The following is a 119,655-nucleotide window of genomic DNA, read 5'->3' on the forward strand; positions in this document are numbered from 1 at the left end:
TGCCTTAGTTTCAGTGTTGCCCCCTGCAGAATTCAGTAGGAAGGCAGTTGGGGACAGAACTGGAATTAGTTAGTTTTGCCTGTCATTGGCTCTGGTGCCATCTTCCGCTCTTCCAGTCCCAAGGGGCTTTGGAGGGAACCTCCCTTTCCCTTCTTCCCATAAAAGTGGAGAGCAGTGGCTGCCGGAATGGAACATATTTTCAATGGAACGTGGCAGTTGACGCCATCTGTGACGCCGCCACTGTGCTAATGGGGCAATCTGCATTGTCTCACCTCTATCAAAGCCTTTGGTGAAGGAAACTTTGCTGGAAACAAACCCAGGCATCCCTTATGCATCCTTTCCAGTACTGGGAAAGGCAAAATGACTGGGTCGTTTTGAGGTCTCTCCTCCCACACTGCCTGCTTTTCTTTCTTTCTTTCTTTCTTTCTTTCTTTCTTTCTTTCTTTCTTTCTCTTCCCTTCTCTTTTTTCTTTTTTTCCATGCTATAACCCAAAGTCTGTCCTAACAGGAAATTTTCAGTCCATTAAAAGCCAAAAGTTACTGGAATTGTGCCTTTTTTCTCTTTTTTTCTGGGCTTTCAGTGAGTTTCTCGAGCATTCTCATTAATCTTGGAAGGAACAGGTGTGAAAAATTCATCACTTCCCCTCCAGGGCTTGTTCAGACACACTGGTTGTGTAAGACACGACTAGGCTTCTGTCTGGCAGGGCTAGTAATCTGCTTCTAATTAACTGCATGCAATCCTTGTCCCCCCCTGCCCCTGCCACTGATTCATTCCTGAGCCATGAATGAACAGCTAATACAGAAAGTAATCAATAACGGCAAGAGTGTCCTGCAAAACATGAACCTCAGGTCGAGGGCTCACATGTGGCCCTCCAGGAGTCTCTGACTGGCCCTTGGAATTCTCCCCAAACCCCACCCCTTACTGGCTTGGCTTTGTGTTTCTGCCTGGTTGGAATGTGTCCTTCAACTCTCATAGTGTCTTTTCCATGTCTTGATGGAGGGTAGAGAGGGGTGTGCATGTCACTATGAGAGCATGTGGGGAAAGTTGCATACCCTCCAACCAGCTCCCTTTTTGTTATTTATTATCAGTCTGCTATATAATGTACATATTTCCGATGTTGTTTTATTAAGTTTTATTGCTTTCCTTTGATGTGTATCACTTTGATACATATTGCGAAAAGCGGTATAAAAGTATTCAAATAAATAAAATAATGAACAAATGAACAGATAAATAAAACATTTTGTCCTACTACTTCTGAATGTTGATCCAGATAGTCCTCCTTTTCTTTTGATCCTATATTGTGACAAATATGGGTTGTCTCCAATGCTAGTCCTCCTTAGATTTCACCCATTAAAACTAATGGGCCAAAGTCATGTTCATTGGTAATTTCAATGGGTCCACTCTGAATAGGCCTTGCATTAGATGCACGCACACAGAAAGAGCTTTATTGTGGTCCATTGACCCAAAATACACAGTAAGGTAAAGTTAAAGGAAAAGGGACCCCTGACCATTAGGTCCAGTCGTGACTGACTCAAGGTTGTCACCTTCACGAGCCTGCACATACCACCCAAACAAACAGAAACCCAGCCCCCTGGATATTTCTTGTAAAATATAAAAATCTGCCCAGATGTATGGCAACCCTATGTAATAGTATCAATCTTATCCTCAAGTAGAATCTTGACATGAAAAGAGTCAGCAATTCCAGGTTGTTCTGTTAATATTGGATTGATTAGATGCTGCCTAACCTGCTTATACAGACTACTGATGCAACGCTATGAAATTATTAGTGTTGTCAGACATGGAAAAGACAATGTTAGTAATATGGAGAGAAATGATTAGGCAAGTTAGAAGAAGCGCAAAAATCTAAGTATTAGAATGTTTTAAGGAGAGTTAAAACATTATACGATCTGAAGAGAAACCAGAGTAGTACCTGGAGGTAGGCTGTATGAATTGTGTATTGCTTTGTAACGATTTGTCTCTGGGCCGTAATAAAGATTGTTGCTGTTGTTGAAACATTTGTCATGAATAAAGCTTGAATGCATTAGATTTCTCATTTTTTTTATCAAACTGCATGTCAGAAAAAAGATTTTGTAGGGAAAAGAGTTAAAGCAAAAGTTGTAACGTCATGTATAGATAGTTATATTGTTTACTATATAAATAGAATAATGTTTAAAAAGAAATTGTCACATGGTCTTCAACAGCATGCAATCAAGACTCTCATATGAGATTTCTATTTCCTCTTTAATATACAATTCCAGTGGGTTCCACTGGTATCTTTCTTGATTTCTTAATTTAGTTGTTATTCTAATGATTAATCAAGTTAATCCAAATATTACAACTTTTCTAAACAATGGTTAGCAAAACAAACACAGGAAAATCCCCTATGCATTGCAATAGATTAATGAAATAATGCTGTCTCTGGCAACTAATCCAAAATATCCCATGCCTTCAGTGCTTCCATTAATGAGTCATGCTGACATGAACCATTTCCCCCTCCTTGTGACTGTGATGTAAAAGCCAGGGGAGCCAAATAACAGGGTGTTTAGGGGAATTGATGGGCACTGGGACCTAGAGGAAGCCAGAATAGCAATGTGTCATGGCAACCATGTGCACACCTGGTGCTTGGCAGTAGCAGATTAGACCTGATCAAATGCAAGAGGGAAGCACCAGGGGCTGTGTGATGGAGGAATGGAAAACAATCAAGGAAAGAGTCACGGGTGATGACAGCAACCTCCATTGTAAATAGTTGTAGAGGTCAAAAGAGATCAAAAGGACTTGCCTCTTCTGAAACCCTTGCCTCTTGTTGGGGCTGTTTGTCTTCAACTGTTACCATGCACATCCCCTGTTGTGTGTAGGGAGGTGTCCTTTCATCATCTGTCTTTGTGTGCATCCCTTTCCATCTGAGACTTCACTAGGTGGAATGTTGCTGCATGGTAAGTGGGCTTCTGGGGGCGGGAAATGATTCAGTGCATAGCAGTAATAACCTATTTGTATAATAATAATAATAATAATAATAATAATAATAATAATAATAATAATAATGGCTTTATTATTTATACCCCACCCATCTGGCTGGGTTCCCCCAGCCACTCTGGGTGGCTTACAGCACATAATTTTTTTAAAAAAATTGGACATTAAAAATTTCCCGATATAGGGCTGCCTTCAGATGTCTTTTAAAAGTCAGACAGTTGTTTATTTTCTTGATATCTGATGGGAGGGCATCCCACAGGGTGGGCGCCACTACTGAGAAGGCCCTCTGCCTGGTTCCCTGTAACTTCACTTCTCGCGGTGAGGGAACCACCTGAGTCTCCTGCTGCTGTTTTCTGCAGATGCAATAGAGGCAGTGAAGAAGATCCTCTTTGCTGTTGATATCACCACTTGGTAGGCTTGTTGTTGAGCTCTAACCCATATCTGGTCTGATTCAGAATAAGTTTTCTGCCACTGGCGCTCTAGCTGTCTCAGCAATTGATTCATCACCCTCAGCTCTGGTGGAAACCATAGGGCTGTCTGGGCTCCATGCAATTGGAGAGGGCACTTCGGAGCCAGACAGTCGATAGCCCTTTTTAACTCCATATTCTAGCAGGTCACCAGGGAATCAGCTGAAAGGCCATCAATATGGGATAAAACATCACCTACCACTCTTTGGAAACCATTTGTATCCATTAAGTGGAGGGGGTGGAACATCTGAATCAGTCCCACCTCCCTGCAGAGGGGAAGGGTTGCGGAGAAGTCCAGTTTCACCAGGAAGTGACCATGGCCCTTCTTTTATTTCACTTTTACTTAGTGTCAGATCACCCAGATCCATAGAGGTGAACACCATGTCTAAGGCGTGTCTGCAGCTACAAGTTGGGCCAAACTTACTCAGGGACAGCCTCATGGACGCCGTGCTTTCCACGAAGTCCCGAGCAGCCCCTTGTAAGGTTGTGTCGGCATGGATGTTAAAATCCCCCAGGACAACCAAGCTAGGTGTCTCCAGCAGACCATCCACCATGACTGGAAGCAGATCGGGCAACGAATCCTTGCTAACCTTCACAGGACCCATGATGCAGTATGACTGCAAAAAAATAATAATGTAGAAAATAAAACAAAACAAACAATGGGATAGTATTAATATAGCAACGTACTACAGGAAGCTCTTCAAATTCAATTTGGTAGCCAGTGTGTTGAAATCTGCTCCTTGAGATAGGGTAATTGAAACACAAAAATGAATCATTACAGTCTCTTTTGCACAATTTAAAACTGCACATGTCCTGATGCCACACATTGCAGAAGAAAATAAATTCAAAATCATTCCCTTTTCCCTAACCTACCACCACCAACATGATGGGAGCACAACAGGGTCTGAATTCTTCATCCCAACTCCCCTTGATAGTCCCTTTGGGGAATTGCCATAGTTCAATGGTGAAGCATCTCCTTTGCACACAGAGGGTCCCAGCTTCAATCTTCAGCATCTTCAGGTAGACCTAGGAGAAAACCCTGTTTAAAATTCTGGAGAGCCACCATCAGTATAGATAGATATTTTTAGGGTTGCCAAATTCTAAAAAGCAAAAAAGAGTTCACAGCCTTCTAGGTCAGTATTGTTTACACTGACTGGCAGCAGCTCTCCAGGGTTTCAGGCAGGGACTCTTTACCCAGGCCCACCTGGAGATGCCAAGGATTGAATCTGGGGCCTTCTGCATTCAGAGCAGATGCTCTGCCACTGAGCTACGGCCCTAAAACAAGCAGAAGATTGCACGATCAGGGAGAGGTTTCAAGAGATGGACAGAGCCTGGATGAGGCTCTCACTCAGCATTAGGCAGAGGCTGGGCAGTGTAGTGTAGTGTAGGGGTAGAACTCTGGACTTGGAGGGGGGAGGGGAAAGCCCTTGGCAGGACGAGGGAGTCAGGGGAGCGAATGGAAGAGGGATCCCAGCAGAAGGAGAAGAGAGAGGGAAGGAAAGGAAGAGGGTCTGGAGGAGGAGAGGGGAGTGCTGGGGGGCGGTAGGGGCAAGGGAAGCACTGAAAAAGGTATACAATGGCGAGAGGCTGGGATGGGGGCAAGGGAATGAAGCAACAGAAAAAGGGAGAGCAAGCAAATGGGAGCGATCAGAAATCGAAGCAGGAGGAAAACTCGTTTGGGGGAAAAATCAGGGAGCGCAGCAGAGATTGGGGTAAAGGAGGGAGGAGGGAGATTAAATCGGTAAGTCCCACTTGGGGAGAAGAAGAGTCTCCCAGAGCCAAAGATAGCCTCATTTTCTGGAGGATGCCCACAAAAGAGAAAAGAAAGGGGGTTGTGTGGTGTGGGGAGGGATCGTTGGATGGCAAAAGAGAGTGGGAGAGGGGGATGCGGAGGAGGGCACACTGGGGGAGGAAGGGGAGGGAGCCCGAGAGAGAGTGAGAGAGAGGCACTATCGATTTTGTCCTGGGGGGCTTCAATCAGGAAGTGCTGCTGCAGTCGGGTGCTGAGAGGTGACTGCCTGTCTCTCTGTCTCCCTTCCTCCGCTCTTTCCCTCTCTCTCACACAGGGGAATTCAAAATCGCCCCAGCACGTGCATGACACACACACATACAACCCCAATTCAATGGGTTTTCCAAATGACAAATAAACACGCACTGTTGGCAGGGGACCTTCTCAGTAGTGGCACCTTTCCTGTGGAACACCCTTCCTACAGATGTCAAGGAGATAAAGAATTACACAGCTTTTAGAAGACATCTGAAGGCAGCCCTGTATTGGGAGGTTTTCAAAGCTTGATGTTTTTATGATGTTTTTAGATATGCTGTAAACCGCCCAGAGTGGCTAGGGAAACCCAGCTAGATGAACAGTGTATAAATGATAGCATTGTTGTTGTTATTATTATTATTGCAGCTGTCTTCTCCTTTCTGTGCCGCAGCCCCTCCAAACCCACTCTGCATCTTCACACTCTTGCGCCAAAGCACTTGAAAGTGGTGCAAGAAAAGAGACTCAAGTGCCATAGCCAGGCAAGCAGCCAATCAGAAGCTTTGGTGATGATATCCAAAGCGTACCTGTGTTTCAGTTCACTTATTGCTTTGGAAAGTGAAATTAGGAAGGTTCACATTTAAATGTAGAATCGATTTCATTGTTGGCCGTTCTCCATTTTTCCCTCTACAGAACCCTGTGAGGTAGATTGGGTTGAGAGACAGTAATGTGGTTTCCCATTGAGCTTTGAACTCTGGTCTCCCAGATCCTAGTCCAATGCTCTAACTACAACACCAGTTGTGTATAGGCTATAGGAATAATGTACCATAGAGGGAAGGTTGCCTCCCTCATTCTCAGATTTGAGAATTATCTAGTCACAGCCTCTCCATCTTACCAGGATTCAATCTGATGTTAGCTTTGCACTGGATTTCACCACCATCTTCCTACCTGGAAAAACAAGGTGATAGGGAGTTGTTCTTGGGGTGGGGGGGGGGTAGGGAGAGAGATTATATCTTAATTCTCCATAATCGTGCACAGCGAACATAATGACAGCTTACTCATTCCTTCTGGACTGCCAAACATTCTCTCTTTCCCTGCTCTGCAAGTCTGAGCTGAGCAACGGGAAAAGATTGCAGAGAATCTGTCATCAGAGCATTGCAACGGAGCTACTGAAATCTGCTGGAAGGGATTTTGGGATGGCAGCTGTCTTTAATAATAATTTAAACACACACACACACAAGTTAACCACAGAAAATGTGAACAAGTCAAATCCCATATGCTTGGAGGTTTCCTTCTCGTCCCCAAAGACGTCGAGGCAGGATATGAGCAGAGGTGTACGCTGCTGTGCCGGAAATGCAGAGAGAAACATGAGGCATTATGCCTCCCTATGCTCTCTTTGTCTGCCTTTCGGGAATGACCTCATCAGCCACGGCCTCCCACCATGACAGGAACTGGAGAACCATACATGGCCCAGAAGAAAACACAAGGGCTGAAGGAACTGTACACACTATACGGCTTAATCAGAGGATCTTGTCCCATGTGGCTTACTTTCCAGATATGCGGGGCTGGAGTAGGTGTTGAAAAGGGCCAGGAAAATCAACAGAAGCTTGGAACGACTTCATTGTTTGAGGAAAGCTTACGGCTGGGGTATAGAAACTCTTTCAGCCCAGGGGCCACATTCCCTTCGGAGAACCTTTTCATTCAAATAGTGGGTTGGACCAGAGACAAAAGTGGGCAGAGAAATGAATGTACATTTTAGATTTGTACAGTAGGCTAGTTTCTACACTTACTCGCACACCTCTCTCTGTCCTCCATCCACATCAGAGTTCAAAGACACTTCTGGCCTGGCAAAAATACTCAGCACTTCAGTACCTGTCATTGAACTACTGGTAGAGATGGGGGAGAAATTCTATTTACAGTTTCCAAAACAATATGAGAACTGAAACACAGACATTCTTTGAAATCAGCACTTCTCTGAATTTTGTTATGCAGTTCTCCAGTTAAACAATGTGTGCAAAAATGTATAAATTAGGGGGGAGTGTGCATAAAAAATGAATAAATTAATGAAAATAGCTTGGAACATGCATTATATCAAGTTAAATGCCTTGAAAAAAGCTGCATGACTAGCAAATTGCCTACAAAAAATGTGTTTATTAAGAGAAAATTGCACTAAAACATGAATAATTTTTTATATGTATAGAAGGGGTAAATTCCTGCAGCAACATTAAGAACTGAATTTAAGATGGGGAAAAGGAGAGACAAAGAGAACCAGAACTGACAGATCCATCCCTATGGGCAATCTTCCATAGGCTGCATGCTAATTGTGGGAGAAGGTGGAGCCAAAGATGGGCAGGACAACAGATAAGGCTCTCACTTTTGTACAGTTAGCTACGTTCCAACCACACAAAAGCCAAAAGTTTCTAAACATGCAGCTCTCCACTGTATATCCAGGAAAGCAAGAGGTGTTAATGAGCACGGTTCAAGGACACGTCCCAACCAGGCAAAGGCACTTGAGAAGCTGCCCATTAGGTAGCATAATATATCCTTCAGACTCAGAACAGTTCTCCACCCTTATTCTAACCATTATGCTGCACCAGATGTGAAGAGTGTTGTATTCAATGAGTACACTAAAATCCACCTACCCCCACTCCCACACATAAACAAATCTCACTACAGCCAACCAAAGACAACCAACCACCTCCTAGGCCACCCCCCCAACCTCTCTCACCACCAAGGAAATACAACAAGTGAATAGTAAGAGAACCCATACAAGTGACCCTGACACAACCCCCTCCCCACATACACTAAGTAGTAGAATAGAAGCATTACCACCCCACCCCACTCACCACTCCCCCTCCCCTCTCCCCCTTTTCTTCCCAACCTAATACTGCATGCAACACTAATGTCTCACAACAAATGAAACTTATCTGTAGAAAACACAACTTGAAAAGACACAATGCACGTATTTTCGTAAACTAAGAAATCTTTAATAATTTTTTTTAATGAAATGAAATAAAAAGTGTATTTTTATTTTTATTTAAAGAGGGTTATACAAATCAACAGAGGAGAAGTCTGTTGATGGCCATGATGAATACTCCACTCTCCACAGTCAGTGAAGGTATGCCTGAATACCAGTTGCTGCAAATCACAGATGTTGGGATCGCTGTTGTGCTCAGGGTCTGCTCTTGGGCTTTTCAGGCATTAGGCCAGCCACTGTGAGATCAGGACGCTGGACTGACTGGATGGGGTTTTGCAGCTTCATTTTTTTTCTGGCTCCACAGAGATAATGTCTGTTCTGCAAACCATATTAATATCAACGCATGATGGGGCCTCTCAGTTGTGCCCCTGAATGCTTTGTTTTCTCCAGTGGTTTCCTTGTGTTCCTCAGCAAATTCAGCCTTTTCTTTCCCTGCATCCTACTGTATCACCCTACTTTAGGGACATCCCAAGAAAACAGTGAATCTCTCTCTCTCTCTCTCCACTCCAACCCCCCCCCCCCCCGAAACTAGTTGGCTAATGGCTCCAGCATGTGTGCTTCTGTCGGAAGTGAGAACTGCATGTAAAGTTATCAGACATCCATCCATCAGAGTAAGTGGCTCCCTCCTCTCACCTTGCCCCACACATTGTTAAATGCTTTGTAGAGCAGTTAAAAGCTGCTGCTGCTAGATGATTCATTGCAAACCCACACAGGGGCTGTGGAGTGGCTGAATCAGCAAAGCGAGATATATATATATATATATATATATATATATATATATATATATATACACACACACACACACACACACACACACACACACACAATGGGTTGGGAACCCTGTGGTGGAGTCAACCTCTTTCCAAATTTGAGCGAGTTTATTTGGGGGGGAGGGGACTTTGCAAAATAATTTTTGGAGTCCTTACAGGACCCTGATGGAGAAGGTGGTACTGTTAAACTACATGAAAGAGTCTCCTGGAACTGTTTTCAGCAGATGCAAAAGAAATGATGAAGAAGGCCTTCTTTACTATCATTATTGCCACTTGGTAGGCTCAACATTGAACTCTAACCTGTGTTTTCACCAATGGTGCTCTAGCAGTCTCAGTGATTATTTTATCACCCCATGGTCCCCATCCCCCCAGTTTTTCCTGATCCCATGTTGATGGCATCCCATCTGATTCCCTGGAATGCGGAGTTAACCAGGACTACCAACTGTCTGTCTCCAAAGTGCTCTCTCTGCAGCATCAGAGAGGCAGAGACCGAGGAAGGGGTGGGTGGTGGGTGTGGGCTGCCCCAGGTATCACCACTGAGGGGCTGATGAAATGCCGGGCGGCACTCACCGCGGGGCCTGCAGCGCACCCGAGCCACGTGTCTCTCCTGAGAGAGACGCGGTGGCTTGGGTGTGCGCAGGCTCCACGCTGCCCAAACGGTCCGCCCGCTGCCTTCCCCCCCTCCCAGCTGTAGGGTGGCTGAGTGGGAGGAGGCAGGCATACTCTTGAGGCCCCGCGGCACCCAAGCAGCTTCCTCTGCTGCTGCAGAGAGGGCACTTTGGAGACAGACAGTTGGTAGCCCTGGTTAACTCCGCATTCCAGGGAATCAGATGGGAGGCCATCAACATGGGATAATGTATCCCCTACTATTTGGACCATTCAAATTGGTGCCACCTCCTTTCAGAGGGGAAGGGTTGCACAGAAGTCTAGTTGCGCCAGGAAGTGATCTGACCATGGCACTTCTTTTGTTTCACTTTTACTTAGTGTCAGACCACCCATGTGCACAGAGGTAAAGGCATGTCCAAGGCTTTGAGTAGGGCCATTTTATCCACCCAAGTTCTACTTCCCCAGCCATTATATTGGCTAGGCCGTACTTTTGAGGCAGCCCTGGCCCTCTCCCCTTAAAAACAAATGAACTTATAGAAAACTAACTTAAAAAGTACACATAACAATTTAAAAATGATTTGAAACATCCCTCACCCCATTAAAATATTAAAATGGGGATGATTTTATAAAGGAATGGAGAGAAGGTAGGACCACGAGAATCTCTGCTCATTGTCTGTCTCTGTTGACAGGACTGCCTCCTTCTGGTCACATTGGGAACTGACACTCGCCCAGCAATTCAAGCTGAAACATCTGGCAGAAACACCTTGAAGGCAGCCCTCAAGGACCCCCTGGGATGGGGCTTTGCCCATGATCTTGTTTGAGCACTCCACAAGGGTGTTGTGAATGACCTTGGCACAATAGAAGGTAGCTCAGTCAATAGAGCATGAAACTCTTATCGGCAGGGTCATGGGTTTGAGCCCCACATAGGGTAAAAAGATTCCTTCATTGCAGGGGGTTGGACGGGATGGCCCTCGTGGTTCTTTCCAACTCTACAATTCTATGATTCTAAGAGGTCTGGGACTTGATCAAGCTGAGACACTGAGTGTAGGGCAGGCTCTCTACCTAGACCGTGCCCAGCTTGGTAGCTGTCAGCACGGGGGTCAGTGAGTGCCTGCCACTGTCAAAACTCTGGGAGAGGCACCTGTAGACCAAGTGTAGCCCCAACTCCAGCAGGTTGCGCAAGGCATAAAATTCCTCGAATAAAAACCGCAGCTGACTCTATTCACCTAAGCATCTGCTTTTGAGATGCCCCAGCTATCAACAAAGCATATACTTTTCATGAGCACTGGAAAACTAGTTCACATTTGTGTGTGTACACATGCACACACTGGATATATGGTGCTGCCTTAAGAGGACTGTGCTGGAGAGTCCTGGCAGCCTTAGTGATCTGATGGGGTGTGTGGGGTGGGTGTGGGTGGGTGGGTGTTTACAAAAATATAATGAAATGTGCAATATTCCTTGGGGAAATGCTCTCCCCTCTGAATCATTTGATGCCTTGAGCTGAGTTTCCTACACACACACACACACACACACACACACACACACACACACAGTCCCTTAGTGGGGAGGAAAGGGGGTGCGGTTATGCCTTCCTCTCATCATAAATTACATGCAAATGCCTTTTGTGCCTCCGTGCCTATATATGTGAGTGCCTGTGTCTTCCACACAAGCAAGCGCAGGGTCCAGAGAGGACCTGTGCCTTTAATTTGCCAACTTGAAAACTACAGAGTCTGTGCCTTGAAGGCATCCCATTACAGTGGAATGAGCTAAGGATCTACTCAGCTATATAAACCAGCAGAAACTGCTTACTCCAACCAGAGTTTGCCTTACTGTCAAACATTCTCCCTCCCTCTCTTTTCCCCTCTCTCTGTCTTTCTCTCTCTGACTTGTCCCGTCTATACCATAGATGGGACAAGTTTTCTGATTTTCCCCCCTCAAGACAGAAGCGGACAAGAGTAAAGCATCCTATTTATCCCCTGGAGACTTGACACAGCACAAGGAACTAACACATATCAAAGGCAAGCAGGTAAGTCTTCTCTCCAACATTGAGCATGACATTTTTCAGGAGATGGAAAAGTGAATGTGTTAGAATAGGTTCAATTTTTTTATGGTTCTTTTTTTCTGAGTTGCGGGAGTTTGGAACTGGAGATGCTTTTGAGATTACTAGGTGATAAAGATATAGATGATACAGATACAGATATAGATATGCAGAAATTTAAAAGTTTGTTTATTTTGTGTAATGCCAGATGGGATCAGATCTGTGTTTCTATGGTGTTTTCAGTGGATGCATAAATTAGCCAATGAATGAATGAGAGATGAAGGCATGCTAATGGAGGGTGTGCATGCACACACACACACACACACACACACACACACACACACAGGCACACACACCCCAATTAAAGTAGCAAAGCAAACACACAATGAAAATGGCAAGTGAGGATGGGGAGATGGGGGAGTCATTCATGTTTCTGAGACTTCAAGGGGTGATGGAGATTAACTGATAGCATTGGGAATGTAACCTTTTAAAGATGCAAATGAACCTTGTTCATTGTAAAGAAAGAAAGAAAGAAAGAAAGAAAGAAAGAAAGAAAGAAAGAAAGAAGCCCGTTTGGCGGTGGATTCCAATTTCCTCCTGAAATGTGTGCGCCTGGCTTCCAGACTAAAAAATTTAAAAGCAAAGTTCAGCATGTATCTTTCTTTCATTTGGCTATTGAAAACAGAGGGTGATCTGTGCCAGAGGATGGAAAATGCTTCTCTTCTCCCACCTCTCCACAGCTCTTGAAGCAAGCTGCTTTTTTTCCACACTGAGCAGCCTATCACTCTGATAGTTTTATTCATCTCTACACTTTTCTGTGCACCAGCTGGCTGAATAGTGCATTTGTGCAAGCATGGGATCTCATGAGTTGAATGAGAAGAAAAATGGGTCTGTAACCCTTGGCTTGGCTAAGTAGCTGGATCTAGCTTCTCAACTTGCCAGCTACATGCAGTTGTATAATAACTTTCAGGACAGGCTGTAGGTTTTTATTAATGGAACATTTTCTTGCCCGCTTTCCCAAGTACTTCAGAAGTCGTGTGATGTAGTATGGATCTGAGGCTGGCTGGTCCTATTTCATTCAGAAGCCATACCCACTGGGTTGGATCCAACAATTCTACTTGGAGTAGACCCATTGAAACTATTGGACCTAAGTTAAGCATGTCGATGATTTTCAATGGGGATCTGTTCTCCATATGGTTAATATTGTGTTCAGAAGGGTTTACTCTCACCTAAGTGTGCTTAGGCTTACAGTCTTAATTCAGAACTATCACACAGTTAAAATGCATCAATGCTGTGAAATCCACTTTGAAGATTGCACTTGAATTCTGCCTAAAGTGAAAGTTGGAATCTTAAAGGAAACTATCACAGGGTTTTTGATAAGCAGCTTTTTCACAGAGGAGAGGTTGTTTTCGACTATTAAAATCTAAGTCATTTAAAGTTGTATTCCTAACTAAACACCCCATCAGACATAACAGAAAATGTGTCTGAGGAAATGCCTGAAGGATCATGTTGCATCTACCACTCAGTCCCATGGGAGAGAGAGCAGTAGCCTGACCTTATGAGTGTTTGCTCCAAACTAACTCCCGGTTTGCTTAATAGAATTACTCACAATGAAGTAAGATTAGATTCACAACACTACAGTCTTAAACACCATGGATGGGGAACTGGTTTCAGACTAAAATAATAATAAAATAAAATAAAGCTCCCCCACTCAGACAAGTGGGGCTACACTACACCACCTGCCTGCCTGTGCAGGAGAATCCCCGCAACACTGGGAGATCATTCAGCAAGGGAGCCAGGGACACAGCAGTGAGGCCAGGCTGGGCTCTAGGACCCAGAGACCCCCCAACAGCAGGCAGGCTGGGATGGGGATCCCTGAATGAGGGTGCCTGGTTCGCGCCCCTTCAAAATCATGTGCTCAAGGCTATGGAACCCCTGATCCCGCCACGCTACACCCCTGCTTTGTACAGTAGACTAGTTTCACTCACACTTCCCTCTCTGTTTTCCACCCAGGCAACAAAAAGGCACCATCCAAGTTTAAGGACATATCTCAGCTGGGGAGTCAGAGTCTGGGGAGGGGGGTGATGCTCAAAGAGGGTATGATGTAAGGCTGGGAAGGGGATATGGCTGGGTAAAAGAAGTGTCACTGAGGACAGTGGCAATGGTGGCCTCCAACTAGCAAGGTCTAGAGGACTGTATTTGGGATAAGTCCCATTGAACTCACTTCTGAGTAAATGAAAAGAGGATGCGCCAAGAACATGCATCAGAATAGGCTGTGGATTGTGCACGAGAAAGCGCATGGGACACACCAGCCAGATTGCACCACATTCAGCCCTCCTTGTATCACCTCCCATTTTCAGCATCCCCTTATGAGGAAGTCTGAATACAACCCAGCCAGTAGCACATTTAGGCTTCAACTTGACACACAGTTACCCGGGAACAAGTGCTATTGAACTTAGTGTGGCTTACTCCTGACTGACTAGACTTGCCTGGGACTGCCAAGAAACTGCCTGGACAGAGGGGTGTGTGCACTTGCAACTCCCCCCCCCCCCCCGCTGCCTGCCAGCTCCTATTTCACTACTGTGTCTTATTTCATCCCCTTGCAAGAGCACACAAAGCAGTATGTAGTGCTCCCACTGCTCCCAATGGCTATTGTTTTAAAGCAACTGGTAATTTATTTATGGCACAGTCTTGGATCAGTTTAATGCGCTGAAAGTATAACTGGTTCCACTTTTGCTGGGGAGAAAATGCAACCCACTAAAATAAGCAGTTCTAAATAATCTGAAGAGATAAGCACTGGCAGGATGGGAACGTAACCTTAGCAGAGAAACAATTTCCACACCTGGCTACCAGAGGTGGAAGACAGGTTTACAATGAGACCTCTCCTTCTTATTGGGATTCCACTCTCACACAAACAATCAATGTTTAGCAGGGGGAATTACAAAACTCTTCAGGTTTAGAGTTCAGGTTGTGTTGGGAAGTAATGCCCTGAAGACTGTAGATTAGTTTATATATTCAGTAGTACAGTTGGGACACGGGTGGTGCTGTGGGTTAAACCAGAGCCTAGGACTTGCCGATCAGAAGGTTGGTGGTTCGGATCCCCATGACGGAGTGAGCTCCCGTTGCTCCATCCCTGCTCCTGCCAACCTAGCAGCTTGAAAGCACGTCAAAGTGCTAGTAGGTAAATAGATACCGCTCCAGTGGGAAGGTAAATGGCATTTCCATGCACTGCTCTGTTTCGCCAGAAGCAGTTTAGTCATGCTAGCCACATGACCCGGAAGCTGTGCGCCGGCTCCCTTGGCCAATAAAGCGAGATGAGCGCCGCAACCCCAGAGTTGGCCACGACTGGACCTAATGGTCAGGGGTCCCTTTACCTTTACCTTTAGTACAGTTGGTCAAGGGGCCAGGACCATTATTTGTGCAGCAACATCCAAATGTGTAATCAGCCTACCTATTGTCTAGGTAGGTTGCCCTGGGAAATGAGGTGGGTCAGGTAAGGAGGTGATGAGCCTATCTTTAGATCAGGGTTTCCCAAACTTGGGTCTCCAGCTGGTTTTGGACTACGTATAGCTACCATCCCCCCTATTTACCAGGACCAGTGGTCAGGGTTGATGGGAATCAAAGTCCAACAACAGCTAGAGACCTAAGTTTGGGAAACCTTGCATTAGATGTATGATTGGGTCAGAGATTGCCTTTATGGCCCTTCCAGCCATGCAATTTGGTATGTCAATCGATATGTTAGTTAGAAGATGCAAATCAAACAACTCTCCTAGGTGGGACTGTTCTACTTTAAAATGCCAGTGTATTAATAATTAATAAATGTATTAATCCGTATGTTGAGAGTGGTCCCCATGTAGAAAGTTAGCACAACAAGAGAGGAGTTCTCATGTTGGTTCTTCTTTACGTGCTAATTTGCTGTGCGTCAGGAGATTCTGAAGGGAGGGGAGGGAATAAGAACTTGAGAGGGAATAAAGTAGCTGTGATCAATTCCACCGTTTTTCAGACTTTAAGCTTTTGGCATGAATGGAATCTTCTGGTGCATACAGAACCCACAAACTGGTTTAGTATATATCAGATTCAAAAACAGGATGTGAGCCCTAAAGATTTTGCTGAATGAAAAGGCTAGTGAGAACCTCATAAGCCTGCAAGGCTAGAAACACACAATTTGCTTGTTGGAATATAAGTCCTCTCTGCTTTCTAAAGCTTAAAAGGGATTTGCTTTAGGTTTCTGAAAAACTGTAAAACTATATTTCTTATACTAATTTATTTATTAATTTTCTATCCTATATCTTCCTTCAAAAGAGACCATATATTGGGGTGGGGGAACCTTTTCTGCCCAAGGGCCACATGCTTTCTGGGTAATTTTCTGGGGGTCACATACCAGTGGTGGATGGGGCCAGAAGGAAAAGTAGGCAAAGCAACAAATGCGAATTTTACCATTACACAGTAGACTGGTTTCTTTACCCTCACACATCCCTCTCTGCCCTCTACCCAGACATGTAAGAGTCATGTTCAGAGTTCAACTCCAGCAAAGAAAACAAAAGGGGGATGTGAAGTGAAGTCAGTGAGGGGAGTGACCTGGGAGAAGCAGGTGTGGCTGTGAAGGGTTGTGTGGTCTAGGAAGAATCTCCAGGTGGCCTGAGGTTCCTCAATGCAAGTGGAAATTATGTCTTGCAATCTCATAATTGAGGGTCAAGGAGGATGTGAGATGAGGTAAAAGAAATAAGCAGAGTGGGGTACTGTAAGGCTCTAGTGGGGATTTGGCCACAAGCTTCCAGAGTCCAAGAGAAGTATTCTTAATGTCTGCTCCCAGACATTGGAACTCCCACCCTGGAGAAGCCAGACTGGCTCCTTCCTTGCTGTCCTTCCCCTGGCAGGTGAAGACTTTTATGCTCCAACAGGCTTTTGGGGACTGGCTGCTTTTAATTCAAGGGCTGGTGTTGTGCTGTTTTTATTGTAAATCCTGGTATGTTTAAACATATTTAATATAGTTTAAATTGTTGTTGTTGTTGTTGTTTAGTTGTGTCTGACTCTTCGTAACCCCATGGACCAGAGCATAACAAGAACTCCTGTTTTCCACTGCCTCCCTCAGTTTGGTCAAACTCATGCTGGTAGCTTCGAGAATACTGTCCAACCATCTCGTCCTCTGTCGTCCCCTTCTCCTTGTGCCCTCCATCTTTCCCAACATCAGGGTCTTTCCCAGGGAGTCTTCTCTTCTCATGAGGTGGCCAGAGTATTGGAGCCTCAACTTCAGGATCTGTCCTTCCAGGGAGCACTCAGGACTGATTTCCTTCAGAATGGATAGGTTTGATCTTCTTGCAGTCCATGGGACTCTCAAGAGTCTCCTCCAGCACCATAATTCAAAAGCATCCATTCTTTGGTGATCAGCCTTCTTTATGGTCCAGCTCTCACTTCCATACATCACCACTGGGAAAACCATAGCTTTAACTATATGGACCTTTGTCGGCAAGGTGATGTCTCTGCTTTTTAAGATGCTGTCTAGGTTTGTCATCACGTTTCTCCCAAGAAGCAGGCGTCTTTAATTTCGTGACTGCTGTCACCACCTGCAGTTTAAATAATATATAGTTTTAATTCTATCAATGTTTAATTGTATTTTAATGATTGGTTTTTCTTTTTTTAGCAGTTCTCGTTTTCATCTGTAAGCCTTGAATCCCTTCAGGGGAAAAGGTGGGGTATATATATTGTAAGCTGATTAGTCCTTCTAGCCCAGGATGTCCCAATTAGTAGACAGCAAACAGCACCTGAATGAAACAGCATCTCTTCCCTACTGCAGTTTCCAGCAACTGAGCCATGTTTCAAAAGCATCTGCTGAAGTTCAGAAAGCAACAGGAGGAAGTTGGGTGCAGGTAGCAACACAGCAGATGTGAACAGGTGCTTGACTAGGCAGAACCTGAGATAAGATAAGGGGTGATGGAAGCAGGTTGATTAGGGTGGTAGTTGTATCAGCTGTCCAAGTGCTAAGTCTCCTCATGCTGCTGCCTTGAATAGGGATGGGGAGCATGCTGCCCTTCAGATGCTGCTAGACTAATTTCCCGTGCAATGTTCTACTTGATTTTCTTTTTTAATTAGGTTTATATAGGAAAGTTGGAGGGACGGGAGCTGGAGCTATCCACTCCCTCCACCACTTGTCCCATTCACATATTACTAGTATTGCATAAAAGAGTAAATAAAACTGAGGTTTCGTTGATAAAGAAGAAAATGTATTTTTATTTACACTTACTTCATATTTATAAGGATAGCTTTGAATTCTAAGTCAACATGGTGGAGCTACTCTCTCGTGGCTGTCTCCTGCAAGAGAGGAGGAAGGGGTGGAGCTTGCGAGTTTGGCAGGAAACCACATAGGGGAAAATACACTATCTCTTGCTCTTAATGCTGCCCTCTGCTGACTGTGGGCTTGCAAGGTTGCTAACACCTAACATTCTCAGGACATTTCTGACCTTAGGGATGCATGGTATCACTTTGGCTAAAGGTGTCCAAATGGACTTTGAACTGAGGATGGGAGGGAAATCCAGTGTGGTTCACATTCTAATGAAAACCTGCTTCATCTGCACTTCATGAAATAATGCACAAACTTAAATGTGTCTCCCCTGAATTTTGCAAAAATGTTCCTCAAGACTTCCTTCCCCAAAAGTGGATTGCTCTGGTAACATGGCATTTGGAGGCAAGATGTAGGCAACACCAGCAAATTCCCCTCAGGGAACACACTGGTGAAGCGGCACCAAGCAAGATTGAACCCTCCTGTCTATTGCGTGGCTGGTGGATGGAGAAGGAGGAAGCTCCTGTCCCTATGTTTAATTAGGGTTTAAAAATCCTATTAAACATTAGCCCCACACCCAAATTGATTTGAGGGTGGATCTTGGATTCCCCAGGTTGGCCTGGATTGGGTCAAGTGGGTGGGGGACGGTGCACAGTGTTAGTTTTTGGAGCTAGAGTTTGACATGGACACGACTGCTAGACAAAATCAACTTTGACTGCTAATTTAAAAACCAAAAAATATCAGAGGGAAACCTGAGAATGAAACAAAAATGAACAAGTTAGTGACCCATTTGCTGGTGAAACACAAAGCTGTTAAGAGTGAGCAATAATCTGCTTTGTATTCAAAGGATGCTCTCAGGTTTGGCCACAGCATTTTCTTCTCCTCAGACTCTCTTTGTCAGTGGCAAATGTTCTCCACATGTGGGAAAAATTAAGAACCAGGCACTTGTCCAGGAAATCCTGAAATATCCCCCTCCCCAAATGTGATGTAAATAAGCCGGAGAGTTGGGAGTTCCTTGGCCTGACAAGAGGCTGTCTGTCTGGCAAGCAGGATGTGTGGGGAGGGTGCGGGAATGGGAGGTGGGTTTCAGTGCTGCTTTCTGAGGAGCTGAAAGGAGACTTGACATGTCTTCAGCCATAATGAGTAGGCAGAGCCTGCCGTGTCCATCTAATTAAGGTTAAAATACACATTTCGTTATGCAGAAACCTGATTGCCCTTTCTCTCATGAGAATGTTTCTTGTTTGATTAGAAAATGCTAGGGAGAGCTTTAAGGACTTGCAGCTGGGATTGGTGGCAGAGGGAGACCTCTGTATGAATAGACTGGCCTGATTCACATCAGAAGCAGGGTTGTTGTTTTTTCAGTCCAAGGGCCACATTCCCTTCTACGCAACCTTCCAGGGGCCACATGCTAGTATTGGGCAGTGCTAGAAGCAAAAGGGGTGGAAGGACAAATGTGAACTAACTTACACATCCTTCTCTGTTGTGCAGGTGGCAAGAGCCACCACCAGAGTTCAAGGACACATTCTAGCTAGTCCAGGGGTCTGCAACCCGCGGCTCCGGAGCCGCATGTGGCTCTTTTACATCTTTGTCGCGGCTCCAGGGCAGATACTAGCGAGGGGAGGAGGCGCATTGTGCGCCCCGACACTCCCCACTGTGGCGGGCGCTGTACTGGCTGTGATGTCGCATGGGGGCGGTGCGTGCGTTAGTCACGCACCGTCCCGACATCACCTTCCCGCCCGCTGTCAGATCGCGGCTCCGGAGATATATTTGTTTTAAATGTCACAATGGTTTTGCGGCTCCCATTTGTTGTTTTTTCTTCGGAAATGGGTCCAAGTGGCTCTTTTTGTCTTAAAGGTTGCAGACCCCTGAGCTAGTCAAAAGGAGGAGGGCGCAAATGAACGCCTGTGAGGAGTGTGGCCTGAGGTGAAGGGGTGTGGCATGAGTGATAGGGGTTTCAAATTATAGTCTATAAGTGTGAACACAGGAAGCTTCCTTATACGGAGTCCGACCATTGGTCCATTTCGTTCAAAATTGTCTACAATGACTGGTAGAGAATCTCTGATGTTTCAGGCAAGAGTGTCTCCCAGCCCTACCAGGGGATGCCAAAAATTGAACCTAGAACATTTAGAATGCAAGGCAGATGTTCTACCATTGAGCCACATCTCCTCCTCCCATGAGAAATTTGCATCCTATGTGGAGATGGCAAGGAGAGAGGCTACTTGGTGTAGCCCTGATCTGTGTTCATGTGGTGGTGTTAACTGTGAGCAGAATCGCCAAACAGGGCTGCTTAAGCACACATGTTGAGTCCAGACTAGCTGTTTAGTGTATATTTGGTAGGAATGGGTGCTCAGTGTATACAGAGTAGCAGATTCAGCTTTGCTGCTGTGAAATATGTGGAACAGCGCTGTGCCAATCTGTTTCCTTGGGAGGAATTGAAAGCAACGTTAACTTACCAGTTTGAAACTGGATAGCGTTAGTGACTTGGTGCAAACATGTGAGCTACGGAGAGGTGATTGAGGCCACTTTGCTCCTCCCCAGTCATTCTGCCACTGTGCTGTGCTAAGCCACAGTTCTGTTTAGTATGTCATCCAAACCCAGGCTCTTGGGTTAGTTGTTTCCAGACTAACCACAAGCTTCAACCAAGGTTTGTTCTAGGGCAGAGGTAGGCAACCTAAGGCCCATGGGCCACAAGTGGCCCATGGGTTTCATTTAACTGGCCCACAAGCTGCCCCCAAACCGATCCGCCCACTCGGTGAGTCCCCACGCACTGCGCTAAACCGGACTTGCTTCTGTTGTGTTTTTTTTAAAATAATTTTTTATTGATTTTCCATAGATAAAAAGAAACAAAACAAAAACGTAAACAAACACAAAATCGACTTCCCCGTACCACCCCTTTTCTGCATCCTTGTTTCAAAATTTTTCAGCAACCCTTTCGTCATGAACTTATTTTATGTTTCATAAATTTAACTTCCTTAAGTTATTAAAACAGCTGTAGTTCTTTATCTCTTATTTCCCTGATCTTCTAGTTTTCATCCAAATTATAACAATTTTTAAGGTAAACTTTAAATTTACTCCAGTCATCATCCACCGCCTCCTTTCCCCGGTCTCGAATTCTGCCAGTCATCTCCGCCAGTCCCATGTAGTCGATCACCTTCGTCTGCCATTCTTCCAACGTGGGTAGTTCTTGTGTCTTCCAATACTTTGCTAGAAGGATTCTTGCTGCTGTTGTGGCATACATAAAAAATGTCTTATCCTTCTTTGGCACCATTTGGCCCACCATACCCAAGAGAAAGGCTTCTGGTTTCTTAATAAGGGTTCTCTTCAGAACTTTCTTAATTTCATTGTAGATCATTTCCCAGAAGGCCTTAATCTTTGGGCAGGTCCACCAAAGGTGATAGAAGGTTCCCTCCATTTCATTACATTTCCAGCATTTATTATTGGGCGAATGATAAATCCTCGCTAACTTAGCAGGAGTCATGTACCACCTGTAGATCATTTTCATAATGTTTTCTCTTAAGGCATTACATGCCGTGAATTTAACACCAGTGGTCCATAACTGCTCCCAATCTGCGAGTTCAATGTCATGTCCAATATCTTGTGCCCATTTAATCATACTTGATTTCACCATTTCGTCTTGAGTATTCCACTTCAACAGCAAGTTATACATTCTTGACAAATTTTTAGTATTGGGTTCTAACAATTCTGTTTCTAGTTTTGACCTCTCCACTTGGAAGCCCTTTCTGTCCTGTTTAAATAATTCATTTATCTGTCGATAATGTAACCAATCTCTCACCTTAAACTTCAGTTTCTCAAAGCTTTGCAGTTTTACTTTTTCACCATCCTGTTCTATAATTTCAAAATATTTAGGCCAGTTTGAACCCATGTTCAGTTTTTTCACCTCTTTAGCTTCCATTGGTGACAGCCATCTGGGGGTTTTACTTTCAAGCAAGTCTTTATACCGTATCCAAACATTATACAATGCTTTCCTGACCATATGGTTCTTAAAGCTTTTATGCGATTTTACCTTGTCATACCATATATATGCATGCCAACCAAATCTATTATCAAATCCTTCAAGATCCAAAATGTCTGTATTCTCGAGGAGCAGCCAATCTTTCAACCAGCAGAACGCTGCTGATTCATAGTAAAGTCTTAAGTCTGGCAGGGCAAAACCTCCTCTATCTTTTGCATCTGTTAATGTCTTAAATTTTATTCTTGGCTTTTTGCCCTGCCAAACAAATTTAGATATGTCTTTCTGCCACCTCTTGAAACAGTCCATCTTGTCTATTATTTGTAGTGTCTGAAACAAAAATAGCATTCTAGGCAATACATTCATTTTGATAACAGCAATTCTGCCTAACAAGGAAAGTTTCAGCCTTGACCATATGTCTAGATCTTTCTTAACTTCTGTCCAACATTTATCATAGTTGTCTTTAAATAAATTCACATTTTTCGATGTCAAATTCACCCCCAGGTACTTCACTTTTTTTGCTATCCCCAAACCTGTTTCATTCTGAAATCTCTCTTTTTCCTCATTTGTTAGATTTTTCTCCAACACTTTAGTTTTTTGTTTGTTCAATTTAAATCCTGCAACTTGACCAAATATCTCGATCAGTTCTAAAACTCTTTTTGTACTAGTGTTTGGCTGCTGTAAAGTCAAAACTAGGTCATCTGCAAATGCCCTTAATTTATACTCTTTCACTCCGACCTGAATTCCTTTAACCAACTGGTCCTTTCTAATCATGTTTAACAAGACCTCCAGAACCGATATAAAAAGTAGAGGGGGACTTGCTTCTGTTGTGCCAGAAATCGTGTCTGCACAGGCACAGATGCCGGAAATTGCGCGCACACTCATACACAATCCAGCCCGTGGAGGGATCTCCGCTGGAGTGAACTGGCTCAGGTGAGGTAAACATTGCCGACCCCTGTCCTAGGGTTTATGGTTAATGGTTTATCCAGGAGAGCTAAACCATGACTCAAGTTCAGGTGATATGTTAAGCCAAACAAGCATAGTAGCAGGATGACTAAGGAGGAGCAAAGTGCCCCCAATCGCTCCCCCTCCCATGTTTTGTGCTAAGGAAATCAGGCTAGTATGAAATCCCTCAAGCTTGGACTCAACTACATTAGTCAAGAAACAGTGTTTTGAATACATTATAAACACCCGACCAGATGATGCCAGAAAGCAAAAATAAAAAATAAAATAAAAACAATTCTAAGCAATCTTCCATAGCATTCCCCCCTCTTGTTAAAACAATTTAATTTCTGACTTATTTATAGTGGGTTTTTCCCTGTGTGTAGATCCACCCAAGGTCGGTTCTTCCAAAACAGAACACTGCTATCTTTTCCATATGGAGATTTGCTCACAGAAGGCTGCTTCTATTGATTTGTTCATCTGTTGCTCATAGCTAAATGCATATTGTAGTTTTCTCCTTGCAAAATCAGTGGTGCACTTAGGGAAGGAGTTCAGGGCAGAGGTCCAGTGCAGCACTCAGCTGATTGAGCAAGGACTGGCTTACCAAATTTTGAATTAAGTGCACCATCATAGAGAGGGTCCAAAGGAGATAATGTAAAGTTATTCTATCAATTGTTCTGGGACCTTTTTGCATACAGATGCCCTATTGTTGAGCTACATCCATCACTTAGGCAAAGAATAACTTTTTACACCATCATCCAAACACTCAAACAGGATGGGACCAACAGTTCAGAGCTGGAACAATTCTGTTCATTCCCTGTACATCTAGCGAGACTAGTGACTGGGAGTGGCCACCAAGACCATATAACACCGGTCCCAAAGACCTACATTGGCTGCCAGTACATTTCCAAGCACAATTCAAAGTGTTGATGCTGACCTTTAAAGCCATAAATGGCCTCAGCCCAGTATACCTGAAGGAGCATGTCCACCCCCATTGTGCAGCCTGGACACTGAGGTCCAGCACTGAGGGCCTTCTGGCGAATTTCTCACTGTGAGAAGTGAGGTTACAGGGAACCAGGTAGAGGGCCTTCTTGGTAGTGGTGCCCACCTTGTGGAATGCCCTCCCATCAGATGTCAAGGAAATAAAAAACTACCTGACTTTTAGAAAACATCTGAAGGCAGCCCTGTTTAGGGAAGTTTTTAATGTTTGATTCTATTTTTAATATTCTGCTGGGAGGCACCCACAGTGAATGGGTATAAAATTATTATTATTATTATTATTATTATTATTATTATTATTATTATTATTATCAGGTAGCCAATGCATTTCCCTCCAGACATTTTGAACTCCCAGCATACCGAACCAGCATGGGAGAGTCAGGGAGAGTGGGAGTTATAGTCCAGATCTAGAAGGTACCACACTGGCTAACAGTGGTCTGCACTCTGCACGCATTCATTCTCATGTGAACAAGGCTCAGGACATTTTCAGAACTTCAAAAATCAGGGGAGAAATCTGAATGAGAAGCCTTTTATAAATATCCCCAAATTCAACAAAATTGGGGAAGGTTGCCAAATTCAAACCATTGTTCCTTGTCTTGGCTATGGAAGACAGGATGGTCAGTTTTCCTCCTCTTCTCTCCCTCCCTACTTCTGACATCCTTTTAAATACAAACTGTCAGCTTCTCCTTTCTGTAAATCCTTTTTCTCTTAGCTAAACAACATACACAGTGTGCCTTCAATCTCTCCACAGAAGTTTGCCATTTAGTTCCCTGGAGTGCTTCTCTGAATCCATTCCAACTTGTCAATTCTCAAACTGAAGTCACTACTCAAAAAACAAAACAAAACAAAAAATCTCAATGGTGCTGAGTAAGAACAGAAACATTACTTCTACAGTCTCTGAAATGTTCCTTCCCCTTTTGCTAACTCATTTCACTGTTTGACCATTTATAGTTCCAAACTAATGTTAAGACCCATTGTCATGATCAGACAAATCTAGCTGTGTGTGTGTGGATAGAGATAGATAGATGATAGAGATAGATAGATGATAGAGAGATATAGATAGATGATAGATTAGATAGATAGATAGATAGATAGATAGATAGATGATAGAAAGATAGATAGATAGATAGATAGATAGATAGATAGATAGATAGATGATAGATAGATAGATAGATGATAGATAGATAGATGATGATAGATAGATAGATAGATAGATAGATAGATAGATAGATAGATAGATAGATAGATGATAGATAGATAGATAGATGATAGATAGATAGATAGATAGATGATAGATAGATAGATAGATGATAGATAGATATAGATAGATAATGATAGAGATAGATAGATAGATAAATGATAGATAGATAGATAGATAGATAGATAGATAGATGATAGATAGATATAGATAGATAATGATAGAGATAGATAGATAGATAAATGATAGATAGATAGATATAGATAGATAGATAGATAGATAGATGATAGATAGATAGATAGATATAGATAGATATAGATAGATGATAGATAGATAGAGATAGATGATAGATAGATGAGAGAGAGAGAGAGAGAGAGAGAGAGAATGATAGATATAGAATCACATTCTGTTCCCTTCTCAGCATAAAACGGTCTTCAAGAAATGTCTGAAATTCAAAAGTGAGGATGTCTTTCAACTCTCTACTGGAAGAATATTCCATAGCATGGGACACTAAATGTCTGACTTCCAGTTGAGACCACTCAGGCATCTGTAACACAGGGGACAAGTAGCAGTGCTCCTCCATATGATCTCAGTGATTAAGCTGCACTATAAGGGCTCAGACAGTCCTTAAGGTATTCTTTTATCAACATAAAAGGCTTGAACTTGGCCTGGTAGCACGTGGGCCACCAGTGCAGATGCTTCAGCAAATGTGTCACATGCTGCTAGTCATCTGCTCCCTTCAGCAGTATAGCTACTGCATTCTGCAATAGCTGGAACTTCTGGATCAGGCCCAAAGGAAGTCCCAAAGAAAGTGCTTTGCAGTAATCCAGCCTCAAGCTTACCTGGGCTACAGCAACTAAGTTATCTTTATATGACCAGACAAAGCTGGCAAAAGGCTATCCACAGAGGTCACCAGGGCCTTTAATGACAGACCACACATTTAAAGCAGCATTAAACATAGCTTCTTCTAAAGAAAATTAGGAACTATAATTTGTTAAGGGTGTTAGGAGACCCTTAGTCCCTTTAAGGAGCTACAATTTTCAGAGTGGTTTAACAATCAATCCCTTTTTCCTAGGGATGCACAGGGAGAAGGGATGAATGAATATTGAAATGAAAGTTGGAAAAGCTAATGTACTTGGAGCAGCAATGCAGGGAGGGGAAAAGAAGGAACATAATTTGAATTAATTTGGTAGTAATTTAAAATTATTGAAAATCAGTAAAAAAAATTGGCAATCCCTCTTTCCTAGGGAATTCTGGGAGGTGTGGCTCTTTGAGGTGAATAGAGGTCTCCTAACAACTCTTAGCACCCTTTACAAAGGATGGTTCCCAGAATTCTTTGGGGAAGCCAGGACTTTTCAAAATGGCATTAATACTGCTTTAAATGTACAACATGGCCTAAATGTACCTCCACTCTCTTTTATGAGGATGGTGAGTCGATAAGTTTTCCTTCTGATGAACTTCCTGCCCCCTCCTCCTAAATAATTCCTGGGTTGCTCAGCGAGTGTTCCATCCATTTCTTGCTAAGAACATTTCTGTACTAGTGTATTTACATGTGTGGGAAGACGAAAAATCCCTTTCCACCATGCACGAGACCACATAAATGGTTCCTAGAAGGCTTGTGTTAATCTCCTCCACACATCCCCACAGCTGCTTGGCCTAGTTCTGTCAGATGTGGTGAAATCAAAAAATTATCTTCTCTGGGAAGGAGAACGAGAAAGTGGAGATTCAGCACACCATCTTTCAGCAGAGGGCGCTGGCCCTTTTAGGCCTGCAGGCACATCTGAACTGCTTGTTTCCATTCTCAGCCATTGCCAGTAAAGACTGATATCACTGATGCAGACATGGAAATCGGTTCCATCATACTGGGCGGTAAGAGGAAGTTAATGGTGCCCACTGGCAGGGGTGGAGTTTGGTTTTTCAAATTTCAGTAGTGCCTTGTGTGAGGCCAAAATTTGGTGGCCTACCCACCCCCCCTTTCTGATCAATTCACTACATCATAGTTGTAAATCCCTGAGGCGCCCCTAGGCTCAACTCCCAGTGTGACGGAATCACTGCTGCCCTAAATCCAGCTCAGCCACTGGGACACTTGGGGTGGAAGGTGTGCAGCCCAGAAGTAGGTGAAACTAAAGCTGATGACATGCAGAGTTTAATTCATTCTATTTTTCTCCAATAATCCTCCTCCCTGCTGAGTTCTACAAGGGGCAGCATGAGACTAAGGGGGAGGTGGAAGCTCTCAGCCAGGGCTATGTCCCGGGCTGGTTGTAAGTAAGAAAGAAGGTAAGAAGAGTCTGGCTCTGGGCAGAATGTGGTTGGTGGGGCAACAGCCTCTTTGCCTTAATGGACCAGGCTCGGTGGGATCAAACTTTTCTATATTAAAAAAGACCAGATTGGCTTCATCCAGTGGAACAGCTATTTAGTAAGTGGATTAATAGCTAGTACACCATATTAGAAAGGCCTGTAGCATACTGAACAACTGCCCCATTTTAACCCGGACTTCCCAGAGTTACAAAAGCCACCCTGGCTTCCGATTCCAAGCCAGGATGTCCTGGGATTTCTTATGGTTCACTGCTTTCTTTGGTTCTGCGCCTTCACTGACTGGCTGCCACTGACCGCCGCCATACACACACAAGGAGGGCCATAGCAATGTACTTCTGGAAGCCGGTGCCACTTCTGGAAGTACATCACTGTGGCCCTGTGTGCGTGTGCGTGTGTGTGTGTGTGTGTGTGTGTGTGTGGTGGCAGGCAGAGGCACATGGCAGCAGCCAGCCAGCTGACAGGCATGCCCATGCATGAGTGAGCAAAGGTAAGGTGACATCAAGTGTATGTGCGGTGGAAGTGAATGTGGGTGAAAGGTGGGGGCAAGTGGGTGGGCATCAGGCATCAGTGAGTGGGTGTGTAAGTGGTAGGATGGTGTGTGTGTGTGTGTGTGTGTGTGTGTGTGTGTGTCCCAATTTGCCCACCTTGAAATATTGGAGGGTGTGTTATAGAATCTGTGATCTGTGTGTGTTTCAAAAAAGAAGTCCCAAGGATCCTGAAACTGAAACATCAGCTTTATGTTTAAACTACACATTAGCTGCTGCAATTTATTTTGGGGCGTAGGGGAGTACAAAGGGTGACAAAAAAAGAGAGAAAAGAATTACAAGGCCTATATGTATGAAAGCTGTAAAGGGCTTGGCATAATTCAAAGTGAAGTCATTGACAAAAAATGAGCTCCCGACCATGTGTAACTTGGCAAATGAACTTTCCAAAGGCATGTTTTAAAAAAGATCTTTTTCAGATCTTTGCCAGCTCCACATATGTCTTTTCAAAAAGGAGGGGTGGTTGGAAACAGGGTGGTGGGGAAACTGGCTGCACATGTAGTTGGGGTGTGGGGAAAACTGATCTGAAAACTCCAGTGTATGTTTCGGTGAAGGCAAAGTACTGTTCTGCATTGTGCTATTTTATTTAATTTTTTTTATTAGACTTATATCCCACCTTTCCTCTAAGGATCTCAAGGTGGCATGTCTACTTTTCCTCCTCCCCATTTGATCCTCATAAAAACCCTGTGCAGTCGTTTAGGCTGAGAGTTCATGAATGGCCCTGGGTCATCCAGTGAGTGTTATGGCTGAGCAGGGATTTTGAACCCTGATCCCCCCAGGTTGTAGTCTGACACTCTAAATACTGTACCACACTGGCTCTCATTAGTTCTGCCAAGGTGGGGGTTGCCAGCCAGGCATCATGGCACACACATACAAAAAGCTTTTATTGTTGCTCTGGGCAGGTGCCCCAGAATCTCGAATTTTCATTGTTTTTTTAAAAATGTAAGCCTTTAGCTGGAAAGAAAGTTATGAAGCGAAATCTGCAGTTACCTTTTAAAGTGATTTCTGTAAAATGGGAATGACTGTGATGTGACCACTGAGCAGATTTCTAAGATTTATACCCACCCCCACCCCCACCCCAGAATTGTGGAATGCTCCCAGCAACAGCATCAGTGTGGGTGGGTGAAATCAAGATTGTCTCCACAATCAGGACCTTTCTACAGAAGGCAGCATTTCAACTATGCAGAAGCCAGAAAGTTCTATACAAACAAAAAACCACATGTGTTTACAGCTCTGGCCCCTCCATTCAGGCAATCAAGAGGCATTGTCACACTTCAAGGGCATATTCCAGACAAGCAGAAACACTGGAGGAAGGTGGGGAGCAGCATCTGTGAGGTTTGTGGCCTGGACGTGTCACATTCTGCTCCAGACCTTGAGGTTACACACCTCTGCCTTGGATGAGCAAGCAGGTACTGGACTGCTTAGGGAAGCCTGGCAGCCTAATGAAATGTAAGCAATGGATTTTATTGGGGGGAAATTTCAAATGGGGATTTGGTCACTTACACAGCACCAAAGAAGAGGACAAAAAGGAGGTACAGAGCAGTCAAGAGTTGCAGGAGGAAAGTCAGGCTGGCTAAAGCTCAGAAGGAGTTCAGGCTTGCAAGAGAGGTTAATAATAATAATAATAATAATAATAATAATAATAATAATAATAAAAGGTTTCTTCAGCAATGTCTGAAGTAATAGGAAGAACAAGCAAATGGTAGGTTCTCTGTGTGGGGAAGACGAAAAAATGCTATTGGTGATAGAGAAAAGGTGGAACTACTCAACACCTACTTTGCCTCTGTCTTCACCCAAAAGGAAAGTGATGCCCAGCCTGGTGATAACAGAATAACTAATGTAAGGAGGGAGCTGCAGCCCAAGATAGGAAAAGAGGTAGTAAGGGAACACCCAGTTACTTTAAATGAATTCATATCTCCAGGGTCTGATGATCTGCATTCAAGGGTACAAAAGGAGCTTGTGGATGTAATCTCAGAGCCTTTGTCTATGATCTTTGAGAATTATTGGAGAACAGGTGAGATCCCTACATACTGGAGACAGGCAAATGTTGTCCCCATCTTCAAAAGGGGGTGGGGAAGGAAGACCCAGGTAACTACCGACCGGGAGCTTGACATTGATACTAGGGAAGGTCCTAGAACAGATAATTCAACAGTCGGTCTGTGAGCATTTAGAAAAGGGTGCTGTGATTAAGGTAAAGGTAAAGGTACCCCTGCCCGTACGGGCCAGTCTTGACAGACTCTGGGGTTGTGCGCCCATCTCACTCAAGAGGCCGGGGGCCAGCGCTGTCCGAAGACACTTCCGGGTCACGTGGCCAGGGTGACATCGCTGCTCTGGCAAGCCAGAGCCGCACACGGAACGCCGTTTACCTTCCCGCTAGTAAGCGGTCCCTATTTATCTACTTGCACCCGGGGGTGCTTTCGAACTGCTAGGTTGGCAGGCGCTGGGACCGAACAACGGGAGCGCACCCCGCCGCGGGGATTCGAACCGCCGACCTTTCGATCAGCAAGCCCTAGGCACTGAGGCTTTTACCCACAGCGCCACCCGTGCTGTGATTACTAAGACCCAATATGCGTTTCTCAAAAATAAGTCATGCCAGACCAATCTGATTTCTTTTTTTAATGGAATTACAAACTTAGTGGATCAGGGGAATGCTGTGGACATAGTGTATCTTGATTTCAGTAAGGCTTTTAACAAAGTTCCCCTTGATATTCTTGTGAGGAGGCTGGTAAAATGTGACAAGTGGGGTGCCGTAGGGTTCTTTCCTGGGCCCATTGTTGTTCAACATCTTTATAAATGATTTGGATGAAGGAATTGAGGGGATGCTCATCAAATTTGCAGGTGACACATGACTGGGAGCAGTAGCTAATGTTGCAGAAAACAGACTCAGAATTCAAAACGACCATAACAGATTGGAGAACTGGGCACAAGCTAACAAAATAAATTTCAATAGGGACAAATGTGTCCATCTCTAGGTGCCACAATTTAAGAAAGCTGTTGACAAGCTGGAACGTGTGCAGAGGAGGGCAACCAAGATGATCTAGGGTCTGGAATCTAACCCTTATGAGGAACACTTGAAGGAGTTGGATATGCTTAGCCTGGAAAAGAGGAGACTGAGTGGAGATATGATAGCCATCTTCAAATATCTAAAGGGCTGTCACATGAAATAGGGAGCTTGCTTGTTTACTCCTCCTCTGGGGGCTAGAAATTGAGGCTATGTCTTCAAGTTACAAGAAAGGAGATTCTGACTAAACAGTTGAAAAAACTTTCTGACAGTAAGAGCTGTTAGGCAGTGGAACAGACTCCCCCGAGAGGAGATGGACTCTCCTTCCTTGGAGGTTTTTAAGCAGAGGCTGGATGGTCATCTGTCATGGATGCTTTAGCTGAGATTCCTGCATTGCAGGGGGTTGGACTAGATGACTCTTTGGTCCCTTCCAACTCTAAGATTATATAATTCTATGCAATTAGTATATGCTGATTTATGCAAATCTGGAAGTAATTGCTATACTTTAAGCAGAAATCAAATGCATCTTACTCTAGTGGGGAAGACATTAATTAGGTGGTCTGTGTGCTTCCTTGGTCTGCTAACCAGGTGCTTACTGTTGGTGAGCAGCTTCCCTGCACCATAGGAAGCTACCTTTTACTGAGTCAGATCTTTGGTCCCTCTAGCTTCGGTTAGTGTCACTGGTCATTAGTCATTGGTCCATCTAGTCAGTGCCAGTGGCTTTTCAGGTTTTCAGGCAGAATTCTCTCCAATCCCTACCTGGAGACACCAGGAATTGAACCTGGGACCTTCTGCGTGCAAAGCATCCATCACTGAGGTATGCCTCATGCTGCTCTCCCTTCTTAGGGTTGTTTATCTGCAATCCAGACTTGGACTAGACAGTCATGGAGGATTCCTTCAAACAGGCTTCCTTCTCAAATAGAGGACCTTCCTGTGCAAATTAGGGTACGTGGGCACCCTAGGTGGGGTAGCTGAATTTCCATCAGGTTCTAATCTAAGGGCACGACACTGCCTGTAATGAGTTTGCAGAGGCAGAGTGAGTGAGTGAGAGTTTCCAAAGAGAAGCTGGCAGGGAGGCGGGGAAGCAGGTTTTTTGCTTTCCAGGGAGTCATTTTGTGTGGCCTACTTCTGAAGCTCCATTTCCATTTTTAGAACAGAGTTAATGTTCCCCCTCTTCAGTCTGATCGTTGCTGCTCATTGTGCCATGGTGACCTGCTGTTTCCAATCTATGTCCTTTGTATAAACTGGATCTACCCGAGGCCCTTTATGGACAGGCCCTGGAAAAGGGTGGAAGATAATAGCAACGGCTTTGCTGATAAGAAGCAAGCTTACCAGTGGGTAAGGGTGGGAAATGCTGTCCATGTTAGTTGACCTCCATTTCTCATTTAGTGATCCACATCAGTTTGCACTTCTTTTTAAAGTCCTCATGAACATTCATGAGCATTTTAGGGTAAATTTTTCCTAATATGTATTTTTTTGAATGTAGTTTTTGCCTACTAGACAAATTTTTGCAAGATCATTTTCTCCAACATAATGCATTTATTTGCATGCTATTTCCACTAATATATGCATTTCTGTGCACAGTTTACCCTTGCATAGGCAGTGTTGTGTGCATCACATGACCAGGAGAAATGCATTGCAAAATTCATAGGTGTGTGAATTTTGAAGGATTGCTGTGTTTCAGATTGCATTTTGTTTTGGAAACTGTGAATGAAGCAGGTTTGCCTTGAAATGTGAATTGAATTGAATTTCATCCCCTGCCCCTATTAATGGGTGATTTACCTTATCACTTTTCCTTATCACACAAACAAGCGCACACATACACACACACAACCAAAACAATAGCCTCTTGCAAATCAGATCAATAACTTGAGTTGGCTGATTTGCCAAAAGCCTCTCACAAACATGCTAGTGTTCTTTTCTCATTTTGTCATATGTCAGTTTCCATGCTGTTAATGAGTTGTCTTTCGATGCATCCTCATTTTTTCCCAGTCCTGATTGCATTTTCTAGTGCTTCATGATCCAATAAGTGGAGCCAATTTGACTCTCCTAAAATGAAATCTATCTGTGCCCAGCAATGTTCACAAAGTTCAGGCCAGAAGAAAGCACCCTCAGACTGAGGTGAATGAATGTTGTGCTATGTAGTGGGATTGTTCACAGGCCACATCCCTCACCAGACCTACTTCATACCCTCCTTGAATGTTTATCCCAGATGGGAATGTGCCATTGAGCTCTGATAATACCTCTTGGTTATCGGGATGGAGGATAGAGGGGGAGTGTGTGTAGAAACTAGCCTACTCTACAAAGGTGAGATTTATGTTAATTGCTCCACCCACTTTGCCTTTGGTCACACCCACCATGCCTTTGACATGTCACCCCACAAGGTTGCCCAGAAGAAATAAAGCCATTGTTCGGGGGGGGGGGGGAGATGATTTTCACCTGTGGTTAAGACAGAGTTGTCTCAAAACTACTTTTCATTTGAAAAGGTGCTCTTCATTTCTGAGTCTATTCCAGATTCCTTTAGGGCAGGGATGTCCAACCAGTAGATCGCAATCTACCAGTAGATCCCTGGCTGATCCTGGTAGATCTTGGGGTCCTTACCGTGTACAAAAAGTTATGGGGGAGCTTAAAAACTCTGTGCAATCCTCCCCCCCTGAAAAGCCCAACAACTCTGGGCACTTCCCTCCTAAAAAAAGCTCAGCAACTCTGGGCAACCCACCCACCTCACGCACACTCCTCCTCCCTCCAGTGACAATGGGTAGATCACTGCCAGTTTTTTTATACTGGGAATAGAAAACAATTTATTGAGAGTTGGACATGCCTGCTTTAGGGGTATTGACAAAATTCATGCAGAGCTGCTTTCCTGTGTGAACAAACTATGTCTGCCTTCATTGTGTATGAAGCCTTCTTCCACCTTCTCTTCCCCCTGTCCCAAGGCCCCAGAAAATTACCTCAAGCCTGGGAAAGGCACTGAAGGCAGGGTAGGTGCTCCAAGTCGTTTCCTACTGAGAATTGGGATCACAAGTGTCAATATTTCCAATGGGAAATTCTATGTATAATTTCTACCAATAATTTCTACCACTCAGACTTAGGGAGTGGATAGGAAAGCCACTGATTTGTGTCAGTTTCACCTGTCAATCCCAATTCCACATTAATTTGCAGCGAAAGAAAGATATTGAACCTGCAGTTTAAGCCTGGTAGTATGGATCAGTTCAGCTGACATCAAAATTAACAGAAATTTATTATTTATATATATATTCCAGCTATTTATGTAAATATATATATGGTTTCTAAGTGGTGAAGATTCTAAGTGGTATACAAAGAGATTTTTTTAAATGCAGTTGACAAATGCAATAAAACTTAAAAGATAGAAAACTTAATTAAAAGAAAAAGTCTTCCTCAAGCAACTCTACCCTACAAGAGCATTCCTGAAACACAGTTGCAGGAAGATTTTACAGAAGCGTTTACATAGCTCAAAACCTAGCAACACAAGAAACTCACATAGAGCAGTTGCTATTTGCCTGTGATTGGCAAGGCTTTACCCACCCTGGAAGGGCTAATATGCCTGCAAATTTCACCCACTTCTATCAAAAGGAAGGAAAGGTATAGCCATTTTTCTGACCTCAAACAGCAGTGGGATGGGGCAAAGTCCACTCCGATAAAATGAGAGTCTAATAAATTAGGCAGCCTATGGAGCACTTTGGAAATTGTTGGACAGTTTTCTGAAGCTTCAGGTTCAGGGTGAACCAAAATTTATAGTCTGTGCCTATCCCTACTACATAGTAGAACTGGAGGGATGATGGACTGCGCTTTGGGTCTTTGCTAACAAGTTTGACGCCAACCCGTCTTAGCCAAAAACACCAAGCAGTGAAACCTTTCACAGCTGAAGCCCATCCACTGTAGCCATGAATCTATTGACTGCTGTGGGTTATGTCAGATAAACTTTGGATACTTTTTATAAACACAGTTGCTTTGAGTCAGATGTTTGAATAAGTAGCACCAAGGAGTGCATTATGTAATGGTTATATTTAGCTGGCCAGATTTACGGAAAAGCCTTGCCTAAATAAAAGGATCTCCACGCTCCTCATAACTCACTCCTGGAAATGAAACAATCAATTTTGCTCTGTCTGAATAAGCAACTGGCATTCATAATTCAGAATTAGTCATTCTGTGTTCATGTCTCGGTATTTAATCTCCTGTAACTCCTGTTAATTGCATATAATTAGCGCCAAATCATTGATATATCCCATTAACAAGAGATCGCAGATGTGCTGAGGTCTGCTTTCCTTCTGACATATTCTAGCCATGCAAGCAAGATAGAAAACATAAATAAGCCTCCAACTTCTACTAGTAAAATGGCATGACTTCCTCTCCCTTTTGAACAGTCACTTAGCATTCGATAGCCACTGAGAATACTCTGAACTTATTGAGATTTGGGGATGCTCCCCCATGTAGAGTCACACTCCATTTTGGGGGGCATTTATCCAAACCTTGGCATTCCCCAAGTTTGCTCTTTCTTCCACCTTTTGCATTTTGGCTGTGTTCCGAGAACTGAGATTACAATTTGGTTCTCCATCCCTAATATATACCATCACCCTTCAGAAGTTTATAGACTCCACCTCCCATGATCCTTATCCACTGGCCTTGCTGATTGGGGTTGATGAGAGATGGAGTCCAACATTTGGAAAGCCATAGGTTCCCCCATCCCTGGTATATATGAATGAAATATTACTATATACCCCTCTAAACACCTAACTGATCACAGCATTCTGCAGGACAGGATGTCTTCCACGGACCATCTTATCAGGAGGTCCATTTCTCACAATATTGAAACCAGGACTTTAGTGTGGCAGCACCTACCCTTTAGAATTCCCTCCACTTATATATTGGATAGGCACCTTCTCTTTTGTCCTTTGTGCACCTTCTAAAGATGGCCTTCTTTCAAGAAGCCTTCTAATTTATTTTCTATTTTACTTACTACATTTATATACCACCTTTTCCTCCAAAGAGCTCAATATGGTGTACATGGTTCTCTGCTCTTGTTCTATCCACAGAACAACACTGTGAGGTGGGTTAGGCTGAGGGACAAGTGCCTGGACAAGTCACCAAGTGAGCTTCATGAATGAGTGGGGATTTCATGGGACATTATTGAAGCAATTCATGCTTTACCAGATGAGCCCATGAAGGAGCTGAAGCTCACAGAGCTTTCCTGTAAAATTTGCTAGAAAGAACTCTCTGAGATCACTTCCTTTGTCTGCCTTGGTAGGAAGCTGTAACACTACATAGTTCCTTCCTGCCTAGGTAGCCTCCTCTTTCTTCATCATGCTTCCAAGTTGACCACATATGCATGTCTGAGCTCTGCAGCTCAGAATCCATTTTTGTATTCTTGTAACTTAGATAGTAGTTATAAACCTGCCTTTATTTTGCTTCTGTAAACTGATGCTTCAATACCTAGATTATGTAAGTAAATACTACTTTTATTTCTTCACAAAACAATGTTTGTGTGATTGATCTTGTTTAAGAGGGGTGGGGAGGGTGAGGCAATACCAGGGAAATCCAGCCTACCTTAAAATCATCCTGGATTGTTGTTCCTAGAATGTCAAATCAAACTTGTCTTAGTTTCCAAATTTAAGCTACAAAGGATGATACTTTGAAGATCTTATTAACGTGAGCAAGGAATACCGGTAAATAATAAGTAAACAATATATCCTCTCTTAATGTCTTAAACCCATTCCTACATATGTGAATCTTGGTCTCCCAGGTCCTAATCTGACACTCTAATCATTACACCACACTGGTTCCAAATAGTTATATTTTATTCCAGTTGTTGTATGTGCTGTGTGTGTATGTTTCTATTTGCAATTGTTTCAAAGGTTTATATATAAGTAGCCATTTTACATATGTATTTCTTATGTTGTATATCATTTTGGGATGGCTCAGGGGAAGCAATTAATAAATGAAATGAAATAATTATATATTAAGATCAACAACAGCAAGCCATGCCTGTTTCTTGAGTGTGTCTAGAATTCGCCCTTAGAGAGATTGGGTTTCTCTTATTTTACCATTGCAAATCAAGTTCCTTTGCATTTGTTTAGCCAGAGAGAAAGGGAATCATCTTTCCCCTTGGTGATGGCTTCATGCTGTGAGTTCCTTTTGAAATTCTATCCATGCCTGCCCATCATTACATCTGCTATAAACAAAGGGATCCATTTACAGCCATCCCCAAACAACACTGGCAAAAGTTCCTGTCACATACAGTTTTTTTCTCTTTTGTGATGGAAGAGTCACAGGCCATTTCGAGTATAAATAAAATAAAATAAAATAAAATAATAAAATAAAATAAAATAAAGTATAGCAGAAACATATGAAGCTGTCTTATGTTCAGGTCATTAGACCACCTAACTCAATATTGTCCACACTGACTGGCAGTGGCTTTCTACGATTTCATTGTTGTTGTTTAGTTGTTTAGTCGTGTCCGACTCTTCATGACCCCATGGACCAGAGCACGCCAGGCACTCCTGTCTTCCACTGCCTCCCACAGTTTGGTCAAACTCATGCTGGTAGCTTTGAGAACACTGTCCAACCATCTCATCCTCTGTCGTCCCCTTCTCCTAGTGCCCTCAATCTTTCCCAACATCAGGGTCTTTTCCAGGGAGTCTTCTCTTATCATGAGGTGGCCAAAGTATTGGAGCCTCAGCTTCAGGATCTGTCCTTCCAGTGAGCACTCAGGGCTGATTTCCTTCAGAATGGATCAGTTTGATCTTCTTGCAGTCCATGGGACTCTCAAGAGTCTCCTCCAGCACCATAATTCAAAAGCATCAATTCTTCGACGATCAGCCTTCTTTATGGTCCAGCTCTCACTTCCATACATCACTACTGGGAAAACCATAGCTTTAACTATGTTAAGCTATAGTGATCCATGAAGGGGAGGATTTCATTAGGGGAGCCTATTCTCAGCCCTACCTGGAGATGCCATGTGACCTTCTGAATGCAGCACAGGTGCTCTGCCACTGAGCTATTGCCCTTCCCCTCATAGATAAATTTGTCAGGTAATGACAGAGCACCTTTGTCTATAACAATGCAAGAGCACCAAGAGAGGTTACTGTTGGCATGCCTTCAGCCACTGTTTCTTCCCAGTTAGGAACATCTGAATAGCTCTGTTTTGTCAGGTCACAGTCCCACCTAGTATTATTAGCAGATAGGGCTTTTTGACTATTTACTTATGACTGATATTCTCTTCTAGTTTGCTATTATTGATCTTCGTGTTTTATTTGCTTGAAATGTGTTGTATGGATCTTCTGTTGTGTGAGTCACTCTAAGACCTTTTAAAAAGAAAAAAGAAAAAAAGGAGCAGCAATGAATGAATTAAATGATAACAACTATGATGATTGGAACATCCTAGAAACATCAGAAAAGCCCTGCTGAATCAGATTAAACACCCATCCAGCCCCACATTGTGTTCTCACAATGGCCAACCAGATGCTTCTCAGAAGCCCACAAAGAGGACAGGAGTTCAACAGCACATGGGTACACATATACTTGAGTATGAAAGTTCACATTCCAGATCCCTGTCATTGTGAATATATATTCCTGATGCTTGTCCCAAATACCCACTGCTGCTGATAATCTCTGCCTTCAAAGAATAGCTCCCATCAGCCACAGCCAACATCATCAATGATCTGGGGAGATTGAAGTTGAATTCCAGCAATATCCAGAGAGATAAATGTTCCCCATCCCGGCAATAAAGTAAAATAACAAGGGAAAATCCTTAAATCCCTATTTTATTTTCCCACTTTCTCCATACAGTTGAACCATTGAAGGCAGAGAGTCTTTTACCCATTAAGAAAGAGCAGCAATGGCAATGACATATATCAAAAGTCTTCTCACTCCTGCTGCGTCAAAAGCTGCAATCCACTCAATCTGCCTCCTCTCTCCTTTTTCTTTTTCTTTTAAAAAACCCAAACACTTTCAAGACATACTGGTTCCCCCCCACCAAGTGCCAAAAGATGGCCTGTGGCCCAGAGTCTTTTGGCAGCAACTGGATCTACTAGCAGATTTTCCTTAAGCAAGGCAAGCCATTTCAAGCTGTTCCCCATGAAAGCCTCCTCTGACTGCCACTGTTCATTTTTGTTAATCTGCCCTAATGAGGTCCCTTGCATCTCATTGGAGCATGCACAAGTGAGTTGACCTCACCGGTTCCTCCAAGTTCCCACACCAAAGCGCCTGGCAGCTTGAAATATATAAGCAGAGAGAAATTGACCTGAGTTAGAGAAGGCTGCCGAACAAGAACATTGGCACTTCTGTGGCAGCTTTTTCAAACCTGATGATGTTCAGAACTTCAATTCCAACTGGCTCTAATCTGCATGGTCAATAATAATGGGAGTTGTAGTTCAAAACATCTGGAGGGCATCAGGTTGGGGAAGGCTGTTCTATGGCCTCTGGTTATTGGGGGTTTTCAGGGACTGCAGAACTTGGAACTTGAACACCACAAAACTAACCAAACTATTACAGATTATATCCAAACTCTGGTAACCTTTGGACTTAGCTGAAGGCTTCAGGTTGGGGTCTCAAGCGACAGAACCACCTTCAGGCAGAAAAGGTAATAGGTAAAAGGTAAAGGATCCCTGGATGGTTAAGTCCAGTTAAAGACAACTATGTCTATGTCAGGCCGAGGAAGCCAGCTTTTGTCCACGGACAGATATCAATGACCTGCCTTGGTATAAATGAGTTTTCTATTTTCTACATCAGTGAATACAGAAACCTGCGGCTCTCCCAGTGTTGTTGAACTCCATCAGCCCCAGACAGCATGGCCAATGGTCAGGGATGATGGGAGCTGTAGTCCAATGGCATCTGGAAGACCTCCAGTTCCCCACCCCTGTTCCATATGATTTAATACTATGGGGAGTATATGAAAAGTTTTACCCATGCACAGTGCATTCTATTGCTGCATCTTTTGACAGCTAATTCCATGAGTTGCAATCTTGGTGAATCAGGGGAATTCTGTGGACATAGTGCATTTTGATTTCAGTAATGCTATGGACACCGCCCCCATGATATTCTTGTAAGGAAGCTGCTAAAATGTGGGCTCCGCAAGGTAACTGCATTTGACCGAACTTGATAATACCCAGAGTTTTCTAGATTATCTAGCCCATGCATCTAGATTCTTTTAGAGTATTTCATAAGAAGTCCTAATAATAATAATATTATCTTCTGACCAATGGAGGCTGTTCCTCATTAGAACTGGTGGTGCAGAAGGCTGGGATCCCAACAGCAGGTGCCACCAGAGTCAATGACAGGCACAGCCAGAGCCAAAGATATAGGTAGAGCAAACTAATTATTTTCTTGTTCGCCTTCTTCTCTCTGTTGGGTTCTACAAAAAAGGAGGAGGAAGCTGGCAGGCAGGGCCACTCCCTGCAATGGTTGGAAGTAGAAAGGCAAGGAGGTCTGGGATGTGCTAAGGACAGGCTGAGGTTGGTGGGGCAATGCCCCACTAGCCCCAATAAACCAGTCTCCACTGCTTATGGTTTTCCTGCAGAATGCACACATACACTGATGCTAACAGCATCCTGGCCGAAACGTACTCCTGTTGAGATATGACAGGCATACACTATCCATACTTTACAGAAAGAACTAAAGGCATTTTTGTTTTGACAAGCTGGATGAAAAGGTATCTGCCTTGGGTGCTCATTTTGTTGTTTTCTGTAGGTGCTTAGAAATACTTTTAGTTGTTTTATGGTATATTTGTTAATCGCCTAGAGAAATGTAAAAAAGGGAGAGCTATGCACAGCCTCCCCACCAATCCAATGGGCCCCCCAATTCCCCCCAACCTAGGCTGGGCTGACCCAGGGAGTATCCAACCTGGATCTGGCCCCAACTCAACTCAGTGGTAGGGATGGTTTTAAAATCCTAATTATAAACATGGCTGTGAGGGGCAGAGGAAGGAGGTGCTGTGTGTCCATCCCCTCCTCTTGACCACATTGCAGAACAGGAGGGTCCATCCTGCTGGGTGATGTTCCACTAGTACATTTCCTGAAATGATCATGCTGGCGTATCACACACCTGCAGCCTGCTGGTTTGAATCACCTTAGGGTTCAATCCTGCTCAGTATTAATGTGCTCTTGTGTGTATCATCTGTGAATAGATGCATAGATGAATAGCCAAATCTTCTTCCTACCTGATGCTTCATACCCTAACAGCCCCGGCCACTTTGGAATCCTTGACCCAGGGCAGTCTAGAACTTGCTCCCCCTCAGCCAAAGCCTGGATCCCCCTCCATTGGTCCTGTTTTGTTCAGGATGTGGACTTTGACAGAAACCAGTGCACAGGCCTAAAATTAACAACAACAACAACATTCTCTCTTCCTGATTGATGGAGCTAGAGGTATCATGAGCCCACCTCCTTGGTTTAACATCTCTCTAAGCATACTTAAGTAATTATGGGCACACAGTGGCCTCTTTCTTGCCTCTCTTGTTTCAACAGAATTAATCTGCTGTGCCCCAGGGGCTCTGTGTTTTATTATGAAAAGGTAAACTGAGCTACCAAGAAGTAATTGGCAGAAGCCAGTGCCTTAGGATTTCTCGATTTTCACTGGAGAAATGTTGGAGGGTATGGAATTATCTGACCCCCGAGCCATCTGAAGACAACCTGGACTAGGGAATATTTTTAAAAAATGTTTCTTGTTTTATTATGTTTTTATATGTGTTGGAAGCTGCCCAGGGTGCCTAGGGCAATGCAATAAGATGTATAGGGTATGAATAGGAAAATTATCAATATGGAATGGGATGTCCCTCGTTTCATCGGTGGAATGTTGGAGGGCATACAAGGGGTGCAAGCAATAACAAAGCCATCCGACTTAACAGTGCAAAGTGTGGGGAGGTTCAAGCTACCCTCATCTTCAGGAATACAATTATGGATTTGAGAAGTTGTTTTGCTGCTGCCAGTGAATGGTGTTTTTTATTTACTGCATTTGAGGTTTCAATATTATGTACTGTATTTCTATTTCTTTTTTATTTCTTTGAGTGTTTGTTTGAACTGAATAGCATGGTAGAATAACAACAAGAGCAACAACAATAGATGCAAAAATGGGTGTGGCAACAGATGTAACTCTTACCTTCTGTACAATTGGCTACATCCCAACTGTGCTAAATATACACACAAACATCATCCAGTCAAGCAAGAGGCATTGTAATAGTCCATGAACTCATTCCAGCCAAGCAAAAGCACTCAAGGGAGGACATGGAAAAGGACTGGTGATGGGCGTGGCATAGGGAGAGTGGGTGTAGCTCAGGGAGAGTCCAAAGTGCCAGGTAGAGAGACCTTGAAGGCTGCATTTAGCCCCCAGACCTAAGGTTCCCCACCGCAGGCTAATATTTCAAGAGCCACACAAAGGCCTCATCCAGATGATGAGGACCTTCCCCACCAATCAAGGAAGCTCGGAAGGACACATTTTCTTCTAGATCAAGCCAAGGGGTGTTCACCCATCTCTATTCCATATCACTTTCTAGATTTGGTTCAAGGTGCTGGTGTTGACTCCACAACAACTTAAATGGTTTGGGCTCAGCATATCCTAGAGTCTGCATCTGCCACTCTGTTTCACCACAGTTTTGAAGGTCTTATTCAGTTGCAAACTGATCGCTTCTGAACTCACTGCTGACCTCTTCCTGGAGGTCAACCACCCTGTCATGATATTGGTTTCACAGAGAAGTAACTTGCTCCATGTAACTTTAACTGTTGCAGGACCATTGATAGGAGGGAGAGCTGATCGGCACAATCACATCGAAACAAGCTTTTCTCATTGTTCCTTTCTATTGTGAACATAAAGGAGATTTGAAGCCATAAGAGAATTCCCAAGGAACTGAACCTCAACATGGGCCTCCATGTTTGGGTACTGGCCTTGGTGACCATCGCTTTATTCCATCAACACGTTCATGGTGGACTCATCAAAAGAATTATTCGGCAGAAGAGGGAGGCTGGACTCAATGTCACATTGCCGGAGGACAACCAGCCTGTGGTCTTTAACCATGTCTACAATATTAAAGTCCCCGCAGGCAACCTCTGCTCTGTGGACTTGGACTCAGCAAGTGGCGACTCAGAACTCAAGACTCAGACTGAGCAGGACAAGCAATACCAGGAGCATACATTGAATGAGGAGAACCAGATTGTCTTCACACACAGGATAAACATCCCACGACGGGCTTGTGGCTGTGCAGCAGCCCCTGATATCAAGGATCTCCTAAGTAGGTTGGAGGAACTGGAGGGACTGGTGTCCTCTCTGCGAGACCAGTGCACCAGTGGATCCGGGTGCTGCCCCAGTGGACAACCAGCAATAGGTATGGCAAAGCAGATGCTCCAACTACTGAGCTATGGCCCTTCAACAATGTAATGACTGGGGTGCTGAGTTAGGAACAAAGGAAGCTGCCTTATGCTGAATCAGACCACTGGTCCATCTAGTCCAGCATTGTCTACACTGACTGGCAACAGCTCTCCAAAGTTTCAGGCAGGGGGATCTTCCTGTCCTAGCAGGAGATGCTGGGAATAATAATAATAATAATTTATTATTTATACCCCGCCCATCTGGCTGGGTTTCGCCAGCCACTCTGGGTGGCTCCCAACAGAATTAAAAGCACAATAAAACATCAGACATTAAAAACTTCCTGAACAGGGCTGCCTTCAGATGTCTTCTAAAAGCCAGATAGTTGTTTATTTCCTTGACATCTGATGGGAGGGCATTCCACAGCATGGGTGCCACCACTGAGAAGGCCCACTGCCTGGTTCCCTGTAAGCTCACTTCTTGCATTGAGGGAACCATCAGAAGACCCTCGGAGGAGGACCTCAGTGTCCGGGCTGAACAATGGGGGTGGAGATGCTTCTTCAGGTATACTGGGCCGAGGCCATTTAGGGCTTTAAAGGTCAGCACCAACACTTTGAATTGTGTTCAGAAACATACTGGGAGCCAATGTAGGTCTTTCAGGACCAGTGTTATATGGTCTCGACTGCCACTCCCAGTAACCAGACCAGCTGCCGAATTCTGGAGCAGATGCTCCAATGCATGCAGAGCAGATGTTCTACCACCAAGCCATAACAACAGGTGTTATTGTTGTGGGATTCAGAAATGCTGCACAGTAAACTGCTGATTCCTCATATGTTTGCTGTCCTAAAAGGCTTTCAGTCTATTAGGTGGACCCAAATAAATAAATCAGGAAAGGAAGTTGTAGTTGAGAAAGGCCCATGATGGATAACAGGTACACGGTGCAGTTGTTTCATTTGTTCATTCTGTTTAATAATGTATACCTCACATTCCCAAATATTTCTTCAAAGAGCCTACTTACACATTCAGAACACAAAATGAATAAAGCATTCAACATTTAAAGGGGAATCAATATTAAATCCTATTAGCAGTCACAAAATAAACCCCAGTGTGGCTGGTACTTTTCCCTGTTTTAAATGGTGAGTGTGTTGTGAATAGACTGTGGGTAGCTAGGGATTCTATCTCACTTTTGTGCAATAAGTCGCATTCCGGCCATGCAAAAGTGAGAGGTCTGTACACACACGTCACATTTCTCCATCTCCCATCCAGGCAATCAAGAAGCATTGTCAAAGAAGCATTCCAGCCACCCAAATGTACTCAGGCTGGATGCAGCCTATGGGAGGGTCTATGATCTGGAGAGAGTCCTTTTGAGGGCCAAAAAAAAGAGGCATGGAGGGTTGTGTATGGCTCTGTAGCCTGAGTTTCCCACCCCTGGGTAGGTGGATAGACTATATGCAAGGAGGTGGTGCATCACAGTTAGGAAGCAACTGGTATTGGCTGTAGGCACCCTACTAGAGGAAGGGCCTTAGCAGAAGCATGGTAATACAGGCCCCTGTTGTCAGCCCTGGAAAAGCATTCCCCATGCACCCTTCATCCAGTGAGCTCTGGACAGGCTCGAAAAGGCCACACGAAAACAATCCTGCATTCACACATACATTTGCAGCTATTGAGATTCCTCCCCACCATCAGCGCAGGTTTATGAATCAAGAATGCCAAGGAAGGCAGAAAAGTCAGTGAACCAACTTCTCATTATCATTAATTGCTTAATGCCAAGATAAGTATGTAAGTGGGTTACAAAAACAGCTACACAAATATAAAAACATCCATAATGAAAAGGCACATTGTGTTGTATCAAATTCCATGTTAAAGGCATTTAGTGGCATACGTGTTCTGTTTGTGAATGCTGTTGCACAAGAAAATGCATAAGCAGGTTTGTGGTAACTTTGCTGCGCAACATATTTGGCACTCTGTCCTGCAATGAATTTCATCTTGCCCACGGCTAACACTCAGTTGTCCACTAGCCCAAGAGACTTTTGCTTCAGCAGACAGAGACATAGCTCAGAGAAGACTCACTGAAATTAATTGTCATGACTAATTTCAATGAGTCTGTTCCAGATATAATTTAGTTGGAGAATAAAACATTAAAACAATATAAACTTGCACCATCAAAACATGTAACAAAACAATCCCATTAAAGCAGTTAAAACAGGAGCCTCAAGTCAAGAGAACAAGGGAACACCTACCTAAGTATTGTCAGAAGCTGAAAGGATGCCAGTACAGGTGATTGGTTGGTGTGTTTTTCCCCAAGTTTGATTTTTTTTGAAATTTCTGACTTAAACCAAGACTTGGAAGGAGTAGCAGTGTGCCTCTGAGTACCAGTTCTTGGGAATCACAAGTTGGGGAATGGGCTGTTGTGCTCAGGTCCTGCTAGTGGGATTCCCATAAGCATCCAGGTGACCACTGGGATAACAGGATGCTGGACTAGATGGGCCGTTGGCCTGATCCGGCAGGGCTCTTCTCATGTGTTTATGTTAATGGAGGGAAACTTCTTATCCATAATGTTTTCTGGTGCTTCTTTGTTAGCCATTGCTGTAATTTTTTTATGATGGCCTGCTTCCTTGTTTCACTGGCACAGGTCACATTGATGCTACTCCCTACTGCAGTGGACGCGGAAACTACAGTAATGATGTCTGTGGCTGCATCTGTGAACCTGGTTGGAAGGGCCCCAACTGCTCTGAACCAGAATGCCCCCAGAATTGCAACAACAGAGGGCAATGTGTCAATGGCAAGTGCATTTGTGATGAAGGCTTCACAGGGGAGGACTGTGGGCAACTGACATGTCCTGGGGACTGCAATGACCAAGGCAAATGTGTTGATGGCAAGTGTGTGTGTTTTGATGGCTACGCCGGGGAGGACTGTAGCCAGGAAGTTTGCTTGGTGCCATGCAGCGAGAATGGGAAATGCGTCAATGGGCAGTGCATCTGTACAGAAGGCTTCAGTGGGACAGACTGCAGCCAATCCCTGTGCCTCAATAATTGCAATAACCGTGGGCGCTGTGTGGAGGAGGAGTGTGAGTGTGACGAAGGTTACACTGGAGAAGATTGCAGTGAGCTTATTTGCCCCAACGACTGCTACGACCGTGGCCGTTGCGTTAATGGGACCTGCTATTGCGATGCTGGGTTCACTGGAGAAGATTGTGGGGAAATGACTTGTCCCAGCAACTGCCATGGGAATGGTCGTTGTGACAAGGGTTCGTGTGTATGCTATGAAGGGTTCATGGGGGATGACTGCGCCGACCGGAGGTGCCCCAAAGACTGCAACAAACGCGGCCGTTGTATTAATGGACAATGTGTGTGCCATGCAGGTTTCCTGGGCCTTGACTGTGGAGAAGTGAGATGCCCCAGTGACTGCAACAACCACGGTCGCTGTGTGAATGGCCAGTGCGTGTGCAATGAAAAGTACATGGGAGATGACTGCAGTGAACTGCGGTGCCCCAATGACTGCAATAACCGTGGCCGCTGCATCAAGGGGCAGTGTGAGTGTGATGAGAGGTTTATGGGGGATGACTGTGGAGACTTGAAATGCCCTAATGACTGCCACAACCATGGAAGGTGTATCAATGGGCAGTGCATGTGCAACGAGGGCTTTGTGGGTGAGGACTGTGGGCAGCTGCAGTGCCCCAACGACTGCAACGACCGGGGACGCTGTGTCAATGGCAAGTGTGTGTGTGATGACGCCTTCACTGGGGTGGACTGCAGTGAACTGCGGTGCCCAAAAGACTGCAACAGGCATGGTCGCTGCATCAATGGCCAGTGTGTGTGTGATGAGGGCTACACAGGGGAGGATTGTGCTGAAAGGACCTGTCCCAATGACTGCAACAACCGTGGGCGCTGCATCAATGGTGTGTGTGTTTGCAATGAAGGCTTTGTTGGGGATGACTGCCGAGAACTGGCCTGTGTGAACAACTGCAGTGGCCGAGGCCGTTGCATGAACGGGCAGTGTGTTTGTGAAGAGGGCTTCACCGGGGTAGACTGCAGCCAACTGCAGTGCCCCAAAGACTGCAACAATCAAGGGCGCTGCATCAACGGAGTGTGCATATGCGACGAGGGATACCAGGGACAAGATTGCAGTGAGCAGTCCTGCCCCAACAACTGCAACGATCTCGGCCGCTGTGTCAACGGACAGTGTGTCTGTGAAGAAGGTTATGTAGGCGATGACTGTTCTGATGGTAAGTACCACCCAAACAGTTACCATTATGTGCATGGGCTCCCCCCCCCCCCCGGAGGCAAGGTGGGGCAGTTGCCCACATGGATGAATCACCATTCTCAGCATTCTTTTGTTTATTTGTTTTTTATTTATGAAATTTTAACAGCTTTTATGCACACATTGTACTGTATTCATCACTTCTTTTCCAAAGACTTCCTAACCCATCTCTCTGTGGCATACCATGGAAATCTTGATCTGCTACATATCCTCATATTTTACCCATTATCATTTCAAGACTTCCTTTTTGATGTTATCTGCTACTCATATGTTAACTCCTACTTGTAGGTTAAATTGTATATTATACCCTCTAAGATAATCTCCAAAACACCTCCACTCTTTTCTTATCTTTAACTCATCCTTATTCCTTAGTTTTGCCGTCATGGTTACTAATTCTATGCATTCTATCCATTTTTTCTGCCAGATTTCCTTTGTGGGTATCTCTTCTGCTTGCCTTTTTTTTTGTTTGTTTGTTTGTTTGTTTTTTTGCATATACTATTCTAGCTGCAGTGGTTGCGTACAAAAAAATATTGAGTGTCTTTTTTGGAATGTCATCACCTATTATCTCTAATAGAAAGGCCTCTGGTATTTGGGGAAATGTGAGTTTTAGAATCTGTTTCTAATTCTGTGTGGATAATTTACATGAGCATATTTGCATGACCACCACGTATGGATCAGGGTTCCCTCCACTTCGTGGCACTTCCAGCATAAATTAGACCCTTTTAAATACATTTTCACTATTTTTTCTGGGTGTCAAGTACCACCGGTACATAATCTTTTGTAGGTTTACTTAATATGTTGTAACCAATATCTATGGCCCATTTTGTCATTGGCCCATTTTGCCCCACACTTTCTAGGCAGAGGTCTGCACTTTAAAGTTCCAAGCCTGAGTACTCTTTCTTTTCCTCCCCAGAGCTTTCCCTATGAAAACCTGCTCTTTAAAACTGAAGTGCAATGAAAAGCAATTTGGGTTTTCTGTGGATTTCCGTTTCCTCCAATTCAGCTGTAAAGAGCAGGTTTTTGTGGGGAAAGCTCAGGAGCAACAACAACAAAAAAGAGCACTTGGACAGAGCTTTAAAGCATGGAAGTATGAGAAGGCTAGAGTGAAGAGAAAAGCAACCTCCTCTCAGCACCCTAAACAAACTGTGTTTCCAGGAGTCTCTGAGGGAAGCTGTTACAGTTTAAAGTGCTATGATACTGTTCTAAATGCACAGTGCAGATGGCTTCAAAGTTAAAGGTAAAAGGTAAAGGTACCCCTGCCCGTACGGGCCAGTCTTGACAGACTCTAGGGTTGTGCACCCATCTCACTCTATAGGCCGGGGGCCAGCGCTGTCCGGAGACACTTCCGGGTCACGTAGCCAGCATGACAAAGCTGCATCTGGCGAGCCAGCGCAGCACACGGAACACCGTTTACCTTCCCGCTGGTAAGCGGTCCCTATTTATCTACTTGCACCCGGGGGTGCTTTCGAACTGCTAGGTTGGCAGGCGCTGGGACCGAACAACGGGAGCGCACCCCGCCGTGGGGATTCGAACCGCCGACCTTTCGATCGGCAAGCCCTAGGCACTGAGGCTTTTACCCACAGCGCCACCTGCGTCCGAAGTGGCTTCAAAGTTAGAAACGAGCTAAAGGTTCAGCACAAACATTTAATAGAGACCTCTTTTAACTGTACTATGTTGAACAGCAGGGTATGGGTAGCATTTTTTTCTCTAAAAACAACAACAAGCAATGTGAAATCCATGTTCTAGTGTACATAGGGTGCTGGTGGGAGCCCTTAGAACCCTGATTCCCCACCCGCAGTCCAAAATGACTACCCCCACCCCTGTTCATGCAGCCTAGCCCTTAGCATGGCAAATGATCTGTGTCTCAGTTTTAAAAACACATGCCATTTGATTCTCTGCCATAGTACATGTTTTTATTTTATCTTTTAATTTCTCTTCTTAGTATTGCCTCCAAGAGATCTGACAGTTACAGATGTGACTGACAAGACTGTCAACCTGGAATGGAAGAATGAAAATGTGGTCACTGAATACCTCATCACCTACATCCCTACCAGAACTGGTGGCTTAGACTTTGAGTTCAGAGTGCCTGGGAACCATACGTCAGCCACCATCCGAGAGCTGGAGCCTGGTGTGGAATACTTCATCCGTGTTTTTGCCATCCTGAAGAACAAGAAGAGCATCCCAATTAGTGCCCGGGTAGCCACTTGTGAGTACATTAAAGCCCAGCTGAGACATTCAATTAACTTGTTTGTCTACAAAACACTTACCTTCCTGTAAAATCAGGATGGTATACATGGGTGCACTGCTGTTTGCTTCTATGTTATTATTTCTATGTTATGAGCCCAGATGTAATTAAGTGGGTACTAGTTGGGGCAGCCATCATTTCCCCTGGTTCAGAAATCCTTTCTCCAATACTAGCCAAGTGCAAAACACCTCTTATTTAGCAAAGGAGGCTGGTCCATTAGGGTGAATGGGGCCTGACACTGCCCTGCCAGCTCTCACCTGCCTACCTTTTTTACTTAGGACCAGCGCAGAGGGTAGAACTGCCTATTAGCGTCCTCCTCCTTCCTCTGCCCCTTGCAGAACCAAGCAGGGAGGCGCTTCATCAGAAAGCCATACCTGAGTGAAGCCAATGCCCTTACTCTGGAATGACAACATGTAGGCAAAGGGGGGAAATGGGCCAAGGACGGGGCATGAAAAGATTTAAGCTATCTTTACAGCCCCCGCCTCCCGCCCTGTTGATATTTTCAACCCCTCCCATTGCAAGAATCTCCTGATCTGATGTTTTCAGAAAGGAGGGGGCGGAAACTGCTCTTCTTCTCTTCCGCTCCTGACTGCCTGCCTGACTCTGTGTGGAGAGAGTCTTATCTATGTAGTGACTAGATGGCTGAGTGGGAGCTGTAACACTCAATGCAAGCCAGTAGTTCTTTAGTTTGCAGTAGCTATTAGAAATAAAAGAAGTTATGCTTCACAGCTAGCTTCCGCGTTATTTATTCTCTGCTGAGTCTGGTCTCACAATGCACAGTTGTGAGTCCAGTGCACTGAGACCTGCTTTCCAGAACTGGAAGGTCTCTGAAAGTGCTCCAGTTGCCTAGCCCAGTTAGGGCAGAACCAGTTATTAAGCCCAGTCGCTGACATCGGTTGAAAGGCGTACTGACACGCCCCACCCCACATTGCAAACAGGAATGTGGCTCTTTGCAACCTTCCAATGAGTTGATGAAGTTGGAGGAACTGCTTTGTTTCAGTCCTAAATCCTGGGCCTTCCTCAAGAATGACAGGGAAAAGATTTGATAGTGTGTTCCCAGTATGTCAGATTTCCTCTTTGTAGCTTACTGGCTTTCAAGTAGAGTTCCAGCATATAGTGTTGGGGGTATTTCTATATATATATTTAATGAATATGGTTTGAACGCTGAAGCCATGCCTCATGCATCTGCTTTCTGCTATTGCTTTCCAGATTTGCCCGCTCCAGATGGCTTGAAGTTCAAGTCTATTAAAGAGACATCAGTGGAGGTGGAGTGGGACCCCCTGGACATCCCATTCAGTGGATGGGAGATTGTTTTTAACAGCCTGGTAAGGAAAGATATGTCCTATGAGTGGGTCCCTTGTGATGTGAATGGTCCTGGTTACATTTCTTGCTTCTTTAAATTCCAATTGTTTAACTTATGCATTGCAGAAGGAGGAAGACAATGTGGGAATCAGGAACAGTCTAAAGAAGCCTCAAACATCGTATTTGCAACCAGGCTTGGCACCAGGACAACAATATAATGTGTCTCTTTATGTTGTGAAGAATCAAACCAGAGGACCTGGCCTCTCCAGGGTAATAACAACAAGTAAGTAGCAACTGAATGTGACCAGCCTCTAGGTGACTGTGCCAGTTATTAGTCTGACCGATTTAGTGAGTTGCTGCTCTTGTTTGTTGCGGGAAGAAAATAGATACCCTGGGAAGGTGAGCAAGCAGCAATGCTGAGAGAAAGCTAGAATGGATGGCATTTGCAGTGGATGACTGTAGCAACTGTCAAAACTGATGGTTGCTGCAATCTTCAAGAGGCTTCTCACCAAACAAAGGATGAGCAAGGTCATCAACAAAAGCATAATGAAGTACTCTATATCCAAACCACAAGCATTATCACTGGAGAACATTTTAACACTAAAGACTACTTAGTTGATTTGAATCTATTTTTCCCAATAGAGGCTGCAATTGCAGAATACTGAAAAATCAGTGCTCTTTCTATAGTGAGAAAATGAGATGCCAAGGTCTGACAGCAAACACTAGAGCCTGTGCTGTGAAAGGGAAGGGAGAAAGCAAACCAGTCAAACCAGCCTCTTCCTCTTAACTTCCACTGCTGGGAAAGGGCCCATGCAACAAGAGCTCCTTCTTCTCACCAGACACCCTGCCCCTCAACTGCTGCAGAACACTCCAGATAGCCCAACCCAACCTTGGGCAATATGAGACTGTCTTTATCTGACTCAGTCAAAGCCTTAGCCTGCCCAAAAGCAGTTCATTTTAGGATTCAGGAGTTGGATAACTGGTGTATAATCTCATTTAAAGGGCTTGTTACATTTTATGTGCTCATTGGTGTCTTCTGCGCAGCAACGTTTCAAGCTGGGGGACTTAGAATTACAGAATCATAGAACTGTAGGGCTGGGAGGGACATAAATGGTCATCTTGTCCAACCCCCTACAACACAAGAATCATATCTAAGGATTCATTGACAGATAGCCATCCAAACTCTGTTTGAAAACCTCAAATGAAGGAGAGTCCATGACTTCCCAAGGTAGTCCATTCCATTGTCAAACAGCCCTTACCACCAGAACTTTATTCCTAATGTTTAGTCAGATTCTCCTTTCTTGTAATATGAATCCATTTGTTCAGATCCAACCCTCTGGAGCACCAGAAAACAAGCTTGGTCCATCTACCGTGGTACAGACCTTCAAATATTTGAAGATGGCTATCGTTTCACCTCTCAGTCTTTTCTTTCTGAACATACCCATCTCCCTCCCAGCTCCTCAAGTCTTTCCTGATCCTCTGGGGAATCTCTGGTCCACCCATTGGTCATGTTTCACCTGTTGGTCAGGAATCTCCTTAGAACTCAGGGAACAAGATGAGGGATCTGGTCCCAGTAGGTCCACATGGGAAGAACCAAGCCTCCTCCTTGGAACTCCTGTGGTAGGACCATGTGGCACATGAGGATTCTTGGTCTGGGGCATGACAGCCAAGGAGCAAGTCATGGGAGTTGAAGCCTTTCTCACATGTCCTCCCTCCTCACCTCCACAGTGTAATGGGCAGCAATTGGAAAGATAATTTGCTTCTCAGAACTGCAGTCACCTAACCTCTCACATAGGTGGGACGCGGGTGGCGCTGCAAGTTAAACCATAGAGCCTAGGGCTTGCTGATCGAAAGGTCGGCAGTTCGAATCCCCCCAACTGGGTGAGCTCCCGTTGCTCAGTCCCTGCTCCTGCCAACCTAGCAGTTCAAAAGCACGTCAAAGTGCAATAAAATAAATAGATACCGCTCCGGCAGGAAGGTAAATGGCGTTTCCATGCACTGTTCTGGTTTGCCAGAAGTGGCTTAGTCATGCTGTCCACATGACCTGGAAGCTGTACGCTGGCTCCCTTGGCCAATAAAGCGAGAGCGCCACAACCCCATGTTCAGTTTCTGTTAATTGATTCTCATGGGAAACTTGCAGATTCTGGCTTCACACAATTAACTTAAGGCAGTGTCAATTTATTCTTGGCAGAAAGCCCAGGTCTGCTTGACCTAGAAACTACTTACTCTGATTGGTTAACGACCAGCACTCAACTCTGTTATCTAGGGATTGCTAGCACAGTTTGATGTGAGGTGTGTTAGGAGTTGGAGTAGAAGTGCTGTGTATGGTTTTGAGAGAGAGAGAAAGAGAGGATTTATTTTGCTTTTATTTGTATGCAGAAACTCTGCTGGTTTTATTTTTTTTCCTTTTTAATAAATCCTCTAAATAGTTATTCTGAGTCTAGCTGACTAGTCATTACCGCCGCAACTAGCTTCCTCGCTGTGCAGGAAAACTCTGCTACGTTTGGGCTAAAGCCAATAGGGCTATGCCTGACACTTCAAAGTTCCATGACCCCAGAGTCGTCCACGACTGGACCTAACAGTCAGGGGTCCCTTTAACTTTACCTTTAACCTCTCACATAGTGTGGGCTGCATCTAACCGGATGGCTACTCATTTCATAGTGGGGAGGGGGCCTAATTGAAAGGCAAGGCCTGGGGGCCCACTGACAGCCTCCTTCCAGATGCCCCACAAGAACTGGGAGCCAACACTGTTGGAGAGACTAGTAACATAATATTGACACACATTGGGATAGGAAAAGTAAGAGTACAATGGAACTGTGGAGGATGTAGAGCCATCCGTTGAAAAAAACTATCTCTCTGCATTTCTGTTGGGTCACCTTCCTGCTGTGTCTAGATTCTTACAGCAGTAAAGAGGAACAATAAAGGCACTTTATGTCACTGCAGTTCTCATTGCTGCTGCAAAAAGCATATGGATGTCCCCAGAGGGTTAGTGAGTGGGCAGCAGTACTGAAGCGGGGAGGGGGGGCTCTCTGCATGTGCCTGTAGCAACTGTCAGATTGAATAGCTGCTCACCACATGGGGAAAACATTTTATCAAGTTTTATATGTTTTATTAGATACAGAGAAAATTAGAAAATGTGGTAACTAATTAATTAATTAAATGAAAATGAAGACTGTTTTGAGATGGAGTTGTATGGTCTCTGCACACCCCCACCCCAGAGAATTTTTGCAATTCATTCAGATTTATTTTTGCACCCTTTAAAAAGCCTATTCATGAAGGAGTTGTATGGTATCCAAATATTCTAAATCCCTGTCTCATCCTTTTTGGTACTCAACAGAGCTTGATGCCCCCAGCCAGATTGAGGCAAATGATGTTACAGACACTACAGCACTGATCACATGGTTTAAACCATTGGCTGAGATTGATGGTGTTGAGCTGACTTTTGGGCCCAAGGATGTCCCTGGGGACCGAACAACCATCGACCTCTCGAAGGATGATAGCCAATACTCTATTGGGAATCTGAAACCACACACCGAATATGAGGTGACACTAGTGTCCCGACGTGGGGATATGGAGAGTGACCCTGTTACGGAAACCTTTGTCACAGGTAAGAAGTGGTCAGAGTTCTCCTTCCTACTTACCTACCTACCTACCTACCTACCTACCTACCATTGTTTCCAGTGTGGCAGCAATGGATGCAATGGTGTCCTTGAATTATAACTTTGGTGCCAATAGACCCACTGAGCTCCCTCTCACTCAATGCCCTTTTAGTCATGAGGTGGTGAGGAATTTACTTTTTTTAATCCCTTGAGAACTGCATAGAACTGGGGGAGGAAGTTGGAAGACAGACACACTTTCCCACTTCCCTTTTCAGCTCTACGTGCTTGTCAGGTCTTGTATTAATTGTACTGGATCTGACTTTCTCCCAGATCACTTGGCAAAGCAAAGTGTATGATCAGAGCAAACTGGCAAACCATAAGCTGCAAGTTGGGACCAGGCTGGTCTTCTCTTGCTGGAGTTCTTGCCTGAATAGCAGCTGATGACTTTTGCTCCTTTGGCCAATGGTTGGGACCAGAGTGTTCTTTTCCATTACCTGCTTCTACAGTTCCAGTTCAAGAACTCCAACAGGTAGTTGGAGCAGGGTGTTCTTTTCTGGCAAAGCAGCAGCAGCTGCTTCAGCCAATGGATGGGTCCAGGCTAGTCTCTTTCTTGCCTTGATGTTCTTCCTGGGAGACAGGTGGAGCAGCCCCCCAGTGGGCCTTGGTCTATTGGCTGATTGCAGAGGCCAGTGCGTGTTGCCCTTGAGCTCTGCAAGCTCAGAGCAGACTTCTACTATGCACCAAATCCATTACTTTTAAAACTATCTACTTTCGGAGAATTAATTCAATCCTTTTTTTACTTTTCTTACTACAAATACCTGCCTTGGAACCATGGTGCACTGCAGAACATTATGGCGCAATCCACGGGGCACATTCAGTGGACTAGTTACGCCTTTGAGCATCACTATTGCTCCACATGAACTGCAGATGTGCACCAAAGCTCACCCAAAGTGCAACTGCAGACACACTTCTCTAGAAATGCTTGGGAGTACTGGGAACACTGGTGTGCCACCACACTGAGGAATCTCTTGAGAATCTTCTGAGGAACAGCAGGGCACCCTGGGATTTAATCCAGAAACCGCTGCTCTATCACAAGGGTGGGGAACTTGTAGTCCTGCAGTCTGCAGATGTTGCTGAATGCCAATCCTTTTCAGTACCAACCAGCATGGCTAATGGTTAGTGTTCACTGGGATTGTAGTGTAGCAACACTTGAAGGGCTACAGGTTTCCTATCTATGCTGACATACCAAGGTTGAAAGTATTGGGTTGTATCCAACTAGGTTCTACTCAAGGTAGACCCATTGAAATGAATGAACCTGTTAGTCATGTCCATTAATGCCAATGAGTCTACTGTGAATAGGCTTGGCATTGGGCAGAAACTGTTATGCTGCTGGAAAGAGATAGTTCATAAATGCTGAACCAAATCTGAACAGAGCAGAAGGAAGTTTGCCCATAACTAATGGGGAACATGTCCTAACATTTGTTAAGCCCAAAGCTTCCCCTGCAGTTCTGCATACACAAACTTTGCTAACAGTTAACCACCTTCCTTCTTCTGCCCAGAACTGGATGCTCCCAAAAATCTGAAGCACCTGTCTCAGACAGACAGCACCATCACCCTGGAATGGAAGAACAGCCAAGCAACACCAGAAGCTTACAGAATTAAGTATGCCCCCATTTCTGGTGGAGATCATGCTGAAGTCACAGTACCCAGAAGTGACCAAGCCACAACCAAAGCTACACTCACAGGTATGGTTCACCTGAAAGGTAGTCAAGTTACTGTTGGACCAAATGTCTATATAAGTTGCATGGCCTCAAGCTTGAATTGCATTCTTAAGACTACAAATCTTATCATGCAGGGCTAGTTATAAGACTACAAATCCTATCATGCTGTGGCATTCACAAGTTCTTAATCTTTTTTATTAAATAAAAGAGGGGGACACCTTTTTGACTGACACAGAGATGGCAAAACATATATGTTTAATATAAAAGATAAATAATTGCACTTTTAAAATCTTCACAACTAAGGTTTTATTCCTATGAAAATGTATACTTGTTTAATATATTAATTGATTGGTTTAAGAACATATAATTAATTGAAACTTCTTTAATCAAATGGCAACATGAATAAAGAGCTATTTCTGTTGTTGCTGTTGTTGTTTAGGTCTCAGGCCAGGAACAGAATATGGCATTGGAGTGACAGCTGTGAAGCAGGACAAAGAGAGCTCTCCTTCCACTATTAATGCTGGAACTGGTAGGAAAATGTCTCATCTTCTTTATAACAGGAAACAAATTGCCTGCCAGGAACCCCGGGGCTGTGGATTGTATGTGTAGCCAGGATTCAGTGCCCTCTTCAGACATAGAAAGGAATAGCAGCAGTGATCGACTAGCAGTACAAAGCCTTTGTATTGTCCAGATTCAATATAAATACTTTCTCCATCTTTCCCAGCTTAAGATACTGATGCCTGGGTTCCTGAGCCACAGAATACATTATGCAGGTCTCGATTCAAGTATTGTCACCCAGGGCTGCAGCCTGACCCTGACAGTCTCCATTAAACATTCAGCATTACAGGAGTAATGAAGCTTTTCCAGCTCAAGGGATGCTTCCCCTCAGGGGCATCCCTTTTAGAGATGCACGCCAGTAGTGGGTGTGGCCAGAGGCAAAAAGTGGGCAAAGCAAAGGATGGGATTCTAACCTTGGTAAGCTAGGCTCCATTCCAGCTTTGCAGAAGTGAGAGGTTTCTAAACACATACCTTTCATCATCCTCCATCAAGGGAAGAAAGGGTAATAATCACAATTCAATGTCATATACGATTCAGGCAAAAGCACTTGAAAAAGTCACAGGGCAGTGCTGCTGAGAGACGGGCATTGGTGAGAAGGTGTGGTCCTGTGGGCTGGATAGAGAGGCTTGGAGGGCCACATTTGGCCCCTGGGCCCTAGAAAAATAAGGGGAGCCAGTAAAAACGGGAACCATTATAAGTATTATTATCATTTATTTTTTCTCTAATGGGCTGTCAGTTAGTGAGACCATCACCATAGCCCACTTAAACCGGGACTTGGGTGTATAGTTGGGGTTCCCTTCTTGTGATATTGGTTTCCAAAGCTGGTAGGCAGACCTCTTTGAAACCCACATTTTCCCCATTTGTATGTAACCCTAAGCCAAACAGTGGTATGGTACAAATAAGCAAATGTGCAGGCTTCCAGAGAGGAGATCATGGCTGCCTTATGCCTCACTGCTCACTTTGCTGCTATGCTTAGCTAAACTGTGGTTTGGCTTAGAGGGTCATTCAAACCTGGGCTTGTGCTTTAACTCTCTCCACAAGCTGTAAACTCTAGAGCAAACCTGTAGGAGCTCATGGTCTGTTTGGAGAGAGCTAAATCCTGGCTCAAAGCTTGGATGACATACTGAGCCAAACCATGGTTTAGTTTGGCACAGCACAGCACCAAAATGGCTGGGGAGAAGCAAATTGGCTTCATTCTCCTGTCAGGGAGCCTACGTGTTTGCTTATTGCATACAAACCAGGCCAGTGTTTTTGTTGGATGCAGTGTGCATTCACATAGGAAGTGCTGAATTACCTTGGGCACCAGGTGAATGAACATTCAGAATATCCCACATACTTTCACAAATGATTTTTCTGCACTCTTAAGAGTACAACTCACATGATCTAGATTAGAACCAACACCTTTCTCAATACAGAGGGGACTACAGAGCACAAAGCTCCCAGGACTGAACTAGACCAGTGATTTCAAAAAATGGATAAATATCGTGCCAACGTTCTGCGGATATATGTACATTTCAAAATTGCAGAGAGAGCTTGCTAGGCTCTGTCATGCATAAAGCCACGTAAATTTGGAGCACACTGCACTCTTTCCTCCTGTATCAGCAAATTTCTAACTGGCACTCTGCCTGTCCTGGAATAGAGAGGGGAGTCAGAAAACTGGTATGTGGGTAGGGCTGTTTTACCTCCCTCTTGAAGCCACTTCTGAAGAGGACATTGGCATGGACTAAAAAGTTTCTTTCAAATCACTAATAGTGGTGGTCAACCAGTGGTTGTCACTAGGCCAGGTCTGAACTGCAGGCTATCTGCTCACCACTGTATCTTATATCGGGAAATGTGTCCCAAAAGTGCGTAGAAAATTGCAGCCAGGCAACAGGATCTGTCTGAGGGTTTGCAGAGGCAACGCTGTTTGAGCAACTAACAACTTCATCATAGGGCAGGGATGGGGAACCCTTTTCAGCCTGAGGGCCACATTCCCTTCTGAGCAACCTTTTGAGGGCCACAGGTCTATGGAGTCGGGGCCAGATGCAGAAGTGTGTTGAACAGCAAATGTAAATGCCACCATTATACAGTTTCTAGTTTCACTGCATGGGCCTGGATACCTGGCCACAATGCTGCCCACCACAGAAGGTGAGAGGACTTGTAACATGCTGCTCACTTTGTGTGGGGGGGGTATCTGTACCCAACATGCATTACATTTTTTGCTTCCACACCCCTGCAACCCCCACAACCCTTTCGCAACCCTTTCAGTAATATAGGATGAAACATCTCTTAAGCAATACAGTGCCAAATGTTTGGGAATTATCCAATAACAGTTCTCAGTAGAAGGAGACTCAACGTCTCTCTGCACTTTTTACACAGCTTGTAGTCCAGAAGAACAGGATCAACAGAATATACTGCTCCAGCTCCACCCAAACACAATTGTTCATTAACTGAGTCTTGTTAAATCGATTGGTCTACATGACCCAAAATGGTCCCCCAACTCTACAATTCTCTTATTTCTCTTTGCACACAGATCTGGATCGTCCCAAGGACTTGGAAATCACTGATCCTACCGAGACAACTCTCACTTTGCGGTGGAAAATACCCCGGGCTAAAATTGACCGCTATCGCCTTACTTACATGACCCCTGATGGGAGGAAGAATGAAATGGAGATTCCTGCCGATAGCACGTCTCACATCCTAAGGTCCCTAGATGCTGGGACAGAGTACACCATCAACCTTGTGGCAGAGAAGGGCAGGCACAAGAGCAAGCCTGCAACAGTGGTTGGCTCTACTGGTACGTGCCTTTGTGTTTGCATCTCCCCAAACAGGTTCTTGGATTGCACAATGGTTTCCAGCCCATGGCTGAGGGCCTGAAGCCAATAGCCCCTTGTACACTGACCCTTTGGCTCTGACACTTCAGTTCATGCCTCCATCCAAATTGTAGGCTTAAATTCCTAAGGGGTGTGGGTACAGCAGACAAAAAAAAGATAGGCAGCCCATAATATGCCTTTTCTGCAATCAGCCCCACTTCCCTCTTGCTCCAGCTTATGTTTGCATCATTTTAATGTTTCAAGAGTTCCAGTGGTCAGGCACATGAGCAGCAAATGTGCTTTGACCCCAAAGATGAGCCCTGTAATATGCCTCTTTTGCAAAGGATGGAACCAGGACACTGTGCGGTTATTTGCATGGTGATGTAAGTTGCCACATTAAATAATCTTCTAGATTGACTTGGGACAGGTTAGGGACAGACTGAACCTTAGCCCTATTCACACCTTAAAAGCAACTTTAAATAACCACTTTAAAAACAATCTGGGAACTGTAATTCATAATGGGTGCTGACAGTTGTTAGGAGACCCCCTAGTTCCCTTGCAGAGCTACAGCTTCTAGAGTGGTCTAACAATCAACCTCTCTTCACTGGGAAGTCTGGGACTGGTAGCTTTGGGGGAAGCTATGACTGTTTAACAGGGACGCGGGTGGCGCTGTGGGTAAAAGCCTCAGTGCCTAGGGCTTGCCAATCGAAAAGTCGGCGGTTTGAATCCCCGCGGCGGGGTGTGCTCCCGTTGCTCGGTCCCAGCGCCTGCCAACCTAGCAGTTCGAAAGCACCCCCGGGTGCAAGTAGATAAATAGGGACCGCTTACTAGCGGGAAGGTAAACGGTGTTCCGTGTGCTGCGCTGGCTCGCCAGATGCAGCTTTGTCACGCTGGCCACGTGACCCGGAAAGTGTCTCCAGACAGCGCTGGCCCCCGGCCTCTTGAGTGAGATGGGCGCACAACCCCAGAGTCTGTCAAGACTGGCCCATACGGGCAGGGGTACCTTTACCTTTACCTTTTATGACTGTTTAACATGGTGCTATAGTGCTTTAAATGTATGGTGTGAATATGGCCCTTGTCATGCAAAAGCTCATTCCCTGGGAGAGAAACCATCAAAGGCACAAGTTTACATCTGATTAATGCTTGCAGCCATAAATATGATAACAGCATCTTCTTTCTAGGAAAGAACTTTTCAGGTATGAGTTTCCCAGCCAGCTATTCCAAGTCTTTAGCTCCAGTTTTGGTGGTCTGTGCAGCTAAATAAGTAACAAGATCAAAGTTTCATTCTGTACATATTTACAAGATGTGCATTGATATTCAGATTAGTGTCTGGATGTTAATGAAATCCCCATTGTTCCTTTTATGTTTCAGCAATAAAAAATAGAGTTCTTTGATGGGGGGGGGGGCTGGCATGGGCAGCTCATTGACACCATATGGAAGGTTTATTCTTCACCTCTATAGTCCCATCTGGTTTTGAGAACCCAGGACAGTGAAATGCAGATGTTCCCCAAATTAGCACATGCTCCACATTTCCCCCATTTAGGTATTGAGTACTTAGGGACCACAAGGAAGGGAAAGGGCTTTCTTTTAGATTCTCATATCCAATACTGATCATTTGAAAATTTCAAGGCAGACAGTTTCTTTTAACCATCTGCCAAGGCAAAACTCTAAAAAATGCACATGCTATAAATAACTGGAATCTCTCTGCATGAAATAAATTATTGGTCTATTGTGGATAGGGATGGTGGGAAGGTATTCATTGCTCTCATCTTGCCTAGTTTTATCTGTCAACTTCTATATGAGGAAGGTCCAGATTCTGAGGGGTATTCCCATTCCTGCTCAGTGGTAGGGCACCTGATTTGCATGCAGAAGACTGCAGATTCAACCCCTGGCGTCTCTAGCTAGCGCTGGGAGAGACTCCTGCCTGAAGTCCTGAACAGCCACTACCAGTGTAAACTATACAGAGCTAGACTGAGCAATTGTATAAGGCAGCTTCCTATCTTCCAGGGGAAAGGGCTGTAGCTCTGTGGTAGAGCACATGCTTTGCATGTAGAAATTCCCAGGTCCAATCCCCCAGAATTTCCAGGTGGGGCTATAAGAAACTCTGGCCTGAAACCCTGGAGAACTGTTGCCAGTCAGTGAGTTGTATTGAACTGGGAGCACGCCCATTTAGATCAAGGAATCCAAGTTAGTCATGCTCATTAATTACAGTAGGTCTACTCTGAATAGGACTTACATTGGTCACAACACTATGTAGACAATACTGAGTTAGATGGGCCAAAGGTCTGACACAGTAAAAGTCAGTTTCCTGTGTTCCATATTCTTCTAGGGATTGTATAAACGAGGTCTGAGCAAAAGTTGTATAAACAAGTGAGCTCAGATGTCCAAATCTGGACATTTCTGGCATCAAAGCCTTAAACCCCCTAGGGTTTTCTTGTTTTTTATTTATCAGTGATCGTCAGCCCAGAGTTATTTCTTACCCACCCACCTCTTCCTGCTGGACAGGGACGCCAACTATAGGGGGCTCTGGGTGACTGAGCACCCACACCGCAGGGCCCCTAACTCAACTTCCAGTGCCTTGTGAAGCACCGGAAGTCATGTCTGAGGCCTTGTGAGACCTCAGAGATGCTTTTCTAGGCCTTGTGAGGTCTCGGAACCTGACTTCCGGGTTCTGAGGCCGGGGGATGTGTTTGACGTCATGACATCACATCGCAACGTGACATCATGATGTTACATGCACTGGGCACCCATAACCTGGGGCCCAAGTTGGTTCCACTGCTGCTGGGGTCCCTCCATAATAAGTACAGGAACTCTTGCATCAAAGTACTTCTAGCCACTGTTCTGTCTCCCTCTGCCTCCAAGTGAAGTTGCCCTCATCCCAATATATAAGCACCAGGAGGACCATTCAAACAAGGGCCCGGAAGGATGCTGGGATGTGACTCAGGGAGATGATTGTTCCCTTATTATATTCCCTTGATTGCCTCTAACGTGGGCAAGGAATCTTCCATCCTGAGCCAAATCATACAAGACATGTTGCTTCACCCCTTCTGCTGTTAAATGACACTAAGTCCCTTTGTATTCCTTTAGCATCAGGCAGCTTGAATAACCCAGGCTTGGCCTTCTGAATTGGCCTCTGTGATTCTTAAGTTGATGTCCCCCAGGAACAACCCATGGAAGCAAAGACGTGGGCAATTTGATAGCATTCCTCCAAAGCAAAACCTGAGTGGGCTTTTAGGAGCTGCAGCCGATGTCAGTCACACTCTGGGAAATAAGGAGCATGAATAACTTAGGTACATTGATTTTAGTGGGTCTACTCTTAGCAGAGCTTAGTTGGATTTGTTTTGTGGGATTTGGGTCCTAGAAAAAGAAATGGTAGGAATAGTTCCAAGGCCCTGATCCAGATTAAGTTAGATGGTCTCAAATCCCACTGTAACAACAGGGATTTAAGTTGCATTTCCTCCTTGAAGCTCAGGGTGACACACATTCCCTGCCCGCCAGTGTTGTCTTCACAACATCCCTGTGAGGTAGGGTAGACTTAGCTTCATAGCTGCAGCTTAGGATTTGAACCTGAGTCTCCCCCACCCTTTTTCTGGCATGCCAATCACTAGGACACACTGGGTCTCCTTCTGGTTAACTCCTTCTGCTCAAGGACCACAGGCAAACTGAAGTATAGTTCCATTTGAGACAAAGACAGTCAAAGTTCTACTTGCTCTCATTAACATCAGTAAAACTGCTTCATACTCTTCACCTCCTCAGCAGCAGGAAGTTCCTGCTCCATTGTAAAGGGTTGGCTGATTCCTGGGACAAAGAAAACCACTGCATCTAGGCCCTGTGTTGTCAATACTGACCAACAGCCACTCCCTGAGGTTTCAGGTCCATCTCTTTAGGTAGTAAAGAAGGCAGATTCACCCCAGTCAGCATCCAGGAAAGCATTCCCATCTGGTATGATTTAGGGAGATAGGAAGCTGCCCTAAAGTGAAGCAGACCATTGGTCCATCTAGCATCCCAATTGCTTGGTAATAGCTGTCCAGACAGGACACATTCATTGTTCAGGGTTGAATCTGGGACCTTCTGCATGCAAGGCAGATGTTCTCCCCCTGAGCTATGGCTGAAGTAACAGTGAGGGATCACATTTAAATTCTTTATAGCATTCATATTCTCAATATGAACAATATGAACCATATATAGAAATGGCGGCAGCAGAAGCTGGAGGCTTTGCTTAGAGTATAATAAATAGAGGAATTTCATTTTTGGAAGGAATGTTTATAGCCAGATATCTGTTGTCCATCCAAGAAGCTCTTAACTCAACACTGTATTTATTCTTTTCTTAATCTACCTGCTATGTCTGGCTACTGTCGCCTCATCTAGGCCTCTATATTTCTCATATTTATTATATTTCTACCCCATTCTTCCTTTTAGAGAGCTCAGAATAGCTACATGTAGCTCCCAGTCCAAGCTCATGCCTGCTTTGCTTTGGCAATGTTATAGAAACAGATCATGCACTGGGTTGTTACTAGGATGGGGAAGAAACTGGATTCAGTTTGCATTTAAAGATAAACCAGCCAAATTCACACTTTCCCAATTTAATGTGAATTGAAGCACAACCATCAAAATTCATACTGCTCTGAATCTTGTGATGTAGTTCTCCAGCCAAAAATTTTTGTACAGAAATGCATATACTAGTATACTGTGTGCAGGAGCATGCATATTAGTGAAAATAACATACAGAAATGCATTATGTTAGGAAAATCTGTTTTCTTAGTTGTTGAAAGCATGGCATTTTACCCATTTAACCACAGTATCCGAGAAAATATGAAATTGCTGTTCACTATGAAAACAGGACTCTCTTCCCTTGCCAGTAGAAGACAACTAATGTGGAGATATAGGGAGCACTATCCACTCCCTTCCTTGAAAACATAGAAGTCAACTTCTAGGGGCTGTGGGGGCTTTGGTCCCCACAATAAAATATTTACCTCCTTTACCTCATTCGTTACTGCATTCCTGTAATAGCTTTGGGGGAGCAAATATTGAATTGTTAATGGTTTACTGTAAAGCAGCAGACTGTATGTGTGTGTCTTACAAAATGAATATCAGATGGAAATCAGTCCCTGAATTGCCTTTTCAGATCCCACAGCTTAATATTCTTGCTTGCTAGAAAGCTATAGCTTTACTGAGGCTATCAAGGTTTATAGGTGGCTTCGCTGATGTCTGCTTCCTCAGCTGTGTTCCTGAATCTCCTTTGGAAATCTTATCCCCAGGTTGTCTCCTAGGACATATAGCTCCTGAAGTGTGTGTATAAGTGAAAGGGAGATGGGCTCATAAATACGTAACCAGGTAAAAATGGAACTCATTACCATGAAAGCTTTGAGACAGGCGGTACCTCATCACTCCTTTGCTTGCTTGCTTTGACCTTCAAATCTGATTAACCAATTTGGCTCTCTGTCCTTTACATCTAGAAAAAGAGCCTGAGCTGGGGAATTTATCAGTCTCAGAGGTTCACTGGGATGGATTCCAGCTCACCTGGACGGCTGGAGAAGGGGCCTTTGAGAACTTTGTCATGCAGGTGCAGGAGCCAAACCAGCCAGAAAATGGACATAATATCACCATCCCAGGCTATTTGCGATTTGCGAATCTTACTGGCCTCCTGCCAAGCACTCTTTACACTATCACTCTCTATGGTGTGACTCGGGGCTACAGAACAAAGCCCCTTTCAGTTGAATCCATGACAGGTATCTTCTTCTCTTTTTTTGCATCTGCTCACCTGTTTCAGCCACCATTTCTTGCTTCCTTCCTTCCTTCCTTCCTTCCTTCCTTCCTTCCTTCCTTCCTTTGCAGAAAGAGAGAGAATGGCATCTGCTCAACCCTGCATTGTTTCCCTCCCTCCCTCCCTAATGACGAGCAAATCTCCTGTAGGTTGACTATTTCATTTCATGGTAACCCATGGAACCACTTTCTGGAGAGCTACCAATTGACATGCTACTTGCTTCCCTGCTATTTTCATCTAAAAAACAGAGACAGGGGTTTATCAGTTGTGATGCTTTCCTTATTTGAAGAACATCCCTAGCAGAATATTGAGGAACTGAGTGAAAGGAACTGAGGCTTGGCTGTAGATTAAAGTAATCTTCCAGCATGAAAACCATAGTCCTAAATCTATGCTCAAAGGCACTTTCCTCTGCATTTAATTTCTTTTATAATCATCTGTATTCTGAAGATCTCCAGGCAGCATAATATGCCTCTTCTTCCCCTCCATATGCTATCAGCTCAGTACAGTATTTACAAAGTTTATTTGCAAGTGTTTCAAAAATGTGCAGCTATTTCCTGAGGGTATTCTCCCAGCTGTGTGTGTGTGTGATCTAGCGGATATTATTGCAACTTTCCCCTCTAGAGTTGTGCATAGGAGAAGACTCAAAATCATTCCTAGGGAGCTGCTCTGCATTCTGCTTCTACGCATGGGGGCCTTGATTATCTTCGACATCTATTTTGCATTGGCTTTTAGCTTCTTTCCTTATTTGCTTGCTTGAGCTGGTCTCTCCCCCATTTCATCTCCTGCATTGTTCAGCTCGGGACTTGAAGTCAAATAGAACAGACTTTGAACTTTCAGTTAAAATCAAAATTAAAATCAAATTCAATGTTGTTTCCCTTCTTCAGCGATGAAGCCCGAAGTCAGCAACTTAACAGTTTGGGGCATCAGCCCTGAAGGCTTCAATCTCTCCTGGATCACCACCAAAGGAAACTTCGAGAGCTTTATCATTGAAATTATTGATTCCAACAGGTTGCTGGAACCCATGGAATACAACATCTCAGGCCATTTAAAGGCTGTTCATATCTCAGGGCTGTCCCCTAAAACTAATTTCATTATCTACCTCTATGGAGTTACTCGTGGTTTCCGTACTCAGGCATTAAGCGCTACAGCTACTACAGGTATATGATCCTACCCCATGTGTATCATGTGTTATTCAGTTTCCTTTTCAAGACCGTCCTTAACCTCAGCACCATTTACTCTTTCACACTTCCTATTGCCTTCTGGTGAATTGCAGAAATGGACAAGCAAAATTGTAAGTGTGCTGAAGTGTTCCCTTACATGAAAAGATATTTGGAGCTTTTTTCATGGGCTTTTTTTTTTGTAGGGAGAAGGGGCAATAAAGAGGAAAATTAACTATTTGTGTATGCCACTTTTAACGTCATTGTTTAACTATGAAAGAGGTAACGATGGCCACCAACTCAGATGGCTTTAAAAGAGGAGTACACAAATTCATGGAGGGTAAGACTGTCATGAGGCACAATGGCCAAGTTCTCCCTCTAGTCTGTATGCCTCTGAATACTAGTCGTGGGGAATCACAGATTGTGTTAACATGATGGTGGACTATGGTAGGCCTTTGGCTTTAATCCAATAGAGCTCTTCTTACAATTTTGTAACAGAGATAAGTTTTTCTTCCTCTCTTATCAACACTGAAAGTAAGGGTTATCTGGTTAAGATGGCTGGTGGCAGATTTAGGACCAATAATAATAATTCACTCAATGCCTATTTAAATTTTGGGACTTTGCTGTGGTGCAGCAGAGATTTTATTATGTTCCATGAAGAAAAGCAGCCATTTTTTCTAGAAGTGTAGAACACATCCACTTTAAGGGAAAATGAGAATAAAAAAGCTTGTTAGTCCATCGCAATATCCTATTTTGATGGACTTGGGAAATTTCTAAGTAGTTTTTTCTAAGGTATATTATACTTTCCATTGATCCTCCAAAGTTTCATAGGGAAGAGAATGGAAAGTGTGCTAAATATATGTAGCCGTATCTAGCATCTCCTGTAGCCCCTTGCAGATGTTGGTTATACATGGGAAGAACTAATGAGTGTAACAACAAATCGCTGTTCCCAGGGAACTCTGGGAATTGTATCTCTGTGAAGAGAATAGAGGTCTCTTAACAATTCTTGGCACCCTTGATGTGTTAAAAATGTGTAGTGCAGGCGGGGCCTTAATCTTAACAATAAAGTCTCCACCCACCCCAGTTTCACTAAAAATATGAAGTTATGAAGTTTCCCATACATATAATATTATACACATACTATATACCCCCCCAGATTTACTAAAGATTTACTGAAGTAACCTGCACATAAATAGACACAGCAACACACATAACTCTATAAAGCAGTCTCAGCCAGCACAGTCTATGGGGGACTAGTAGTCCAACAAAACCTGGAGAGCACCATGTTGGTATCCAAATGCATATGTTTCAATATACGTATAAGAGGAAACAGAGGAAACAGAGTACAGCATGAGGCTTGTCATTTTATGGGTATTGTCACAAATATATGCATAAATGTATTTTTAAACAAAATTTTGCATATAATTATCCAGACTTTTTAAAACAACAAACAAACCAACAGTGCACATAGTTTAGACAGGAGTAGGTTCTCAATAAAAGAGGCAGTTCAATGTGAGAAAAGCCCGTGGGTTAGAATTCTGTGTATATATCTCTTTAAAACTGATTCATTTTCCAGTCCTAGTCGTCTCAATGCTACCTACTGCTTTCCTGTATTTTTGCCATTGTATAAGTTGGACAACCAAAAAGCACCCTTTAAAGGTTGCTTTAAATGTTAGCTCTACTCAGAGTAGACCCAGTGACTAACTTAAGTCTATTAAATTCAATGGATCTATGCTCAGTAGGATTTAGCCGGATACAACCCAAAGTTTACAGGTAGGATTCCACCGGGCATGTTTCTTCTGCATCCTTGAGTTCTTCTGTTATTGTATTCCACCTTGGAAGTTTTGCCCATGTTTATTCCAATGTGTTTTTTCCTCATAGTAACCGCACATCTCCTTAGCAAACTCACAGTTTCAGATACTTCCTCTGACAGCCTGTCCCTCATGTGGGAAGCGCAGGACGTTGCCTTTGACCATTTCCTCTTAGATGTTAGAAACACCAACAACCAGTCTCTGGACTCCCAGCAGCACACAGTGCCGGGGGACTCTCGGAGCTTTGTCCTCATCAATCTCAGACCGAACTCTAATTATACCCTCCAGCTTCATGGCTTGGTTGATGGGCAAAGTAGCCAGACCTTGACGACATGGGCTACCACAGGTATATCACCTCCAAGATTCGCCTTTTCTCTGATTCCTTTTACTCATAAGTGCAGTTTCCCCAAGTATGATATTTTCCTTCCTGTCTTAATTTAGAAAGGGTGCTTATTTCTCAGAACCGGAGTAAACCTGAAAGGAGGACAATATTGTTACAACTGTTGTGTCCCAACAATTAAGGACTTCTTCTGTATATGCACACATGCTAATCTACATCACATATGTGTGTGTATGTGTGTGTGCTACTTACAACATACATATATGCATATATAAATATATGTGTATGTACTTGTTCCAGCAGACATTTTTCTAGAGCATCACTGCATCTGATCTCCCATCACTGACCATCATTGCACTTCTTCTGTCTTTCTTCTTCCTGCCTTGATGTTTTCATCATGAGGCCTTGCTATCCCACAGTTCTTGTCATCCTGAGAGATAAATCTTTGCATGCCACCTTGCTTTATGATGGCACATATCAGTGTTCTGCTGTTGGACCTAGAAGACACCTCAGTTACTTATATTTTCAGTATTGCAATGTATCAACCAAAGAGAGGTGGGAAGCTGCATGGTTGGTACCAATACCATTAAACATATCAAGAGTCTCATCTGTCTGGCATCTCTGCATATATTATTATGCTGAGTCAATACTTCGAATGGAAAAGCAAAGCCCATCTCTTTCTTGAGCTTCCAGCCCAAGTATACAGTCACTTCTACCAATCATCCTTGATTGGGGTTAGGATGATAACATACCTTCCACAAGATGCCAGTGTGTTTTGCTAACAAAGGCACCTCCAGGGTAACCAAGATCCTACTGTATGTCTTGCCTGACAGGATTCTTTCATTTTGCGTTGCATGCAGGAGCTTTTAAGTTCCAAGGGCTATGCCTGATCTGACCGGAAAAGCATGCTTTGACAATGTCCAAGTGGTGGAGAAATGTTGGGGAAACTATTTCAAACTTGCATGTTAAGTCTGGTGGTGCTATATCTGTCTTCTGTGTTGCTGTACATTCCACCATCTTCAGGTGATCATGAGATCACATTGAGCTTGTTTCTTTAAAGGCACATGAGCATTACAAAACCATGCCAACACTGCTTTGTCACCATATGGCAGCATGAGGGCAGTTCTAGCATGGGTCCTTAATTGGGGTCGGTTAGGTTTCACACATGCAGTAAGCAGTGCTGAGGCAAGCACAGCTTCTTGGGAGCTGGCACCTGCTTCAGTTCTGCTTTGGTCCCTGCTCACATCCATTTTTCTCCCTTCCATTCCTGAGGCAAAAATTAAAACATCTTACCTTGGGGAAAGAGAAGGGAGACTTATTGGGGGGCTCTCCTAAATGAGCAGACCATCCATTGATGCAACTTATGTCATTTTTATACTCTGGACTTACTGTAGTGGTTTTGTGCCGGGGGTGGAGAACCTCACATGTTGTTGATTAAGTGATGCACCTTCTGTTTTCTCTACCACCACATGGCTGCCAACCAGTAATGCTTTTCTCTTTCCACTTTTTGTGTTCCCTTTTTCTTCAGAGGTCGAACCACAGCTGGGCATGCTTACACTCACAAATGCTAAGGCCAACACATTCAACCTCTCCTGGACCACAAGAGATGGGCCTTTTGCAAAGTTGGCTGTAAATGTTAGAGATTCCCATTTGTTCCGGGAGTCTCAGAAGCTTTCGGTGTCAGGAGAGGCTCATGACACTCTCGTCTCAGGCTCAGTAGATTATACTGATTATGACATTAACATTCAGGGCACAACCACAGGCGGGAGACACACTGAGTCTCTCATCTCTTTGTTGATGACAGGTACCCATTTAAAAGACATTGGGTGTTTGTTCCCCCCACCCCTTCCATTCCCCTCCTATTTGGATTAAATGAATTGGCAATTATGATTGCGGCATTTTCACCATGTACTGCATATCCCATATCTAAGAATGTTGATGGATTACAGCTTTGTGGAGCAAAGTTGATTGACTTTCAATTGAGGGTTGCCTGTTTGTTTGTTTTAAACCAAACAGCAGTAGGCAATGGACAATACTAAATTTATATTACTATGTGTCTGGAGAAGAAAACATTGACGGTTAATATGATCTCCATCTTCATGTAATTGTAGCCATGAGATCTTGGACTGCCTTGCAAGGTGGTAAATTCTCCTTTGCCAGAGGTTTTAGACAGATATTGTTGGGCTCAAATTGCCATCAATCCCAGCCAACATGGCCAATTGTCAGGGATGATGTCTAACAACAACTAAAGAGCCACAGGTTCTCTGCTGCTATACACAATTACTTGGAAGCAAGTTCCATTGACCACACTGAGACTTACTTCTGAGTAAACACACTGAAGTTTGTCTACCACCCTCATAGATTTGGTTTCCCAAACTTGCATCTCCAGCTGTTTTTGGACTACAACTCTCATCATCCCCAGCTAGCAGGACCAGTGGTCAGGGATGGTGGGAATTGTAGTCCCAAAACAGCTGGAGACCCAAGTTTGGGAAACACGGCCATAGATCTTAGAAGGCACTGAAGCAGAGCTTCCATAGTCTCGGTTATGACTAGGACAGGTCCATGCAGGTGTTGATGGGTCTTCTAATAACCTGATCTCAAACTGCAGCATAACCCTTTATGCAGCTAACATAGACCACATCATGAAGCTTGACTGTGCTATCCATGGAGATATTGCATTGTACCCAAACTAAGTTCTCTTCAGAGTAGACCCAAATTATTCAGTTCCTTGATTTCAACAGGTCTATACTGAGTAGGACTGGCATTGGATACAGCCCACTGAGTGATAGATATGCATGTATGAATCTACCTTGAAAACTATATACAATTATTTCACCATTAATACTACACTGTAATAGTTGCTAGTTTCCCCTGCTCCCCCATGGAGACCTGTGGTTGATATCAAGTTACACGCACTGTCTTATCTAACTCTTTTTTTTTTTCTCCTTTGTGTTTTTCACACCTTCCCCTTCTTTCAGAGCCTTTGCCCCCACTGGAAAACCTCACTGTCTCAGGCATTAATCCATATGGCTTTACAGTGTCCTGGATGGCATCAGAGAATGCCTTTGACAGCTTTCTAATAATCGTGGTGGATTCTGGCAAACTGCTGGACCCCCAGGAGTTCCTCCTCTCAGGAGCCCAGCGTCAGCTGACACTTAGAGGTCTCATAACTGGCATTGGCTATGAGGTTGTGCTTTACGGTTTTGCTCATGGTCGCCAAACTAGGCCCTTAAGTGTTGTTGCTCTAACAGGTATTTTAATGCAACTGGAATGTTCTCTACCTCTAATGCACACTTTCTTCATCCTTCCTCTGGACACTTTTTTTTTTAACGCCTCATTTGGTGACCAACCATGGTTTCCCTCATCACTAGCTACTGACACATCCACTAACATGACTCCCATACTTCTCTTTCTTGGATGCCCTATCTCTTGGAACACCAAACTGAGAGAACCAACAGATGTTGATTTGTTCAGATGTCTTTGACCCCCTATCCAGAGGGGGAGTTCCAATGTATCCTCATTGATTGAATCTTTGTTTATACATTCTACTTCTCTTCCCTTGTTTATTTATTCTACTTTTGGGAAAGCAGATTGCATGAGGTACACAGCAAGAGAAGAATGTTCCTATCCAAACACTGATCAGGCTCACAGATATGGTTAACTTCAAGAAAACTTGAGCTTTCAAGAACTCCATGAGTGTTAAACTCCCTATGGGCTAGGTCATTCTGCAAAATGATGACAGGGACAATACCAGCAGTGAACATTATGGCCGACCAAGTATTCTGAAGGGTACCCCACATCTAAACCCATCAATATATCCATTTAACTAAACTTAGCCCCACCACCATATTGTCTCCATTGGAAAACTTCAGCGGTGGCTTTGAACAAGGATTTAAATCCGTGTTAGGAACTTACTTCTGAAGGAAGAATAATCTTAATGCTTGGAACATTTTTCAGTAGTACTCCAGGACTCCTTAAAACACCTCTTCTCCATGATAGTCCGATCTATTTTCTTCATACAAGAGGATCTGCAATGATGGCAAATATGATCTAAGTTTGCATACATAGTTTAGCTTTCGTATTCCTTGTAAGCCAAGGTATCCAGCTTCATTGGAATCCTATTGGGAAAGATTTTACTTAGTTGGTTAATATATTGCCTTTCTTCCATAGAACTCAATGCAGCACAGCATACATAGGATTCCTAGGCAATCTCCCATCTAGGCACTAAATAGACCTAGACTGGTTTTGAGCTGCAGCCAGGTTGTTGTAGCTTGTGCCTTCACACTCAAGTAGTGAACTCCTAGTTCAAGGGTATGATCTAGCCCTCTATAAATAATTTGTCCTGCCCTCTCAAGACCAATGGCCAAAAGGAAAGGAATAGAAGTAGACACAGCACTGGAATGGGTGGAGATGCTTCCCTACCATCACATTGATCATTTAATGGATAGACAGGAGTAATATTCCCTCTCTTCAGCTGATCTGCTCTGTTCAGCTGATGAGGAGGTTGTCTGCCTGTGTATGTCCTTTGTATGTGCATGTGAGACTGTGTGAGGATCATACCCATCACTGCATTGCCCCACCAACCTCAGTCTGCACTTAGCCAGCACCCACCTCCCTATCTTCTTTCTTGCAACCAGTCCAGGGGGTTTCAGTGTTTTAGTCTCTTTAGTGTTGCCCCTTGTAGAACCCTGCAAGAAGCTCTTGACCTTCCTTTTCTCTCTCTCTCTCTCTCTCTCTCTCTCTCTCTCTCTCTCTCTCTGTGTGTGTGTGTGTTTAATCCTTTAAAAAAACCACCATATTAATTCAATTCCTAGCCAAGAAACTAAGGATTTTTCCAATCCTTAGCAGCATTATTTGACATCCACCCACATTTACTTGTAGCCTTTCTGTTCTCTCTCTCCATCTCTCTTTCATTATCTCAGAATATCTTGCTAAGTAAACACAGCTCCGGAAGGTGGAAGAAAATTGATGCTTCAGCAATCTTGGTAGCTTTTGAAGCGTGCATGGCTAAACAGTGATACAGCTTTATTTAGTTCCTTCCACCTGTAAAAGTGCAACAAGTGCACTGCTGCATCAGACCAAAAGTCCATATAGCCAAGATATCTCTTTCCACTAGCCATAGAGCCAAGTTATCTCTTTCCACTAGCCAGCCAGATGGGCTTGGGAACTATTATGTCCCCAGAGGAACTAATTCCAGTTCACATATGTTCCTTTACAAAATGAGCTAGTTCAGTTCATGTTCAGTTCACAGTTCCATCTAAGTTCATCCAAAGTAACCCTCAGCAAAAAGAGAAAAAATCAGCATTCCCAAGCTGCAGGACTGAAGTATACAATATATTTAAGACTAAGAAGACATCAAAACACACACACAGTAGACTGTGAGTTGTTTGGTTTATTTACCCCAACTGTGATCTTTACGTTTAAAGGCCCAAAGAGTAAATAAACAAACAAAACCCACATGTAAGAAAATAAATCTGAAGAAGAACTAGAAATTGTTCAAAGTTTCTACCCCCAAATGAACTTAATTCATGTTTAGTTCACCTGGCATTTTTGAGGACCACTTTTAGGTGTGGTTCAGAAGGGTTTTTTCTAACAAGTTCAGTGAAACCAAACTACTTAAACCAAACTAGTTCACTACAAACATGTGTGCTGCCTATGTACCTGGAAGGTTAGTTTGTGATGGCCTGACCCAGTTCTAATTTTGGCACCAGGGAGGGAAGGACATGCTACAGCCAGATAAGAGCTTTTTCACCTGGGGCACCTGGAACTATGCTCATCTTGAGATCCAGATGCTCATTACAAGCTGGGCACATGCATAATATGAACCTAGTATTCCAGTTAAATCACTAATCAAATTGCTTCAGTCAGGTGTCAAACATGCACCATGTGAATCAGATTTGTCTGAAGAGGTGCTACATAGAAGAGAGCAAAAATTTATTCTCATCTGCTTCAGAGAAAAGAACTAGAACTTTGTGCTTATGTTACAGGAGATCAGGTTTCAGATAAGCAACAGGAAAACATCTTGCTAGGGGAAAGCAGCTCAACAATAGAACCAGGTTTCTAGGGAATTGGTTAGGCTCTCCCTCAGTCGAGAGTCATCTGCTCAGGGATGAAAAACCTCTGCCCCTCCAAATGTTATTAGACTTCAGCTCCCATTAGTCCCATACAGCATGGCCAACAGGGAATAGTAGCCCAACAACATCAGGAGGGCTGCAGAAGCTCCCCACTCCTGCCCTACATTTTCTGTATGGATAGAGCAGAAGGGGTGGTTCAATAAGACAGTGCCCCACAACCCTCAGCTATCCCCACCTGCCTGCCTTCTTGCTTATTACCAGTATCAATGTTAGCCTTGCAGAACTCAACAGTGAGGAGGTTGGGAACAAAACTGAAATAAGTTGACTCAGCATATCATTGGCTTCACCTCCACCTACTGATAGCCTCGTCTTCTGTGCCACCAGCCACCACCGGATCAGGGGAGCTGGACTAAAGGGGCTACAAACTTACCATAATTTGTGAATTGGAAGAATAGGTTGTTTTGTTCAAAGGCGTGCTTTGATGTGAACCTGGGAAAACGACAGTGTTCAGATAATTTACAGTGGCTTTGCTTTTAATGACCTTCTTTAAAAAAATCAGCAGAAAAATAGGAGATTCTGATGGAAGACAGAGAACGAATGAACATCAGGCTTACTACCAGCATGTTTTAATATTGCATGGCAGGGGGAGATGGTGAGTGATAATGCCATGCTGCTTTGGGGGTCCTTGAAGAGTGATCGCACCTACACCCACATATTTTGATAAGAATGTGTCTTGCTCATAATCTCTGAATGCATTTCCCCCCCTTTTTTTGGATAGCGGATTCTTTCCACTTCTTTGAATTTGTGACGGGAACATTTACATCATACGCTAATCTGACTTGGGGCAAATCTCCTTGGAGTCTCCTCCTTTTTCTTCTTTTAAAGGAAATTAAAAATCTTATTTCTCCCTCTCTTGCTTTCTTTCTTTCTCTTTCTCTCCCTCTTGCACTTTCAGAAGCAGAACCTGAAGTGGACAACCTTCTGGTGTCAGATGCAACCCCTGATGGCTTTCGTCTGTCTTGGACGGCAGATGATGGAGCCTTTGACAGTTTTGTTCTTAAAATAAGGGACACCAATATGGTATCAGACCCTCTGGAACTAATTGTACCAGGCCATGAACGCACCCAAGATATAATAGGGCTGAAAGAAGGCACAGGATATTACATTGATCTCTATGGAGTTACCAGTGGACAACGTTCCCAACCTGTAAATGCAATCGCTACAACAGGTATTGTTTGGATAAAGTGTGGCAAGGATGAGAAAGGCATGATCCACTCACCTGCATATGTGTGCATGTGTCTTTCACATCTGTACCTTTCTTCTTGACACGCTACATTTCCATATGCAGGGTCTTGTTTCTTTATTTTTTAAGGTGAAGGAGCATCCCATCATGTGAGCCCAACTGTCATTCTGAACTAAGGAGTATTATCCAGTGTTAGTCCTACTCAAAGCAGAGGCTTTGGAACTGATGGACATGACTAATTTAAGTACATTAATTCCAAAGGATAAAATTTAGCTGCAAGCAATGCTAGCTTTTCATACCATAAAAAATTGGAAAGTACAAAAATGGGTGTAACGTCTGTGGAATCCTTGTTGGAACATGCATCCATCACTGGTCAGTAGGTCTTCACACAGACCAACTCATGCAAAGAGAACAGCTATTTCGAAGTGGCTTTACTTGTTAAGCATAGGAAACTGTCCTGTACCAACTCAGACCATGGTCCATCTACTCAGTATTGTCTTCACCAGAGTTGAGGAACCTCTGGCTCAGGGGCCACATTTAACCTACCAGGCCTCCCCATTTGAACCACAAGATCATTTTCCTCCAACCATGCCCACTTGGACCACACCTGATGTCGTAGGAAGTTCAGTCCTATGTTTTATCACTATCTCTTCCCCACTCCATAGGCCAGCTTTTAACAGGTTGGAAGGAACACCTACAAGTCAATCAGTCAATGTTATTATGGTGCAAGGTGACTGACATGTCGGTGCTCCTGCCCACCTGTCAGAGTTGACCCATGGGCTGGAGAGAGAGAAGGATCTGACCTGCTACACCAAAAAGGTTTCACACCCCAGTCTGCATTTACTGGCAGCAGCTATCTGGGGTTTCAGGCAAGAGACATTCCAATCCCTACTTGGTGATGCCTTGGATTGAACCTAGGTCCTTCTGCATGCTTTGCCACTATGATACAGCTTTTCTCCATGATAAATATCTATTAGCTGTTACAGTGCCTCCTTCCCACCATCCCTATCATCAGTGACAGAATCTTAGTCAGCCCTTTTCAGAATGACTTAGGAGCCCAGGATTTAATTCTGTAAGTTGGTAACAGGAAAAAGTCCATTAAAATCTCCAACAACATTGCTTATAGTGCAGCAATTCAGAGAGCTTCAAGGAATCGTGGTCCTCATGATGCATGAGTGACATGTAATTAGCTTTTGATTTCATGCCTTTCGGTCTGTCAATACACCTAAATTTTGAGGCTAATACAAAAAAGATTTCCCCAAAGGGAGATAAAGAAACCTGCAACACCTGGAGGGCCCTGCTGCACTGAGTTTTGGACTGGAAAGGGTAGAACAGGGATAGGTGGATAGGTCCAGATGCTGTTGGACTCCAACACCCATCAGCCCTTAGGATAGTTTTTTCTCATTCTTTCCTTACAAATCTTGAAATGCTGAAGATGTTTCAGAATTGGGTTTTGTAAGCAAAGTCGAATTAGGTAGGACATACATCCTCCAAATTTAGAAGAAGAAAAAATTAGTTGAACTTTAACTTGCATGTCTTACTAGATTATTTGAATGTGAATTGCTTCTGCTATTTGTCTCTTGCTTGCTAATGGACATCTCTTGTGTGGGTTGCTTATTTTTTATTCAAAAAAACAACAACCCTGATGTTGTTTTCATTGCAACTGGGGGAAAATCATCTATTTACAGTTAAAAGGCTGAATGTACATACTGGGCTGCCAGATTTTGTTTCTTCTTCTGGGTGTTGGAAAGCTCTTCCATTTTATTTCCCTTTTGCAAGTTGACCTGCCAAAAGAAATGTAAGACCCGTAGCAAAAATCTTGACATGTAAACTTGAACAGCTTTGATTTGCACATGGTTTTATCATTATCTGCAATGAGTATGCAGGGACATCTAACCAAGGGGAAGAGGGCAGGATGTACACAAAACTGACAGATTTACATCAGCCACATTTTTTTCCCCTATTCAAAGAGTATCTACATCTGATGCCAATCATCAGCATAAACATTGTGACAAAAATGCCCCAACAATGCTATGAAGGCATAAAGCTGGGAAACGGAAACATAATGACTATATGCCCTGTCCAATCTACATTTCCACTGGAAACTCCTAGGTGTGTGTGTGTGAATGCACAGTCATGACTTACCCCAAATAATCCTGGTAACACTAGCGTGTTGGAGGTGCTGTGAGGTGCCTAGGAGATGCCTTGCCCGCTCACAGAACTACAGTTCTAAAAGTGGTTTAGCAATCACTCTTCCAGGGGAAATTTGGGTATTGTAGCTCTGTGAAAGGGGTCTCCTGACAACCTCCAGCAGCCTTAACAGACTGCTGTCCCCAGGATTCTTTGGAGGAAACCATGACTGTGTAAAGTGGGATGGTACGCTAATCACCAGATGACACAGTTGGTTAGAGTGTGGTGCTGATAATGCCAAGGATGCAGGTTTGATCCCCGTAGGGAACATCTGCATGTTCCTGCATTGCAGTGGGTTGGACTAGATGACCCTCAGGGTCCCTTCCAACTCTACAGTTCTATGCTTCTATGGTACTGCTTTAAGTGAATACTGCAGATGAGGACTAATTCCAGTTTAGGCCCCACCCCTTGAGTTCTATAAAAGGGTAATACTGAAACTAAAGAAGGGAAAGTTGATAGCCAGGCCCTGGAGCATAAATGTGCAGAGGCTTCCCCAATACAAGAGCTCCATGTTCACTGCTGGGAACGCATGGATCTCTCAGCAAGAGCTATGGCACCTGACATACTGTCAAAGACCACAAATGATCCATTTTGAGTGCAGCATTTGCTATCCCGATGTCGTCTCCTGGCAGAAGGTGTCTTGGGATTTGAGCATTACAATTCTTTTTGGGGGTTCAGGGGGTGCGGAGGTGTGTGCAGTGTTGACTACAACTCCAAGATCCTTGTCAAAAACAAGAACTTGGCCATGAAGACAATCATTTGCCTGTGCCAAGTAAAAACGCTTTGTGGTATGGAACTTTCCATTCCAGTCATGACACTGGACCAAATATTTATTGTAGCTCCTGGACTGGAAATCTGAGACCAAGTGTGTGTGTGGTTTTTTCCCTACCAGCCTGGCTGATGCAACAATTTGTTAACTCCTTCTCTTTGTTTGCCTTACTGTCTGTCTCTTGGTTAGCAATGGGACCTCCCAAGGAAATTACATTCTCTGATATTACCGAAGACTCAGCTGTGGTCAGTTGGACACCCCCACGGACAAGGGTGGACCTCTTCCGGATTACCTATGTTCCAGTTACAGGAGGTAAGGAAGAAGAAGGGTGTATGAACAGGGATGGGCCAGAGGAGGGGAAACAGAGGCCTGGAGGTGCCCAAATGCCTGGCCCTCAGAATCTTCTCAGGCCACATCTCCCAATCTCCCACCAGCACTTATCTATGCCCTTCATGAATGGTTTTGCCTGACTTAAAAGTGTTCATGAACTGTGATCATTTCTCTTGCTTGCCTGGATGCAGCATAGAGAGAGATGGCATGTGTGTAAGATAAGATTTGCATTCGTTGCTTTGTCTACTTTTGTCTCTGACCCCATCCTCTGCTGGCATGTGCCTCCCTACCCCCCAAGGTTGCCCGAGGAAGACTATGACCCTTGGGATGAAATAACGTTTCTACCTTTTTCATAATACCAATGAAGCTGGATGTTGGGAGGTTCAGAACAGACAAAAGAAAACACTTCTTCTCATGGTGCATAAAGGAACTATGGAATGTGCAACCAGAAGATGTTGTGAAAGCCACCCACTTGGATGGCTTTAAGGGGAGATTAGACAAATTCATACCCATGATGGCTGTGTACTACCCCCAGTGCTAGTTGCAGTATGCATCTGAATACCAGTTGCTGTGGAAGAGGAGTAGGGAAAGAGCTGTTGTGCTCATATATTTCTTGTAGGCTTCTCAGAAACATCTTATTGGTCACTGAGAACAGGATGCTGGACTAGATGGGCCTTTGGCTGATGCAGCAGGGCTCTTATGTTCTCTTATAGCTGGTAACGTATTGTGAATGTTGGAGACAAAATACTTAAGCCTTTGCTTCTGGTTTCTGAACCTTGCACACTTGGTCCCAACAGTCATCCAAGCTGCTATCTATTCCAGGTCCCCCCAATTATGTGACAGTAGATGGAAGCAAGAGTAGAACTAAACTGGTAAAACTGATCCCTGGCGTGGAGTACATTGTCAGTATCATCTCTGTCAAAGGATTTGAAGAAAGTGAGCCTGTTTCTGGATCTGTGACCACAGGTATGTCCCAGAAGTTGATGGTAATTAAGTGATCAGTAGCCAGGATGCTTTACAACAGGAGTAGGGAACAGGATCCAGAGCTCCTGTCTCCTGGTGGGCCACTTTGAGAAAAAGATAGGGCTGACCACTGTCAAACACCTGATGTCTGGTTACCATAGGTGTGCTCCTGATTCTTTCCTTTGGACTCAAGCGAGATTGCAAAGGAAGATACCTGCCAATGTGGGGTTGCAGGCAGACATAGTTTAGGGGCAGGGAACAGTTCCACTTTTGAGTGCAGCCAGCCACATTGGGGCTTGGTAGCAAAAGCCCTGCTTACCATGAAAAAAATGAAGAGTTCATTTTAAGGTTCCTGGTTGTTCTTTTTCAGCTATTTGGTGTAACATATAATGCCAGGTGTGCATGATTTGGGTGAAGTGGCTTTATTAGGCCTGCGGACTGGAGATTCCTCACAATTGCTTTAGAGAGTACAAAAGGGCGGATCCCTGTCCTAAGGAGCTTACAGCCTAAAATTTGACACAGAGGAAACAATGGAGAAAGGGGAAGAAAGACTGGGAGAAACAAGGGAGCAAGATATGGCCATTACAGTTGTATACGTTTAGACTTAGTTACCCCCTGCATTACTGGGAACTAGAGGGCTATCCTTGACAGAAAATCCCTTTTTCAGGAGGGATTTGAAGGAAGTAATACAGATGACACCACACAGGTGTTGTAGCAAGTGGTACCAAGGCAGATTGTGACATTCTATCTCTGTCTGTCTCCCACTCTGTAGCTCTGGATAGTCCATCAGGGCTAATGGCAGTAAACATCACTGATTCCAAAGCACTGGCTGTTTGGCAGCCGGCAATTGCTGCTGTTGATGAGTACATCATTTCCTACGTTACTGAGGGTGGTAAGTCAACATTGCTTTGAAGTAAGGCTGGGGGCTGGGGGAGAAATGTGATCCAATTTTAAAGTCAAAACTACCAAATTTGCACTTTCTGAAATAGCATGTGAACTGAAACAAAGTCATATTTTAAAATCTGCAATCCTCTAGATTTTGCAATGCAGGTCTCCAGCCAAGAAATGCGTACTAAAAATGCAGATGCTGGGGGGGAATAGTGTATATACAAATAACAACCAACAAAAATGCATTATGTCAGGGGAGATTGCTTTGTAAAAATGTGTGTCTGGCAAAACTGAATACAAAATGTGTATATTTGGAGAAATTCACACTACCATGCAGATGAGGATTTATTTATTTTTTAATGCAAACAGTTGTGGAATTTTCTTCTTACCTACAACCACTCGAGGGGATGTCTCAGTCTGTCATTGGCCCTGGGTTCACCTCCTGTTGACCTCCCTCCTATCTGCCCTACCAGTACCAATGGACACCAGCCACAATTGCACTATTTGCTTTTTGCTAACTCTGTCATGGAGCTCTCCTAAAATTGTTGGGTTGTCCTTGGAGTAAACCCATTGAAATTAATGCACCTAATTTAGCAATGGCCATCTTTCAATGGGTCTACTCTGAGTAGGACCAATGTTGGCTACAACCCATAAATTGCAGAAGAGTAGCCATGTTAAGTTATAGTGGAAACTTAAATACATTTGAAACTTTAAAGGTGTTTGTTGTATTTGTAGCCTGCTTTTTTTGGCAAGTTCATTTGTGATCCAGATTGGTTCATTGTGAATTGTAATTTGCATTGTATCCTGACCTAAGACCTTATGATGGGAGATGGGTTTGAGATGTTTCTAAGAAAGAAAATAGAATTGCAGGGATGAAGTTCAACAAACTCTCTCATCCAAGTGGGCTTTGTTGCAGAGTCCTCTTCTCTATATAGGGTGGCCAAAATTAGCTAAGAGGAGCAACACATGCTTTGCAAAAGCAGTGAATCCAATATACCATTAACTTAGAGCGCTGTGATAATAATGCCAAGGTTGAAGGTTTGATCCCTGTATGGGACAGCTGCATCTTCCTGCACTACAGGGGGTTGGACTAGATTATCCTTAGAGTCTCTTTCAGCTCTACAATTCTAGGATTCTATGGTTCAACAAATGCACCTGCTGAATCCAAGTTGCTCGTTGATCGATGTTCTTTCTTTGTTGTTTTAGAGCGTGAAATTACTCAGAGTGTCTCAGGCAATACTGTGGAATATGATCTCAGTGGCCTCCGTCCAGCCTCTGAATATACACTCCGGATCTATGCCAGGAAGGGACCACAGAAAAGCACAGTCATATCCACCAAATTCACTACAGGTAGGTTCTGTTCTATCATAGGTTACTGATGAAGCTTGTGGTCCTAAAACAAGTATATTGCACTGACTTTGGATTCTCAGAAGGGAGGGCTGAGTCTGCATGAGTTGGTTCCTATACATATCTTTTCCAACCTTGTTCCTTCCAGTTTTTTTTGGACTATGACTCTTAACATCCTTGACTATTGTTCATGCTGCCTTGAGTCAATGGCAGCTGTGGTCCAAAGCATCTGGAAGGCACCAGGCAGACTGATCTTTATATTAAAATATATTTGAAACAAAAAATAAAAACTTCTCATCTTTCTCCTAGACCTTGATGCTCCAAGGGATCTCACTGCAACTGATGTTCAGTTTGAAACAGCACAGCTAACATGGAAGCCCCCTCGTGCCCCTGTTACAGGTTACCTCTTGATCTATGAATCAATTGATGGCAAAGTTAAGGTAAGCATTTGGGTCTAGTATGATAGTCTCTGTCATGTGCAGACTGCAAAGGGGAGGACCCAGATATTAAGGATGCGTTCAGACATGCATTAAGTTTCCCTCTGATTATAATGACAGCACTTCTGTCTGTTTTCTAATGTGTCTTTCACACTGCGGTGGCTCGTGCATTATGGAACTATAAGTTTTAGACTGATATACCAGCATGTTGCAATAAATTTCATTCGCATCACTGAGCATGGTGTGACACAACAATGAATGTTGTTAGACAAGATCACTACAGTGGACGCTCAGGTTGCGAACGTGATCCATGCAGGAGGCATGTTCGCAAACTGCAATGTTTGCAACCTGCAGCGCTGCATCTGCACATGCACAGGTCACAATTCGGCACTTCTGCACATGCGCAAAGCGCCAAAACCTGGAAGTAACCCGTTTCGGTACTTCCAGGTTCGGCGCAGTGCGCAACCCAAAAACACACAACCTGAAGTGTCTGTAACCCGAGGTATGACTGTACTCCTTTACCCTTTCCGCACATGCCTGCTTTTGTCTGCCTATGACTGTTCGTTTGTTTTGCATATTGCCCTATACCCAGAGGTCTCGGGGCAGTTCACAACATGAAGTTACAGTATAAAAAGCACAACATGCATAATAAAAATAATTAAAACAATTAACAATAATAATAAAAAATACACTCCTCAACAAAGGCCCCTAAACAATACACCAACCCCAAATACAAAATCTAAATTAATATATAACATTTAAAAACAATTTAAAACAACCTCCCCCCCCCCAATAAAACAGCACCCACCCAAGTTAAAACTCTTTCTCCATTTGAGCAATAATTTTAACAAAGGAGGGCTGGTCGTCGCCCTCGTTCCACCACCAAAATGCCCCTCATGAAAACCACAGGAAAGATCTGTATGCCTGTACACTGCCCCCAATTCTGTCACTTTATCTCACAATTTTCCAGGTTAAGGATGGTTGCAAATGTATCTTTAATGGAATCAAATGGAATGAACATGTGCTGTCTTCCATTAGTTTTCCAGCTCTTGCATTGTGTGAAGGCTCAAGTATAATGTGAGAATTAACAATTTGGGAAATGTTAGGGAAATGGAGCATACTGCTGTGTGAATGCAGCCTTAGAGCACATGGCTTGTTTGGAAAAGTTCCCAGGTTCCCATATAAGCCTGACAAGAATCCCTGTCAGAAAGCCCCATAGAGCGGCAATCAATCAGCATTTCACAGGGCCAATGAATATAGGAGCTTTCTATGTTCCTCCTGTGAACAGGAGTTCTACATCAATGGGGGTGGTGGTGGTAATTATGGTTGTATCCAATGCCAATTCCACTCAACTAGATCCCATTCAAACCAATAGGCCTAAGTTTGTCCTGACCATTAATTTAAATGGGTCTTCTCTGAGTGAAAATAATATTGGACACAATCCAATGTAACCAGAATTGCACTGCTCAGATATACATGAGACATATCAGAGGGCTTGGAGGGGAACACGAACATTTCCAGCAATGCACAAAACCTTTGTGGGTAGGACTTCAGGCTGTTGATGTGAATTTTAAGAGCAAAGAGGCCAAACTCAAAAAATGCTCTTCCTGGGCTGGAGGCTGCCATATTTGTTTCCCCAGAATGCCAAGCATCCCCCATCATTCCAATGGGATCTCTGGGGACAAGAAACTGGAAGTGCCAGCCTAGGAAGGGCAAAGAGGAGTGGCAGTGAGTTTTGAACCTCTGCCTTCAAAATTCACCCCACCCCTGAAAATAGCCAGGGGTGGGGGGTGGGGGTACTGCCCTTCTCACATCCATGCTTTCTTCATAAAAAGCCTGGCATTGCACAGCCAAATTATTTGCCAGGAAATGCCCTTTGAGACCATTTTCGATGGGTGTCTAAGACATGATGAGTTTGGGCAGCAGAAACATCCCCTCTATTTAGTGCAGTTGTGTTCATAGAGATGCCACAGTAGGGGATACATATTTGATGTGCTCCAAATATGCTGCTGTGCTTAGTGCATGTATCAGCCATGTTCATACCAACACTAACCTTGCTTTCTAGCTATGCCACCAGCATATTCTTGTATGAAAGATTTATCTTAAGGAAACCATTCCATTGCTTCTAATGTGGCGTGGTGTGGGAAGATCTTATCAGGAACAGAAATGGCCTCATCAATCTTTGACACTGTTTTCTTAAGGTAGCATGAATGATTCAACAACCATGTAAAAAATGGAACAAGTCTTCATTCTTAATTCATTCACCCTCCATTCATTATTGATTCCCCCCCACCCTGCAGGAAGTTATCCTGGGACCTGAGTCGAATTCCTACAGCTTGTCAGAGCTGAGTCCATCCACCCAGTACACAGTGAAACTACAGGCCCTAAACCGGAATTTGAAGAGCAAGATCATCCAAGCAATATTCACCACAAGTATGATACATGCAGGGACTGGGAGGTGGCAGGTGACACTTCCTACTCCTACCCCCCCCCCCCAAGCAAACTGGCCCATATTTCAATACATCTGCTGTGCACCTGAGTCTGGATTATCACATTCAGTTCTGATTGCACCTTTTAAAAATGCCATAGAGCTGGGAAAGGCAGCTCAAAGGGGAAGGGTGGTTTCTCAGTCCTCCCCCAATCTTTGTGCTCCAATTTTACCAGGAGCTAAGCCATGGTCTGAACCTGGGCCCATGTTTTCCCTTAAGCAACAAGCTATAGTCATGAGTTGTTCTTGGCGTACCACTCATGGTTTGTCTGGAGGGAGACAAATCATGATGCATGGTTCATACATACTGCTGAGCCAAACCATGGCTTAGCTTCAGGTAACACAGCAGGAGAAGGACCAGGGAAGATGTGGAGCAGCCACAATTTCTGCTGTGTGGACCCTTGTACTTCCACATTCAAATGTAGGAATGATTTGCCTCAGTGTCAGGCGTGCCAACTTGAATAAAATATGGGAGGGGGGCAGGTAAGCCCCATCCTGCATAATCAATCACATGATGCAGTGCACACACAACATCTGAATGGCAATGACCATCAACTTGGGGGGGGGGCAGCCCCCTCAAATATTTTATTGCAGGGACTGAAACCTCCATGGCCCCTAGAAATTGGCTCCTATGCTTATCGTAAATGTTGTCATGGTGGTCAGAATTTGACATCTTTGTTGAGCCTAACAAAATCACACCTTTCTTTCAAGAGAGGTCAAGAAAGAAATGGGACACTGCACCCCTAACCTCCATGTGCCACCAGACAGCCCCTAGCAGCCTGATTTTCTACTTACATCTTCTCCAGAGGATCAAACTGCCTATGCCAGTTTCCTCTTAGTTAGTGTCATGCCACATTTACACCATACAGTTAAAGCACTATGTTTCCTTCGCTGTGGTTCCTGCATTGCTGGGGATCAGACTAGATAGCTCTTTAAACAGCCAAGTTTTCCCCCAATGAATTCTGGGAGCAATAGTTTGTTAAAGGTTCTGAGAGTCGCTGGGACACCCTCTATTCTCATACAGAGCCACAACCCCCAGAGTTCCCAGTGAATATGAATTGATTGTTTACGTGCTCTGGGAATTGTAGCCCTGGGAAGGGATTGAGGATTTCCTAACAACTCCCAGCACCCTTAAAAACTACAGTTGCCAAAATTCTTTGGAGGAAACCATGACTGTTTAAAGTGGTATCATAGCACTTTAAATGTATAGTGTGAATGGGGCCTGGGTGTTGCTCTTGTAGAACTCTGCAGGGAGGAATATGGTGACAAATCTAGAATTAGTTGGCTCTGCCTCCACCTCTACCTGCCTTCTTCCGTGTCAGGCTCAATAGGCACCACTCACCACTGCTTTCTCGGTAACAAGTGCTGGTACTCAAGTAGTGATTATTTGCTTGTTCCCCTTTGCTGCAGCTGGACTCTTGTATCCTTACCCCAGAGACTGCTCCCAAGCTCTATTGAATGGAGAAACAGCCTCTGGCCTCTACACTATTTACCTAAATGGCAACAAGTCTCAGCCTACAGAGGTGTTCTGCGACATGAGTTCTGATGGAGGTGGATGGATTGTGAGTATTTGTACTACTCTACGTACTTAATTACTTATCTACCTTTCCGCACAATAGGTAGCAACCAGCCATTATTGTAGCTACAACCAATCTACTCCCATCTTCTTGCATGGGAGAGAAGCAGAGTCTTCTTCCCTTTCTGCATTGAATGGGGAAAGTTAAGAAACAGTCCAAGTCTCTACCCACTGCCTGGAAGCTGCTTCTTACTTGCTCAAAAGCTTCAGTGGAGACAATACATCCAGATTAGGGTCCTTTGTAGCACTGGGTCTCCTGCATGCTGCAGACTCTTGCTCCTGGTGATACGGCAAATGGATTTGTGGATGCTTGGCTCGGTGGGAGAGCATGTGGTGTTGAGGTTCAGACCTTAGCATCTCCAGGTAGAATTGTTGATCAACCCTGGGGAGCCCACTGCCTGTCAGTGTAGATGATACTGAACTTGATGGACAAATTTTCAAACTCAATTAACATGTAATTGGCTGGGGGTGAGAGGAGAGGGGGAGATGTTTGCACAGAGGGTGCATTTTTGTATCCTTCTCCCCCCTCTCTTCACTGCCGGACCAAGTGGACCTTATTTGACCTGTGGGTCTTCAAGACCCCTTGACCCCAGAGGGACCTAGCATGATTTGATGAGAGGAAGAGGAGGAGTAAATGAGGGGCTGGCAGGCACCCAGGATTGGAGAAGGGAGGTCCTCTCCTTGAGTCTCTAGATGTTGGAGAGGAGGAAGCAGATCTGCCAACTCCCGCCTATGATCCTCCTATGGAACACAGAGCCTCATCAGGGAGGGGGGAAGATTTTGACCAGTCAGAGGGAGGCCCTGAACAGAAGTACACAGGTGACATGGCTTCAATCCTGGAAGCAGAGGGGAGGAGACAGTGTTTTTGGTGAGAAGCAGGTGCCACTCTTTCAGGTGAGATCAGATGCACCCACCCATGTGGAGTGTGTGTGTGTTAATGTGGCAGAAACATAAGGCAAGAGAGTATTGTCCATGAGCTCTACCCACCTCATACTTAAAAGCTTGGTGGGAGTTACATGAAAACTGCCTTGCAATATTCAAAACTTCTGTTTAGTTATTAACCTCTTGCCTTGCTTTCCCACCCACCTTGGAATCTTGACTTCTGGACCTTGTGCTTTCTGCTGAACATGTACTGCTGATAGCATAAACACACATCTCTTCTTTACCCTCTAGTAAGAGTCACTGTATGGGACGCTGGTGGCGCTGTGGGTTAAACCACAGAGCCTATGACTTGCCAATCAGAAGGTCGGCGGTTCAAATCCCCGCGACGGAGTGAGCTCCCATTGCTTGGCCCCTGCTCCTGCTAACCTAGCAGTTCGAAAGCACATCAAAGTGCAAGTAGATAAATAGGTACCACTCCGGCAGGAAGGTAAACGGCGTTTCCGTGCGCTGCTCTGGTTCACCAGAAGCGGCTTAGTCATGCTAGCCACATGACCCGGAAGCTGTATGCCGGCTCCCTCGGCCAATAAAGCGAAATGAGCGCAGCAACCCCAGAGTCGGCCATGACTGGACCTAATGGGCAGGGGTCCCTTTACCCTTTACCTTTAAGAGTCACTGTACTCTGAGCAGCCAGAAGCTTCATAGTCAGGCACTGGAGAGACCTGTCAGGAGTAAACATGGACCAATGGTATCAAATAGTATGGGCAATGACCTTACTAGAAAAGCTAACCAATAAACTGAAACTGACATGGGGACAAATAGAAGAGGACGCCTTCACCCCAGTATGGCTCCCCTTTATCACATACACAGCCCAACAAGACAACAAGAATCCACTGAAAGCATACAAATCAATCTGCCTTACCTGACCCAACAAGCCCTCCCCTCCCTCACAAATGCAAACAAACCCCACTGCAGACAACAGCAGACAACCAACCACAGACAACCAACCCCCCAATACCTCTCACTACCAAGGAAATATAACAAGCAAATAGAAAGAGAACCTACCCAGTTGAGGCGGACATAAAACCCCACAAGTACACTATACAAAAGAATTTAAGCCTTACCACCCTACCCCTCCTCTACCCCTTCTTCTTCCCCAACCTTATACCGTACCCAACACTAATGTCTCACAACAAACATAACTGATCTCTAAGAAAGACTGTACAACCTGAAAAAGGAGACAAGGCATGTACTTTTGTAAACCAAGAAAATATTTAATAAAAAAGAAAGAAACATTATGGAATGGGGGGGAAAGTAAGAGTCACTGTCATTGCGGCAGGATCCTAGGGGTGATCCAGGACTGCCTCAACTCAAGAAGACTGCATCAGCCCAATCTACTTCAGGGTCTGGGATTTGGAAAGGTCTAGTATAAAGTGGTTTCCTGTGTTTGCTGGTCTGGTGCATAAACTGTCTATCAAAGGCTTTGCGTTCAAGAGGCTCCAGGTTCAGTTCATGGTGTCTCTGAGCAACGGCTGGTGAGCAGCATTGGGAAAGATTCTTGCATGAGGGTCTGGAGATCACCAGCCACACACCACAGGCAGCACTTGGTATATAAATACACATGCTGTCTGCCACTGTCCTATTATAGCAATGTTTATAACAATAGCAATGTTTATTTTTGGGTTCTAGGTGTTTCTAAGAAGGCAGAATGGAGAGCAGGAATTCTACCAGAACTGGAGGACTTATGAGGCTGGATTTGGAAATCCCAATGGTGAATTCTGGCTAGGTACGTGACTAACAAGTGTCCCTTCACATTGCACAAAGGACTGTGCCCTTGGTTTGGTGCCCTGTGCAGGAGGACCACCTACACCAGCCTATATTTGGCACTGCCACCACCTTCAAAGGGAGTCTGTTCCACCATCAAACAACTCTTACCACCAGAAAGTTCTTCCTGATGTTTGGCCAGATTCTCCTTTCTTGTAACTTGAAGCCACTGGTTTGGGTCCTACCCTCCGGAGCAGGAGAAAACAAGCTTCCTCCATCTTCCATGTGACAGCCCTTTGGATATTTGAAGATGGCTTTCATATCTCCTCTCAGACTCCTCTTTTCCAGGCTAAACATACCCAATTCGCTCAGCCATTCCTCATAAGGCTTGGTTTCCAGTCCCTTTATTATCATGTTTGCCCTCCTCCGCACACCTTCCAGCTTGTCAATATCCTTCTTAAATTGTGGTGCCCAGAACTAGACACAGTATTCCAGGTGTGGTCTGACGAAGACAGACTACAGCAATACTATGACTTCCCTTGATCTGGATACTATAGTTATGTTGATGCAGCCTGGAATAGCATTAGCTTTTTCTGCTGCTGCATCACACTGTTGGCTCATGTTAAGCTTGTGGTCTGCTGACACCTCTAGATCCTTTTCACATGTACTACTGACAACTGAGGTGTCCCCCATCTAATATTTCTGCAGCCGTTTAATTCCTGCCTAAGTATAGAACCATACATTTGTTCCAATGTTCTTGATTGTTCCCTATAGGTCTGGACAAGCTCCACAAAATCACTTCCCAGGGCCAGTATGAGCTGCGGGTGGATTTGCGTGACCATGGAGAAACTGCCTATGCCCTCTATGACAAGTTTTTTGTCGGTGATGCCAGGTCTCGCTACCGGCTGAAAGTGGAAGGATATAGTGGCACAGCAGGTGGGTTTGTGTGCTAGCCTCAGAATAACTTGTAAGCCTCTGCAATTGTTTGTTTGTAAGGTGATTTACAACATTCCTGCATTGTAAAAGTTTGGAGTAGGTGACCAATTGGGTCCCTTCCAGCTCTATGATCCTAGCAGTTCGAAAGCACTCCCGGGTGCAAGTAGATAAATAGGGACCGCTTACCAGCGGGAAGGTAAAGGCGTTCCGTGCGCTGCGCTGGCTCACCAGATGCAGCTTGTTACGCTGGCCACATGACCCGGAAGTGTCTGCGGACAGCGCTGACTCCCGGCCTCTAGAGTGAGATGGGCGCACAACCCTAGAGTCTGGCAAGACTGGCCCAAACGGGCAGGGGTACCTTTACCTTTACCGTATGCATGGGGGGGAAAGGGGGGGGAACAAACCCAAATCCAAGCCCAAGTTCTGGCATTTATGGTTCTTACAATGCATTTAAGAGCTGATGCCAGTGGTGGCTGAGCACTTCTTGATAAAGAGTTCCCCACCCCCAGAAGGAGCATTATTTTATTTTTGTCCATCAATTTAACACAGGGTTAAAATGGGTTGCATTGGGATACCTTTGTTTCCTGCAAGGGATTATGGGCCTTTTTGTGTAACATTGCTTCTGTGTGTCATTTCCATTTTAAATCTACCTGGTGCTGAGCAACTTGCTGTTTTTTCAGTCTTGGAATGTAAACAAACAGCCTGAGCCCAGCAATGTCTCTCTTGAAGCTCTAAGTACCTGTCCTGAATATGGCTTACACAAGAAGGAACATGATGGGTCAAGATGCCAAGAATGTGCTTAGCGGTTCCCCATCATAACAAGCTGTACATTGTGTGACAAAGCATGGAAAATGTTCTGGAAGACCACATCTGCTTTGTTGCAAAGATGGCAGGCCAAATCCCACAGGCTCCTTCCAGTACTTTCTTTTGCCCCCCCGTCCCAACCCCTTATATTGGAACCAGTATTGGAATGAGCTGGATGATCTCCCAACAAAAACAAAACACATTCAATAGAAAGGGAGTAAAGAATCTAGAAGAGTTGTGACCAGCTAATTCAACTCAGAGCAGGCCCCGTTGGAATTAGCAGATGCAAGTTAGTCATGTGTGCTATTCTCCATGGGTCTGTTTGTTCTGAGAATCCCCAGAGATAGGTAACTTTATAATGCAAACCATATGCACCCTTCCAAGGTTTGTTTTGAAGCCTGCTAGGGGCGGGGTGGAAAATGCCAGTGGCCACCAGACTAGAAATATTGTAAACCCCCCACCCCCGCAAAGCAGATGGATGTATCTGTCCATTTCTGATTCTCTCAGTCCCCGCCCCCAATAAATAAATAAATATAAAGTTTAGTTCTTCACAATTCCACCATTAGTTTGCTATTTCTTCACTTATTTAAACCTCATCATAGAAATTCATGAGTATTTCTCTGCAGATTTCTTCCAATATGGGGAAGGGCTCACTCAGATCACTACTTCAGACAGTTCTCTTTGTTTCTGCCCGCATGACATCAGTCTTTCTTTTGTGTTCCACAAACCAGGCTGGCACTATCATTAGGCAGTGGGGCAGCTACTTCAGGTGGTAAATGCCAGGGAACAGCAGCATTCTGCTCTTTTCCTCCTAAACCTATCTGCTCTGTGCCACCTAAGCTAGCCCACTGACCTTAGGTATAGTGGAGGAGGTTGTCGCATTGTCAAAAGTCCCACCCACCTTATGCATCTAAAGAACTTAAGTGGGAATAAGAACAACTCTTCTGGAACACAGCAAAGGCCCATCTACTACAACTTTCTGGTTCCAGCAGTGGACAACCAAAGGTCTCTTGGAGGTGCTCCTGGGTGGAGTCAAGTCCATTGGAGCAAGTAGAACCCACTGAACCAGCAGCAGAGCCTATGCTACCACTGCCTGGGGCATATGTGAAGTGCTCAGCGGGACGCGGGGGCAGAGCGCAGAGGGAGCCCACTGCTGCTGCATCAGCCCTACCCTCGGTGCTGCTTCAAATCAGTCCAATCAGACTGGTTTGAAGGGTGCACTCACACAGCCCTGGCAGCCCTACACAGCATTGCAAGGCTGAGGTAGGACTGTCTGATCCCAGCCTTGCAAAGTGGTGCAGGGAGCACACTCATGTGCCAGAGCCCAGTGGAGGAGAGGGGCAACAATGCTGCCATGTCCTCTCCACCACTTCCGCCCCTGGGTCACACACTCACCCTCCCTCTGTGGTGGGTGGTGGTGGTGGTAACTGCATCCTCCCCCTCCCTGTCGGCCAGCCTAGGTGTGGGGCATGCATGGGCATCCCTTTCCTGTGCATAAAGAGAAGGAGGTGCTGCCACCACCCATACCCTGAAGGCCTGGCCCGGGTGCACCTTCAATGAGGGAGTCTGGTTGTGCACCTTCAAAAAAAAAGCACCAAGAGCCATGCCCCCCCCCCACCCTCCCACACTACACCACTGCCCTGAACTCCCCCTCAGTCAGCTCCAACCTACCTGCCTTCTTTCTTAAAACCAGTCAGGGCTGCTCAAGAGAGCCAGCATGGTGTAGTGGTTAAGAGCAGTAGACTCGTAATTTGGTGAACCGGGTTCGTGTCCTCTCTCCTCCACATGCAGTGACCTTGGGCTAGTCAGACTTCTCTGAAGTCTCTCAGCCCCACTCACCTCGCAGAGAGGAAGGGAAAGGAGAATGTTAGCCGCTTTGAGACTCCTTCAGGTAGTGATAAAGCGGGATATCAAATCCAAACTCTTCTTCTTCAACCAGTTTCCTCTCCCAAGCCACCTACCTGCCTTCCTACCTGTTCAAAGGTTGGCCCTGCCTGTGGTCTTCCTCCTCCTTTGTCTCAGTGTTGCCCTTGTTAGAACTCAGCAGTGAAGAGGGTGGATTAAAAACTAGGAATAGTTGTCTCCACCTGTTATTGACTCTAGTGCCATCTACTGTTGGGCTCCCAGACTTCCACCCTACAGGTGCCAATAGGAGCCAGCAGCCACTTGTATTTGGAATGAGGAAGAGGAGACATACTATTTTGCCCTTCACCTCGGGTCACAAAAATGTATAGTACAGTTCCTGCTAGCAACAACCTAAAAATCAGCTATGTTTTTTCTCCATCACACAGGCGATTCCATGACCTATCACAATGCACGCCCCTTTTCCACCCACGACAAGGACCATGATTCAGCAATTACTAACTGCGCTTTATCATACAAAGGAGCTTTCTGGTACAAGAACTGCCACCGTGTTAACCTGATGGGTAGATATGGGGACAACAACCACAGCCAGGTAAGTTGTTGTACATTGCATTTGTCATGCAGGGTACAAGTGGGCAAGTCGCCACCTTGCAGAGCTTAGAAGTGGAGATGGGAGGTTGTCCTACCAGTGCTAGCCCTATTCAGAGTATACATTGAAATTAATGGATAACACTAACTTTTTGTTGGCATCTGTCTCCATCAAGAGACAATGCAGTGCGCCTCTGGGGGTGAAGTCAAAACTGCTGGATAATTGTAGTGCCTGCTGTGGCTGAAGAGACTCATAAATGATGCATTCCTTGCTGTTTTTGCTGTGTTAGCATTGCCCTCTCTGGGGCACTAGCCTGGGCAATGTGTATGGAGGTCCTGGGCTGTCCTGATTACAATGTGCTCCCTTCTCGGCCTCTCTGATGTGGTCCAAAAGGAAAGCATAGCACTACATTTGGCACCAGCTTGGCTGCAGGAGTTCCCAGAAGGAGGCATACAAGATGCCACCTGGCTGCCTTAGGGACTCCATGCTGCATTTGTGTAGTGTTTCCTCCTTAGCCCTCTCTTCTCCTGAAGATGTCCCCCAAGGCATCAGGTGCAGATTTTCCCTTGATGTTTACTCACTGAACTTAGATCCATTAATTTCAATGGGTGTATACTGAGTAAAACAAGGTGAATCATTACATCAAGGCTAAAGAAACCCTGAACATCCCACTGAGCTAAGTTCAGGGTGTAGCTACATCAGCCCCACCAGATGGCTATATTTTCAGCTTTGCTTAAATGCTTCCAGCAGTGCAAAGCCCATTTCCTCCTGTTTCTGTTGGAATTCTCTGGCATCCCTGCCTACATGGTACCTACTCTCTGATTAGACAAGCAGGCAGGCAGCACTGCCACAGTTCCAGGCACTTAAAGGAGGCCCAGAGAAAGAAGATGCGGTGTGGGGAAAGTCCCAAAGCCACATAGGAAGCCCTGGAAGCCCACATTTTGTCCCTTGAGTCTGAGGTTTCCCACCATTGCTATTGAGGACTGCTTAGGAATAAATATCAACCAATAGAATTGATGGCTATGATGGCATTTCTTTTTTAAAAAAATAAATAAAAATTATTCAAGATTATAACAAGACATATTATCCAAAAACATATCATCCTTGTTTCCCACCCCCCATTTTTCCTCCCTCCCCCCCTCCCACACAAAAACCAACCATCCCTCACCCCACCCCCCAACTTCCCTCAGTTCCAGTCTTTGGTTTCTCTAAGAATGCTGTTTTCTGCATGTTACAAAGTTGTATAGATCCTCAAACTATTTAGCTAATTATTATCAATATAAAAGGTTTGTGAATGTTTATTCAAAACCTGCCAAGGAGTCCAGTTCGCTTTGTTGCGTCTTCAGATACTTTGTAAAGGGTTCCCATTCATCCTTAAAGTCACAGTTACCCTTGTCCCGTAGCTTATATGTCAGTTAATGGCTATGATGGCATTTCAACCAGGGATGCCATGGCTTGTAGCTGATACTCTTAACTGCACACAATAGCTAGTAAACAGTTGCGTTCGCCCGTTCATTTATATCAACCTTCCGTTCTTGCCTCTGTTTTTGCAGGGTGTCAACTGGTTCCACTGGAAAGGTCATGAGCACTCCATCCAGTTTGCAGAGATGAAACTGAGACCCTACAGCTTTAGGAATCTTGAAGGGAGACGAAAGAGAGCATGAATCCTCCACGGGGTTGGCTGACAGAAAGAAAAAGAATGGTTGCTTGTTTGTTTGTTTTTCCAGAAATTTGGGGGAAGGGAGATTAGAAATGGAGATGGGAACTTTACCAAAGCATCAGTGTTGCTTGACGTAACCTTGGCTCCCTTGACCATTTTTTATTGGGGGTGGGAAAGGCTTCTTCAAAACGTAGCGTGCTCAACTGAGCATCCTTTTCCCCCTATCTGTAGCTGGCTTTCTTTGCACCAAAGATGACAATCGCCAGGGAGGGAAGCGGGGAGGGGAGGGGATGTCAGGGAAGAGGACACAATCTGGCATATTCACACACAGAATCACACACACAAAATATATACATTATTATTGTGATCATTATTAGCCATCCTTGAGCTTTATTAGCTGATGATCTGGAAGCTTTTCCTATATATACAGACTGGATCCAGACTTCTCCATGACTAACTGAAGTTCCATTGGTTTCAGTGGGTTTACTCCAAGCATGACTAAAGGTGCAACCCTATCTCCACTCACCTGGGAGTAGTGGTGGCTGGTGCACATTTGGATTGGTAGGGTGGATGGCAGAGTGCGCAACAGTAGGTGGCACCAGAGCCAATGACATTCTAGTTTTGTCCCCATCCTCCTCCCTGCTGAGTTCGAAAAGGGCAACAGTGAGACAAAGAAGGAGGACCTAACTTCTTAGTAGGCATGGTGGAGATTGCACTGCAAGTCTGGATCCACCTCTCTCTATATATATTTTTAAAAAACACAGATATAGAAAAGGGCAAGGAAGAAAGCAGCCCTATTTAAACATTTCATCCTAAGATTAATATTATTAATATAATGAAAAGAAATGAAAAGAAAAGAAAAGGATGATAATAATAATAAGCTAAGTTTTTTGTCATCAAGGTTTTTTTTTAAACAATCCATGCTTTCCAAAACACAGCAGGACAGTGTCTGATTGTACATTTTTAAAAAAATTAAATAAAAGCACAATTTTACTTTTACAGAAATCTCTGAGTCTTTTTTTTTTAATGTGTCATATTGTTTGGTGTACATTCAAGGGGTATGGGTGTATACAGGCCTCTCCGCATTGTGTGTGTGTGTGTGTGTGTGTGTGTGTGTACGTGTGTGTGTACCATAGCAATGACAGGAAAATTGCAGGCAGTCTCCATTTAAATTCCTTGCATTGCCAGTGAAAGCAAAGATGTGCGGGACCACAGATTTCCCACCCCTGAATTAAAGGATCCCTGGAAAAGGTTTTGGAAGAACTTGTTTGTGAGATCATGGAGCAATGTTGACAGTCAATAGTATAGATGGTGATGGAGGAAGTACTAGTCTCCTGCACCAAATTATTCTAAAGGTGAGGCAAAGTCTCAAAATGGTACAGAGCCATCATTTATCAGCAGTGAATTGAAGGGGAAAGACCATAGCTTAGTGGCTGAGATCCCAGGTTCAACCCTGGCATCTCCAGATAAGGACTGGGAAAGATCTCTGGAGAGTCTCTGCCAGCAAATGTAGACAGTCCTAAGCTAGGTGGGTCATTATGTGATGAAGCCACTTGTTCCTATGTATTCAGGGAAGGGCCAAAATACCTTGGCAGAGCACACACATAGTATGCAGTTGTTCCGACATTCAGTCCCCAGTATCCCCTGTTTGAAATACTGGAGAGTCTCTGCAAGTTAGTGTTGAACATTGAGCTAAATGGATCAAGGGCCTGAAATAGCAAAAGGCAGTTATTTTGTCATGGGACAATGATGTGCTGATGACAGCTTTCCCCTGGGTTGATGACCCCAAACAATGCCTTGATAGGAGAACTTGGGCAATGTTGCAATCAGTCAAAAAATGTGACAATTGATAAAGCTGAATCTTTCACCGTCAATTTGAGGCTTTGTCTCTTGCTTCTGAAACTCAATGAAGAATACTGGAAGCAATGAGTGGTCTCAATGAGTGGTCTCAATTGGGATAAAGCAATCTTCCCATGTCCTTTTTCTGAGTAGATCGGGACCATCAAGATGGTCATTTGCTTTCGATAATATCCAGTTCTCCCTCCCTCCATTATACAGCACAGACCACCTGGTGATGTGGTTTCTAATGGAGATGCTCTCCTGCTGAGCCCATATCAGAGGTGCGACAATCTTTTAGGCATTCCTTTGTTCGGTACTTTTGAGGGGTAAAAAGACATAGAAAGGGTTTGTACTCTTGCTATATGTCTTGTGGGTGCCGACACAAAACGGCCATAGGCGCCGACTCCATGGGGCCTGAGGGGGCCCGAGCCCCCTCAAAAATTCGTTTGGGGGGGCCGAGCCCCCCCAATAATCTCGGCGCCCCTCCAGCAGAGCGCCGCCGCCGCGCTGGCTCTGCCTGTCGACGCTTGGCGCGTCCGCGGCTTTTATAGGGCGCCTGGCGCGCACCAGCTCGATAACGGGCACTGGCGCGGCGGGGGGCGCCGGGCCGGGGGAGGGGGGCGGCCGGCCTGTCTCCTTGGCAACCCCATTGAGCAGCACCGGCTCCCCCGGGAGGGCCATCCCCCCGCGCCGCCGATCGCCAACACCGCCGACGCTGTGGCTGCCCGAGCCCGAGCCGAAGCCCGAGCCTGAGCCCGTCAGTCAGTCAGTCAGTCAGTCAGGAAGGAGAAATGGGGAGGGAGACGAGGGAGGAAAATTGCGCGCAGGGTGAAGAAAGGAGAAGGGCGAACGAGACGAGCTTCCAACCCAAAAAAGGGCTGGAAGACTGGGAGGATGAAGGATCGGGAAAGAAAGCGACGCCTTCCCTGCCCGCGACGTCGCCCGCTTGTCATTGGCAGCGCAGCGGACGCCCAGAGGGGCTGGGCACCGGCGCAGGGCCGCTCCGCAGCCGCGGAGGACAGCTGCGCGGCTAGCAAGGTGCGCCGCGTAGAGCGCGGCCCTTGTGTGGCCCGGTGGCCAGGCAAGCTCGGGCGGGGACCCCCATGCGAATCTAAGACGGGAGAAGAGGGCAGAGCAAAGGGGGTCCCTTCCCCAACCTCTGGCTCTGAGACTTCCCTGCACCCCAGAAAAGCGAAAGGATTTTCCCTTTTTTATATATAAATATTTTATTAAGTTTTCAAATACAAAGTTAGAAACATACACTGAAGAAAAAAGTAAAAGAACAAGGGGAAAAAAGAAAAAGAAGAAAAGAAAACCAACCATTCAACACATTTTTTATATAACTAACTGGACTTCCTCGCATCTCCCTTACCCTGCATTCTTTATAATAAAGATATCAGCAAATTATTACCTTGTTTCGTACCTTATTTTGTACTTTTCAAATACTATACCTCTAAATTTAACATACTTTTCATCAGTTACTTATATCTTAAATTAAACATAGTATTACCTTAGATTTTGACCTTTTCTTACTTAAAATATAATTTCCTGTTTCCCAAATCTAATTGCTGAAGCTATAGTTTCCGAATCGTGTAAATTTTTAACATTCATACAACTTATATTGTTTTTGTAAATAGTCCTTAATTTTTTTCCAGTCCTCTTCCGTTGTTTCTTCTCCCAAATCTCGGATTCTGCCAGTCATTTCAGCCAGTTCCATGTAGTCCATCAATTGCGTCTGCCACTCTTCCAGTGTGGGCAAATCTTGTGTCTTCCAATATTTTGCGATAAGTATTCTTGCTGCTGTAGTTGCATACATAAAGAAAGTTCTATCCTTCTTTAACACTTTCTGGCCAACAATGCCCAAGAGGAAGTCCTCTGGTTTCTTGGGAAAGGTATACTTAAATACCCTTTTTAACTCATTATAGATCATTTCCCAGAAGGCCTTCACTTTTGGACAAGTCCACCAGAGGTGAAAGAATGTCCCTTCAGCCTCCTTACATTTCCAACATTTATTATCAGACAGGTGATATATTTTTGCAAGCTTGACTGGGGTCATGTACCACCTATAAATCATTTTCATAATATTTTCCTTCAAGGCATTACATGCCGTGAATTTCATTCCGGTGGTCCATAACCTTTCCCAGTCCTCAAACATGATGTTATACCCAATATCCTGAGCCCATTTTATCATGGCTGATTTGACTGTCTCATCCTGAGTGATTTTCTCTTCAACCTGCCCTCCATCCTCTTGCGGAAAACTCTTTGCCTGCCCTGCCCGTATCTCGTTTTTGCTTTTTAATTCCACACACGCACCCTTCGGACTTCGTAGCAATCGGGCGCACGGGTGCGTTTCCTAAGAGAGTGAGGACCCCCGCCTCCTCCCCACCTGCTCCCTCGCCAGCCAGCCAGCCGCGCTCCCTAGCCGGAGAGCCCCGGCCGTCCCCGTCGCGCAATCGGCTGGATCTCCCTTCAGCAGGCCGTGCTCACAACTCGGCCCAGGGACCCCCAGCAGCGGATCTCCGGCCCAGCTGAAGAATCCGGCAACAAGCCCCCTCCTCCCCAATCACTCCGCCGAAATATGCTCCAAAACCCCCCAGATAGGCCGCCGGCCGCCAAGTCTCGTGGCGCCCTGAGTGAGGGTCTCTCCCCAACACCGCCACCTTGAACTGCGTTCTCCCGGCTACCCGAGCGAACCAGCTGCAGGACCCCGGTATGGGCCCCCCCAATATTTTTTATAAGTTGGCGCCCCTGAAAACGGCTAGAGACATTTTGAAAGAGAGGGTGGGGTTGTTACCCCATACTGTTCTGCTACATTTTGGGCCCTTCCTGGTCATTGTATCTGGACCCTCAACCCAGCTGGATCCTAGATCCCTCAAGACCCATCCTGGTAGAACTGCCGTACATGGTTTCACCTTACAAATGCTGAAGATCTTCAGCATTAGAAATCCAGTGCCTCAAGGAGTGTTCTGTTTTCCCATATACAATCCTCAAAAAGGGGAAGGAGTAAGAAGCCTGTACCCCAAACTGCTTCAGCTAACTTAGAGCTCACCCATTCTCTGCTTCTTTCTCAGAACCATTTCCTGCTTTATACCAGTAGGTGGCAGACAAGATCCATTCTTTACAAGGAAAAGCACATAGAATCATAGAAGAGTTGGAAGGAATCCCAAGAGTCATCTAGTCCAACCCCCTGCAATGCAGGAATCTCAACTAAAGTAGCCATGACGGTTGGCCATCTCCAAGGAAGGGGAGTCCATCACCTTATGAGGGAGTCTGTTGCACTGTCAAACAGCTCATAGCGTCAAAAAGTTCCTCCTGATGTTTAGTTGGAATCTCTTTTCTTGTTGCTTGAATCCAATGGTTCAAGTCCTACCCTCCAGAGCAGGAGAAAACAAGATAGCTCCATCTTTCATGTGACAGCTCTCTGGATATTTGAAAATGGCTATCATATATCCTCTCTCCTCTTTTCCAGGCTAAACATACCCAGCTCCCTTAACAGTTCCTCTTAAAACTGGGTTTTCCAGACCCTTGATCATCTTGGTTGTCCTCCTCTGCACATGTTCCAGCATGTTCTTCTTAATTTGTGGTGCCCAGAATTGGACACAGTGTTCCAGGTGTGGTCTGACCAAGGCAGAATAGGGTGGGACTATTACTTCCCTTGACCTGGACACTTCTTCTTCTTCTTCTTCTTCTTCTTCTTCTTCTTCTTCTTCTTCTTCTTCTTCTTCTTCTTCTTCTCACTCGTAGCCAAGTAAGATTGTCTTCCATAAACATGGTTTTAACAATGAGTTTGTAAGTGACTGAGGAGGCCAATTCTGGATCCACATGTCCTTCCACAGTGGGGACATTGGTTTCCGGGCAGGAGGGTTTGCCAAGTGTGCCTTCCTCCTAGCACGTTTCTCCCTGCTGTCCTGAGTTCGCGTGTCTTCAAAGCCCATGACACCTTTGGTAAAGGCTGTTCTCCAACTGGAGCACTCGCAGGCCAATGTTTCCCTGTTTAGTGTGGTCTGACCAAGGCAGAATAGAGTGGGACTATTATTTCCCTTGACCTGGACACTATACTTCTATTGATGCAGCCTAGAATAACGTTAGCCTTATTTTGCTGCTGCTGCTGCATTACACTGTTGACTCATGTTAAACTGGTGGCCCACCCAAACCCCGAAACCCCTTTCACATGTACTGCTAGTAAGCCGGGTATCCCCCATCTTATATTGGCACATCTGGTTCTTCCTGCCTGTGTAAGCCTCTAATGTATGTACCCATGGGAGTGGCCTAGGGAGGGCAAGGGGAGCAGCTGCCCCCGCAAAAACAATAAAAATACTTACCTAACTGACCAATCACATCGGTTCTGCCCCCCTCCCAACAAAAGTCCTGGCTACACCCTTGTATGTACCTTATGTATGTATACAAACTCAATGAGAGGTATGAGCTTGCCTTTGCTGAGTGATTCATTTATATTAGGCCTAATTTGAGACAAACAAACTCTCTTCTCCTCATCAGCACGAAGAAGCCATTCTCTTTCCTGAGCTTTCATATTTGTCAGAATGGAAAATCCCTGTTCACAACAATATGTAGGAGAAAAGTCAATGCTCTTGCTCTCATTGTGTGTGTGTGTGTGTGTGTGTGTTTGTACACACACACACACACACACCTATATAAAAAATTATATTATTCTATACCAGGTATGTCCAAAGTCCGTTTTGGGGGCCTAATTCGTCCCACCGACAAACTTAATCTGGCCCAGTGGCAATACATGTCCTGGGGTAAAATCCTTTAAAAATCTCAGCAAGTTCAATCCTTAAAAAAGCTCAGCAAGTTTGATCGGCCCTCATGCATGTTCACTTCTTCAAATCTGGCCCTCTCTGAAAAAAGTTTGGGCACCCCTGTTCTATACTGTACTATACTACACTGAAAATTTTTAATGTTTCTTTGACTCTCCTGGAATCTTCCCACCACACCCTTTGAGAACCGCTGCAGGAAGGCAAAAGTACCCAAGGAACAGCAGAACTAGGGCCAGTGAAGGGTGTGGCGTTCCAAGGCCCAGACACGGATGCTGAAGAGTTCCTCTGGTCCCGGGCCTGATGTTCCCCAATCCTATTAAACAGCCTCCTATAGTCTCCTACTCAGAGACGTCATATGGTATGAGGGTGGAGAGGCGTGAAATAATGCAAAGCAGAGCAAGGGAAGCCACAAGCCAAACCTCTGCTTTGCAATTAGCTGGAGCTTCATGCACTGCCTCCGCAGCATTCGCTCTGGCGACCACATTAAAAGCAGTGTTTGCTCTGGTTTCCGAGGACGCAGCTGGCAGTGATATAGTCAAATGGCTTGAGGATGACTGCAGTTAGAAGCTTGCTGCTTTAATTTCAGTTCTTTCCTCGGAAACTTACCAAAAAGAAAACCAAAAAACCTAAACCTCACCATTTCCTGAGTCTTTACAGTAACTCCTGTGCAAAAGGTTGAAAATGATTTAAAGCAGACAGAATTAACTGTGGGGTTGGATCCAAAGCCTCACAACAATAACATGATATCAGATGAACCAGTCTGCTAAGTGCAAATTGAACTCTGGAACTCCCTGCCTCTTGATAGCAGGCAAGCACTTTTTTTCAGCACTTGCTAAAAAACATTTTGGTTTGGCAAACCTACCCAATTTACTATGTATATTTGCTTTTAAAATTGTTGATCTTATTGACATTTTGATAATTTTATAGTGCCTACTGTTTTTAAAATGTATTTGCACTGCAGATAGATAGATATGAATATGAATATGAGCAGGTTGCACAGTTATTAGGGGATTTGGGTTGGCATCCATCTATCTTGGGAGACTTGGGCTACGCCACTACCACGCCCATCTATTTGCTGTGGGAACAGGGCAGCATTCAGAGGCTCCCTGTCTCACTGGAGTGTCTTAAGTTCCCGATCCATGGAGATTATATAAGGAAGTTGCTTCATTTTTTATAAGAGACTGGGTAGAAATTAAGTGCTCTCTTCCATCCCAAATGCCTGTGGTGTTAAAGTATTGAGTCCTGAAAAGGATCTAGGAGATCTGTTATCTGATTATTGATGTAAGCCTCCAGAATGTATCTTGTATAGTGTATCTCTGAAGAAGTGTGCGTGCTCATGAAAGCTTACACTGGGCATAGGCAAACTCCGGCCCTCCAGATGTTTTGGGACTACAACTCCCATCACCCCTGACCACTGGTCCTGTTAGCTAGGGATGATGGGAGTTGTAGGGCTGCCATACATCCAAATTTCCTGGACACAACCGGAATACAGTAGTTGGAAACAGTGTCCTGGCAGAAATCCAGATGTACGGCAACTCATGCCAGAAGTCTAGATTTTGGCAAATTTCCTTAAAAATAGCTCAAAGGGTCAAAGGGTTAAAGGGTCCTTGGCCCTGAAGGTCTCTGGATGTTCTTAGTCTCGCCTACCTTGCAGAGTCACTGTGGTATAAATGAATGGATATAATTTCCCCTTTCTCTTTTCTTTCTTTCTTTTCTTTTTTAAAGAAAAAGGTCAGTGACTGCTGTCTGAGCTCTGCATAAAAGGAACAGGAGCACAGATGTAATCTTTTTCAAAGACTTTTGGTTAAATGTCCCAAGAATAGTTTCCAACATGACAGGTTATAAACTGGATGGTGGTTTTATTAGACTATTTTTTTTGTAAAAATAATAATTAATAAATAAAAATCCTACTGTTCAACTTGCTCCATGGAATATTGCTGACTTTCTGCCTGCTGCAGAAATCCTCAGTGCTTTGGAAGAGTCCAGCCTATCACTGGGATGTTCTCTTGTGGAAGTGCTACAGTCCAGGATTGCTAATGAACATGCAGATATATACTTTATAGATCACTAGCAGCCTCATACGCAGCTTGCTTGGGAATTCTAAGAGAAGTTTATTTTTCCATTAGTTTCTTCATTTTTCCCTGTTCTGATCATATCCTACGCAGCATCTCCACTTCCGCTTTTTCACTTTTCTCTTCCTCTGTTCCCGTATAATTTCAGCTGATGCCTGCCATGCTGTGATGTTTCGGCAGTCCTTATCCTGATAATGCTAGCATATGGGTCTCTTAAAAGTCAGGTGGGCATGTAGTTGTTCCAGCTTTACCTCTGGGGCTAACTCTAACATGTACCAACCAATATTGCTCAGCCAATAACTTTGGTTTATTAGCTAATAAAGAAACATGAAGCATTACTGCGCAAACCACTTGGAAAGAAAGGAAAATGGCTCACATATGTTGATTTATTAAAGGACCATGAAAATGGAAATTAAGAGATTATGATGAGATCAAAGACCACTTTCAGAGTTGGTTGCATTATCGACAACTATATGAAACACATAAAGAAGACAGCAAGAAAGGATTCAGTTATACAAAATCTAGGTTTCAAACGGAAGTGATCGAAGGGAAAGTGAAATTACTGAAGGCCGCATACTATTAGAATGGGAGACGAAACATGAAGAGGTAAAAGCAGTTATGATTAAATGGGCACAAGATGTAGGTCACAACGTTATGATGGAAGATTGGGAAAAATTATGGAAAACTGATTTAAAATTTACAGATTGTTCCCTATTGAAGGAGAATTACATGAAGATGATGTACAGATGGCACACGACACCAGTGCAGTTAGGGAAAATGTACAAAACTAGTTCAAATATATGTTGAAAGTGTAAGGAAAAGGAAGGGGCATTTTATCATATGTGGTGGGATTGTAATGTAATTTTAAAAAATTGGAAAATGGTATACAATGAATTGAAGAAAATGTTCCATTTAACATTTGTTTAAAAACCTGAAGCATTTTTGTTAGGGATTGTAGGAAAAGATCTGCTAAAAAAGCTGAAAAACATCTTCATGTATGCGACAGCAGACTCAAGAGTTCTAATAGCACAAGGATGGAAGACTAAAGAAACCCCAACTAAAGAATCATGGCAAGAAAAATTGATGGACTATGCAGAACTGGCAAAATTGACATATAAGCTACGGGACAAGGATAACTGTGACTTCCAACTCATTTCCAACTCATAAGACTCCTTACTAAAATATTGGCTGTATGTGGATTACTTGATATGAGGAATTGGAACTGTGAAATGGGAAATGAATGCATGGGCATAATCATAAATAGACACAGTACAAGGAGGGGCAGACAAATCAGACAAATTCAGTTCCTCATTTTTTCTAAACTTGTTCAGTTCTCCACGTTTCCACATCAGTTTGCAATAAAAATACAGATTTTTGTAAAGCCATTTGCCCTAAAATAATGCATTTTTAATGTTATTTTCATCAATATATGGTTTTTCTAGACACCTTACCCCAGTGTATGCATTTCTGTACTCATTACTCAGCTGGAGAACTGAACTAGAATATTTAGAGGAGTGTGAATTTTGAAGGACAGCTGTGCAGTGGTCCTTGTTTTGGAAGTTGCATCCCTGGGTGCAAGACATGAAATAAGACTGTAAGGAAAGTCTGGGTCAGCTCAGGCAAGTCTGGGCTAATTCAGGCAAGTCTGGGCTAATTCAGGCAAGTCTGGGCTAATTCAGGCAAGTCTGGGCATGTAGTAGCTAGACTTTAAAGAACACACACAATGCCCACAAACCAAAGCATCAATGTGTTATATTCTCCACTGCCATCTGGAATTGTACAAACTAAGGCTGCATATACATTTCCCTTTACTCTTCACCCAGTACACTCTCACCACTGGTTTGAGTAGTGGTGTATACACATTGTGAGCCCACAACCCATATCTATCCTGTTTCTTTTCTATAGTTTTTATATACAGATATAAAAACTGCATTTTTCATTATTTGAAAAAAAGAAACGAAAAAAGAATGACCTAGCTGTGTTTTAAACTGACAACGTGAGCATAGCCTAGAGATTCTAACTCTTCCTCCGCCCCCAGTGTGGATAGGGGGATATTTCTTCTGAGTCATCACCTACCATGCATCTGTTAAAAGGCACATACTTTCTGCGAAAACAGTAGGCAATTCTGTTCTAAGCAAAATAAAACCCTTTTTGGTTTAACACATGTTAAGGCTTTCTACGTTCACTCAAGCTCCAAAATGCCAGGACATACCACAGGTTAAGGGTCACACTCTTAACAAACATGTTATCTAGGAAATATGGATTTGGTATGGCATCCTGTGATGTGGTTAGTTCCAATTTTACCACTGTTTTAGAGATGCATGGCTGTCAGCAGGCAGTGGTGGACTAAAGTCCAAGATTTGTCTGTTTACAGTGGTACCCCGGGTTACATATGCTTCAGGTTACAGACGCTTCAGGTTACATGCTCCGCTAACCCAGAAATAGTACCTCAGGTTAAGAACTTTGCTTCAGGATGAAAACAGAAATTGTGCTCTGGCGGCACAGCAGCAGCGGGAGGCCCCATTAGCTAAAGTAGTGCTTCAGGTTAAGAACAGTTTCAGGTTAAGAACGGACCTCCAAAACAAATTAACTACTTAACCCGAGGTACCACTGTACTGGAATAGACTCAAGGAGGCTAATGTAACTGCCTGAAGCTATCATGCAACTGGAGTTAACATTGCACATTACAAATATTCATCCAGCTGGAATCTGGTTCAGATTTTTAGCTACTGACACAGATCCAGTCTGTGTTCGAGAGCCAGTGTGGTGTAGTGGTTAAGAGCAGTAGTCTCGTAATCTGGGGAACTGGGTTCGCGTCTCCGCTCTTCCACATGCAGCTGCTGGGTGACCTTGGGCCAGTCACACTTCTTTGAAGTCTCTCTGCCCCACTCACCTCACAGAGTGTTTGTTGTGGGGGAGGAAGGGAAAGGAGAATGTTAGCCGCTTTGAGACTCCTTAAAGGGAGTGAAAGGCGGGATATCAAATCAAAACTCTTCTTCAGTCTAATAATAGTAATAATAATACCTCTCTTACGCTGCCAAATTTCAGATTAATCCATTGAACCATTTTCTGTGAGTCACAGAACCTACACACACAATTTTCCATTATAATAGCAGGATGGATTTCAGCAGACTCGTCCTTAACATAGGACTGTGATCGTAAATGTAACAATGTAAAAAAAATTTTTTTGTTTTTTAAACGCAGATTGTACCTTTGCATTGCTTCCTACTTTCTACACACATTCCACTCAGTCCTCCAGCCAACCACACAAGAGGCTTTCTCAGAGTTCAAGAACACAGTCCAGCCAGGCAAAAGCACTCAATGAGGGTGTAAGCAGGGCCAGTAAGAGGTGTGGCTCTCCGTTGGGTTATGACCTAAGAAGAATCCCAAGGGCCAGACAGAGAAGCCAGGAGGGCCACTTTCAGCCCCTGTTCCGCTGAATCGCCAACCAAATCACAAATCACCGTCTTGGCTTTTAAAACACAGCAGTACAAGACTTTCTGTGTAAATAAACAGAGCACATAAAAGGTGGGATCAAGGCTTCAAAAACACCAGTCTCCTGGGATAGCTCAGTTAGTAGGGCATGAGACTCTTAATTTCATGGTCATGGGTTCAAGCCCCATGTTGGGCAAAAGATTCCTGCATTGCAGGCAGTTTCAGCGGTTCTCAACCTGTGGGTCCCCAGATGTTGTTGGACTACAACTCCCATCATCCCTGAGCTCTGGCCTTGCTAGCTAGGGTGATGGGAGTTGTAGTTCAACAACATCTGGGGACCCACAGGTTGAGAAAGGCTGGACTAGATGATCCTTGTGATCCCTTCCAGCTCTATGAGTCTATGATTAGTATTGGCGAGGGAGGGAAACTAGGTAGTGACCTCACTTTCCCCTATAAAAAGTTGGAGCTTATGCATTGACTTTAAAGTCTCATGCATCAACAGGCATTGCTTACTGTTTTCTTTAGAATTTCATAGCAACTTGGGGAAATGATTTTGAAACTTGGGCTTCCCCTGATAAAAGATACAGAGAGCTGTGATCTTTTAAGTGCTGGGAAAGATTAGACAGATTTGGAAAGGGAAAATTGCTTACAATGCTGCCACTAGTGTCTGAGAGAGACTTCCAGCATATATTTTCCACTCAATCAGAACAGGTTGCAAATGTAAACAAAATGTTTCTCCCTTGTTGCACCACATAAGGAACATTACCGTATGCCATGAATGATATTCTCCATCTGATTCAGTTGACAAATACATATATGTTAGCTGCCAGGAACCTGATTGTGTTGCTAGTTGTCTGCATACACTTAGAGGACCCTATGATTCCCAATTCAAGCGTACTATATACATCAGCAAGAGGTGGCTATGAAATTATTTCCATGTGACCCACCCAGTTGCCTGGTGCTTAACATAGGAAGCTTCCTTATACTGAGTCAGATCACTTGGCAGCCCCATTTGGAAGAGGAGGAGGGAGGAAAGGAAGTGGGTTGGGTACTGGAAGGCAGGCATCCAGGGACAGAAGAGGGAGGTGCCCTTCTGGTTACTCTAGATGTCAGAGGGGCAAGCAAATCTGGTTATTCCCACCCCACCCCCACCTACTGTGGAGTGCAGAGCCTCATCAGGGAGGGAGGGGGGGGAGAACTTCAAGCAGCCAGAAGAAGGGGTGAATAGGAAGAGGTGGTGATGGAGCAAGTTGTTTCTCCCTCCTGCTTCAACAAGCTCCCCTCCTCTCTGGTCTCCCAGAACCCAAAGAGGTATGAAAAGGGTGGAGCAAAGGCAAGACAAAGGAGTATCAGATTGCTTGGGGGAGGCATAGGAACCAACTCCTAGGGACTGAGATCCCTTTGCCTCTCCCCCTCAATAAAATATTTGAGGTGGCCAACCCCACCCCCCCACCCCAGTTGATGGACACTGCCATTTAAATGGTGTTTGTGCATCATGTTATATGATTGATAATGTGGGGCAGGGCTTACCTCCCCACCCCCCCAAAAAATATTTTTATTCAAGTTGGCACCCTTGGATGGACAAGAGGCATGGGATTTAGGTCAGTGGACTGTCATGCCAAATTGGGCAAGAATATATTTCCAGGTGTCCAAATCAGTGCTGTTTAGGATGCATCGATTTGTGTGCCATCTTGATTCAAAATGGCATCTCACGGTTTCCAAACACAGACCAAAACCAACTGCCTGGTCTCAGGAACCATCACCTCCAATGGGGCAATGATAGCCTCAAAAGTGTCCCAGTCAAAGCAGTTTGGAACAGTTAGGCCCACCACCTTGATTCAAAATAGTGTCCAACAGTTTTCAATTTAGGCCAAAATCCACTCCTCAATTTCAAGAACTATCATGCCAAATGGCGACAGTATCTCCAGAGGCATCTGGATCATTCTAACTTAGAATGGTTTGATCGCCTTATTGATTTAAAATGTTAAAGTTTCCAAATGTAGACCCCAAAAAAAAACAGTTCCTCCATCTTGGGAACTGTCATGTGATGTTTGGCAACAATGAAAATTATAAATAAAATTTATATAAAAAATAAAGTAGCTAGGTATTCCCTTACTACCTCTTTTCCTATCTTGGGTTGCGGCTCCCTCCTTACATCATTTATTCTGTTGCTATTCTGATAGCAACTGTTGGCTCCTCATGTATACTCCTCCTTTATGATTTCCCCTTTTTACACTTTTTATCCATGCCCTTCTTAACTCTCAGCTCATCTGTTCGCTCCTAATGCAGCCACGTCGGTTCCTTATATGCCTCCCACTTTTCTTTCTTCTTGGAAGTGTCTGCATTTGGGCCTTCAATGTTTCTCTTTTTAGAAACTCCCATCCATCTTGAATTCCCTTCTCTTTGAGTATTACTGACCATGGGATCTCACCCATTAGCTCCTTCAGTTTTTTGAAATTGGCCTTCTTAAAATCCAGAGTGCGTGTCCGACAACACTTAGCTTTCCCCTTCCTTTGTATTGTGAAACATAGGAGGACATTATCACTTCATACCAAGTTTCCAAGTGTATCCACTTCCTCCCTGTTGGTGAGGACCTGGTCTAAAGTAGATGATTCCCTTGTTGCTTCTTCCACCTACTGGGAAGTGAAATTGTCAGTGAAGCAATGGAGGAATTTGACAGACCTTACATTCTTGTGTGAGTTTGAGTCCCACCAGATATCAGGGAAGTTTAAGTCCCCCGTGATTGTTATTTCTCTCTATTTTGAATGTTTGGTAATCTGCTCTAGTAAGGCATCGTCCAAGTTTTCAGTATGGCTTGGCAGTCTATAGCATTCACACACAGTAAAGTCACTGTCTCCTTCAATCCCCCCCCCCCATATACTCTCAGTCTGCTTTCTATGTTCCAGGTCATGGATTTATTCACAAGTGTAAACATCCTTTACATAAAATACTACTCCTCCTCCTGTCCTGTTTGGTCTATTCCTTTTGAACAGGTTATACCTCTCAATTGCTACATTCTAGTCATGAGTCTCATCCCACATTTGCCATCCTGTATTAAAAGCTCCAGTTTGTCTTCCTTGGTTCCCATACTTGTTGCCTATCAAGAAAAAGCTAAAACAGACACTGCATTTTTGATTTCCAGATTATTATTTTTATAGAAACCCTCCTAGGTAAACCACAATTCAGAGCAAGCAAAGAGAACAAAAAAGGTACAGAACAGGGGAATTCTACGATCTCCTCATTCAAAGGACTGTTTTGTAGATGAACTGGATAACTTTTTCATGTCGTCTAATATTCTAGAATCATGAGAACTTGGTTTGGCAGCTTAGTTGTAATGGATTTGTCTTGGGGGCAGGGCAGGATTCTTTGTTCAGTACTATGCCCACACATTGCAGGATCCTTATGCAGTCCCTGAAAGATAGTAGATGTGTGGTAAATAGCACCCAAAAATATTTGTGCATCTATGTGCATTTTCCCATGCAAACACACACACACACACACAAATACACAGGATGAACGCAAACCCCCAGTGGAAATGACACATTGGAAACTTCTTATTGTAGTCACAAACTGCCAAGAGTCAAAAGCATAGAGTCAGACAGATCTTTATCTATTGCCACTGAAATGCTGAGGCTTATTTCTCAAAATTCCAGAACTGAAGTTTCTTCCCCTTGAGGTTGTTGCTTATTTCATAACACCCACCACTGCCTCCTCCACCTCAATGATCTTCTTACTTGGCTTCCCTAAGTGCTCATTTTATGAAACTTATGCCCTGCTCTACCCCTTCAGTTTTTAGGCTGCATAACATTTTTTAAAATCACATTGGTGTTCTTTTTTAAAAAAAAGCAAGAAGAGATTATAATTACACTTTAAGGCCCCATGGATTCTCAGAACCCCAGGTTGTCTCATTTTGTCAGAGATTTCCTGGTGGGACCTTCACCAGTCAGGCAAATGTAACCCTCTCATCATTTTCTGAGCCATCAATGCATTCTGTGGGAGTGAGTTCCACAGTTTTTTTCTCTGGCCTGAATCTTCCAGCATTCAGCTTCATTTTATGTCCATGAGTTCTAACATTATGGGAGAGGGAGAAAAGCTTTTATTTATCCACCTTCTCCATGCCACAGATACTTTTATAAACCTTTATCATGTCACCTCTTACTCACCTTTTCTCTAAACTAGGAAGTCCCAAACACTGCAACCTCTCCGCCCCCGCCCCCGCCGCCCCCCCATTTCTCTCTACCTGACTCTGTTTCACAGCGTTTCACAGCTGCTGCTGTCCCATCATATCTGGCTCACCTGTGCCTTCATTTGAACTGGCAGCAAAGGGAGCAATGTAGCAGGCAACAGCAATTCCTATCTCTTCCCAACAACAGTGCAACCCTATGCAGAAGTAAGCACATTTACAACACAAGTCCCTTTGAGTAAGCAGGTGTAGGAATGCAGTCCCATTTTCCTTCTGACCCTTTCCTCTTCTGACCAATGCTTACAAGAGCTTTTTGTGCACAATCGAAGAAGAAGAGGAGGAGGAAGAAGAATTACGACTGTGGCCACACACATGCATGTGTGTTCCACAGTTACCTCATGAATGTTTGGCTGCAATCTATCCAGATAGGCTGTGGCAGGGATGGAGAACCTGAGACCCTCCAGATATTGTTTCCCTACAACACCCAACATGCCTTATCCCTGGAGAATGGGACTTTGCTATACATCTCAAATAAGAGATAAGAGTAAGCATCCTCATTGTGCACTTCTGCTAGGATGACTTCTTTGACTGCTGCCCATCAATCAGGATTCTAGCTCTACGAATGTTAAATCTGTCTAACCACTTGAATCCCCTCCTATGCCCAAGAGGAGAACCTATATCTCTCTGGGTTTTTCTGGAATCCAACACCCATTATCCCTGACTGATATACAGGCAGATGGGAGCAATTGGTGGCAGTATCTGTAGAGCCAAAAGTTAGTCACTCTTGACTTCTGCCAAAACATGTCAAAGTCTCTCTTATAAATACTCATTTGACTATGTTAAATTCATTTGTTGATTAATAAATGTGTCAAATGTCTTCCCCACCCCACTTGACTCATACCTATGTACGCAGGTCTTTGCTTATGTCAAGTTCCAGAGAATTATGTTAATTTGCCCTGACTCACTGTTGCATTGCTATTTTTCAAAGATTTTAACACTGTTTTAATGTTTTTAATGGACTGTTGAATTTTTTCGGCTTTGTGCCATCTTGAGTTGTATACAAAGAGCAGCATTGAAATGAATAAATAGTGGAGTCTAACCATTTTTATTGTCATCTTAACGGCAAAGCGTATGAATCTTATGAGTAACTCCTCTGATTATAGCACTAAACCACCTCTCTCTCTCTCTCTGCTTCTTTCATGTTATTAGATCTTCTGTTATCTAAATCTTCTGTGGTATCTTGTATATCATTAATATCTCCCTCATTCCATTGAAACCCTTCTCCAATATATAAAAAGATTTTCAAGTTTATCTCTTTTTGCCAAAGTTATTTTTATCTTGAATTCAGATCACTTTGTGTTCCAAAGCTGTATTTGATGTATAATTTATTAATATATTTTTTCCTCATCACAGCAAGGAAATATGCAGCCCACCCCTTCCCTGTACCTGAGACCTACTGCATGCAAAGCAGATGCTGAACTACCAATGAGCTACCACCCTTCCCCTAAAATAAGAACATAGGAATCTGCCTTATACTGAGCCTGATCATTGGCTCATCTATTGTCAACCCTGGTTGGTAGCAGCTCCCAAGAATTGCAGGCAAGGGCCTTTCGCTGCCCTATCTGAAGATGCTGGAGATTGAATCATGCAAAGCAGATACTCTATTACTGATTCACAGCATGAGAAATAATAAATGAAAGAGAATGAATGTGTTTGAGTGCAGCCCTAACAGAAATTCTTGCTAATGAGCTGCCTGAAGACGACAAAAAAGATTGATTCAGTCAGTGAAAATAAAATCAGATGTATATATTTGGAATGGGCTTGGTGGATAAAAGCCATGAGAACTTTGATTGTACTTTTTTAATAAGTTTTTTTATTAATTCTCCAATATTTGCCCAATATTACCACAGTTTTGCTAATTATACAGATTCCAATTAATATCAAAATGATTCCAATTATTTCCAGATTTAATCAAAGTGGTTTCCCATGCTCCTTGATCAATGTTTTTCGTCCAGTTCTTATATTGCTGCAGTTCATATCTTTTATTAAAACCTAATTACATTTCAGTTGGTATTTTAATCATTAAGATAACAGCTGCATTTTTAGCAATTTCTATCCATTTTAATACCTTATCTAACTTTCCATAGGATTTCAAATGAATTGTTCTAATTATTTTCCTTTTTTCTGCGTGTGTCAGTCTGAAGATGTCCATTTATGGCATTTGCCTGCTGTAATATTCTTGAAATTCCTCCAAATGCTATTGTCTCTCAGTGTGGGGCTATAATCCTGGAGAATTCTCAAAGTATCTCAATAGCTCCCTCCCATCATGCTCTCATCTTGCTTGGTGTTTCCGGACAACAACATACTCCCAGTCCACTCTTTCTCACTACTCAGTCAACACCTAGAAATTTCCACAGCCCAGGAAAGAGGGATCCAGCTTCCGCCACAGGGGATCTTTGAGTACTTTCATTTTAATTAACCACCATCAGGGTCTCCATGCCTCCCTCATCCATGGCTCCAAATTCCTTTCATCTTTACAGCTGCATTTTGGCCAAAGTCCACTAAAGTTGTATCTCTTCTCTGTTGTTGTTGTTGCTGTTGTTGTTGTTGCTGTTGTTGCTGTTGTTGTTGTTGCTGTTGTTGCTGTTGTTGTTGTTTTGGGGTAGAGATGGTATCTGCTCTAATTTTCCAAGATAATCCATTCAAGCAATAGAGCTCCCCACCACCACCACAGCTAATTGTTATTTTAATCACAAGTTTTATTCCATACTGCAATCAAATCTAATTTTGTATCTTTAAAATTTTGCGTCTGGAGAGGGTTGCCAAATCATTAATAAAGAAACTCAAAATAAACAGGAAACCAGAGGCTCCCCTCTCCATCACCCACTGCCCACACCAAATAAAATCCTTTTCTCTGCTTTAAACCTCAGATCAATGCAGCTGGGTAATTTCGCAGTTCGGATGACAACATCTCTCAGAGCACACTTGACTTTAAACCCAATTAAAAACCCAATTAACAGGAAAACCTATGCCTCTTAATGGCAGCGTAGGAGAGTTTTTAGCAGGCAAAGTGCTTTTACACTCGGCACCTCCCTGCCATTCCATTCCATGCCAGAGTGAGAGTGAGAGCCAGGTACTGAGACAAGGTAAAAAAAGGTAAAGGACCCCTGGATGGCTAAGTCCAAACAAAGGTGATTATGGGGTGTGGCGCTCATCTCACTTTCAGGCTGAGGGAGCCAGTGTTTGTCCACAGACAGCTTTCTGGGTCATGTGGCCAGCATGACTAAACCACTTCTGGTGCAACAGAACACCGTTACGGAAACCAGAGCGCATGGACCTTCCTGCCAGAGTGGTACCTATTTATCTACTTGCACTGGTGTGCTTTCGAACTGCTAGATAGGCAGGAGCTGGGACAGAGCAACAGGAGCTCACCCCATTATGTGGATTCGAACCACCAGCCTTCTGATCGACAAGTCCAAGAGGCTCAGCGGTTTAGACCACAGTGAAGCCTATTCCTCCCTTCCCTGAGAGGAATTTCCAATAATGATTTATCCTCTATCATTCCTGGTTTTCTCTGCCTTCGATCCCCTCAGTGTCATGGGAACTGCCTCCATTAAGGCAGATAGGAACTTGAAACCAAGAACTTTGGTTGTACTGTTAGTTCATGTTTATTTACTCTAACCTTTTCTGGAAATAAATCATTCATCAAGGGATTGTGCAGCACCAATGACTGCTCCCCACATCAAATGGGGGCGCCTTTTGATTGGTTGCATGCAGCCCCCCCCCCCGAATCCCAATGTGACTCCTGGTAGTTCGGGCTGGCTTCATCCTTTCCAGGCTGGATACCTGGAGGTCTCCACCTACCTCAGCCAATTGCCCAATCCTGCCTGGGGAGGCTTTGCCAGGGGATTGGCCAGGTAAGGGGAGGGACCATCCTGCCCACACAACAGAAGGTGAATCTTACCTGCGAAGTGGCAGTCGGCATGAGTTACAGAGAAAGCTATTTCCCCAGATTAGTATTGTCTACAGTATTGCTTACTTCTTCACACAGCGCGTAGTGGATTAGACAAATTCATGGAGGAGAGAGCCACAGATCTATGAGAACTTTCCCTCCCTCCAAAAAATTCCATAATCACATCCGACAATATATTATTCAATCAATGCTGAAATAATTCACTCTTGTGGGAAAGAACAGCAAAAGTATTTTCTGTCATTAACTATGCGCTTGAGTAGCTATGATCGTAATGCAACCTACAGGTTGTGCAATATGAAACATGAAACCATGATGAGGAAGTACAGTCACTTTGAGTCTGTTCATAGGGTATTGGATGCCTCCATTTTCTGTGGGCTTGTACAGTTGTGGTCATCACAATATCAGCTGAAGTGAGTATTCCAGATACATGTGAATTAATAGGAATGCTGCAGAATTTCTCCCAAAACAGTCTCAGCAAAGTTTTTCAGGGACTTGTTAATACCCACCAAAAAGCAGGGGTAAGTTTTTAAACACACTGAATTCTTTTCCAGTTCAGAAATTCAAGCTGCAGAAGAATTTAGGTAGCAAAATGTCAAATACAATTCAATGTAAACAACTGTAAAGTGATGCACATTGGGGCAAAAATAATAGGAATCACATATACACTAATGGTTCTGAACTGATAGTGACTGACTGACCAGGAACTGCCAATATTATAATGTTGTTATAGAAAGCTACAATGCAATCACATTTTAAATATTCTGTACAGTTCTGGTAAGGAACGCGGGTGGCACTGTGGGTTAAACCACAGAGCCTAGGGCTTGCCGATCAGAAGGTCAGTGGTTTGAATCCCCACGATGGGGTGAGCTCCCGTTGCTCGGTCCCTGCTCCTGCCAACCTAGCAGTTCGAAAGCACATCAAAAGTGCAAGTAGATAAATAGATATATAGGTACCGGAAGGTAAATGGTGTTTCCGTGCGCTGCTCTGGTTTCGCCAGAAGCGACTTAGTCATGCTGGCCACATGCCCCATAAGCTGTATGCTGGCTCCCTTGGCCAGTAAAATGAGATGAGTGCCGCAACCCCAGAGTTGACCACAACTGGACCTAATGCCCAGGGGTCCCTTTACCTTTACCTTTAAAAAGGTAAAGGTACCCCTGCCCGTACGGGCCAGTCTTGCCAGACACTAGGGTTGTGCGCCCATCTCACTCAAGAGGCCGGGGGCCAGCGCTGTCCAGAGACACTTCCGGGTCACGTGGCCAGCGTGACATCGCTGCTCTGGCGAGCTAGAGCCGCACACGGAAACACCGTTTACCTTCCCGCTTGTAAGCGGTCCCTATTTATCTACTTGCACCCGGGGGTGCTTTCGAACTGCTAGGTTGGCAGGCGCTGGGACTGAACAACGGGAGCGCACACCGCCGCGGGGATTCGAACCGCCGACCTTTACCTTTACAGTTCTGGTAATCTCACCTCAATAAAGAATCTGGAAGAGATTCAGAAAAAGGCAACCAAAACAATCAGGGGGAGTGAAACAACTCCCAAGTGAGAAAAAGTGGAAACATTTGGGGGTTTTCAGTCTGAAAAGGTGAAGCATCTGGGCAGTATCATGTTTCTAAGATCTGGTCTAACCTTGCTCATCTCACTGGCCATATCCATTGAAGCAGGAAGAGTTTCACAAGGGTTCTTATTAGGCTGGATTTTGCTGGGAAATAATATTCCTGGGTTGATGTGGTCCACTTTTAGCTTGTGACTTTGCCCCTGAACTCTTGCTTCCATCTTGACTGGGCCCCAGCACAGGCCTGATGCTCAGTTCCTAGCTCCGCTCTGCCAATTGTATAAACGTTTGTGTACAAAAGGCCACAAGAAGCCTTAGTGAAACTAACATGCTTTCTCTCTACCACCACAAGTACAGATAGAGGTGAAAATGACAAGAAGTTCAAACCCACTGCAATATTCATCTCTAGAGTGAAATGGTATCTTTGATTCACTGCAGAGATAGAGGGCAGGGGAGAGAAGCCTAATCAAGATGTGAGACCTCACTACAGAGCAGAAAAGATGAAATTGACAAGCTTCAGCAGTTGGAAGACGTGAGATGGGGAGCTGTTTCCATTCCCTTGTAGCCAGTCTCCCAGCAGTACACATACCAAGGGTGGGTGAGGCCTCAGCCAAAAGTGGACAAGGCAATTGATGTGACTCTTAGTACAGTACTCTACTTTTCAGCCATGCAAAATCCAGATGTTTCTACAGCTTCCGCCTATGCTTCTCCATTACCTGTCCAGACAAACAAGAGACATTTGCACAGTTGGAGGACACATTGCAGTCAGGCAACAACACTCCATGTGAGCATGGAGCAGGGCTAGTGAATGGGATGATCAGTAGAGAGGGGACAGCATGGCCCACCTTTCAGTGTGATATTAAGGTAGGGAGACAGCAGAAGAAATGAGAGTGCTTTTATCTATAAATACATGCTTGTATATTTTGTAGGTATGGCTGATTTTTTTTCTTTTGTATTGTGGATCTGCTAATAGTTTTTATGAGCCCTGTATGTTGTTATTTTTTGTAGTTATTTTTTGTAGTTATCTCAGGCATAGCCAACATGGCGCACTCTAGATGTTGGACTATAGAATCATAGAATTATAGAGTTGGAAGGGACCATGAGCATCATCTAGTCTAAGCACCTGCAATGCAGGAATCTTTTGCCCAATGTGGAGCTGAAGCCCATGTCCTGAGATAAAAAGTCCCATAACTCGCTCCACCTCTGGCTGCTGGTCATGCTGTCTTGGGTTGATGGGCATTGGAGCCTGAAAGCATCTTGAGACCACAACATTGGCTACGCCTGTCTTCTCCAATTGACCAGTGCTACTCTAAACTGTAGTGGCCCTTTTGAACCTGTATACGGAAATAGAATGAGATTCAGAAAGTAAAAAAATTATTTCTCATCTCCAGGGCTGTACTGAAAGAACTTCAGTTTTAATAATCTAGATTGCAGGTATTCAAGGCTTTGACAAATTGGTCTTCTCACAAACGAAACATATTTAAAGGGCAGAGGTCAAATGACCTTTTAAAAAATATGTGGCATGTTTTTATTTCTCATACAAATACAGTGGTACCTCGAGGTCCATTCTTAACCTGAAACTGTTCTTACCCTGAGGTACCACTTTAGCCAATGGGGCCTCCCACTGCTGCCACCGCGTGATTTCTGTTCTCATCCTGAAGCAAAGTCCTTAACCCGAGGTACTATTTCTGGGTTAGCAGAGTCTGTAACCTGAAGTGTCTGTAACCTGAAGCGTCTGTAACCCGAGGTACCACTGTATTGAGGCACATGATCACTCCGTGCCATCACATATGCAAATGCCTGGCTCATTTAAGGCTATATAGAACATTTATTCTCAATAATGATGGAATTCATAGATGGAAAATATTTTTATTTTTACAAAACTTTATTATTTGTAAAGGAAATCTTTGTATGAATTAATGCATTATTATTCCTTTGGAGTTGTGCTGTATCTTTGTACTTCTGTCCTGTGATGCCTTATGATTTAAATTTTTGATTCTTTGTTTTCTTTTTGTTGTGTTTGCGCTTTTATTTCTTTTATTTTTACTTTTCTGATATCTTGATGCTGTAAACTGCTCAGAGATTTCTTTATAATATGGAGCAGTATATGCAT

General features: G+C 44.2%; 1 protein-coding gene across 4 annotated transcripts; it reads left to right on the forward strand.

Annotated features, from left to right (window-relative positions):
• The first annotated feature begins 11,419 nt into the window (after positions 1–11,419).
• Positions 11,420–96,715, forward strand: TNC (tenascin C). 4 transcript variants are annotated; one of them, XM_077922697.1, is made up of 27 exons: positions 11,420–11,795; positions 42,788–43,380; positions 45,994–47,586; positions 49,564–49,827; positions 51,076–51,191; positions 51,295–51,451; positions 54,506–54,775; positions 56,327–56,512; positions 56,928–57,017; positions 59,559–59,822; positions 65,295–65,567; positions 66,487–66,759; positions 68,641–68,916; positions 70,439–70,714; positions 71,889–72,161; positions 75,940–76,212; positions 79,376–79,498; positions 80,339–80,482; positions 81,252–81,371; positions 82,574–82,717; positions 83,024–83,154; positions 85,452–85,584; positions 87,050–87,201; positions 89,784–89,880; positions 90,633–90,794; positions 93,890–94,053; positions 95,604–96,715. In XM_077922697.1, the coding sequence occupies exons 2-27, from the start codon at positions 42,918–42,920 to the stop codon at positions 95,712–95,714; spliced, it is 6,528 nt and encodes a 2,175-aa protein (XP_077778823.1). In that variant the 5' UTR covers positions 11,420–11,795; positions 42,788–42,917; the 3' UTR covers positions 95,715–96,715. The 4 variants fall into 4 exon arrangements, with proteins under 4 accessions (XP_077778823.1, XP_028570335.2, XP_028570337.2 ...); XM_028714502.2 differs by lacking the exons at positions 68,641–68,916; positions 70,439–70,714; positions 71,889–72,161 and having other exon boundaries at positions 11,423–11,795; XM_028714504.2 differs by lacking the exons at positions 65,295–65,567; positions 66,487–66,759; positions 68,641–68,916; positions 70,439–70,714; positions 71,889–72,161 and having other exon boundaries at positions 11,424–11,795.
• The last annotated feature ends 22,940 nt before the right edge of the window (positions 96,716–119,655 follow it).

The sequence above is a fragment of the Podarcis muralis genome, chromosome Z, assembly GCF_964188315.1.
Source record: "Podarcis muralis chromosome Z, rPodMur119.hap1.1, whole genome shotgun sequence".
Lineage (NCBI taxonomy): Eukaryota > Metazoa > Chordata > Lepidosauria > Squamata > Lacertidae > Podarcis > Podarcis muralis.

Bases quoted from the DNA above. Each gene is read 5' to 3' on its own strand.
- TNC (XM_077922697.1), top strand. From the start codon at position 42,918: ATGGGCCTCCATGTTTGGGTACTGGCCTTGGTGACCATCGCTTTATTC. The intron at 54,776-56,326 runs GTAAGAAGTGGT...TCTTCTGCCCAG, and splicing joins TACGGAAACCTTTGTCACAG to AACTGGATGCTCCCAAAAAT. The intron at 81,372-82,573 runs GTAAGTCAACAT...TTGTTGTTTTAG, and splicing joins TTCCTACGTTACTGAGGGTG to AGCGTGAAATTACTCAGAGT.